At 39.4% G+C, this 144,179-nt stretch overlaps 1 protein-coding gene across 7 annotated transcripts; it reads left to right on the forward strand.

The window, feature by feature from the left end:
• Positions 1 to 26,065: 26,065 nt before the first annotated feature.
• col11a1a (collagen, type XI, alpha 1a) lies at positions 26,066 to 111,589 on the forward strand. Of its 7 annotated transcripts, none has more exons than XM_078280238.1 (67): positions 26,066 to 26,456; positions 31,478 to 31,639; positions 32,145 to 32,358; positions 34,946 to 35,108; positions 44,684 to 44,809; positions 46,695 to 46,784; positions 48,074 to 48,169; positions 50,124 to 50,405; positions 52,281 to 52,346; positions 52,620 to 52,661; positions 52,787 to 52,849; positions 54,352 to 54,426; positions 54,572 to 54,655; positions 55,923 to 55,979; positions 57,326 to 57,379; positions 57,497 to 57,550; positions 58,166 to 58,219; positions 58,385 to 58,438; positions 59,539 to 59,592; positions 59,994 to 60,038; positions 60,264 to 60,317; positions 60,419 to 60,463; positions 61,773 to 61,826; positions 63,077 to 63,121; positions 63,734 to 63,787; positions 65,347 to 65,391; positions 66,178 to 66,231; positions 66,353 to 66,397; positions 67,883 to 67,936; positions 68,056 to 68,163; positions 68,305 to 68,358; positions 71,253 to 71,306; positions 72,242 to 72,286; positions 72,450 to 72,503; positions 72,711 to 72,755; positions 76,056 to 76,109; positions 77,087 to 77,140; positions 81,203 to 81,256; positions 81,670 to 81,777; positions 84,282 to 84,371; positions 85,494 to 85,547; positions 87,822 to 87,929; positions 88,077 to 88,184; positions 88,716 to 88,769; positions 88,957 to 89,010; positions 89,615 to 89,722; positions 93,680 to 93,733; positions 93,820 to 93,873; positions 94,092 to 94,145; positions 94,652 to 94,705; positions 96,603 to 96,710; positions 97,112 to 97,165; positions 97,343 to 97,396; positions 98,447 to 98,500; positions 101,019 to 101,072; positions 102,385 to 102,492; positions 102,808 to 102,861; positions 103,203 to 103,256; positions 104,043 to 104,150; positions 105,167 to 105,220; positions 105,313 to 105,348; positions 105,440 to 105,493; positions 105,615 to 105,861; positions 106,504 to 106,616; positions 107,054 to 107,122; positions 109,390 to 109,623; positions 110,236 to 111,589. In XM_078280238.1, the coding sequence occupies exons 1-67, from the start codon at positions 26,342 to 26,344 to the stop codon at positions 110,380 to 110,382; spliced, it is 5,424 nt and encodes a 1,807-aa protein (XP_078136364.1). In that variant the 5' UTR covers positions 26,066 to 26,341; the 3' UTR covers positions 110,383 to 111,589. The 7 variants fall into 7 exon arrangements, with proteins under 7 accessions (XP_078136364.1, XP_078136363.1, XP_078136366.1 ...); XM_078280237.1 differs by having other exon boundaries at positions 26,067 to 26,456; positions 31,475 to 31,639; XM_078280240.1 differs by lacking the exons at positions 48,074 to 48,169; positions 50,124 to 50,405 and adding an exon at positions 47,683 to 47,868 and having other exon boundaries at positions 26,067 to 26,456; positions 31,475 to 31,639.
• Positions 111,590 to 144,179: the final 32,590 nt, after the last annotated feature.

Here is a 144,179-nt window from a genome sequence, read left to right on the forward strand (position 1 = left end):
TTGACTCACCTCATGACCTGTTTATAAATGATTTGTTTGAGAAACATCATCTGCCCTTGCAACCACCTTACAGATAGATAGGCCTACCTTTTAGAGCATCATTTACGCCAGACTTCAACAACATGCCAAGTCAAAGCTCTTTTGCCAATTGGTGAAAAGTCGGGATATTATCATAGCTTTTCTGCAAACATTTGAAAAATCTATTATTGCAGTTGTCACACCTCTCTGCTGCTCACCATGCGCGGCTATTGTTCGGGGCACGATGAAAACGGAATATCTTAAACGACGTTTTCAGGTCTAAATTAAACAAATATACCAAATATAGCCTATGTAGGCTAGAATGTTTGTTTATAATGAGCATATTCAAATAGGCCTAATAAATTAGGCTTACTGCACTGCTTGCATAGGCTACTGGCCAACATCGCCTAGAAGTTAAAGAAAAACTTGGAAAGATTTTTATTATAATATTTCTATGATCAGGCTAATTGTTCAATAGATGAAACGGATGCGAAGTCAACCAAGAGCTGCTTTAGACTGCTGAAAATATTGCCAATATTGGCATTTAGCATCGCTGAATTTTTGGTGTTCGGAAAGGCTCAATGGTAAAATGCATAGAAAACAACATGGGTTTAGAAAGTGTATAAATCTCACATTTTCCACGTAAAAAGTCCTTTTAGGTCAACAAAGTAGGTCTAAGTAGAACTCTAGGTGCAAAAAGTCGTCAGTTGAAGTGTCTCTTTTAGAGAAATCGTGGAGTGAAAGTAGAAATCTTCTGAATTTCTGACTGATAGAAAGTTTGTTTTTGTTTGAATGAAGATCATGTCGAATGACGCACCGGGAGACAAAACATAGCAACTATGGAATCATCAGGTCCCTGACCACATGTCTTACCTCAAGTTCCAATTAAGTCAGATCAAATAGTCCTCCATTGCAGCAACAATGTCATTTGTTAGTTTGTGGCAATTTCAGGCCTACAGTATGATTATGGTCAGTGCCACATACTGTAGTGTAGGCCTACTGTATGGTCCTCCAGTGTCAGATTGACAACATCTGTCTTACAGTTTTTCTTTATTGTTTTTATGTAGGCCTATTTTTAGAAACAGAACACCTTGTTGGTAAAATAATATGACACAAACATTACAACATGTGAGCAAAAGACTGAAAAACCTACACTCCGAGTTGGCACTTGTGTTAGATATTTGAAAACCATGCTTTCATGTGATAGCTGTGTAAGACCATTGGATTATTATGTTCATTGTTCTCTGTGTCTTAAAGAGCACAAATCCATACTATAGAGATAGTAATGCTTGTCAAAGGTTACATTTACAGTACAATGCACACTTTTTCTTCCTTTCTTTTAGAGTTGTATTGATGCAAAGTTCATAACATCAAAAATGCTACATCAAATACATCCTACATTGCCAGACGTTCAAATTAAATTCAGTTCTTCTACAATATTGGAGCTTTTAATAGCTTTTAAAAAAATTAATTAAACATTTTTTAAGTGTTCTATTGAAGTGCAATAGTGTTTCAGTTCAACAGTAAAGCAATATGCACACTATGAGAAGCAATATCTGCACCATGTAATGTAGTCCAATAAACAGTTCTACACATTTGTTTGTTTGATTTGATTTATTTGATGATTAAAAAACACATAAAACACTGCCCATCAGTAATAACATACATTAAAAATCACAGAGATAAAAACACAATAAGTCCAAAGGCGTATTTCCATTGTGGTCCTCTGTATTTGCATTGATCCATCAGAAGTCTTAAAACATTAAACATGTAGTTGTTGTCTTTCTCCAGCAGGTGTCAGCCTTGCCACATGAAATAACAGCTGCTGCAGCAGTAATAGATCTGACATTCAAACTACTGTATGTAGGTTAAAAATACTTCGTTTTCCTCTTCAACCACAATATATCATTATATTGCATTAGGTTTATGCCCAATTAAAACACGTCTCCTATAATTGGCCTTTCTTGGACTTAAAATTGTTTAGATTGTTCATTAATCATAGATAGAGATTTAAAGGTAGCCCTGAGGTTTCTGTTGGGTCAATGCAAATCAATCAGTATCACAGTGATAGGGTACCAGTGAGGGAAGACCTGTCCTCCTGTCCAGGCTTATGAAGGCCTTCAGCTTCCCATCCCCACCCCCAAGAAAATTTCCCCTACACTTCTCGAGATGCCTCCAAATTCCTGGCCAAATGAAGCCTTTTCTTTGAGAAGCGATGCAAGGGCATTCCTCATCAGGGGGACACAATACCCCCTTTCACCGTGGCCTGGCTCTGAAATTTCACAGGTGATGGGAGGAACGGTAGACACTCGATCCTCCGTCCTCCCTCCGATGTAGGGCATTCAGACTGAGGGAGAGGAAAAGAGAGAGCGATGCTGATTGGCAATGTGGTGGCTAGGGAAAAAGAGTCTGGCTCAGTTACTATCGATTTGGCTGATATCTACATTTTTGGGGAAAAAGAGCTGATATTTTGTACCAATAAAATCTTATTTAATAAAATCTAATTTAACAACTTTCATGGCAAACATGATGTCTGCCACACCAGAAGAGGTTGACAATGACAGCACTAGATCTTATTCTTAATAAATGCCAGTTCTGGCCTACATATCAGTCTAATGAAAGAGTTGAAGGAAAAGGGGTTGGACTACAGAGTACAGAAGAAGAGCAGAAACTGAGAAAGGGCTGAGTTTCAGGTGGCAAAAAAAGAGAGAAGGGCTGTTACTACCTCTGTAGGTAAGTTGAGGAAATGATTCTGTCAGCAAGACATTATAAAGTACAAAGCAGTCACCAGGATGAAGATTAATGTTTGTATTTTCAGTCATCTACAGTAGGTGATGCTCTCATCTAGAAAGGCAGACATTAAATGTCTACAGAGTCAGTAGGAATTTACTAAAGCTCAGCTGCTTCTTGATATTTCATTAGAAAAACAAAATGAGTTAGGTTTGGTGGAAGGTTAGCACACAATGTATTGTATGTATGTACAATGTACAACATTGACATAATCACCCTATGAGGTTGATAAAGTGGTCTATATACACGTCCAGCAGACAATGAGCAACATTAGCATTCATCTGGAGTTGTGTTTCTGTCCACCAGGAAAATGCAAGTCCACATGTCAATCTCCCTTTAACTCTATTTTGGTCTCTACCAACTCCTGGTCAAAATATCTGTCTCTCTCTCTCTTTGCGCTTTTCCAGAAACAACTGCCTACTGCTGCTGAAAACAAAGCTAATGATAGCAGCGAGATGGAACCAAAAAAAGAACTACTGAGTATTACTGGCACTTCAGATTTTTGTCCGCATGAGTACCCCTCTAATTTGTTATTTACAGTATTATTAATAGGCTAACATTTATACCAGAACAGGCTAAATATTATGATTTATTCGGAAAAATCAAGCAACATTATGTAAAATCAGACATTCAGCACCCCTGTGTAGTCCGAATGGAATAATCCTTTTTTCCATAACCACATTTTCAGACACTGCGATGATTTGACTGTAATGAAGCTCTTTCAATTGAATCTTTGAATAGTCGACTATTCATGTCACTCCTACAAGATATACGTATGAATATAAATATAACCAAGACACATGCGATGATTATGTCATGTAACTGCTGAATTAGAGCCCTGGAACCTTTTTTGGACCAATTCAGGCACAGCAGATAGTCCTTCGATCCAATGTTAATATCAAAATATTGATTAGAGCAGCTTTAAATGTTCATGAAACTCATTAAACATCAGTATAAACCATTATCAATTGTGTGAAACATATCCGGCTTGTTTAAAAAGTCACACATTAAATCCAACTTTAAGTTTAGCAACTTTAAGTCCCAAAAGGATTATGGCAGTTTTTCCTAATGGTTATTTGTTATAAATTCATCTTGCTGAGGTATGTGTTGAAGTAACATTACTTTTATATTGACGGTAAGATTCCAGACACCTGTTTGTTCAAAATCGCTGCTTTAGAAATAAGGTCAACACTCGACAACACATATGAAAACGTGAATACTTAATGAAGATCATTATATTGTCCAGAACCTAAGACTTATTTGGGCACAAAATAATATACATTAAATAATGAGTATTCAAGGAACAAAATGAGTAGTATTCCAGAGGTTTAGAGGATCTCCACAGGCTCTGCACCTTCAACAGGGTCCTACAGTCCTCACCAAGTCCATATGGCCTGTATATTCCTTGACTGGGCACAGAGGAAAGGCTAATACACCCTAGATAGTAAACCCAGGTCATGTCCAGCCTCTGAGGCTTTAAATGGAATCTTTCATGGTTGGGGCAATGAATGGGGAAGCAGGGGCCTCTGTGGTGGGATAGTGTGTATTTCCAGCAGCCTGCATGGAAACTGCATTGAAAAACGTAGATCCTGAACATATCATGCCTCCATTGTGCCTCTACAAATATTTCACAGACAAGACTTGGTTTATTTCACTGGAAAACAGGTCTGGGCTTACTGGACTCTTTTAGTTTAAGCATTTGCATCTCAAGTATCCTGTATTTTCTGAACAACTGCATCTGTAACCTTGCCAAGAAATAGCCCCCCATGTAAAATTGAAGATGGTTGTGTTTATACCTTGGTTTTTGTACTGTTTAACAAACAAGATATACAGTGTTAATTAGTAAGCTTTAAAGGTGTTGGTAGGTGAATTTTGCTACCTTTGAACAGAGCCATGCTAGCTGTTCCCCTGTTTCCAGTCTTTATGCTAAGCTAAGCTAACCAGCTGTTGGCTCCAGATTCACATTGAACGGTCAGATGTAAGGGATGTATCAATCTTCTCATGTAACTCTTGGCAAGAAAATAAATGATCACATGTCCCAAAATTCCTCTTCCTGTCAGTCTGTTTAACACTGTGCATGTGTGTTTGAGTTTGACAGAGCCCATCTCTCAGTTTGGTGTGGAATGCCAGAACGTAGTGACTGGTTTCCAGTCTGCATTTCCCTCCCTTTAGAGCCAGTGATCCTTCAGTCCTGGCATTCATGATTACAGAAGCACACAAGCCAAGCTAACTGAAGGCCATTTATATGTGTGCTGAAAGTGACTTCCACAAATTCGGAGACCCTCCTGAAAGATGAGCCATCGGGCACACTGACTTTTATTACTGTTACTGTTACTAAATACTACTATTACTCTTATTATTGTGTTAAATGCTCACAATGTCTTACAACCTGTCAGTCTTTATAGACTATAACTGAAAGACTACCTTCGAGACCCAGCACGTAACCACACCTGCAGTGGTCACATCAATGGTCACTTGACAGTCTTCCAGTAATATGATAATAATACGTTTATTTGATTTAGCACCATTTACAGACAAAGTCACAACGTGCTTCACATGATAAGCATTGTTAAAATACAGTAAGATCCAAGTAACTACCTGGTCTGGCACCACATCAAAGTCCATTGGAAAATTAGCTGTTCATATGGCTGAACAGCTGTGGCAGGACTTAGGTACAACGGTGCTTTGAGCTAAATGCTAACATGCTCACAGTGACAATGCTAACATGCCAATGTGTAGCATGTTATAATCACCAGGCTCACCATAATGCCATTCTTTTTGCAGGTAGTTGGTCATAAACCAAATTATTGGACAAATGGAGAAAGGTCAGGAAATCACCAAAGCCATTACAAATTATCCACCAATTACCTTAAATATCTGGAGAAAATTTAACAGCAATCTTACCATTATGGCTGAGATATTTCAGTCTGGACCAAAGTGGTATCCCTAAAAACAGTGATATGTTTCTATATGTACAGTGTATTGTTGATATGATGAGTAAATTGTCTTGTTTAATCCTAATATTTAAAAAACCCAACTCAATTCAGCCCAGTTAACCTGTACAAACATATAAGCAAACCAACTATCAGAAATATACCTGATGCTAATAATACAATTAAAAGCAACTCATATGTAACACTGAGCCACTAACAGTGTCAGTGTCTGCTTCTACTAAATTATAGTGCTCAAGATTACAACTTTGTCTTCAAAATCAAAGTAAACATGTCCCATATGCATACTAGATCACAATTGTCAATGTTCCAAGCTGACTGCATATGAGTTATATTTCAATCAGTCACGACAGACACAACATGCTGTTGACATAAGACCATTAAATGCTTGCATAAATGTATTGTGTTCATGTCAATATGGATGACAGATGGACAGTATGAAGCCATCTGAGTACTGAAGACTCATGTGGCTTACAGATGTACCGTGTTATTGGTATTAAGCTGATGATTTCATTGTCATTATAATTCATGCAATAGTTATTAACTGATTCTGTTTCTATGGAAATGAAAAGTTGACTGGTCATGTTTTGCATATCTTCTTTTACATTTGCACTGTCACTCTTTGTTGAATGAACAAGTGTGCTAACTCCTTGGAAGGAATAAAAAATAATTTCTGTTTTGCCCAAGACCTAAACAATGCTTAGAAAAGGGAGGTGTGGTGTTGATATGTAGCTGCATATTCCAGATAGCAGGTTGATAATTATTGCCCAAAGTGGATCTCAGGCTGAGTCCAGGCAAAGACATAATATGAAGTATGGGTAGTCTCTGTTTAATCAGCATATCCCAGCAAGAATTTGATGGATGGTGATGCACTGTAGAGGAAAGGCCAAGTTTAGCCCGTTAGGTTTACATGATATGTAGGTTCAGCATAAATAAATATACACAACAATAAACATATATTAAAACAGTGTTTCTGTGCTTTAAACAATGATGCCATCAGCAGCTACATTTACAGCCGACATTGCCTCAAGCTTCATTTGGTTGCTAAAGGTAACTCCTACTATGGTCAGTCTCAGGCAGAATCGCAAAGTAAAGCAAAGTCTTGTATCCTGTTTTCAATCACTCTTTGAAACTGAGTGAGAAGATAGTACTTTTCACACATAACACATACACATAATTTACGTCTGTCCAGTATACTTCTGCCCTGAATTGTTCTCTGTGATGAATGACAATAAGGGCCCAAATGTTAACATATCTGACCTCTTCCTGGCAACGTAGGAGAAGGCTTGGTGGAGAGAGGTAAGAAGTGCGCAGGGATCAAACATGGTGTCACTCGCTCTGGAAGGAGACTGCCGAGGGTGGAGGGAGGTCAGAATCCAGGCTTAAGAGGCAGAATGCGAGGAATGCTACCTGCAGACCTAAACACTGAAAACCAGCGACCACAGAGAGATACCATCTAATGATTTGCAGAGTAATGGCTCAGGGTCAAAGTTACAGGATGAGAGATATTAGCGAGTCCGGCTCCAAAAGTAAATTTACACCAAATGCATGACATTGTTTAAAAGAACAGCCACTCAGAGATCTGTAAGAGGTTTTGCAGTTTATCTAGTTGCAATCCCGCTAATGAAATGAAAACAAACTGTGGACATGGAAGATTTTAATTATCAAAGACAATACAAACTATCACTCAGCAAATTATTATTCCACATTATGAATCTGTACACATAACTTAAATCGCATGTGCAGTAGAATGTCACTTCAAACATTTCTTTCCTACTCAACAGCTTGCTTTGACACCATAACATACTCTCCGTCTGTTCTGAGGTTTGATGACCCCAGTGGGCTCTGGCATAAACGGTTATGGTCAGTAGTTTTACACTAGCACTAATGAATCATTGTCATTGTGATTTACTCACCGTATAGTTTGGAACATGACCTATCTCATAACCAAGTAAATGAAAAGATACAGTAAATCAATATATAACACATATATATCTACAGCCATGATAGCTGCTCTGTGAGGCTGTACTTTGTTTTTATCTTGTGTTTAGCTAAATGCTAATGTCAGCATGCTAACATCCTGACAGTAACAATGTTGACGAACTGATGTTTAGCAAGTAACATTCATGTCTACCATCTTAGGTAAGCATGTTAGCGTGCTGTTTTCTGCGAAAACATCTGAAAATCTACTATACACTACCTGCTCAGCACCACACAGCAGACAGGCACAGTTAGTGACTAGCTGGTGAACACAACATAGTGGAGCATTTAGCAGCTTAAGAGCCAGGTATTTCCCTCAGCAGTTGGTAGAGACCAAAAACAGAGCTAAAGGAGTGAATATTTGGCTTACAATCACCAGGTGGACACAAGCATGACTAAAAATGAATGATAATGTTGCTCCGTAACTGCTGGATGTGTAAATAAGAAACTGTTTGCTAACAAGTTCATCAACCACTGCCCCCAGGTGGCCAAAAAATAGTAATCAGTTATTGCAGGTAAGTATCATGAGGGGAACAAAAGGTTTTTGTGGCAATCCATCCAATAGTTACTGAGAGATAACTCAAAACGTGTATAGTATGTATAGGCTTCCATGCATAAAGGGTAACGGGTTTAATAATGCATACAGAAATTGAAAATTCCATAAAAAAGATTATAGTTTAGTTCATTATGAGGCTATGGCACAGTTCATGCCAAAATAATAAGTTATGTGTGTTTTAAAATAGACTTATGTAAATTTCTTTTAAAATTGTGTCTTGGGCTTGGGCTGGTAACAGCAGAACAACATTGCCATCCCTAGCAGTGTGGCTAAAACTGACATTTTATTACCATTCTCTGAATAGAAGTACGTACAACACACATGATTGCATGTTTTATAGATATACAGTCAGCTGGTATCCAGTGTATTTTTGCCTACTGTCATGAAAATGAGGACCAAACATGCCTATCGTTGAAACTTCAGCTTTCAATTTTCAAATTTAGCAAGTGAGATCTCTACTTTAGAGACTCTCTAAGAAACCAAAATATAAGCTGGGACACAGCTGTTCTATTTCAGCTCAAAGATCCCATAATCACAATTTTACTAAAGAGTCGTATGCTGTGTTCCATGTCATCCTGTTTGATGTTTCGTTTCTCTACATTACGCCAATCCACCGGTTCAGCCAGACTGCCCTCTCCAAACAGTTAATTATCTCTCTAATGCATGGGCACATCCCTGTGCTTGACTGGACCACATGGTGAACAGAGGCACACAGTTGGACTACAGCAGGAGTCTTCCACTTTATCTTCAGAAGAAGTTTATATGGGGACATTATAAATCCTTTGAAGATAGTTTTACTAAGAGATAGTTTAACAGCAGTCGCTGTATAAATGGTTTTGATTATTGATGATAAAGCCGCAACTGTTTGGCTCTGGGTGAGAACTTTCCATGTAAGAGAACAATTAGGTATAATCTTGTTTCATCTTCAGTGCATTCTGACATTAGTTGTCAACACCTAAAACCAGCCAAAATTATAGCTTTACACAGAAATTCCCTTCCCTTCAAATCATTTCTCCAAATAGGGGACACTTACTGCTTTCATGTTAATCTTGTATCAAACAAGAGAGATCTGTGTAACAAAGTAAAGTTAAAGAAAAACGCCACATACTGTAATGTACCCACAGAGAGTGCATTGGCATTGGTAACAAAGGACTGCACATACGGAGACTATTCACATCTCTTAGTGATTCCAGCCACAGCCCTGCACAAAACCACAGCAAATACACATCATTCATAGATTCACTGTCAGTGGTGCTTTAGTTATTGTCTTTTTGCCTAATATGATGAATTCTTTTTTAGGCTTTTAGCCCTGCTGTTAAGCCTCAAATAACCTTAGCTTTTCCTTTCAAATACCTTTTTACTGCAGCCACCTGTGCCATATAGTGACATCCATAAACAGTGTTAAGGCAATATGGTGAGGTTAGCAGTGCACCAAGGTAACATTCAGTTAAAGGGCCATTTATGCACAGTCCTATCATTCTAATGTGGGAAGGGTATATGAATGTGACATTAAGACTCCCACTACGTCCAATGTCTCGACTGCTAGTCTCCACCACCTCTCATGGCTGGTTGCAAATCCTTAATTATAGAAGGCCTGCCTCCAAGCTTGTTGGTCACGGATGATACTGTAATGATGTTAACAGTGTAATGTAACTATACATTTACTCAATTGTATCTCACATACAGTAAGTGCAAAAGTACAATAAAATACTACTTTTAGACGGAAACATTGTACTTTTTACTCCACTTTATAGTTAGAATATGACCAAATCTGGTGTATTCTGGGCCAGAAGTAGACCGTTGAAAATAATACTGTACAGTTTTAAATGATTTATAGAGTTTACTTTCTCATCCAGTCACAGCTGGCCAATCCCATTTATTTGATTATTTTTTATTATTTTATTTTTTTAACTTGCTCAATTTTTATTACTTGAATTGCTTTTGTGATACAAAACAGTTAAGACAACATACGTTGCTGGTTATCAGTTGCTTTCATCATTTAATATTTTACCCGCAGCATTGACAGTCAGACCAGCTGGCCAATCACCTTCAAGACTCAAGACACAATCAAGCATCAATGAAGTGCAGCTGTGTGTGTGACAGGGGGGCTTGATATGGAAAGTACTTCAAAGATAAACCTAAAGAAACCACGAGAAAAGTTATACACCGAGTAAGTTCCTCTCTAAAGCTACCTCTATTTGCACTTTATTGTTTTCCAGCAATATAATAATATGTAATTCTCTCTGTTTGACTAAACTTGCTGGTGTAATATTAGCTAACTGCTAACAACTAACCTAATGTTACTGTAGTTAGCAAAGCTAACATTTTTTTCTTTGGTTAAATGTGCATTCTAATGGCAAACTAGCTTAACTTATTGTTTATACAGGTTTCGCCAGTTAGATACAAATGTCAGCACATATGTGTATACATACGTTAGCTAAAATTGCAAGTTGAGATTAGCTAAAAGTTACAAAGTACTGTCTATATGGGTGGTAGTGATTTCTAGTTGGTTTGGAAGTAGCTAGCTACTAGCATCATGTTTCAGGGACTCATTTGATTCAGTGGTAATACTAAAATGTAGCATAATGGAGCTTTAAAAATGTAATGTAAATGTAGATGGCTCTAATATATGACACTGACTTATAACAGAAGAAAACACAGGTTTAATTAACAACGGCTCCATTACATTAGGTGTGTTAGTAAGCTAGCTCTACAGGTAAGCTAGCATGCACAGTAGACCTTTTCAATAGGAGACATTTTTGGCTTGTTAAATGCAGGTGTAATCAAAAACAATTCCATACATACATGTATTCCATGTATTTGTCACATATATATGTGTATTATGCATGCTGGCTGAGAAATGGGTTACTGCACATCTACTGTAAATGCACAGAGCCATCATTTAAATTATTTGTACCACCTGTACTTTTTTTTTGCAATGACAAGTTAAAATGGCAGTTGTTGAAAATGGACTATACCAGAGTCCTGAAACAGGTTTTCCTAAATAGTCTATTTGCCAGCCCTGGAAGAGTCATGAAATTAGTAAATCCTTGAAAGTTTAGAAAAAAGTAATTGCTTTTTGTTGTTTAATGAAATTAATTGTTACAGTAATCTTCCATGGATAACTTTCTACATATTATTTCAGTAGTGCCAAGATCGAAAAGTTGCTGATGGTCAGCCTCTGTGGTACAGTGGTATAAGCAGATCCCCTGGCGGCACTGGCCGCTCGCTACACCGACCTGTGCTAGTTGTGTTCCACCAGCACACCGCTTAATGGCATGTGGAAGTGGCAATGTTAGGCAACGGTCAGTGACAAACAGTAAAATAATTTCATATATTGCCGATGTAACGCTACTCAAGTATTGGAGCTAACATGAGCTAGCTTCGCTACCATAGTGTCTTATTCCCACAGACTGTGTTTATGGATTAGTCAGACTTTTAGCTAAGGCAGCTCTAATATTTGGTAATAGTTGGCTCTATATTTCTGTTATTGATTAGTCAGACTGACTACGGTGGTGAGCATGGATAGATAGATGGATAGGTATATTACACACACACACACACACACACACAGTCTATGGTAGCCATGTTGGCTCATGCTAGCGCTAATATTAACTTTGAGTACATTGGCAAGGATATATGAAATTACTTTACTTGTTTGTCACTGACAGTTGCGTACTACTTCCACCTGCAGTTAAACGGTGTGCTGGTGGAACACAAGCGACATGCCACTCATTTGACAACCGACAAGTCAGTGAGCACCCAGTGCCGCTGTACCAGAGTGGCATGCCGCTGTACCAGAGTGGCATGGCATCAGCCACCGGCTAGTCTATATCTACAACGCTCCACTTCCGGGATTGCGCCGGTGCCGCCGGAAATTCTGCCGGATGTCACTCTTTTCGGCCGGATATCTGTTACCTTGCTTTCTTTGTGTTGTAATTTTAAACTCCGGTGGATTTATGAAGACTATGGTTAGCTGCTACTCAGATCTCTGCAGGGTAAACCCAGACAGCTAGCTAGACTATCTGTCCAATCTGAGTTTTTTGTTGCACGACTAAAACAACCCTTGAACGTTCCACCAAAATAAGTTCCTTCCCAAGGCTATTTTGCAGCGGCACCGTGGCTCCGTCCGGCACTTAGCGCCACCCAAGACAATTGTGATTGGTTTAAAGAAATGCCAATAAACCAGAGCACGTTTTTCTCCCATCCCAGAATGCTGTGTGGACTAGCCAGACCCTCCTCCCCAGCGCTGTGGAACAAGGTCTGGCAATGCGAGACTAACCACCGGCAAATGCCGCTGTAGTTTTCGGCATGTGCCGCCAGGGGATCGGCTAATGCCTATGTACCGACAGTGGCTGACAATCAGCCACTTTTTGATCTCGGCGTCACTCTATTATTTTCTGTAGCTGTTGACTTAATGTAGCTCTATGTGTCGATGCGTGCCAACGTTCAGTTTACTATCACGTACGTTTCTGTCTCTCGCTCCAGCTATCTGAAATTATGCATGGATCTCATATGTTTGAATAATATTTTGATGGCTGTCTAATGACCGACTCAATTTGTATCTGTCATTAGAGAGCCATGTACTAGCTACTGCCTCTGCAAAAGCTATGATAGTACATGTTGAAACCCTCTCACACACTCGCAAGTAGAGCAAGACAACAAGAATGTTGAGTCTGGAGAAAAAGAGAGTTTGTTAATAACAATATGGTTTATAAGAGTGCAGAGTAGTAGAAGTGCAAATTGCGCTTACTAGATTAATGTTTTCCAGTTCTAACACATCATTTTAGTGCTCACTTTTCTGCTCTGATCATTTTGGGTACATTAAACTTGTGTTTCTAAACCTTTTCCAGGACTCCTATGTCCTACCCCTAGACTGTAAAACATGGATGTAGTCTCTGTGACTCATAGGTTACTGAAGCGTTATAATGGAACCCACGTAACTTCTAGGAAAGGCCCGCCCTACGAAGCAGCTCGATTGGTTGGGGTTAGGCATTGACCTCGAGTGGTTAAGATAGCTGATTGGTCAGGGGATAGGACCTGAACATATCGGGTTATGTTACCTTGTGCAAGCACGGACGCCTGGCCAATAGTAGTGTGTGAATGCTACTGAAGGACGGGCCTTTTCTAGAAGTTGCGTGGGTTCCATAATAACGCGTTACTGAAAAGCCATAGAGAGGCGAAGTTCCTCACCTTCCAGTGGACCTCGTGGGACCTAATTTCAGAAAAAATATGTATGGTAGTGAATGGGGAGAGACAATTTTTTTATCCTGTTTGAGTTGAGCCATGAATTACACATATGATGTTCGTCAATTTAAAAGATAATTTTTAAAGTCAAGAAAGTCTTTGTTTGTGGGTGCCTCCGGCAGTGCCGGACTCCGTATAGCTCCCGGCTAATCCAAATATCTTTGTCCTATCCAAGCTTGGTGATGTCCACAGCTGGTGGATCAGGGTGGTCTGCTGCTTTCCAAAACAGCACCTGCAGATGGGCACGCTGTCCAGGTCAGCCATGGTGCCTTATGCAAATTGCTCAATATGCAAGTCAGCATCCGGCAGTTTCTAAATGCTGGGGACCCATACTGCACATTTCCAACATAAAACTTTGGGGTACTCAACATTTCTGGGTTCACATTGCTGGCAGGTAGACAAAGAACAAAATTGGAATTAAGTCATTATAACATATTTAAATATTTTCTAAAGATGTCATTCCTTTGTGATTTATAATACATATTAAAACTGCTTATTTTTGGTTCACATGTACCAGCACTTATTAACTTAATGGAGTTTTTGAAGCAAGTAATTTATGTGATGGTAAAATATAATAAAATATTGGATTAATGTTATAACTCAGCTGAAATAATTGTCTAACCTCAAACAGGTTTGCACTGAACTCCTCCTCCCGCTCCATTTTTCTGACATGCTTTTCCGCAGCATACCTGAACACCAAGGGTCTGTACTGGAAGCTCGCTTTGGGGGGCTGTGTTGGATAACTTGTTCGAGCCAAACAGAGTAAAGGAAGGCACAAGCAGTACAGAACAGGCAGCTCTGGCTGGAGGTGAGTGCTACATGACTCGTCTTGAGCTATGTTGTGACCTCTTCACCAAACTCCCTTCGTGGTCAAAGGTCAAACAGGACAACTGCACACTCTGTCCTTTTTCAATCACTAGCCTGACAGTACGTTCATGAATTTGCTGGCCAAAACCAGAACTAATTACACAGTCAGGAATTTATTATCAAACTTTCTTGCAGTTTGTGAACTGAGATCAAAATGAGATGATAATCCCAACTCACATTCATTCTTCACTAAATTAGCTTGTTAGTTTTCCTGTAAGTAGGTACAGTCAGCTAGGCAAATACTTCATTAAGTTCAATAGAGCATGCAATGATTTTTTTTTTTCTGAATACGTTGTTGACAATTGAAGTTACTTATATTTTTAGCCGTAGTCCAGACTAAAATATCTCAAACTTTAAACAGATATTATAGATAGATATATTCATGCTGCCCAGATGATTGACCCAAATGACTTTGGTGATCAACAACCGTTGCTTGGATTGCAATGAAATTAGGTACACACATTCATGTCTCCAGATGAATTGTAATAACTGGTGATCCCTTGACTTCTCATTTTGCGGCAACATTTTAATTTGTTCAATACTTTGTTTTTTACCAAATACTTGCAAAACTAATGACATTCCCATTAGCCTCAGCTTTTTGTTTAGTGCTAATTAGCAAGTGTTAGCATGCTAACATGCTAAACTAATACCTGCTTATCATCAGCATGTTAGGATTGTGATTTTGAGCATGTACTCTATACTAAAAAGCTCTTATTCAGTCGAGAGACAGACAGGTTCTGTAGGAGCCACATCTTTCAATTGTATGTTTATGGTCTCATTTATATTATTTATTGATCATTATATGTGTATATTGTAGGTGGTGGGCGTGTTCATTGTGGTTTAAGCGGAAGTGATAACATATTTGTTTGCTTCACCTGTTCACCTGGGTTTTTTGGGCTTTTACAGAGCGGGGGTGAGCCTGGGAGCGAACACTTTCTGTTGACCGCCGCACTAACGCACTTATTTTCGACTCACAAAGGAACTTTACATTGGTAACTGCAGTACTAGTTTCTATTTTACATGTGGAGGAATAAATCATTGAAATGCAATCTTGAGCGCATCGCAGTTTTTTGCATCTCTGTGTTTTTTTGGACTGCTTACAGTCGCAATAGGTTCCTTATGTCACTTTTGGAAAATCCTGGGGACATGTTGAGTTTTCTGGTGTGAGTTATGGATGGGTATTTCTTAGGGACAACAGAGTCATGAGATCTCCTGAAATAAGCATTAACTCTGAAACACAGATCATAATGTCAACACTCCTAATGTAGGAATACAGCATGTAGAAAGGGACAGTAGTAAGAAATCGTAAGGTGAGTAAACTGTTTTGGTTTTAAGGTTAACATAGATGTGAAAAATCAATTTAAACGCATTTTTAATTGTTTAAATAGTTTGTTTAAAAATGAGATTCCTGCATACTGCTTATCTATTCAAGTAGATAGTAATTTACTGTTCATTAGTCAAAGCTTTTCTGCAGCCAGTATAATTTAAACTACTAACCCTTTTTTTTAATATATGTTGTAGGTGTAAATAGTAATGAATATATATAAAGCAGCATTAGTCAAAGAGCTGTGTGGTGAAAATGACTCGGTACCATGGATCAGCATGTACAGCAGGAGACAGTATATGAGCTGAAAAAGAAAGAATTAATGACTGGAGGAGTCGTGTAAGGGTACAGGAACAAGGACGTTAATGAGATAATGAAAAAAACTTGGTAGTGCTCATGCTCCCTTGCAATCAAAAGCTATATGGCAGTGATAGACAGACAGACTAACATCAAACATGCATCCAAATTCCACCACATCAAATGCCTACAGTAGCACACACACCCTGTCATTTTGTAATATGAATAGAGAAGTACAGTATACCTCCTACAGTGCATCACTCTGCCGGTTTGTGAAGCCTGGTCTGTAGGCTTCCATTTAGAGGCCACAGCATTTCAGTGTGGCCCCTCTGGGTGCAGACTGCATGCTGTTACAGGGCAATTCTCAACAACTCAGTTACAGGGTGGGAGGGAGACACAGAGACACATGAAAAGGAGCTCTGTGAATTAGACTTGACTTCCACTGCCCACAGAGTGCCGGCTAAGAAGATCAAACCTCTGGTCTATTTGGGTAGCATATGTGCCGCTAAGGCACATTATGAGTGTCTTATGACTGCATTATAATATTATTCCATGTACAAAAATATTATACATTATAGGTTACATGCTGTATTTGTCACATGGCCTTGCATTTAATGTGGTAAGGGTGGTTACATAAGTGTGAAGTTTAGGGGGATTAGCCTAAGTGAGGGAAACACTTATATTTAATATGTATATCTATATTAAACTGGTTGGTCATTTTAGAGGATGTAGTTTGTGGTGCTGTTGAACTGTATTGCTTTACAAATACTGAGGTGTGTCTGTTATTTGGCCTACCCATCTTTATATAAATGGGGTGGGTAATGATGAATCAACACCTCTCTTAAACAGTTTCAACAAAAACTGAACATTATAACTTTCATGAAGGTAGGATTTTGTGCAGAACTGTGATATTAGACTATTTGTTTTAGCCAGGTGTACCTAATAAACTGGCAAATGACTCTACATTTATATACATAATAGCAGTATTGTAAATGTAGTCTTCATGTGAAATTGTGTCCAAATACTATCCAGTTACAGTAACTGTCACATTATATTGTCTATGATTTTAATCTACACACATTCCAAGTCTATTACCAATTTATTGCCAGGGCTCTTTAATGCTTAATAATTTCAGTGCGTGTCTGGGATTTAGTTTTAATCCAAGTCTCAGTGTTGTAATGTTGCAACCATCAAACAACTGACTGATTTTGTGACTGCAGAGTATACTGCTGTTTCTCGTCAAATGTGAGTGAATTGAGTTCCACAGCTATTCCGTGCTGCTGGTGTGAACGTTTAAGCCCAGTTTCTGGTTGACTCATAAATCTGCCTGTGCAGGAGTCATGAAAGATGGCTCCCTCACTGACCTATCGAAAGGTTTGTTGCTTTACAAATGTGCCTGTCCCCCAATACACGTGGACACACACATACACACACACACACACCCCAACCAACCAACCAACCAACCACTTGGAGCTAGTTGAGGCCACCCACCCTCACTTCACAGTAGCCCCTCTATCTTCCCATTCAGCCAGGGTGACTCCCTGCTTTTTTCACAACCCCGTTTCAGTCAACAGTCCACCATGTGGCCACCTAAGCTAATTTTGCCATGACCTTTACTAAATGTATCTTCTGTGCCCAACAACAATACCAAATCAGTTTCACAACAGATTATATTCACCTCTAATGTTCACCTTGCCACCTGTAATAAGGATGGTGCAACAGAGGATGTACAGTATATTTGCTGCAGAATAAGTCTGACGTCTGTTTTATAGCAGCCACAGCCTCGCATAGCCATCAGCCTCGCATACCAAGGTCATGCAAGTCTCCTAACTCAACATTTTCATCCTGAGGGCTCACTGGAGATCCGCCCCTACCAGGTGGTGCAAAAATACAGCTCTACCTTTAGCTTTTCATGATTGGCTGAAAGCAGAGCTGCACTGTAGGTGATCAATTGTTACATTAAGGGAGGAAAATTTGTGTAGTAATCAAACTGTCCATGAAGCTCATAGTTATTGTACAGCAATTTTGCAAACTTTCAAAAGCTCCATCAACTTCACATTAACTACATTTTTATGTTATTTCATAATTGCCATGTAAGAAATCTTTTACTGTGGCGGACTTGGGTTTATGAGCACAAAGTGGAGAGTAGTTATTTAAACAAGGGTGAAGGGCCACAAAATATTACAAATGGCACAAACAAAAATGTTTTCTAAGACAGGCTTACCTTAGATCTGGATGCCAACTATTATTATTCCAATATGTGGCATAGTACATACAGCATAAATAAAATGGTAATTATCAAGTCATCTCACAGAGGAACATCGCAGTAGCCCTGAAATTATACTTTTATCAGCTGAAGCCATCACTTTAGATGTCTCTCATCTACAATATGCTCAGACAGAATGACATTCCTGACTTTCTGAGACATATAAAGGGTTTGTTGCATGTCTGGCTGCAAGATCGCTTCTTCCTTTCTCTGATGTGCTGTAGAATCAGGCTGCTTCCCATTACGAACACCTGTAGACCAGGCCAGGCTGACTTCAGTTCACGACATTTTTTTTTCTCCCCATGGTTGAGACAGACCTGTGGGTGTTATCAGTTTGAACAACAGAAACATGTTTGGAGTAGCTTTACATCAGAATTTTAGAGCACATTACAATTATACAAAAAAATCACAAATACAAAAAAAATCATACATTGATTTATATTTGTGAGATGTATGTCCTTTAAAGGAGGACATGCAACCATACATATTTGGTGCCAATTACTAAATAATACTGTATAATATTAGAAAATGTATTTGATTGGACATGTTTGGAACATAATTATGGAAACAAAGAAAATACTAGCGAAAAACAAAAACCAGTACATACTCTATATTCACAAATTGCAGAACAATACATGGCTGTTGTATGACGCTTAACTCACAAATGGAAATGGCTCTGTACATTAAGATTGACATCTGCAATTGCAAGTAAGGTAGATCTTGCTACTCTGCATTAGGTCTAAAGCTGATGAATAGATCTGTACATGTCATATTTCTTTATGGTTATCTATATAAAATAAGCAGCAACTGACACCATCTCCATATAACTGTATATATTGGGCCTGCACGTGCCCTTCCAAATGGAGGCAGCATTTAGTCAGAAGTTAATTCTGGTGTGCTACATGGTAGACCACATTGAAAATACATGGTTGTCACTATCAGAGTCCTGTGTATGACAACTAGGAGTAATTTCAATGGCAAGAATATGGCCCAAAAACACCAAAACCCATAGCATGGAAACCTTCAAACAACTGAAGCCCTAGCTTTCCACAGATTATCTCAAATTACCCAAAAATGGCTCTAAATAAGATGTTTCAGTCCCATGATGACTAAATTTACCAATTTATACAAGATTATAAAGTGCATTTATTCTTATGAAATACTGTGGAAGCCAAAAATAATGTTAGTGAAGTGAGGGAACTTTTTCTTGCTTGTGTTAGACAGAGGACTAGAGTAAGTGTGGAGAAAGAGCTCTTTATACTCTCCTCTGTGCAGTGTGTAAACAGTGACAGACAGTGGCGGGTGGTTGACTTGAGTGTGCCTGTGAAAAGTGCTTGTGTTTCAATACCATGTCAGGTAAAACACATGGCAAGTAAAAAGGACTATTCTTATTTTAACATTTATACAGTACTGATTAAACATGTCTAACAGGATATATTTCAAATAAATATTAGATTTTGAATCTAGGTCTCTATTTCTGGCACAAATGTCCTGTTACTGACCTCCCTACTTCATATGTTGTACTAGGCTTTGCCTAATGGCTAGAGGAAATTCAAAAATTCAATGTCAAAAATAAATTGCTGTAGGATCCCAACGCGTAATTTACATTTTATATATTTTTTAGAGAATTACCAAACAGCAACAGTGGCTTACAAAGTCAAATTTTCTTGAGTGGTTGTTTTACTGGTTTTGAATATGTATTGCAAGATGCTAATGACATTGCATGACATGATTTCACCTCTTGTACACCAACAGCACAACATAATTATACTTTTCCAGTTATTAAGTTAATATTATGTCATCTGAGCCATTCATTTATTCAACCTCTTATTAGCTCCATCTTGGTTAATTAGTTCTCTAAATATAGGGTTTAGTATATTGAACAGTGGAGCTTATTGTATGGCTGCTTCTAGGCATTTGATTTTTATTTACCTAGTTTTATTCCTGACATCTGGCTATATGTGTATATATAGACAACATGGGACAGTGCACTGGTAACTGTCAAAACATTGAGGCATAAAGCCCTCTTAATCTGTTTGACGTTTTGCATTCCTCAGTAAAAGTTGCATTTCTTCACTTTTCATTCATAAAGAAAGCTACATGCAGTCTGAAGCCAGTAATTTTATGTGAGGTGTCTGTTGTGTTAGGGAAACAAATGTAACAAAGGCTAGCGGCTGTAGTGATTATGACTCCTCTGTCTGGAGCAAAAGAGGAAATTGGGTTACGTTATTGTAGAGTCACAAATTTCGCAGAGGAAAGAGGTCGGGGTGAAAGGATGGGTCAACAAAACGACTATCTTTAAAAAGGAGATCAGTTTCCTATCGACACTGAAACGTTGGTTTATTTTAACCATTAGCTAAGTGTTTATTATTGTAATCATGACGATGAACATCCCCATAACCTTAACAAAGTAGTAATTGTAACCCAAACCACAATGGTTTTATAACCCTAACCAAGTTGAGTTTGTGCCTAAACCAAACCTTTAAAGGGGCTGTACTTGAAATACTGAAAAAAACAGGGCTGGGGTTGCCTCCACACGGCTCTCACAGGCCGTTCCCCAATACGTGAAATTCCTACATTTTATCATGGCCACAGAGTACAGACCCTTTAACCATAGTGGTGTAAGTTCAGAAAATTATTTTTATTTTTGAAATGGCAATATCGTCCTGTCGATCAGAAACTGCCTACACATATGTGCAGTTTTGGAGGGCATGAACCAACACCAAATTATGTTGTAGTATGTTGTAGGAAGGATAAGCACCCCTGTCCCAAAAATGGCATCAGTACAAGACTTAAACTATGATGCAGTTCAAAAGTTGATACACAGCAACTTACTTCTTGAGGTACTGTAGCACTAGGATTTAAACAAGAGGTTACCATACAGAATCACTAATTGTAACTGCTACAATATTAAGTAAGTAGACTGAACTGCCAGAGAGATTATTCATCACTTGTCTGGTAGCAGTTAGTTGGCTTGGTTATGTGTTGGTTTTTAGGACCATCTCATTAGTGGAGACCGTAACAATTTTGGACAAAGGCTGATTGTCATTATAGTCGCAGCTGATAACAATTACATGCACATGCTGGCAGTAATCGTGGGAGAATATTTCAGATGGACTATATGTTTTAGACACAGATTTGGCATTTTTATAATCAGAAGTTATTTTGGGCTACAAATGACTACTAATAAACTGTTCAAACCTAATTGGTTGTCACAAAGCTGGAGTTTTGAAACTGTTAAAATCTAAATTCAAATATGAAATTAATTTAATGAGTCAAAATGTCCATTGTGCTGTACATTACTGTGACACTTTGAATTGCACATCAAATTCAGAAAGCAATTCCTTGCCAAGGTAATCTATATTATTTATCCATAGAACTGAGGCAGTAACTGTTACAAGTATATATAAGCTATGAATGCTGCTGCTGCTACAACTATTAAAAGTAGCATGAATCTGTCGTGCTCATTTTCCAGATTTTCCCATCCGACAGGAAATCAAACCAACAAACGTCAAATCACATGCATGCACGCCTCACTATCCCTGAGGCTACCATCTGCTGCCATCACCGCAGCATCTTGCAAGTGTATCACCCATTGCTGACTGCCTCGCAATTACTAATATCTCTTTTTTTGTGAATTATTTTATGATTAGGTATGTAGGAGATTATAGTAAAGATAATAAAACTAAAAAGTCAAAGCAATGCCGAGCACTTTTTCATTCTTCAATTTAGGCATGGTAATGGTGTTTCAATCATGTTTAACCGTTAACCAACAATTTGAACAATACTGTCGCACGATAGTGTATGGTTCTGTTTTACCAGCAATAAACGTTTTCCACTGTTAAAAAATTGAAGCTCCACAGGATTACTTTTGAATAATTTATTTAAGACAAAACAGATTAATACTGCACAACATCCAAAATACTAAACTAAAACACGCCCCCAGCCGATCACACCCGTGTCTCTTTTCTGCTCTCCTCTCTGCACCTGTCTCACATCAACCTTTAATAAGCACAGCACAATATCCTTTGGCCAATCCTGAGCTGTGGAGGGGGGGTGTGGTCCAGTCAGTCACAGCTGCTTCTTATTACCTTGATCCCCAACAAATGTCCACAGCAATCAACAAAACACAGCCAATCCACAAAAGCATGCAAATAATAACTGATAAAACATGCAACAAATCAACCAATAACACCAAATGCAAAATACACAAACACTGATAAAACTCAAACTGGACAATACTACTTAACTTAAACATGCAATGTTTGGATCAAGATCAAAAGCTGAGTAAAATAAAGTCTATAAAGGAGCTGACTATCTTTTGGACTGAACTCTGTTTCTAAAACACCATTAGATGAGGAACCCTGAAAAACTTCATCCCCCTGCAATCACTCTTTAGGGTTGTCAAAAAGTGTGTTTTGGTCAACTTGCCTTATTGTGTTTTGTCTCAGGATACTCACACAGTCATTTGCATAAAGTTCTTGAAACACTTGGTACAAGTGGAGTTATCTTACATTGTTGGCAGATGATTGCGTTTGTTCTCAGTGCGGCATAGTGAACCTGTTCAATTAGCCTGGATGCCAGTCAAACTTAGCCCCGCCCACAACGTTTGAGGTCGGTAAGTTCGGTCTGGACTTGATCCGTTGTGGAGCAACTATGCTCGAACCAGAGCTGTTCGGACCAATCAAATTGTCAGGGTGGGCTTTATACGACGATGGACAGATGATCAACCGTAACGTAATCAACCACGTCACCAAAGAGCGCTTGGGTTGAATGGGTTGAATTCGTTTACAACAAGAATGGCTGCTGCTGGAGAATTGAGATGTGTAGATTCCGCCATCGCGTCTGTTATAGAAGATATCGACAGCGCATTCATTTTAAAAGAGGAACAGAGAACCGCGATCACGTACGTATACACATTGCCACACCCGTCCACACGACACGGAAACTGCCACCTCTGCCTTTGCTCTGTCGAAGCCTGCCTTCGACTTGCAGATTCTGTGACGTCTGTCTCCATTGCTCTAATTGGTTGTAGGTCTATCCAATTGAGTGCAGAGGCATTTTCTTTCCTGGTTCGGTTGAAACACACCTCATAATCACAGCCAAATGGAGCAGTATCAGCCTCATATTCTGACTAGAATCTGAGTATGACGACGTCAGGGTACTATTCATTGATAAGGAAACTATAATATATGTATTTGGCATTGGCCAATTTTACATGTTATTGATATCGCTCCAGTTCATTGAGTGCATGGGTGACAAACTAAAGGAAAAACCAAAGTGTAGTGTCTAAGTAAAGTTTTCAGACCACCACAAGTCCCTGGAACAGCTTCAATGCACCATGACATAGATTCTACAAGTCTCTGAAACTGAACTAGATGGATGAAAACCATTCTGTCAAAATGTATTACCTCAATTGGTGTTGGTGATAGTGGTGGAAAGAACTGTCTTGTGTTGGTCCAAAATCAGTCATAGTTGTTCAAGTAGGTTGAGATCTGGGGCTAGATCCATTCATTCACGACTAAAACTGTGTGTTGGCAGAAAAACCATTTTTTTTATCAGTTTTATAAAGCCGATCTGATTCTGTTTTATGGAACTGTGTGTACGTGCACAAGCATTAAATTCACTCCCACAGTATGCAATAAATGGATGTAAAAAACTCTTTGCATATCAATACTTGTGCCCACTCCACCAACACAAAGTTTTTATTAATTAAATACAATATAATGAAGGTATTGTACAAAAGAAACAAAAAGATTTATAAATATAATAGAAAAAAAGAGTATTAAACAAAAAACTATTACAGAAACATGAGTGCAATATGCACAATGTAGCTGTATAGAGTTCCAACAAGGATGATCCTCTGTAAACAAACTCTGTTCTTACCTTATCAGTCAGCAGGGTCTGTATGTGCAGCCTTTTGTGATACATTGCTGGGAAGTGCTGAGGTAGAGAGGACAGGAGCGCTTGATGCTACATGACTGTGCTGAGCTGGAGGAGACAGGGGAAACTGATGCTGTATTGCTGGGCTTGTCTAAAGTAGGGGGGGACAGGAGCGCTTGATGCTGCATCACTGGAAGGTGCTGACGTGGAGTGGACAGGAGAACTTGACACTAAGATGGCCCAGGATTTGCAGGGTGGTATTAAAATATTTCTAAAGTGCATCTGAAGAGAGAAGAGGAGTATATGTGACCATTAAGTGTTACATTATATTAATAAAAAAGCTGCTGATGATGAACCCCAGCCAATAATAGCACCTAAGCCAGATGAAAGCCACAAACGGCAACAGAAATTACACCTAGCATTTCTGCACAAAAGCTAACGTTAGCGAACGCTGCGGTCCCTCTGCCTTTGACTCTGACGCTGTATTCCTCCGACACGCTGTATTAACGTTACTGTTTTAAAACCATTTTCCAGGTTAGTGGGGGTGCATACCGCTCAAAACCAACATGAAAAACGTAGCTAGTAATGTTCACTCAGCGTTTTGTTTTCTTGTTAAACTGTGTGTAAAATGAGCGGTGAAGTTAAATCACCGGTTTTAGGTAACGGCACCCTACGGTGCCATCTATTTGCTGGATGGTTTCAAAGTAACCCCCACCAGCGCCGCTGCTGACAAAAGTTCTAGAGGAAACACTGTGCAGCACACTTAAAAAATTAAAATTGCATTTCTCAAATGTATGTTGTAGGTTATTCCCCAAACACCTGAATATTCTTTCCAACCTTTAATAATGAATTTAAAGTAAGAGTAACTGACGTTAACTCTAGGATTTTATTAAATTAGCAACGTTATCGTCCAAAGTAAGATAGCAACACTGTGTCCTAGCAATTGCCAATATTGCCTATGCCACTGGCTGGCCCTGGCTTTGGGGTGCCCGCACACCCCTCGGGATGGATTGCGGCCCTAGCTTTCGCCTTTACTGCTTATGCCGGCCCTGCTAATTCCCAACCACGTGGATTTCTGTATATCTGATACAGTGTATGCACAGTGATACACTTTTGAGCTGCACTGATTTCCTCACACAAAACTAATGCCATGCGCTCATCATTATGTTTTTGATTTTATATGATCATGGAATGTTTTGGTTACACTTTACTTGAAGGTATCTACATAAGAGTGACATGACACTGTCATGAACGTGTCATAAACATAAACAAGTCATAAACGTTTATGACATAATGCTTCTTTTAGTAAGTGTCATTCGGTTTTTGTCATGACAAGTTATGGTTAGGGTTAGAGTTAGGGTTAGGGTTCATGTGTCATGACAGTGTCATGTGTTCATGACAGTGTCATGTCACTCTTATGTCGATACCTTCAAGTAAAGGTTACCAATGTCTTTTATTATGTGTGGTTGTGGTTTTCTATATTTCTGGTATATGGATACTGAATTTGTTAAATGTTTTTATGAATTGATTGAAGTGTGTTGTCAATATGGACTTGTTGCAGAGTGGGCTAAACAGTTTTTCATTTTACTCACTGTAGTCATGCTGCAAATAACAGCAGTCATCTGTGCCAGCTCAGGTGGTTGAAGCTTAATGGATCTATTATATTATCAATATTATAGAAACACCCTAAATGTACAGTTCTGTCATTTCATCATTCCCAGGTCGTTACAAACTTGTATTTTTCTTCTCTTCCCTCAGACCACTGGGGAGAGACTTGGGGGCGCATAACAAAGCTAATGGGTGGACCCGAAGGAGAATTTCCAGCCCCGTGATTTGCTAATCGGGGGCTGGCTCCCTTGTCATTTCCCTGTAATCGTGGCTTCGGTTTGTGGAGCTTGCCCAGCCCTCCTGTCCGTGGACGCACCAAGTGTACCGACTGCACTCTGTGCGTTTTGGTTAAAGCCCGACTACCTTCACTGTGAAGGCTGGGCACTGGAAAGGAGGATCGGGGGCCTCGGTGTGGCTGAGAGAAGAGGCTAAAACTTCTCACTTATGGCTTTTTTGTAGGACAGTTTCCATCATCATTTGGGATTGTGGAAGGGACGTCATTTAAAATCACCTGAAGCCGCTCAAAAGTTTTATTCAATTGTGGGCGCCCGACCATGGAGATGCAAAGGTGGTCCACAAGGTGGAAAACGAAAAGGTGGTTTATGGATTCCACTGTAACCGTACTCATCACTTTAACCCTGGTTCTACAGGCTACCAATGTCAGAGCAGGTAAGATTGTTAGGATCAACGTCTCTAATGAACTTTATCTGGCCGACCGGCTGGGAAAACTCGGTAACTGATGATGGAGATTGGGGGATTAACAGCAAATTTACCTGGACACAGCAGCGTCACGTTTGCGTCAATTTTTGTTTTCTTCGTTCCACAACCAGAGTAGTTACAGCGAGATTAGCGCAGTGTGATTGAGCGCTGTGTGGAAGCCACCAAACAAAAAGCTTACAGTAAAACTGTACTCTGCTCGCTACTGTAGTGAAGTGGACGGTTACGGTAAACCCTGAGAGGCAATTTATAGAGTAGGCCTACATGCTCTCAGGGGGTAATCGCTTGAGGTGCAAATTTATTTTGTTGGTCAAAACACTATATTCATTATCACATCATTTACCGCGGGCTACGTTTAGGCATGATTGGAAAGCGTCCGCTCAGAAGATGAATCGCCTCGCCTAATTAAATTCATCCTAAACCGCTGGTATGTGCTTCGGAAAAACAGAGCAGCGTTCGATGATTTTTAAGATTCACTTAGGTGAAATAAAGCTCTTTGTTTGAACTGTGGTCCGCTAGGTGGATGTGACCACGGTTAGCAGGGTGGATTTCTTCAGCCACATGCCACTGGGCAGACCCTGGACTTTGATAACATACTACTTACTAATGTGGAATTTCATCAGAGATTTTATTTCAGGCTGATGGGATATTGAGTTCTTTGATACTGTGGACGGCTGTAATTACATGTTTAAGTTGACCTGATTGTATCATAAGGGGATGTCATCCTACCATGTGAAGAGGAGGATAGCCTGTTCAGGATAGAAAGTGAATTGGTTATCAGTCACACAACATTGTTTTTGCAGATACAGGGGTGTTCTGTTTGGGTACAGCATTAATGTGATGATAAATATAGTGGTGAAATAGGCTACATATTTAAAAAGGCTATAGTGGATCTCAGACTTGTCAGAGCAGAGTGCAAAGCCCGTCTGGGTCTGCAGGGGGCTGAGTGGTCAGGCAGGTTCACCCTATCTCCACACTACCCTGGTCCACACTGAAGCCCAAAATCTGGCTTGTCCAAGCCCCCCCCCCATGCCCAGCTCTTCCCCTCAACTTTGCACTTAGATGTTTTGTCGGCTGCAGGACAAGGCTGTGTTGTGTGAGTGGTGGGAATGCTTCCCCTCTAAGTACTGAGCAGTTATTTGATGATGGTCCTTGTTGCACTTCCCTATGATTTCGGAGCCTTCAAAGAGTAGGCCTGCATATGGGCCTAGCCTGAAGCAATAATGGCCACAAGTCACAGGGTTCAGGATTACATACTGTAGGCCTCACACCCTGGCCTATAGACAACTCTGTACAGATGTATTGTTCCACACAGATACAGGTAGAGACTAGATGATACATTTTTATCTCCATAATGACAATTTTCCAGAATAAAAATTCAGCCTTGTTTTTAAAATGTGCTAAATAGCTTATGCTATGGGTTCTGAAAAGGTCTCTTAAAGACCTCAATCCAATAAGCACATGGTCCAATCTCTCGACCTTATAACCAAATCATTGAAAGCAAATAGCCACAAAAATGAGTTAATGCAGTATCATTGCTATTTAAATGTATACTGCACAAATCAATTAATGTATACAGTCATTTGTTTCCAGCTAGGTTTACAACCTGCTAGTTCAGAAGATACTGGACTAGAATTTTACTCTAATCTCACAACTCCTGGCTCTTTTTTTTTCTTCTTCTTTTTTAATTTTTTTTTTTTTAATCTTAGGCATTCTGCTGCAGGCTCAGTGTTCCAGGGTCTCAGTCAGTCAAAGCTGTTTCTGCAGGATGCCTTCTTCATCTAGCAGTGTACAGACACGTTTTCTCAGCCCCCGGGGCGCAGGCATGTGCATTCCAGCAGACAAAGCTAGCATTTTCAGAGTCCTCTCCGTAATGTGCTCAACCAGAAATATCTACTAATCATCTCCTTGCTGTACCTTTGTCCTGTGTAGCTGTCACATATTTATAGTCATTGCGGAATTATTTAGAGACAAGTTTTTCTTCCTCCACACAACTTGTGCTATTACTGCAAAAATGTAAACTCAAATTCTGAAATGGGGAGGATCACAGGGGCGTTCTCCTTTTCTATAATATGACCTGTTTGGATTAAGAAAAAACCCTATATGATAACATGTTCTGATATTCATATGGAGGCATACATTATAAGGGGTTATTGAGAGGAAAAGCAAGGGGGGTGGGGACGGAAATGCTTTGAAAAACTGGGTAGGTCTCAGTAAAGTTTCTTTGGTATGACACCAGCATAAAGCTGTCTTGTTTTAGCCGGCAGCATGGTGGAAGTTAAAGGAAGGAGAGAGGGAGAGTGAGAGAGAGAGGGGCATATAGAGAGACATTCTGGCTGAGATATTATTAGAGTCTCAGGGAGCTGCAGGTGAAAAGGTCCTCCTCAGTTTATCAGCCAATTTCACTTTTCTGTAAAGATGTGAGGGCTAAAAATGACACATCAGAAGTGGGATTTATGATATCAGTTTGCTCAAGTCTTACATATTATGTGATAAAGGATGAGCTGAGACAGACTTTTTGGCCTCTGTCCTAAGACAGGTGGTTATGTTATCTCTTGGAACACACTGTTTACATCGAAAATACACCTGTGAACATGACAGAGATTATATCAAATTAGTCGATTTATGTCTTTTGGTAATGTGTCATACTGCTCCTCCCTTCCCCACATGCCTCCCTTTGCATAATGATGTTCAGATGTTCCAATAACTGAGAAATAGAGGCTGGCTTGCTTGAATTTAGGGTTGGATATTTTCTCTCTTATCCAGACTAAGGAAGGTCCATCCCTCCATGCCACCTGAGTTCTGCTGGTAGCTATATGGCCTGTTTGCTCAGCCCTCAGGGCAAACTCACACCAGCTCATCAGATGCACTCTTTTAAAACCTGTGCACACTAATTTGACCACCTTAATGGATTGGCCAGTATTGACGTTTTCTCAGCACCTCTGTGTGAGGGTCGTAGCCTGGCCAAATTGCCACATCTGGAACATATGAGTCCTGGAGTTTGAACTGAAAGCAACTCTACAGGAACTCACAATGAGGTCCTCAGTTCACTTTCCAAAGTAAGTAGCTTGTTCATCCTCACAAGCTATACAAAGGGCCAAGTTATCCTTAGTGATGGCATTCCTACAGAGTAACAATTTGCTGGTTTTGCTCTCAACTTCACATTATCTCAGCTGTTTTTATATTCTCTATATATATGCTCTGCTGAAATAGGAGTGAGTTATATTTTGTGTTGACACTAAGAACGCTCATTTGTTCTTACCAAGCTCAATCATCCCACACAAATTTCCCTGAGGGAGACATACAATTTCTGCCCTCAGGTTCAGGTTGCTTTTGAAAGAATAAAAGTGGATGATGTTTGTAAAAATGGATTGCTGGTGGAGTTCTGCAGTGTTTGCTTTTTTGGACTGCTTACAGTTCAGAATTTTGTACTATGGATTGAAGCAGCTTGCCTTCATCGTGATGTGCATCTGGTCCATCGCAGGTGTTGTATAAGGTGCTAGAAGATAAAGAGACCAGATGTAGGCCAGGCCCTTTATGTATACTTTCATCATGATAAAGTGACATAGAAAACTTGACTTTCATTCAGTGTGTTCTGTTGCTTGCCAAAACTCATACTAATGGAAGGATTTTTGTCCACTAGGTCTGAATAGCGTGCTCAAATAGCAGTGTAATCAGCAATGAAAATCTGGTGATCTTGTACAAATTGTCTGTATGAGCTGTGCTTGCAGTACCCTTATATTCAGTAGAAAATAGATTAATGTTGTAATACTAAGACTGTAGGGACTTTTCCTAAACCACACACTTTTAATTTGCTTTTCCTTGCCACAGATGGTATGTTGACCAGAGGGTGTTGAGAGTGACATTGACATTTATTTGTAAGATCGCTTTGTATCAAGAACTTAAAGAAACTTTCAGAGTGATTTGACCTCTACATGCTAGCCAAATCATTGGCTTTAGAGCCCTCAGAAAAGGCTTGCTGATGCTTTCAGACACCATGGCATGCTTATTTATCCCACAAAAACAGATTAGTGTTATTCCATTGAACAGTATGCCATTGTATTGCCTGTTTAGTCAGATACTGCTATGCTCTACAGAGTGAAGCGAGTGCCTCCTTTTATTTTAATATGGGTTTTAAGCTTTTGTATGGGGTTTTATTCATTGCTTTTTATTGGCCCTTGAATAGTAAAACATCTCCCAGGTATGAATGGCCCACAGAGGGTCAATACACTGCAGCACTTTGGTTTCTCCCTTCTTATCATGTTCACCAAACTAATGTTTTATACTGAGAGGGTATTTTGATGAAGAGCCATAGTTATAATGCTTTCCCATGGGTCTCTATGGGCACCATCACCACACAGGCTCCTTTATATAAAGTGCATCAGATTGACGAGAATGGAAAACCCAGAGAGCCTCTGGTGACCCTTATCAAGGTAAACCTATCCAGGTGTTATAGAACTAGATCTCTGTTGGCACATTGTTCATAATGCTCTTTGGTTGGCCTTGACAGAGACATTTCCTTCCTTCCATTACCGGAAGGCAGCATTTCCTAAATTAACTGTTTAAATGTGTTGTTAAGTCAGATGTTGATCTGTAGATGTTATGTCAATGTTTAAGGCTAAGTTAGTCATAGCGTATATTGTGTCCATGATGCTGTGACAAATGTGTCATAGTGCCATTTGTATGACAGAGGGTAACAACTATCGGTACTGTTATGGGATGGGTCATGATGAAGGAACCTGTGAAGTGTTCCACAGCCTAAGTTGGGTTAATCTTCCTCGAGTAATTCTTTTTTTACCTGAATCATGCAGTGGCTCTATCACTGCCCTGTGTATATTTGCCAGAACTGGATCAGGACACATACCTGTATTTAAAATAAAATAAAAAACCTACCATAAAACCAACCAACATGTACCCTACAAAAACCAATGCTATGACCTAACTGATGTTTTATTTGCTCCCTTGATCAGCAGAGCCAGTGGATGTGCTAAAAGTATTAGAATTTCAAAATTACCCCGAAGGAGTGACGAAAACATCAGGACTTTGCACAAACAGAAGAGCATCAAAGCCGGACTCAGCTTACAGAGTTGCCAAGCAGATCCAGATCAGTGCCCCCACCACGCAGCTATTCCCTGGTAAGACAAACTTCTCAGCCTTTAACCTCTTTCAACCACCATGTGTAAACTGGTTTGTGGGTTTCAAAGGTGCTTTTTGGCAGTGGATTCTTCTCTTGATATGTCTCAATTGGTATTGTTATATAAAAGGCAAGCCTGAGCAAAACCTCTGTTTTTCGGTCTCCTGTAAACCTTTTAGATAAAAATGGAGACTATACATGCAAAGAACGTAACATTTGAAGAGTTCTGGATGCAACTGATTTCTGTAGCTACTAGACTCATAATTTAGATGTTGCATAATGCTGTTGTATTCTTAAGTATGTCTTGAAATGTTATATATTACACTTACCAAGGTTAAGTCGCTTTAGATTTAAAACTGAAGCTGGGGCCTTGCTGCATTGAAGTGAATGGGTAGTAACCAAAATATGATATAATAGATAATATAGTTTTTAACTAGTCAGTCATGTTGGAAGTATCACAATAACTCTAACCTGTCATTTTTACCCCTCCTCTTTTGGCTTTGCAGGAGGTGTTTTTCCTGAGGACTTCTCCATCCTGACTACAGTGCGCCCCAAATCAGGGTTCCAGTCCTTCTTGCTGTCCATTTACAACCAGCAGGGAGTCCAGCAGCTGGGCGTTGAAGTGGGACGTTCACCTGTCTTTCTGTATGAGGATCACACTGGCGAGCCAGCACCGGAGGACTACCCTCTGTTCAGTACTCTCAACCTTGCTGACGGAAAGTATGTCAAATCTCACACATCCACTCGCATATTAACATACTCAAACACACCTGCACACCCTCCGTCTCACAGTTGAAGCTGATTCAGAAGGAATGACTGTTGCAACATGCAGGGGGTGGGCTGAGGTGGGGGTGGGGGGTGGGTGGGGTGGAGTACAGTTGTAGGTAACAGAGGGTCTGGGTTAAAAATGCTAGATGGTGCAAAAGGAACATACCAAGTGTAATCCAATTGGACCTAAAACTTGGACCTAAATCATGTGATTGATCAATACATTAGTTGTCTATGGAAACGTGGAATGGATTGTTTCATATTTTGATTACATTTCTCACAAGTATACATGCATATGTCATTGCAGTCAATGGAGTCATTTCATGAATGGCATTTTGATCATCTTGAAACTAGTTAAATTATCAAATCAACCTAAAATGCTCAAACATGTTTCTGATTTCCTCTCACTTGTTCTTCTTGATAAAAGCAAGAAAACAATCGGATTATCCATCTCATCAGGGGTCCACGGGCACAGAGACAGGTCAGAGACAGGGAGACACTGGATTATTGGGGCACAGCAGGGACTGCTATGGGCAACCTGACCACATCCATGAACTCACTGCCTCTGTTATTTTAGAGAGGGGGAAAGAAAGGAGGGGAAAGGGGCAGTGCTAAACTTCCTTTTTACCCCCTTGGATTATCTCACCCAACCAGAAACAGCGCTCCAAACGTTTATCATAAACCTGATTATCTGCTCCCATGTTCAGAAATCCCAGAACTCTCACTCAGAGCTTCGGCTTAGCTGACATGAGCCCATGTTCAGGGGCAAGGGGCAAAAAACAAACGCACAGGCTGCTGGGAAAAATGCATCATTTGAAATAGTATTTTATAATGTCTTCCAGTGTTATTAATTTGTTTTCATTTGCTGAACATGTGAGGATACTTTGTTTTTTGAGCTTTTGAAGGAAGCCATGACCCTGTCACAATAATTTTGTGACCCAAATTGGCTTTAAATGAGATCTAGTGTGCACACAGTTATAATGATAGAGGGAAGCTTGGTAAATTCTTGAAAAGTCTCATGTCAGCAATAACTTATGTGCAGTTTGCAACAAAGAGAAGGTCAGCCAGCTTTGTGTTATTCTTGTCCAGTGTGTAGTTTTGTGTGCCCCAGTATCTAAGAAGCAGTGTTCTTTGTAGAGGATTTTGAGCACTTGTTCTGGATGCATTCCAGCTCCAGGCCTTGTCTAAATCGTCATTGAGTACAGCTCAGGCTGTGTGCAGTCTGTGATTCCTGTAGATGTATTCATTGTTATTAATAAGCAAATGCCAAGCCTGAAAATAGAGGCACAATGATGATATTGATGAGGTGAAAAAGAATAGGCGAATAGGAGGATTTCTAGTGAGCTGTTGCACTGTATACCCTTAGTTTAATCTTATTTAAGCTCTTTAAACATGCTTTTCAAAAGATTGCATTTACATTTGCTTTTTGAAATTACTTTTTATTGTTTAGATCATAATGCACTTCAAAGTTTGTTTAAACCTATCAAAGTCAACATTTGCTTTTGCTGCAATACAAGCTGACAAGTAATCCTTCCTGCTATACTGCTAAGCCCAGAGAGTGTTGCACGTTCATTTTCCTCTAAGATCTGTTGCCTGCCCTGGAATGTGTCTGTATGATCGAGCTCTGTTCAAAGGAATTGGACATGTCTCTTCTTCTGATAACAAAATGTAACATGTAGATGTATTAATTAAATAATCAGATATATATCTGTACTATCTGTAAACGCTTCTTTTATTGCCATCTTAAGCTACAGTGGTGCCAGGTCTCATCTTCCACCACAGAACAATGTTTTGACTATGTGTCTCCTGCTCTGGCAAAGCAGGCCTTCCTGGATCCTGACACACACTTTCCTCAATGTTCACCATGTCTGTCATGCCGAGTAACCCAGAAGGAGGATTAAGTTTGGAGTTTAATGAGTGTAATCCCGTGTTAAACAGGACCAGAGTGTGGGGGCAAGAATGTGGTCCACTGCTGCCTGGTATGCAATAGCCCTTAAATGCAGTGGAAAATGGTCCAGAGGCGAGGGAGGTGTCATACTCACGTGTGACCCCGGTTAACCGGGTTGTTGATCGAAATATAGGTGTTGTTGATCGAAATATATCATACATAGAACTGAGGTTGATGTGTTTTAGAGTGTTTGTTTATGTGATGAATCACTTCGTACACCAGAGCATTCTGAGTTTCTCTCTCCTTGAGGTGCGTTGTGATGTATAAAAGGGGGATTATAATCCTGTTACAAGGGCTATGATTTTCATAGAATGTAATCAACCACCACAAACTTGTCTACGATTTAATTTCATGTTATTGACTACTTAACACTTGCCCTACGAAGTACCGGTGTTCATTGTCCTAATTTGTGCATGTTATTTATATTCCATCATTCTCTGCTTTCAGTATCATACACTCACATTATGCACTTAGAATGGCTTAAGATTCCCTACGTGTGCCACAGTAACTAGTCTTTCAGAATGATTGACATATACTGATTCAGCTTGGCTGCTTTTATTTCTCACCTCTCCTTGTTGTGTCCTTGACCAGGTGGCATCGTGTGGCCATCAGTGTGGAGAGGAAGACGGTCACCATCATTGTAGACTGTAAGAAGAAGATCATCAAGCCTCTTCTCAGGAGTGACCATGGTTCCATCAACACCAATGGCATTACCGTGTTCGGCACCAGGATCCTGGATAAGGAGGTTTTCCAGGTAAAAATTTCAGTGTGGTGAACTGTGTGAACATGTACATTGTGATTGCGTGGTTGCTTAAGGTGTATGTCGCTGCCACTGCTAGGTTACTTATTAGCATATTAATCAGGAATGATGTAGCAATCACCTTCAACTGAAAATTCCCCAAAAGATTGTAGTAATATTAACTGTGTGTCCAGATTTAAACGTTGCTCAAAAGTGCTACGCCTAAAGAGGTTTTAGTCAATGTCCCATCGAGGCAACCCTGGACCCCTTCAATGCTGCCAGGGCAGATCTGGAGGTGTTCAATTCTTCAGATTATTTTTAGGAACTTCACGTTGATATCGTACATATATCTAAAATATTGGAGGCCTTTTATCATTGACAAGCAATGGTTTGAACCATTCTACAGTTACCAGTTGAATTTCATGCAAACTGGGGAAGTCTGTGGCTGTTTTTTCTATTTCAGGATTTGCTCTTACTGTATTGTTGAGTTAAGTATTGTTTATAAAAGGGAAGTCATAGTTGTGGAAACTAATGCCGGACTTACACCTTCAAGCATTCTCACTGTCATTTCCAAGGTCAGAACAAAATCATGAGAGTTTTGCTAGAGTTGTGGTGTACTCCCGGGATCTCGATCGTTTGGGGTAAAGTGGTCATAAAACTCAGCCCCCCTCATCTGTCTGAAGTCAGTCTTTTTCTAATCCTGACGTTTTGATAAAATCAAACATGTTTAATATTATTGTATGTTTTTGGTCTTGACTCATGCAAACTTCTTCCATTATTTCCACCTGGAGCAGAATGTGAATATAATCTCAAAAATAATCTAGATGTTGTCTTACAAATAGTTACCCTGCAAGATCCCCAGTCTTTGCAAAATCTTATAGTCTGTGACTAAAAACTCTGTAACTTCTGACACATTGTCTTTAGATGTGAGAGTGTTTCATACTTTAGTATTTTCAAAGTCTTTTAAATTATTTTCAAAGTATCATAGTGTACGGTAGGCATAAGACACATGGACATGTGATATTGTGATTTGGATGACTGTGCTCATCCACACAGCATCCACATGAGCTGATACTCAGCAGCTGTCCATCTACCCAAAAACTCCCAGCAGACACTACACCAACTGTAAATGGATGGTGATACAATGGCTTCTAGGTTAAGTGGGATGATATTTATAGTTCTCCTTACCTGGTGACTGGATTTTGTGATATTTGGTGATATCTGAACCGTAGCCAGGTCAAAGCGGCTGAACATGGCCACCTTTGTTCATCATTATTGCTTCTTTGTTTGTGTTTTTCTGCAAAGCACACATTGGCTCTCGGTCAACTTCTCAGACTTCTCAGATCCGTTGTTTAAACTTCTCTTTACCTTGTAATTAGAGACATTTAGTGCCATGGGAGTTTTGCATGTAAAAGGTTTACCAAAAAATAGGTGGCCTGGTTGAAATGTTCTTTTGGATTGACTTTTAACTGGATAGTTTGAATTGACTTGAAGTGAAGTGGTGAAATGACCCAACAATGAATGGATTTCTAACTTGATTAGATTGATGGCAGCCATGATAGTATTGTATTGATTGACATGATAAGTGTACTAAACTGAGCTGGAGTTTTTGAATTCCCACAACAGGTGTCTTGTTACTACTAAGTGGTACAATAGCAGTTATGTTATTACTTGTTGAAATGAATAAAACATATTATTTGGAAAGAAGGTTATGATGCTGTCATGTAAGCACATGTAACTTGTCTGTAGGGAAGAAAGACTGCTGCTTTTAAAATAAGTTAATTGTAAGGTTTAAGTTGCCAAGGATGTGTCCACTTAAAGAGACCATTTTTTTTCAAGGATTGAACCAGCGCCAATTATTCATTAGCTCTTCCATCTAGTATGTGGTAAACACTGAAGTAAATCTTAACTCCTTTTAACTGAGCCATTGCTGTTGTCATTATTGCATTTTTGTCACTAAAGCAATGCTTTTTGGAAACATTGCTACACATGTGATTGTTACTGAAACTATAACAAATATGTAGCTGTTAATGCCTCCAGAAAAAAAAGAAAATAATAATGTTTTCTCCCTGTGTTTAAACAAATAATGAATTTTTTTTATAGATTTTATCATTAGGCACTTGGCAGTTGTTGACATTTAGCGATGACTATTATGCATAGTTCATGTGCTGCTGGAAAAGTCCAACATCTGGTGACTAACATGTTTGAAATTAGTTTTATGAGCTTCTCACTGTGCCATCTCTGTCGCCAAATACGGTAACTAACGCAGTGTTAATTTCATACTGCCAGTTCGTGAAGGCTTTTACAATTGCTCTCCCTGGTTTTTTATTATTTAAATAAAAAAAAAAGATCTGTAACTGTAAAGCATTTAATCAAAGTTTTGCGTTGGAGTTTGTAACATTCCAAAATCTTAATTTTGACTTAAAGATTTTCATCTTTTACTGTAAATGCATATCGGTTAAAAATATCGGTTATTGGTTTCATTAACTACTAATAAACGGTATCCATATCGGTCCTGAAAAACCAGTATCGGTCGATCCCTATCCCACATACACCATGTCTGGGAAAAATATTCTGATGTACAGAAAGTGATGCATTTTGATAACAGACATGAAGAGCCACCTAGAAACACAACTTTATTTACAGAAAAGCCAAGCAAAATGATGGCATGATATTGGACGAATTCTTTGCAATATAAGCCACAGTTTTGCCCAGACTGTTTCTCATTACCTACCTAATCATTGAGAAAAAATGAATACAAATAATCCAAATTTGCATTTTTTTTTATATGGTGAACTGTTTGGGATCCAGGGTATGCTCCCACCTCCATAGTCAGTGATTTCAACATTATGCTTTACGGCACAGTTCATCCAGAGGTGGATGCTGGCATGGGGTCAGGCAGATGTTAATAATGACAGACAATGGCTTATTTGTCCTGACACTCAAGGTCTTCTCTGGTGGGAAGTAAACATCACTGAAAGGCTGGCTAGGGGCTGTGTTTGCTTGTGAGAGAGTGCTGGTTTGTTTATGGGTAGCAGGAATGACTAGTCATTATTCTGATGCCAAGTTTGAATGATTGATGCTGCTACTCTTGTTTTAAAGCCATATTTCTTGGCATACCTTGTCATCACCACGGTGTCCACAATGATGTATTCTTTTGTCTTGCATCATTTGCTGTATCTGACCTAGTGCTATACTTAGGTCAAAAAGTGAGAAAAGTGCAGGTTTTCTCAAAAAAGAGTTATTAAAAAAGATTATTTTAGCCTCTGTAGATAGTAGACTGATATCACATAATTTTTTATTTTGTTTATTTTTTATTGACCTTAATTAGGACATTTTTTAAATCCGATTGTAGCAGGGTGTTGCTGATATTTAATTGTAGGCTGACTGAGATTACTGTCATATTACTCAACAAAGAATAGCTAGAGACAGGTTTTCTTGGGTGCAAATATTTATAAGCAGATTTGCTTTCATGTGTCCTGTCAGCTTCGATTAGATTTATGAGAGGGCACTGAAACCAGCATTTGTATGAAACAGTGTGTCCAGTCAGAGGTTGGCCAGTGGATGTGGCTGAAAATAGGAACCATAAGTCAGTTAACAGGGTCTTCTCTGTGTGGTTTTTGGAACAGGTCTCCTGTCTGTTCTCTGTCCATGCTCTCCTCAGAGATCCACAGGGCCCGATGCATGCTGGGATATACAAGGGAAGGAAATTCCTTGGCCTTCTGCATTCAAGCCGGTGGTTATAATGAGAAATGTTGCACGTTAGCAGATTCTCTGTCTGACCTCTTCTTGTTATTTTAGTTAGTCACTATATTTGATTTGATAACAATGTAACTTATGTATAAGAAAATTGGAGGAATGTAAGAAACACTTGGACTAGCTTATAGCAGTGGCTATTTATTTACAGTTTACTCCCCTTTATACCACAGTGGTAGTTTCGGATTGCCAGAGATAGATTGATAATTTATTCAGTAATAATAAAACATTTGCTCCCTTATTCAAACCCTGACATTTGTTTTCACAAGCTGACCCACATTTTTCATAAACGTCTATTCATGCCATACCTGCCCCCGGTTGGAGGCGACCACCGTCGCAAAGGGATCTGGTTCAGATGAATGGGAGTCTTTCATTGCCCCGTCAGGCCTTCCTCATTTCCTCACCCCCCTTCCCTTGCATATTCTCCCCTGCTCACCACCTCCTTCTCCCTCTCAACCCTCCCCACCTTGAGGCCTCCCTACCGTGCCAAAGTCATGAGACCGTCTATTCATGCCTCGCTGACATTACCTGTCTGAATCGAGCACACTAAATATACATACCTGCCTATTCCCTTTATTTTTGGGTAGCAAACACTCATCAGTGCTCAGTGTGTCTTACCATAAGGACTAGATGGGGCTGAGGTGGTCTATGTCTCAATGCCACACCACCAGTATTGCCAGAAGATGCATGCTGCTTAAAATTAACATAATAGTTTGTGTTGGATAGTTTTTTTAGCGAGTCTGCTAGCCTTGATAGCATTCTCAGAAGCATCACTAAGGAGGGCATTCTGTGTTTTGCCCACATTTCAGATTGATTATAAGATTCCAGAATTTTTTTTACAACTGCCAATGGATTATATATATTGCATAACAATACAGCTACTTTATAGCTCTTTAAACTGTTATATTTAAATGAGCTATTTTCTGTCCTTTTAATGCCATGTTTTGGAGAGTTGATGCTCCAACTGTTCAGTGTGAAAACTCCTTTTGCCTTTTCTTTCTGTCTCTTTTTTTCTTCTGTCTTCTCAGAGAAACTGTACTGTATAGGCTTTAAGGAAGTGACTAATTGTTGTACGGGGCTGTTTAATTACAGTTAGCTATGGTCAGACTAAAGGTATGTTGCCCTGGGCAAAGGTATGTCAAAAGACCAATGGTGACGACTACTTGTGTTTTGATTTGGCCAGTGATGCCCTGCACTCGCCTTGTAATTACAACATGCGTTTGGATTTTAGTAGAGAAAAGACAAAAGAGCCAAAACTAAACGGTGCTGTATACTGACCATTGAAAACATGGAGGTTGTCTTCATGCAGCTCCTCTGTGGGAACTCTGTTATCGTGCACGACTGTAACCTTTGACCTCCTCCATGTGTATTTAGGTGCCTTGTGGACAGGATGAGGTCAAGGTGGATAAAGATTTTCTTTGAGAAAAAGATGGTTTTATTTCTCTGTCCCTGTTTGCACTGCATCACAGAGGGAAATATTATTTGATCCTACTATGTCAAACTGAGAGTAACTACTTTAAAATGACTTGATAGCTTTACTAATAGGTATATTTTAGTTATGATTAACACAATGAAAGTAAGAAAGCCAGTGTTAATTAAATGCAGAATGAAAGAATTTAGATCACACATTCCAGATGTGTTAGTAGTGATGTAGTTTACACTACATACTGTATAGTTCTGAACAGACACCACAGAGTCAAAGCAGTTCTTAGACAAGAGAGATCAACCAGCTCTCCAGTCAAAAACATCTCAAATAAAACAATCATATAGTTTGTAGGGCTGTGCTTAATTGTGATTAGGGTTTTGGCTCCTAATGAACACAAAAACAGAGTAATCTAGAAAAAATATTATTTTGCACATTACGTTTTGGAAGTAAACTCTTATTTTGTCTTGTGTCCTGAATGAAAAATAAAATGTTGAAGCGGGAAATTTCACAGTTCAAGTTGTTTTCACTGTTGAACTGTTTCACTATTTTTTTACGTTCAATACTTGCAACATATTTTCAAAAGTCAATGAATAATCGTGTTAAATAATCATGATTTCAATATTGACCAAAGTAATCGTGATTATGATTTTTTCCATAATCTAGCAGCCCTAATAGTTTGACATAATGCTATAATATACACAATATGCAGTATCTTCTTGTCTTTTTACATTGTCATCTGATAGTAAGAATTATTATGCACTTAAATGTTTTTCAAAGATTAATAATGCTTTTAAATGCTCCTTAAGCTCCACTTGAGGTGAACACTGCCAAGAGTGCATAACAAAACAGAGGATATAACAGGTATGGAGTAGTAAATGGATTTTCACAATTCAAGTGTTGATCTTGACCCTGGTTCTCTCTTTCAGCCTCTCTCTTTTCTCGTTGACCTCTGACACGGTAGTCATTAACACACAGCCTCGTGGCCTGTTTCTGTGCTGTGCTGTGCTATAGCTAGGAAGGGGCATATTTTGGCTTTGCTCCAAGTTGCCAAGGGCTTTTATCTCAGCAGTCCACAATGGAAGACAGGCCCAGAGCCTCATCATAACTCTCCCCAGGTGTTTCCCAGCAAAAAACACATTTTACCATCCCAGCTGCTCTCTCTTAATCCCTGCCTGTCTGTCTCTGGATCCCTAGTAGTGTTTCCCTCCTGAGTTGACATCAGTTTCTCACTTGCCTTGTCTTGGCTTTGTGAGTTGGCTCTTGTTTGTTTGGTGACTCGGCTCTTTTTACTGGAAAGACGGAAGAAAGTTGTCGGTAGGAGTATATGTAAAGTTGATTATCAAATTCATTTAGGTGTTCTTCAGCTTCAGTTTGCATCTTTTTAACCTTAGACTTAGTGGTTTTATACTAACACCTACAGTAGCCTATATGTTCATCCCATTTTTTCTTGTTTTCATGTACATGTATTATTGAATTTGTCTGTCATGCTCATGTCTAACCCTGAAACAGTCAAAAGTCTCCTAGTTGTACTGATGTGGTCCAGAGATTGAACACCATGTCTCCACAGCCTATTTGTTTGCAGACGGGTGGCTCTCAGACATGAACTAATTAGAGCTAACTCTAGGCAGGGTTCAAGCATTCACTGTTGGTCTTAGGGTGACACATGAGGTAATACATGTCAACTTGACTCAGGGCAAGGCTTGATCTCTCTTTCTCTGCCGAGCCTTCCCAAACACACATACAGTATACACGACACACACTCAGCTAAGGCCTTTCCAGACTTGGCACCTAGGTTTAATGCTGTCCTATGCCTCTTTGGCAGGCCAATTTTGACTTTTCATGGTCAGTATAGTAAATGTTTTCAATAGCTAACACTGACATTAATTGATGTTATCAGGAAAGGTGCACAATTCTTCTTACAACTCGGACACCAATGATTTAAAGGGGAACTATGCCCATTTTCAAAATTCATACATGTTATTCCTATGGTGTAACACAGTCCAAAAATATTAGTGAACAGGAACAACTCTTTCCCAAAGCCAAAAACTAGAGTGCTAAAACTCAAATTTGTGATGTTATCAAGTAAATAATGTTATAAAGTGTGAACTGCTCAATAGACAATGAATTTAGAAAGATGTTATATAGATAACACAGAGCACCCAGGGGTATGTTCCGAGTATATGGGTACATTTTCTGTTTCAGACCTAAGAACACTACAATAGAATGAAGCTCATTTGGGTATAAAAAAAGAAAATCAGTCTCCCATTCATTGTCTATGGAGCAGCTCCACAATGTATGCTTGATGACATCACAAGTTTGAGACTTACTTCTGTGGTTTCTGTCTGAGAGAGAGTAGTTCATGTTCACAAATATTGATTTAACTTCCATAGGCCAAATCAAATATTGGAATATTTAATATTTAGATTGTGTTCCCCTTTAAAAGTATCTGTCTGCTCATATTTTAATGGATAGCATAGTTTCTAAGCTAACCAGCAGCTGGTTGTAGCGTCATACTAACAATACATACATGAGAGTGGTATCAATTTTCTCATCTAACTCTAACTAAAAGTAACTTAAAAGTACTGTGATTGGCCCATTAAATCAGAAGGCTGGAATGAGGCATAACATTCTTTAGATTGGCAATCTGTGTATCTATATGATATGAGTAATGAGCCAAACCCCTTTAATGTAGAACTAAGCAAGGCAGAATGTGTTGCATGTTATAGTTTCAAGTTTGGTGTCTTGTACTTGAATGAGAATATATGCTTTGATTGTTAGAGATACATTCAACCAGTGAGAGAAAATCAAGTTAAAGTAGCATTCCTCTGTACATCGTCAAACTGAAGCTGTGCAACGAGATGTTGATGGATGGTTACATCTTAAGTTTCAAGGAGCACTGCTTGTTTTCCCATGAGGCAAGCCTTAACACATTGATGTTTATACTAAGGTACATGTTAAGGATCCATAGATCTAGTTTAAACACAGGAAGGTGTACACACAATCACACACACATTCTCATGACATGTTGCAGCCTGCTTCATTTCTCTCGTGTTTTTCTGCCAATCGTCTCTTCTGCTCTTCAACATATAGTGTCCTTGCTCACACAAGTGCATCAGGATTTTACCTCTGGGCTCAGGCATCTCGCCTGCCAAACATCCTAACCAAAGACATGCTCCTTCTTCCACCTCCCAAGACCCCCCCCCCTCTCAGCTGTCTTTACAATGTGTATAAAGGCTAAAAAAAACAGCCTCCAGGAACTCGGTTCAAACAATTACAGACTCCAAAGAAAAATCCAGATGCTTTCGCCAATATGTTTGCTGTCTTGCAGTGAGCTGTGTGCTTTGGCTGTAGGAATGAAAACGAGGCGAGACGGTGCTGGCATGGTGTCAAGCATTGTGGTTAGCTGTCCCAACCATAGAGAGAACATTGTGGTTTGAGCAACTATCACAAACCATGTCTGAGATTTTCAAGGTTTTACTCTTTCCTGTGTGCTATTTTAATTGTTTTCAGACAAAACCATTGTGCACTGTTGGTTTTTGCTCAACATCTTTGTTCTTTTTTTTTTTTTTTGCAAGTAAAATTTTTAGAAATGGCTTAATTTTAGCACAATCCCCTTTGACACTCACTACATCTGACACCATCAGTAAGTAATGTGGTCTTGTGAGCTATTTTAAACTTCAAATTAAAAGCTGTTGATAATTGGGTTTGATTTGGAGCTTGACTTGTTTTGTGGCCAGTAACGATAATGTTATTTGCTGTTTTTGTGTTTTACAGTTCAGCTAAAATCTAAACTTAAAAATATACTGTGACAGTAAACAAAACGGTAAATGTTGAAGAGTAAACCTTACTGAAAAAGTATTTTACTGTAGCACACATGGACATGCCAGGTGTTGCTTGTGTCTTGATGATACATGTTTATTTGATTTCCTGAGGTAAACCCTGGCGCTGATAATAATAATCTTCCCAGTCTCTGAACTTAGTTTCCTCCCTGCACCATGTGAGTGTGGACTCTGTGGGGTGTGTGTCAAGCTGTTTAATCATACAATAGGGGTAGTTACTCTGCCAGACTCTATAAGTGTATGGGACCTAAGAGATCACATCTGCAATTTAAGATTTGCATTTGCAGTAGGCCACTTCACCCAGTGTGTGTGAGCAAGATGAGACATGACCTTCGTGTGTGTGTGTGTGTGTGTGTGTGTGCGCGCGCGCAGGCTTGTGTGCGCGCGCACACAGGCTTGTCTTTTGCTAAAGATCTGGTTTCATCTACCTTTGTAAATACATCTAATTCAAAGTAGTGATTTCTAATATTATCTATATATTTTGTAAATGGAGGATTACTTGTGGGCAACATATGTTCCTGTATGATGATAGGTGATGTGACACACGTTTCTTTTTCTGTTTTCTGCAGGGTGACATCCAGCAACTTCTGATTGTGGCTGATCCCAAAGCAGCATATGACTACTGTGAACATTACAGCCCCGACTGTCACACCCCCCACAGTGATTCCCTGCAGGCCCAGGAGCCAGAGAAAGAGGTCAGCCAACCAGGGGTGGTGGGGGAGATACAACAGAGAACCAATCAAGGGCCCTGATTAATTTCTATTTTTCTAACAGGAGATATTGGAGAGCTTCACTTTAGCATTACTTAATGGTCATTTCCATGGCCTACTGATGTCTTTGACATGCAAAGGACTCACAGGTTCTATTCGCAAATGAAATGCTTTGATAGTTGCCTGTGTATCTGTTTCCACTTTGGCGAGGTTTTGCCTTGTACTGTTAATGCACTTCACAGATCCACTTCAGTGTGTGGCTAAGCAGGTTTTACACTACGGAAAATATCTTTGTTAAAAATATAAAAGAAAGAATATAATTAAGGAGAATTACCATACAATAGATCAGGTATTGTAGACATGTAAAGTAAATCAGAGTACTGATTAGTCAGGCTGCCTACACTAGTACTGGCAAGACAATCACAGAGATAAGTGTAATATGAATATGAATTTATTCATTTGACACATTTCAATATGTTCACATATTGGCAGACACACTGTATCGAACCATTGGGGTAAATTTGCACTAAATCAATAATTAAAACTGTGCATCGTGCACATCTTGACACAACCCAATTAGGGATGTCATAGCAGGTGTCTTCCATCAGCTGTCAAAGATCAAATGCATGGTGTGATGTCCCTAATTCGAAGTGTGTGTGGTAAGACGTGCACCTGGCTTGAAGATTTTAACGCATGGTAAGCAGCGCAGCAGCAGCTGGTGTCTGACCTGTGATATTTAGTGTATATTTACCATTTAAAGTACCAACAATGACTAATTGAATGACCACAGTGCAAATGCTGAGGAGTTCAATCAGCGCTGATCAACATGCAATGTGAAATGTTAATTTTGAAGTTATAATGAAAGCAGCTGGTAGGGCTACCTATTCTATTCCTCTGATCTTTTTCTGCAATTTATAACAGCCTATTAACCCCAACTGTTTACTTATAAGTCTTAAATGTGTGAGTAAGAGTTGACCAAGCAGCAGCCAATGACACAGTGGAATACATGGCTCTCTTTGTTATTCCATAGATGTATTAGCAATTTTAACTACTCACATACTTAAAACTGCCTTACTGTCTTAAATACAACAAGTTAACCCTTATTTTATATTAGCCCATTAATCATTAAGATGATTATAAGGAGCATGGGTGAAACAATCATGGACACCGACCAGCTATAAAATTGCAATGTGGAGCCTGGACCTAAGTCAGTGCCAGAGTTCCCAGAGATCCATCTAGGCTTCATTAATTTGATAATTGGAAATGCACATGCTGCCAAATACCATAACCCATCATTTTGAATCAGTTTAGCGTAGTATCATCTTCAGACTTCACTTTCAAGTTGCAGCATGAAGTGATAAACCTTCATGACTAGAAGTCATTTATCAGAGTATTATTATATTGTAGTTTCATTATCGCGTCCTTGATAAGAAACTGCAAGAGAACTACTTAACTTAAAGTGTACAATTTATATGCTTGCAGTAAGAAAGGTTACGATAACCCTGAAATGCAGCTGGTATTTTTGTCTTTGTGGTTTCCTTGTTGTTTTATGAGTTTTTAAACATCCCATCTGCTTACATTTGTGGGCTAAGAAGCACATGGCTAGTTTCCAAGTAACACTTGGCTTTGATTATTTAAAGGTCATTATGATTTGTTAATTATTAGAAGACCTGCATCTTAATATGTTATACATGATACATTATAATGCATTATAGCATTAACCCTTTGGCTTTACCTGTTTGAACATGTAGCATGCCCAGGATGATATGTACCGTATGTATCATCTTCTTGCTGAAAGAGCACTAATGCTAACGCTAAGAATTCTCTTCATTCCACTCTCTCTCCTCTCTCTCTATCCCAACCTCCCTAGTACACTACTGATTTAGATTATTCTCAGTTCTATGATTACTCTGAGGGAGCCACAGACACCATTCCAACCGATGACTATTCTGAACCACAGGTAAATGAAAAAAGGAAAAGAAAAGAAAAAAAAGTTTGTAATGTCTCTTTTTGTCAGTCATCCATCCCATCCCTCAGTTCGTCTCGTGTTGTCTGTGTGATGTCTCAATGTTATGTTTAAGTACTCCAGTAACTGGGAGTAATCTGCTTTATTATCATGTTATGATTAGAATGTTTCAGCTCAAAGTGTTGATTTGCCCCACTACATTGAAAGATGAGCAATAATCTAGTTGTCCTGACCTGGTTATGCCTACTCTGATTATGACCTTACAGAAAGGCAGCGGAGGTAGAACTTTGAGTGTGCATGTAAACATACTCAGTGTGTCAGTCCTCCTTGTGTCTGTTTTATGAGGCTGCTGCCTTCTCTTACTGGGAAAATGTCATCTGCTTTGAGTGTTTTTTGCATTCCAGCATGTCTTTAAAACTATTGTATACATATGGATATTGGCAAAGTTTTACTTTTACTATTTTATTACTGCAATAGCTCTAAAGAGTTGCTGAAAGGCAAATCCTGTTTGTTTTGTTTGTGCATCTTTCCCAGATACGTAGATCCTTATATGTGCCCAAAAATTCTCCTGTATGTCACATGAAAGGCCCAGTCCTCAACTGTTGTGCAGCATCCTTTTTACCCAACTGTTACATAATCTAAAGTTAACCTTAACATGGTCAGCATTCCAATTACAGCCCTTGTAGTTGATGTACATGGTCAATACTTTAAAGAACACCATGCAGGCCAACTACTGTACATGGGCTGTTACTGGAAAGTGGATCACATGGGGTCTGACAGCTTTGTTGGAATGGACTCTGTACAACGGTCGTGTATTGTGTCTTTAAATCATTTCCACTTTTGAATGTTCCATGTTTGTCTTGGTGTTCTTTGTCGCCGCAACCTCTTCCAGAGAAAGAAACGTAGTGTCTCCATGAAAAAGAAGAGGACCAGAAAGTCCCTTAGTAAAACTAAGGCCAAGCCCTTAAACTTCTTTGCTGCCAAAAAATCACCAGCTAAAAAGTTTGCCACTAAGAAGAAGCGACAGATGCCTGGCTACCAGGCCACAGCGCCAGCTCGACCAAGAGGCAATTTTAGGGTAAACGTTCATGTTAAGACAAGAACAAATCCCATCAAGATCTTCCAACCTTGAAGGGAAAATCTATGATGGCAGACTGAGAGCTCCCTAACCTCTTTTGTGTAGAAGTAGCCAGCTTGAAAGGACCCCTAGCAAATAACCTCTGGTTTGAGCCTTTGGGTTAACTTTCGCTTTATATTTCTTTCCTTTTTTCAACATGATTCAGCCAAACAATGTAGGAGATTACAATACAGACTTTGACTACGGAACTGTAGATGGTACTCAAACTCAGGCTCCCTTTCCCACGAGCGGACCCAGTGAGGTAATTTTCATCCTTATTCTCATCTACTTCTAAAAACCGGTGTTGGGTGTTTTGGGTAATGTGAGACGGGAAGATTTTACCCAAGGAAGTATCTGGTATGAAATGACACAACCATTCTATTGAATGGTTGTGTCTTCTGACTTAAGATTTTGATGTGTGGCAGAACTGATGGACAGGGAAAATTTGTTAATGTTTAAAAGCTACAACCCACTTGTTCCACTACATACACTGTGTGGATTCTAGGGATGCATTGCATGCTTAGAAAATAATGCGGTGGATATTGTGGAGGTTTTTATAGTGTTATGTCATGTCATACATTTCTAGCTAAGGCTGCAGATTTTGTTAGTTCAAAGCAAGTGAACACATTAGACCTATTCAGACACTACAAGTTAACCTAGTTGTTTACAAATGTGTGGCATATGGAAGTAATTGTTACTTGAACAAGCAAATGACATACTAACTGTACCGTATCTTCATATTATGATTACAAAAGGGTATTTGTTCTGGAAACACGTGGCCCTCTTTTTAATAGAAACCACTCAGACTTTATGTGAAGTAACATGAGCGCCTTTACCAAGAGCCAACTATATATTTTCTGATATTTAGAGATGTTTGCTCAGAATTGTTGCCTCAGCCACTATGCTTTTATTAGCCACAGAAAGAGGAGTTGACAAGATTTGCAGCCTTATCTAGAATTAAAAGAAGTAGATGATGACAGAGCCTCTCTCATCCAATGTCACTTACAATACATGTGGAGAGTAGTGGATTATCTGTTTAACAAAATATGCCCTGTCCATCACATCTTAAGCTTGGTTTTGATCACTAGTTCTGCTAATTACCTCTAAAAGAACTATGATTACCAAGGCTAAAATCTCCTCACAGCCAGCTATGAATGTGCATTATCTACCGCAGCGTTTGACAAAGGGGATGTGATTCTCCAGGCAATTTTAAATATATCACTTGGCAAGATGGAGTACTGCCAATAATAACTGTAATTGCATCCACTTTGTTGTTATCTGAAGCTAAAGCTAAACAGTGATCAGTTTGGAATGAAAGAAAACTTTGTGCCAGGTGATTGTGTTGGTAGTAATTGTGCCAAATACAGAGTGTATTTATATATACACAGCCGGCTCAAAACATATTCTGTCAAAATGGATTTGTTGACTAACAAAAGTAAATTTTAGTTGTATGCATCTTGATGCACTCTGTATATGTGCACAGCTACTACAATCTGATGATTGATTAGATGCCCATGCAAATAGCTGCTAGTGTCATTTCAGCCTTTCTTTACTGTCTGTATCAGTATATCATGTATGGTTGTATGATGAGAGAGAAAAGAAGGCTGAGATAACAGTCTGTATGACATTTATGGTTAACAAACTTTTGATCCTCAGAGTTGATGATTTTATTCAGCCACTATGGTAACACTTTATTTATTCCTTTGTATTATAACATGTCTATTTACTGAACTTAGGTGTGCTGTAGGGATTACTGCACAACTGTATTTCATGAATGTGTAATTTGACAGCGCATACATCATTTGTAACATATCCATCTTGGAAGAGTTTAACACCAATTTTTTTTCTAGGATTGTAAATGCAGGTACTTAATCACCATATAATTAGTAACATGGTTCAGCACTGACAGTGTATAGTTTAGCCCATTTTTGTTGTTGTTGGACATATTCAAATTACAATCACACAACACTGCCAGGCCAGTAACTGTCCGATATTTCTTCCTCCATGATAACTTAAGATTTGTATTGTTGGAATAAATATGGTGTTACCATTGCTATTTAAAATTTTGTTTTCTGCATATCATGCTGAATTTAGTTTCAATTTGCTTTAATAACATCTACAAGTAGACCATTTGCCTCAATTGCTTAACTAACATGCTTATTTCCTTGGTTGCTCACCATTATGCCCCCCTTCTTCGCTTGGGTGACACCTGGAAGGCTGTGGAGGAGGATGTTGTCAGTGCATATGTCACCGAGGCCACTCCCATTGCTCCGGAGTCCATTGTCCCAGAAACGGTGGACAACTTGGACACTGGTGCGGAAGCATATGACCTTAAGGAATATACCCTAAAGGAGTATGACTTGGGCGAGATTGACAACAGGTTGTATGATTACGGAGCATATGATGAGTATGGCACGGCCCTGTCCAAACCCACGAGAACCTATGATGATGAGGTGGGGCCTGGGGTTGCTGCTGAAACTGACGTTTCTGAGAGCACCGTAAGTACCACACCCTGGCCTGGTGACTGAGGGGTGTGAGCATGAACGGCACGCGTTAGGGACTCTGTTTGTGTTGTGGACTCACTCTGTCTTCCAGTGCACGCTTTCCTAGTTGGTTGCTTGGTAATGTGTCATTGACAAGTTGAGTGTGGAGTCTTGCTGCTGTCTCACTGGTGTGTGATTGACGATTTAATGATTGACAGCTATGATAGGGACAATGCATGCATCTGTGTTTTCTAAGAAAGGGTATGACTGATTACTTCTTAATTTATTAAATCACATTCTGACATACTACACAGTGTGTGCACAAGCACCTAAAGTATACACACTCACACATTTTGTTCTTCTTTCTTTAAACTTCATCTCTCCTCACACAGCCTTCAGTCAATGTTGGCCCAACCTGCACACCACCCGTACATACCCAACGGGCAATATGGCCCCCTCCCCACCCATGTCGGATTGGATCCCTCCCTCTCCTCCTCCTCTGACATTTTAACAAGCAGCCTGTCTGTGTCATATCCCTCCCTATATGCCCAGCAATTAGCCCATAAATCATAGGCAGCTGTCTGCACAGTGCACACACACTCACACACAATTGTAATCAAGATGTTGTGGATTACTTTTACTTCCCTAACCAACTTTTGAACAGTCAGCAGTCATAGCTTGTCACAGTTTGTCATCTGCTTAAAGTATAAATATTTAACATACATCCTTCTCTCCACTTTGTCTTTATGTTTATACGTTTTGGCCCCAGTGCTGTTTAAATTTACCCACTTTTAGAACATCAGCAAACACAAATTTGTTTCTGTGTGCCTGTGGGTATTGTCAGGATGTGAGGGCAAGGACTTTAATGGTCTTTTTAGTACCCTTCTACACACACACCGCTCAACCTCCCACTCTTAGACAAGCACCTTCTAATCCTTCCCATCTCATCACACCTTCTCCACTTTCACCCCCAGAACACACATAAACACACAATGCAGCTGAACTAATCCCCTACCACTAATGAAATACAGTTGTGTTCAGCTATGTATTTAGATTTTGTCATTTGCAATGGTGCACAAATATTAGAAAAGAAGACACTTTATTTTCACTTAAATGTGAAACTGTACATTGTAAGGCAATGTCTCTTATTGGGGGAGTGGTTAAACAGAGTCCGGCACAGTGCTCATTCCACATAAAACGCTACATTACATCACTTCCAGCAAACTTCACAGAGCACAATGACAGCATCACCGATCTGTTTTATCCTAATATTCTCAGGTCCAGGTCAGCTAAAAAGCCCAGAATCCGTCAGCACGTTAGCGTGTCGTTCGCTACCTAGCCTGCTGTTACAGATGTGAACAAACCACAGACAGTTGCCTCGTTCATGGAATCACGGCAGTGCAGAATGAATACAGGGGAAATATAATGGATATTTGGCGTTATTTTTGGCATTAAAAAAAGGCCCTTCAGGCCTGTACAATAATAAGGGAAACACTGTATATATGTATCCGATGTATTATTTTGTTAGGTTCACATGACAACAATAACCTGTTGGTGTTAAGCAACATTTTATTTGGTCATTATTAGCCACACTGCACAATGGCAATGCAATGACAGCATTGCTCCATTTACAGCACATAGAGGTCCATTCTTTCTCAGTACAACTAACATATTTCCTGTTTGGTCCCATAATGTCATCTCACTTTGGGTCATTCTTGATTCACTCTCTGCCTCTGACATAGCTACAGTAGTTGCACCTAAGTATGTGATATTGATAGATTGTTCCAACACTAACAAACATCCTCCTTGTTCATCATTGCTATCCATTCACCTGTGGACTATAGCTGCTGTGTGAAGAATGTCACCTCTGTGCTTGCTTTGTGACTACAGGTTGCTGGGGCTGGAGGAGCCTTCGGCCAGAAGGGAGAAAAGGGCGAGCCGGCTGTCATTGAGCCTGTAAGTGATATAATCATGTCATTATAGTTCAAATTATTATGTTTACTGAGTGAGCTGTCAAAACTTTCTCTCACTTTTATCACATAAGTTGCAAATGATCTAAAACCAAGGAAAATGAAGTCAACTCTTGAACTGCAGTTTGTTAAGACCCTTTATAAAGCACTGGTCAAACAACCAAAACTTGCAGCAAAATTTCCCCCCAAATTTGTTGACTTATCCTAAACCTGCTCTTGCACAATGTTTGTGGTGAAACAATGTGTTTGTTTATTTAAGGGCATGCTGATTGAAGGACCACCAGGCCCCCCCGGCCCAGCTGTGAGTATATTGTCAAAAAAGAAATAAGTCAGTGTGTTGCACCTGGGCACAATTATGCACCACTGTTGTCAAAATTGAATGAGCTCTCCTGCTGGTGGTCTGCTGACTGAGCTTTGTCTTTTTAGGGTCTTCCAGGTCCCTCAGGCCTACAAGGACCCCCAGGCCCTGCTGGAGATTCTGGTGACAGGGTAAGCTGTCAATTATGTCCCCAAACCAGACACATATTTTTTACACTGTAAATATGTGTACAATCTATCAGTGTATCAAACCAAATAACAAATGGAAGATCTTTGACTTGCTATACCATGCAAAGCCTCATATTTATGTAAGTTTCATGTAAAAGTTTACCAATCTTCTACACAAAAACCCCTTACTTAGCTACATATTGAGATCATGCTAGTAGCTTACTATTAAGTGTTAGCATGCAACACTACAGCCAATGATCACCACCAGACTAAGACCACTAAATGGTTGAGTGTTTATGTCTTTATCACTTGATTGGTAAGGTGACCTGTAAGAATCTGCAAAAGAATATTTTGATAACCAAAAGATTGTTTTTTGTGTACTCCATGTGCCACATTAAATCACATTATGCTGCTGTATATAACAATTTTGGAAAGCTTTTTACCATGGCCACATAAGATATTATTTTTGTTTGGCAGGTGGATAAAATTGTATATTGGGACTCTTCAAATATTGCTCAACATCTCATCCATCATTATACATCAGTGTAGAAATAATAGCAGTAACCTTAGCAACAGTATTTATGATGTAACCTCGACTTAAATTGATTACAAACAAACTCTTGGAAGTAGATGTCAATTTTTATACAGCCAAGCTGCGACAACCTGCCTTAGGCACTATAATGCACCCCAAGGTGTCTAAGTATACGTAGAACACAATAGAGTCAGTGGAGGGATGCTGGAGCTTCACCTTGTCTATTATTTTCACTATTTTTACTGTTTATGCATACTTGGCATAGTTATAATTCCTAAATACAGTAAGACCTTAAAGAAATAAGTTGTATCACATTAATTATCATGGTCTCTTGAAGATTAGAAGATGAGGAATGATATTTGGCCTGGCTTTTCCTTGGTAAGAGGTAACCATATTTAACGCTTTGCTCTTTAGACTCTCTCTGTTCCACAGACATGCAACACACACACTCATACACACAAACATGCACACCAGAATTAATGGATTTGGTTTTGGACTGTAGCCAGTAGTATGGTTTACAGATAGACAGGCTAGTCTATGTGTGCTGGAGGAGGAGGAGCACATGTTAATCAAACTTACAAACAACACTCCTCCAGCATGTGCCGCTCCGTGTGTGTGTGTGTGTGTGTGTGTGCAATATCACAGCAAATGTATATATACATATGTTTCTGCATTTTGTCATTTTGTCTTGGTATAGCGTTCAAGAGTGATTTTAATTTATCTACAATGTAATGTGATTTCATTCAAACCACATAGTTTAGCTATTTAGATATGATAAGATATACTGTACATTGCATACATACAAGCAGCTATGTGATTTGTATTTTTAATAATCACTGAGGAGCCACCAGAGGAAGAGGAAATCAAAATCTCATCACGTTGTTGTGAAAAAAAAAAAAATTCTTACAAATGTTACAGTTTTTATAAAGTTGATACATTTTATAAATCTGGTGGCATGTCTCCTGTATTGCAGGGTCCTCCTGGTCGTGCTGGTCTGCCTGGTGCTGATGGTTTGGCAGGGCCCCCTGGTACCATGCTGATGCTGCCAGTAAGTGCTCAGAATGACGCAACAGCAGTACATACCAGTGACCTTTTTATCATATAATTCCATAAATAGGCTAATTTCTAAATTATTGAATAGTGCAGACAAAACAGATTGAGCAATTTTTTTAATGCCTGTGTGTCTTCAACAGTTCCGTTTTGGTGGCGATGGTGAGAAGGGTCCAGTGGTGTCGGCCCAAGAAGCCCAAGCCCAGGCCATCCTGTCCCAGGCCAGAGTAAGTAGAAATGGACATTTAAAAAAGCCAAAGAGAAGCCAAAAGGCTGTGGCCAACCCCCCACACCCACCCTGCTCCCTACTCACAGCTGTAGGGGAAAATGAGGGGAAGGATGAAGGAGACAGTACTTGGTGGGGAGGGAAGGGGAGTAAACTGCATTTTGTTTGCCTTGCAAGGCTAAAAGGAGACATGCCGAGCAGGCTGAAGAGCAACAACATAAAAAGACCACTTTGAACAGATGGACAGACGGGAGAGACTGTTAAAAATACTTTAGGGGCTCTCGACTTGCGGGTGGGCTAAACCAACAGGTGTAGAAAATGTCTTTGTGTATATGTAGAAGAGGAGGTGGGCGGTTAGAGGAAAGGAGAAACTCTGGACTTCTGTAGATGATATCCCACATTAATTACACAGTCAGAGACCACAGCGAACAAAGAGATTAGGTGTGGAAATACATTTTCGAGTTCGCTGTTCCATAAGACAACACAATAAGAAAGCAATTAGAGAATGACCCACAGAGTGTACAGTATAGAAATGGACCCAAAGGCATTGTATACATTATAATGAGATGTGATGAAATAATAAAATGATTGTCTTTCATGCTTTGCTGTGAAGGATTCGTTATATAGTATGTAATCAGAATGAGCAAGATACGCACAGAAATTTATAATTAAGAATGCAAACTAGATATAGTGATACAGATATGCATTAAGTGCATTTTTCAGTGTACTCATTTTAAAACTTAAACACTTTTAAAAAGTTAAATGTAAAAAGTATGGTAAAGAATGACCAATCAAAATATATGTAATTGGCAATATGTAATATGATTGGTCATTTGCCTACCACTTCAAAAAATCTACATTGATGGTCACCACCAAATTAAAACAATGACACGTTTAATAATAGTCATACATTTCATTGATTTGATAATATTCTGTCATAAAACACACATGTCTAAGTAAAATTAAAAAAATCACAGATTCAGTTCAGCATGGAACATGAAACGTGCAATACAAATAAATAATATATGGCATATAAGAGAAACAAGGTGTTGTGTATAAAATCGACATTTAAATAAATTAACATGACATGGCGAAAACGATTAAAGTGTGAAAAATATACAAACTTATAAAAGCACATAATATATGCTCTATACTGTATACAGAATGTAGATGTTCTTCCTCAAAACATGGCTATGCAGTAGATTTTTGAATGGATTTTTACGAAAGTGGAGTTTGACCTTGTTCTTGTCTGTGCCTGTGCCCTGCAGCTGGCTATGAGGGGACCCTCAGGGCCAATGGGTTTGACAGGAAGATCTGGACCAGTGGTGAGTCTGCTTTTTGTGTGTGTGTGTGTGTGTGTGTGTGTGTGTGTGTGTGTGTGTGTGTGTGTGTGGTGGTTTGTACGAATTTGGCTTCTTACCTTTTTTGTTCATATTTCCAGGGCTTGTTTACTATTCATCCTATCGTACGTGCATATGATAATTAAAGTTGTCATAAGCACACAGGATATCCATTCGGATCAATATTATGACTATGACTATTAAAGTTACAAATCCCCAAAGCTTGATGCTATATGCTTCTCATCAATATTTCAGAAATAGCTTTGGAATTCAATGCTGTAGACAGTTCTGGATTGTCTCAGAAAAGCCATCTTAGTGTTTTCAGGACAAATGTATTGGAAGAGACCAGAAACCAGGTTGTTTGTTTAGAAATATTGTTTTGTTGCATCAGTGGTAGGTGGCTCAGTGCCACACTGCCTGTCTGTTTGGTGCTACCAGCTGCCAAGAAAATTCCCCCCCCCCCTTCTCTTGGGCTTGTTGATACACGATCCACTATTTATCTGCAGGAAAAGGCCCTACAAAAGACACAAAGAATTACCCTCTGTTAAATCTGCTCTTCTCGGGCAAAAGGCCATGCATAATGATCTGAAACGATATGGCAATACGTACATACAAAGAACAGTGGCTGAGATAAGGAATGTGTGGATTTTATCGGCTGCAAATGTACCTCTCCAAAATGTTTCCCTTCTTGATTGATTACATGTTTAAAACCCAGCTTTTCAGACATTCAAGCTATTTTATGATTCTAAAATGTCTGTCTGTAATCGCCAAATCACCATCTTTGAATCCATACTTGTCTGCAGACAGATTACAGTATATGCCCCAAATGTCAGCTGAGACCAACAATTTAGCATCATATTTTTAGACTTAAGTACAGTATATGCCAAAAGACACCCGGTTGTGGCAATGTGCCTGAAAGTGTTATAACATGTAACGCTATCAGGATAATTTCACATTCTAATCATTTACATGCGAAAAACAACCCATTACCATCCAACTGAACAGCAATGTTTGTACCTGCTGCATATTATCCATTATTGAAGAAAAATTGTCAGAGAGTCAAAGTAGAGTGATAGAATGTATGACAATTTAAAGGATCTTATTGTCTTTGACTGTCTTCACTTTAGTTCCCAGGTAGTTCATGCATCTGTAGTAACAGGAATGTGTGGATTCATTTTTTTTCAGATGAACACACAAAAAGAATGTACATATTTAGCTAAACATCGCCATCTGCTGTTTACACTATTTTTTACTCTGTCCTGTAGCAAACTGCATGTGTCACAGTTTGAATGAAAATTATTTATATTTGGTTTTGTGTTTTCTGTCTTCAGGGTCTTCCTGGTGCTCCTGGACTGAAAGGTGAATATGGAGACCCTGGTCCTCAGGTGAGTAGGAAGTGATGATCCTAATAATAGAGATAAAATATTTCCCATCCGTGATTGTAGGCCACTTCCCAGGTTATTATTCCTTTGTCACTAAGTGGTCCCCATGTGTCTTTACAGGGTCCCCGGGGCATCCAAGGGCCTCCAGGACAACCTGGCAAACCTGGCAAGAGGGTGAGTGAACTCAATGACCTGGTCCACTCTCACTGTGCTGTGTGTGTGCTCACATGTCTCTGTATTTGTTGCTGTGTGGTTGTTTGTACTTTTGGTCACTGCTGAAATGCTGAGAGGCTTATTTCCAGTCCAACAAACATTTGCTTGATATGTGCTTAAAGGCCTGCGCTGCCTCCAATCCTCGGATCAATGGCCAGGCAGTAAATCTGTCTCAAAATGGGAAAACTAGCTATGGATGTGGGAGGCAATTAGTGTCACAGTGCCGTCACTCTGCAGGGCCAAACATCTTGAACTAATTGATTACTATTAATAAACATTAACCAGTCATAGGCAAATTAGTCATGCAAGCTTGATGCATGGGTCATTTGTGAGCCATTGGCTAATTTTAATCTAACAAAATGTAATAAAAGAACTGCAAAAATGGCACAATCCAACAAGCCACCTGGACAAGACAAAAAAGACTACGATAACACAATAAAACAACTTCTAATTATCTTAAACATACAAGGATTTTCTAGAATATCAAGAGTGATTTTGCCCTAAACTCATCTTACAAGCTATTGCAATATGTTGGTCTTTATCTCTATGTGTAATTTTTCTGCTAATGTTTCTAAGGGTCGTGCCGGAGCTGACGGGTCCCGTGGAATGCCCGGAGAGTCAGGCTCCAAGGTATGCCATCACCCAACTTTCCATGTTCATGTGACTAAGTATAGATGAGAAATAGTGCATTATTTTCATAAAGCATTGCTACGGGCATACTGCAGCCCATGATGATATTTTATGTGTGGTGATGTTGCATGGTCTGGTGACATCCTCTGCTGTGTTTCTGTACAGGGTGACAGAGGCTTCGATGGACTGCCTGGACTGCCTGGTGAAAAGGGACACAGGGTGAGTACAGGATGGTGGTTGTCACCAGTTCAGTTCGTCAAAAACAGGTGTCAAATATACAATTTAGGATGTTCTCAAAAACTGCTTTTTAGTCCTTTTACTGTTGTAGATCCCACTGAAGTTGAATGCCTGTGAAACTTGTCCATTGAGAGTAATAATAAACCAGATTTTTTGCCTGAGAAACAACTCCTGTAGATGTTTTAAGCTTATGAGCAAAATACTGTTTCTTCACTTGATAAGTCACAGAACTAGCCTTTAAACCAAATACCTTAGTTACTGGAGATGTGTATGATTTACTGAAGGGTTGGGTGTCTTCTACTGTAGATGGCAAACATTTAGGCTGGAATCAAATATATTTGGCTGCATTCACCACTCACCGGTTAGAGATCACGTTAAGTAACTTGCTTTAATTTCAGTGTGATGAGTAAATAACTGCAATGTCATGCGGGCAATAATTGAATAAGAAGTCATAATTTGTTTCATTCCACTAATGTGCCTGCATCATTAGGTCTGACATGGAAATAATGTAATGACAAGATTGCACTGAAGCCAGAAAGTCATATTTGATGTTTGCCAGATTTGTAGAATGGACCAACATTTTATAAAGTAGACTTGGAAGCAGAAATCACTTCGTTGTGGAGGGCAAGACAATGAAAAGGGCAAATCTGTCTTATAATTTCAATTTTGTCTCTAACCCCAATTTAATAAACCACTCTGCAGTAGGCCCATACATTTTAAATGCGATATGATTATATAGCAACTACAACTAAACAATATATAAGAATGCCGCAATAAAAATCTTTTAAAGTAACCAACAATTTCCACATTAGTAGAACTGTATGATTGAAATATATAAGGCATGGAATACAGCATAACAAGAGTTTTCAAAATCACAACAGCAGAACAAACAGAATGATGCAGAATATGTCCAGTATGAGAATACATTTTTTTTTAAAACTGAAAGAGAAAATATCACACATGTAACAAGCCTAGAGCTGATTCCAGTTTTTTTGGAACCCAGATTGGGCGTGATCAGTTCATAAAATGATGAATGAACTGAAATCTGTCTCTCATTTTCTTTCTCTGTTTCTCTATCTCAGGGGGAGTCAGGGCCAATGGGACCCCCAGGTGCCTCTGGAGAGGATGGACAGAGAGTAAGTACTTCCTCTCTGAGTGAATTTTAACAGAAATTGCACTTAAACTGAGGTGAACCAGTTACATCAGATGTGGTCCACCAGCTCAGCCCTCAGGCAACTGCAGCTGGGCGGAGACTATTAACAGGGAGGGTGGAGGGTTTGTGTTTAACCTTTCCTCCCACTGAAACTAACTACCCCACTCTACCCTCCACCTCCACCCCTAGACAAATACTACTTCAATAATATTTGGTTATGTTGAGATTAAGCCCTGGCTAATAAAGGCTTTCCAGAGTTGAGGATTGTAGGTGGTGATATAATTGTAATGTTTCAATACAAAATGTCAGTATTTACTTACAGATTGTATTTGTGAAGACCAATGCAATACATTTACTCTCCCTTCTGTCTTTTTCTTCTCTTAGGGCGAGGATGGAGAGATCGGGCCCCGAGGATTAGCTGGCGAGAGCGTAAGGCTTGTCTGCTGTTGGCTTTATTTTGTCATGCTTTCCCAAACATCTGGGATTCCAACATGTCACAACAAGATTCCCTTAAAGCTTGCTTTACAAGTGATCTCTGATATCTAATCTCTCTTTGACAAAAGTTTCCACCAGAGGACACGATTGCCCAACTGAAAAGTATTCAGCAGTGTTTTTGAGTATAGAATATAAGTCGTTGCTTCTCATTCTTCATAGGGTCCTAGAGGTTTGCTTGGACCTCGTGGTCCTCCAGGACCCCCTGGATCTCCTGTATGTACCATCATCTTTACCACCCTTATCCTTACAGTAAACTATCATTTAAACTTAACTTAAACTTGATATATGAGTCTTTTCTGACTTGTCCTTCGCAGGGTGTTGCTGGAGTTGACGGGCCTCCAGGTCCCAAAGGAAACATGGTATGAACACAACATACTCTTACTAAACTGACTAAAAGTGACTAAGCTGTACATAGAGCTGGGTGATATGGCGAAAATCAAATATTACAATGTTTTTGACCAGATACATTGATATCGATATTGCGGCAATATTGTAGGGTTGACAATTGATGCTTTTACAAAAATGTACACAAGAAGATTTTTTTTGGATAAATAATCATCAGTAATGTGGATATGATGACTAAGTGGGTTGAGGCAAATAATCGAACAGCTAGAACAGTCTGGTAAGTTCTTAAAATGACATCACTTTACTGTAATGCAGCCTTTAAAACCAGAAAAAGTCAACACTTGTGTCATATTACGATATCCAAAATTTAAGACGATATCTAGTCTCATGTCGATATGGATATAATATCGATATATTGCCCAGCCCTACCAGGACATGACTGTTTCTATACGTTTGCACTGTCTAGTTTAGGCTGTTAAATCCCTTTAGGATGCACATTAGGAGGTTAAAGGTCAGTCCAATGGCTCAGAGGGCCTGAGAAGGAGAGTAGTCTCTCAAAAGGCAGCTCAGGATCAAATTGTAAATTGTGGTGCAGCCTTTCTGGATATTACAAAATAAGTAGTGTATAATGAAGTTTGAAATGTGCAACAGCTATTTCGGGTCAAACGTACCCTCAAGTCCTTGAATGCAGTTACAGTTTAACAGTGTTTTTCATGTATGTGTTGTATATTTTCATGACACAATAGAATAAGGTCCCAGTTAGTTAAGATCTGAGAGGCATTCATAGCACAGTAGATAAGGCAGGGTAGTGGGAGTAGGAACACCAAAACACTTCTTCAAACTATAACTATTTACTCAAATAACTTGTGGAATGAGTTAATCCTCAAACAGCTTAATGACGCTAAATATAGTAGAGAATAGGAGTGTGCATTGAAGCATTTTATCTTGAAGTTTGGTTGTTGCTTGTACAGTACACAATACTTTGTCACCCTTTCTACATTATGTATACATGATTATAGATAGATTATAGAATTATAGACCTATACAATATTAAACATAAATGTTGCCATTTGATTTATTATTTTTAATTCAGTTACATACTCAGAACAATATGTGACTTATCTTCTGCAAAAGCAGTTGAAATAAATCATGTTTACGCGCCAGAGTAATTTTGCTGTTGCTAGGCAGAAGGTTGGACGGAACCCACCTGATTGTTGACAATAAGAATAATGTTTATAATATTATAATTCAAGTGGCAGTATTTGGCACAGAGGATTACTCTGGGACAAATGTTCAATTTTGACATCCTCCATCTCATTTCAGGGACCGCAAGGAGAACCAGGTCCACCCGGGCAGCAGGGAATCCCCGGAACACAGGTGAACGAATCAATCATACACCCGTGACGCCTATGACAAAAACAAAGTGCAGTGTCAATGCATGCATCATCATGTGTTAATACAGTGAAGGGGTCACATACACACTTTTTTTAGGCCTCATTGCTGTCTGTATCTTCCACCACAAACTCTGCATGCAGAGAAAAGCAGATTTACTTATGATTCACTGTTGACAGCTTGCAAACTTAGAGATGCATTTGAATAATTCAATGCACAGTTGAACAGCTGCCTCCTCACAGCATGGTGTGATGTTGTTTATCCTTCCAGGTGTAAAAGACAAGGTTGTACCTTTTTAGTTAAATTTGAGGCATAAAATTATTATTATTATCTTTATTTTGACTTTTTGAATTTGCTCCTCTCTCTTCTGCCCACCCTTCCTTTATTCCTCCCACCCCTCCCTGGAGACATATAAAGAACACACACACCACACACATACTCACACATTTTTCTCAAGTAGTTTTCTTGGGTTTATATTTCGGAAGGAGAATGTTGTGGGGTTGATCCAGTTGAAAGCATCTTATTCATGTTGGCGGAATTCCTTCAAAGCTGCCACACCTGTTGGAGCAAGCTTCAGTGCCTCAAATTACCCCTGCGACACACACACACACACACACACACACACACACACACACACTCACTCTCACTCACTCACTCACTCTCTCTCTCTCTCTCTCTCTCTCTCTCTCTCTCTCTCTCTCTCTCTCTCTCTCTCACACACACACACACACACACACACACACACACACACACACACACACACACAGAAGCTGGATAAGCTGAAGAGTTTGTTGAAGTTGTAAATAGTTGAGCTAGTTAAGGATTGTTTAGCTTGTACCTTTGTCTGTTTGTGGGTGTGGGTGTGTGTGTGTGTGTGTGTGGGCTTGTTTAACTATATTCGTGGGGTCCAAAAACCGGGAGTCCATTATACTTGTGGGGTCCCAACAGCTTTGTGGGGCCAAAATGCTGGACCCCACAAGTTTAAAGGGCTGTTTGAGGGTTAAGACTTGGTTTTAGGATTAGGGATATAATTAGGTTATGGTTAGGGTGAGGGTAACGGTTAAGGTTAGGCATTTAGTTGTGATGGTTAAGGTTAGGGTAAGGGGCTAGGGAATGCATTATGTCAATGACGGGTCCCCACAAAGATAGTGCCACAAACCTGTGTGCGTGTGTGTTTAAGCATGCTTGTTGTTGCTATAGCAACAGACTTATTTCTTTGTGTCTCTGTCTCACAGGGTCTTCCTGGTCCTCAAGGCCCTATCGGACCACCTGGTGAAAAAGTATGTAACCCTGTTATTTTTCTGTGAAAAAGAATGAAAAAAATAGCACAATAGGGATAACATTAAATAATCAGTAATTTATATTTTATATTATATATATTTATATAGTTATTTCAGATTTAGGGTGGAAAAATGTTTGAGATGTTGCTTTTCGATTAGGCTAACTTTAGCCTTTTCTCATTTGGTATCAACAGTCTAACTATATAATTGCAAAGGTTTAAACGACATGTAGATATTTAGTTGGATATGTTACACATTCTTAGCAAGTCAAGTCATAGTTATTCATAAAGCCCCAAGTCACTCATTTAAATCCTATCTATTCTACCAAAAACAACTGGTCATTTTGTCTTTTAACATTACTGTAAGTGTCCTGCTTTTTACCTTAAATGGAACATGCGTTGATTAGCCATGTTGAGTCAGGGACAGTCTGCTCTCTTAAGTCTAACTCCAGGTAACAAAGGAAAGTTCATGACATGTTTTATGTTCAGCTTTTTGGAACCTGCAGATACTCTGAGTGAACTCTGAACTGCTGCCTGAGTAATAGAGAATTCTGAAACTAGTTTGTATTGTCAGAGCTTTGACCTTGCCTGTCTTTTTCTTTTCCCCATACAGGGACCGCAGGGCAGGTCGGGGTTGCCTGGACTACCTGGAGCTGATGGGCCTCCTGTGCGTGCTCTTATCACCTATATACGTACATACAGTATATCAGTATTACACACACACACAAACAGAAATATGAACAAAAAATTGCACTTAAAGACATATGTTTGATAGTACATACACATGGACATCCCTGCAACTGTATAGTACATGATATAAATGTATACTATTTGTTTTGAAGCAAAGCAGGGTTGTTGAGGTGATTCGATTTTAAGCGCAAGGTTTTCTCAACACCAAGTTCAACCCACGAGTTCCATCACAAAACTGACTTGTGTAGGAGCCTTTTTAAACCAGATCTGATGACCTCTGATAAACTAATCAAACTGTTACACAATATATGGGCATGGGATGCAGATCAGGTAGTAGGTGGCATTATGCCTCATACCATTTTCAGCCAGTCGCTGCACACCCTGGCTTATAGATGTAGAGCTTTGTGTATAATTTGTTATTAGTGGCCATCGTAAAGAGAACAGCTAACTATAAAGCTAACTATAAATCAATATACATCATGTAATTTTTGTTTATAGTTTTTATTTAGTTTAAAGACCTTGACATAACTACAAGCTCTCATCTAAAACTGGACCAGATGTATAATAATGCATTTTAAACTGTAAAGAATTGTGTCTTTTAAAAGAATTAAGCAAACATTCTGCAACAAAATATGTATAGACTGGATGGACTAGTTTGATGGGTTTACCCTATTGGTGTATGACACACACAGAGCATTCCTGTGAAATACTGCAGAAGTGTGCCTCAGAAATCTCTCAAGACAAAGAAATATAAGAAATGTGCCTTTGAGTTTTGTTATTCTAGACCTGTAATATCTCATGTCATTCCTCCCTGTCTGCCCTTGCTAGGAGAGGTGTGTAAGTTCAAGAGGTAGGCAGCCCTTAGTTGCCCTCAGGCCCCAGAGCCTGGTGATTTACAGCCTTCTGCCTCAACCTCGCACCTCAAATTGGAAGTGCCAGGTGTTCACAGCTAAAGGTTTCCATGTGTATGTGTGTCGAGCCGTTTGTATAGGCATGTCTACCTGCCCCGTCACTCAGACTCTACCAGTAACCATCACACTAGTGGCCATTAACACACAGAACTGAATGTGTGCAGCACAAAAAAACCCATAGAGTGCACACTGACCTGAAAAACCTGTGTTGTTTGATGTGAATCAGACAAAATGCAATTTTGACCATATTTTATATGGATTCAACAAGGCTCAGCTTTGGTTTGAAAAGGCTTATCAGGTTACTCTGTGGGCAAGGAGCCTTTGGCCAGTTAGATCATCCCTTCGCTCTCATTCTCAGATTTGTATGTTTCTTGCTTTGCCATGCCAACTAGAGCAGCTATATAAAGGACAACACAAAGGCCTTTCCCCCTATAGATAATAATGGTACCACCAATTCACATATAGTGCACTTCTTGTTTGAAAAGATGCTTCAACATCATAAATTGTTGCATCAACTAGCTGCATAACATACATCTGTTCACACCATTCACTGCGTTGAGTTTTTAGTTTAAAAACAACATTGTAACAACCCCTTTTAACCACTTTGTGACTGCTTATTTTATAGGGTCATCCTGGTAAGGAGGGTCCACCTGGAGAGAAAGGAGCCCTGGTAGGTGTATTTAAGAAGGGTTAGAGTCATTTGGGTAAGATATTTATTTGCATGTGTGTTTGCTGCAGTGCAAAGATGAGCAAAATGTCTTTAAAGTACTACAGGTAGTGTTTTAAAGTAATTTTAAATGTACTCCTTAAGGACAATTGGATAACTTATGTTTGTCTACCTTGATAGATGAAATTATCGTTTATTTAAATTACTCACATTCAGAAACATTGCACAGTTTCTTTTAGTTCTACTTAACCAGCTAGGTTGTTAATTTAACTAACTAACTCGGCAACACCCAGATGATAATTGTGTGGTTAGCTGCCAATGGAAAAATAACACTTTTTTGACAACTAAAACAAATTGTATGTTTTCATATATAAGTAAATGTTGAATTCTAGAAGAAAAATATGCGTTTTTGTGTTGGCTGATTGTAATTTAAACAAACCTTTCATAGTGACAGAACACTGTAATTTAGAGTCAGTTATTAGGATTAGTTTATATTGGTTCAAAAAAATATGTCTTCCGACCTGTGTCATGGATGAACGATAATAATTCAGTTTTCTGTGCATTTTCTTTACATACGTGGATAAAATGTTTACAGTTGGCAAGTTTCTTATGCAAATATAATAGAGCTTTTGTAATTAGTCAGTATATTGGAAAATATAGTTAATGACCTCAGAATAATTGAAAACCTACAATTATATCATACATCTACACCATAATCTTCCATATTCTTTTCCAACCACACTGTAAAGCATTTACTATCATAACGATGCATTGTTTTCTATTCTCTAGGGTCCATCAGGTCCACAGGGTCCTATTGGTTATCCTGGTCCTCGTGGTGTCAAGGTACGGTTTCAGTATTTACTCTTCTTCACTGGATAAAAAAAGTCCTCCTTTTTATAATAGTGTACATATTGGTAATGTATTGTAATCTGATGCTTATTTATCTCTCTTTCCTGTCCAATAGGGTGCAGATGGTGTTCGTGGTCTCAAGGGGGGAAAGGGAGAGAAGGTATAAACTTCTTAAAATGCTAAATAGTTTCCACATCATTTCTCAATTTACCATGCAGGTGATAGCCACTGAGCAGCCACAACAGGTTTTGAATACTAAGGTGTATGTTAATGTTATTACAAAATAAATTGCCGAGAAAGATTTCCTCTGTTTCGTCAACAAACTAAGTAAATATTCTGACCCATGATGACACTGGATACTATTTATTTTAAATGCTGTACTAAACTTTGCTCTTCCCAATCTACGATATCATAGTGATCTGATTAAGATATCGATCTTGTGTTTGGAGTGCTGTTTAAAAGTACATTGACTAAAGTTTAAGCATGCTGTCCAAAATGCCATAGGTCAAAGCGTTTGTCTAAACTTCACTCATTTTGGGATGAAGGCGAAGACAGCAACATAAAGTTTGGGAACAGCCTCCAAATATATTCATGTCACAGATATTCTGTCTGTAACTGTGGCTGTCTACTTGCCTGCCCAACTTTGTTTTGGCTCTTTTGAGCTGGTGTGGAAGGCTGCTGCAGCCTGAAAGTTCCATGCACAGGTCAGTCAATAGCCATTTTCAGTGGAGACAGAGACTTTCTCGGAGTGACCCTCAATCAGTTGTTGAATGTAAAGCTGTCATGCTCTAGGCTTTTGGTTTCAAAGAACACTGCAATCCATCTCAAGCACTTTTGAAGTGAGTGACTGTCACGATGTAGAATTTAAACTATGCTGCTGCATAAAATCTATTATCTGAGGGGATTTGTTCTCACTACAATGACAGGTATTCATATCAGTTTTTAGAATTATTTTTTGCATCAATGAATTATTTATTCTGTTGCAAGATATTCAAAATCCAAACCTTGAGGAGAAAGGGTTTGTTATGAATAAAGGATGTGCCAGTTGCTGGCAACAGACATGCTCAGTGCTGCATTATGCATCAGATAGGGTTGAAAACACACAGGTGACAGACTAGAAAGAGTCAAAGGAAAGAGACAAAGGTCTGGCTGAAGTGACTAGTGTCCTCTAGCATCCATTGGATTGTGTTTATCTGAGACAATTATTGTTAAATTACAAAATTCACTAAATTGTTATGTGATTTCAATGTATTAAATCCCATTCCATGCATGGCTGACAAATACATACCAAATCAATTGTCCCAAAATCCCAAATGCCTAAAATCAGTTGGTGCAGGTGCCAAACGCAGCGCATGCAGTATGTAAATAAAATATAGCTCAGCAGCTAAACACAGTCCCATTTGCTGTTCAACTATCTGTCCAGCAGATGGCATCATCAGTCCTGCAACCCACAGAGTGAACAAGAGCAGGCTGAATTTTTAACAGGATGTGTCAGGAGACAAAAATAAATCCCCATTGAAATGAAAAAAAATTGTCCTTGTCAAAGGCTCTTAGTGGGATATAAACAAAAGCCTTAAAAAGCAATATAATGAAATAACTGAACAATTACTAGCAAATGCAATAACTTGTTTATGTCTCATTTTAGGGTGAGGATGGTTTCCCAGGTTTCAAGGGAGACATGGGACTCAAAGGAGACCGGGTGAGAAGCAGCATCTGTCATACAAATAACTTCCTACATGTCCAGTCAGATCCTTATTCTTCACATGGAGGCAATTACCGTACATTGGGATATTCTCGGTGTGTGTGTTTGTGTTCTAGGGTGAGCTCGGAATAGTTGGATCCCGTGGAGAGGATGGTCCTGAGGGTCCCAAAGGCCGAGCTGGCCCCAACGGAGAGTCAGGTCCCATTGGTCCTGCTGGAGAGAAGGTACGAGGGCTCAATGATTAAGGGTGTTGGAAAGCCAATACAATAATCATATGTTTTCATCTCAGTTTTATGTTTTTTAGTTTTTTGCTCTCTTTGTGCTAAAGTTGTATTGCTGGGCTGACGACTTGTGTTGTCTCTCAGGGTAAACTGGGCGTTCCAGGACTGCCAGGTTATCCAGGAAGACAAGGACCTAAGGTAATTTAGCATCACTCTCACCACAATAAGGGATGTTTCATTGACTGAATCTGCACCTGTCTGCTCTGCTATCAGAACTATGAAGGCATCGCAGTTATCAGAGTACACTGACATAACACAACAGACCAAAACGTCCGCACTGGACAGCCTGATGATTTCATCAAAAAATGGATTTACCATCAAAATAATTATTAGAAAATATGAATTGGGAAAACACACCATTTTAGTGCAGAACCAATAGGAGAGATAAGTGTTACTTGCATTCCTTTGAAACAGGAGGGTTTTAGTGCTCATCAATATTAGGCATGCTTCATGCTTCTTTTTAAGGATATTACCTGTAAAAAAGGCACCATTTACAAAGAGTTTGTAAAAAGTAGCTTTATTATTATGGGTTAGGGTTAGGACATTACAAAGAACAACCTTTGAGTTCTGGGAAGGTGCTGCAGAGCATTTTTATCAAAATACATGTATTAACAGCATATTAACATTTTATAATTATAGACTTAATGGCTTATTTGCAAGTAAGAAACCAATAAACATTACCAATATGTATTGTTATCATTATTACCAAATATAAAGGAAAACAACACTGGCAAACCAGAAACTTAATCAGAGTAATCCCTTATAACTGATCCGTCAATAATTAATTAATCATGTATTAACCATTTTTAAAGTCATTAGTTATGACTTATGAATAAAAAAGGGTATCTTATTAGAATAGATTTTTAATATAAATAATTGTTCATTAATTTTTGCACAATTACAATGGCACAATTTTTGTAACTAATACAATTCTCAATGCAGCAGTTTGCGCTTTTGTTTCTTGAACTTAAGACATACCACATCAACAGATCACTATGTCTGCCCTCCCCGAACCCATCAACTCTGCAGGCTTTATCTGGGATTGTGCTGAAAGAACAGTCCCCTCTTGTGCTTTTTGCTATAAAGCAATGCAGCAGATGTCCTGCCAAGTCTAACATGGTGGCACACTGAATGTTTTTCTCATTTGGAAATCATGGGAATCATACGAATGTCTTCAGTTTATACTGAAGTGATTCACTGATGTTGAGAATAGGGCTTGGTATCGCCACTGATTTCCCAAATCGATTCAATTCTGATCCACAAAGTCCAAATTCGTTTCAGTTTACGATTTGTTTTGATTTGATTAGGGACATTTCAGTTACAATATCTACTTTGCTTGGATATGAAAGAGAACTAATGCTGTACATTTTACAAAGAACCCTATAACCTGGTGTATTTAAAAAAAAAAATCAAAGGTTTACATTAAGAGTTGACCCCAAAGCAGTTACATTAATGTATTTTTTATTTAACATGTACACACAACAGTCAATGCAATAAATTGCAACTCTACAGACTTTACAGTCAGTGAGTTTTGAGTGACCAGAAACAATTCTGCTTTCTTTGGTGCAGAAGGTGTAGTGCACAGACCTAAAGCCAATCATCCTAAAATAGCCATTTACCTTACCCAAATTTAGCCTACTTATAATTAGCCCCATTCCCGACATTCTATTCATTGGTTGGTACCAATGAATGCCTTAGGTTGTCTAAATTCATATCTTCACTCTAGTTTTAAAACAGAGCCCGCTACAACCTCCTAAAGACAGTAATGTCGGCCGAGATCACCAGCGGCCCTGCCGGTCTGTGTAGGTTAAAAGATCGATCTCAGCATTTTTTGAATCGATATCGGATCATTTAAAAGATGATCGATTTGAATGATCCGATGTCATTTTTTTTAAACCCAGCCCTAGTTAAAAACTATGCATCAAACCATGTTGATTTCTTTTAAAATGTGAAATTGTTAATTTGAATTTACCAGAACAAAGAATAAACTATTGATAATTTAGATCCTTGTAAGAGCTGATGACGTGTACTTGCATTTATTACAGGCGCAGTATCATAAACGATTTTTTGCAGGCAAGTGTGAACATGAGTTGACGTTGAGACGCGCTGCCAGCTTATATTCTGATGAAGCAGTGCCACAGGCATGTTTAAGGACTGCCCATGGGATAAAACATGATGGACTAAATTAATAAATAAATCAAAATTTGACAGTGTAAGATTTTTACAGAGGCATGGGGTATTACAGATAATCAAGCTGTAGTGATTTGTGGAACTCTTACATTTGGAGGAAGTCAAATTTTGTCATTGATTGAATTTTTATTGAATGTCCCTAATGCAACGTGTGGCGAGGTGCTGCAGAATGGGTAAGCTGCTTTTTAATCCCCTGTTCACAGAGTTTGACTAAAGAAAAATGTCATGTCACCATGTCTTATGTTAACAGGGGTCTTGTGCTAAGCCGTTTGTTTTAAAGTCCTTCTCTCTTTGTATGTGTTTGTGTGCTTCCCACATAATCATATAAGTTTAGAGAATTCACCTGAGAAACTTCCTCTATTCTGCCAGCCTGATAAACATTGTGGAGACACCAGAGTGGGGAAAGTTTCTGAATTTGATATATTCTCTTGGGAATGTGGGAAGGGAAATGTTTCTGTAAAACTTTCACTGCACAGGAACATTGAGAATGTGTTTTAAAGTACAATTTTAAAAACATGTTTGTATTAAATAGTGGTGTTCGATCCAACTGAAGTAAAGCCTTTTTGTTTTCTTGAAAACAACATTAACAAATTTAGAAAGGAACAAAGTGTTAAGGTCATGGAAGTAATCAGTTTTCATTTTCCAAACTCATGCTAAATTCATGGAATTTTATATTATAAGGGCCATGGTATAAACTGTGTGAAACTACAGTGTGTAGCTGAAGATGATATCTAACAATAGTGCAGATAAATACAGGATGAGCCCTCATTAGCATTCATGCCCTTACCCATCCAGCATCTGTCTTGTTTCCTTTCCATGGTATCTCCCTCTCCTATTGACAGGGCTCGAGTGGTTTCCCTGGGTTCCCTGGAGCCAACGGCGAGAAAGGAGCTAGGGTAAGAAAACACACACACATACACATATATGGATATATGGATATTCAGAGGCTAAAAATGAGTCACTCAAGAGTGATGGGTTCCTACACACACACACACACACACACACAGCCCCTCTCCTCATGTCATGTCATGCCTTGAATTTCCTTTAGAAAGAATTCACGGTGCAGGTTTTACTTTCAACAGTTAACTATGAAATAGCCAACATATTTCTGGCTCATCTTGATTCACCTTAATAAAAAGAAAAAATATCCATTTTAAATAAATGTATAAAGTGGTGGTAAAAAATAAGCTTTCCTTTGTTGAGTAAATCAGAATCATTTAATGCACACTTTGAAGTACATTCTCTCACTTAAGCCAAGGCTACCTGCCAAAATTAAACAGTCAATACTGTTTTCATAAAAATCATCAACTTTTGGCCAGAAAGCCATTTGCAGCTATTGTAGAAATATGATCTCTGCATTTTTTGGCAGGCTGTTTCTGCTGCTTAAGTCAGCCAACCATTGGAAATACAATTACTTAGCCAATTCTTTGTTGTCATTTAAGAAGTGCATATTGTAGCTATAAACACACAACTCCAGTACAACTTTTTGTTGTCATTGAAATATGACCGGTTGTGTCCCTGTTTCCTAATATCTAACAAAGATATTAGTGGCCAAAGCCCAAACTCACTTTTTTAAAAAGATTTTATTCATAGACTCATGCAGGTAAGATGTGTCTCAATGCACTGAAACATCAGGAAAATGTTATTTAACACAACTATTGTTTCATTTATCGAAGCTAATAATTTAGAAAAGGAAACAAATTGTTCAGTGGCTGTTTGGCATTGTCGAAAGGACAGATGTTGATGCTGTCAGAAGTGGATTAATGTTGAATAATGACAACCAGACAGTATGTGTGAGTGCCTAAATGTTCTGCCTTTGGTTATCTAACAGGGCATTGCAGGCAAACCTGGGCCAAGAGGGCAAAGAGGTCCAACGGTATGTATTTTTCTCTCCATGATTTCCATGATAAATTAAACTAATTAAATCATATTGTATTCAACTGAATTACATACATTCTAACAGTTTCATTACATTCTCGTAACTCGTACATAGTGATACCAGGCTTCTATATAACTCTTGAGTTTTTCTCTCTCTGTAGGGTCCTCGTGGGGGTCGAGGAGCCAGAGGTCCAACAGGAAAACCTGGTCCCAAGGTACACCAGCTATGCTAATCACAACAAAACTCTTACACTGAGTTTAGGCTTTTTTCCTGGGTAGCACTCCATCAAGCAGAAATAAAATCCAATAAAATCATGACAGATTGTGAACAATGCCTCCTTCTACTGCTCCCACTGAGCCCCATGCGTAGTGTAAAAACATACCTTTATATTAACTGATGATGATTTGTTGATGTGTTGCAGGGCACAGCAGGCAACGACGGCCCTCCTGGTGGGCCTGGTGAGAGAGTAAGTCTATTATATTGTCTTAAGCCATTCAGTGTCATCCACCTACAATATGATGATGATATTTAGACTTTAACGTGTTATTGTAATTTTTAAGGCCTTAATGTGAATTGATTCTAATTGTTTAATCGAAGATATAGTCAGTATTGACCTTCAAATCTTGTGATCTGTTTAAACCCTCCAGGGTTCAAAGCATAATCATGAGATAAGGATTTGAATAAATGAATCTAGTAGGGCATACTTTGTATGCTTTTTTTATTCCCACTAGGTGCTCACATGACAGTGTTTTACTTACTGAAACAATTTTCCTAGAAAGACAATAAGATCAGTAAGGGTTAACTGTAAATAATTAAGAAGTAATAGATTCAGAGTTAGTCAAAATCAATGAAGCTTTAAATTTAATTAACTTTAATTTAATGCGTGTTTGTGTCTTCCATTAAGTGATTCTTTGTTCTATGAAGTCTTCCTTGCCCCAAAAGAAATGAATATGTTTACTGGTTAGGGCTTAGGTGACACACTGTACACATAGTGCCATGTAGAGCAGTTGCTGTCATTTGGGGTTTTGCTTTAATGTTCCTGTTGCTACCTTCATCTAAGAGACAGCAGTATTTCACTTTTTTATCCATTTTGTTGTAAAAAAAAGTTAAGTTAGCTGTAGGTGGCTAACTCAGTGGCAAAGATAACAATCTCGCAGTCGCTTCACAATAAAAGCCTTCCAGCAGTGCCACTTATTAAATACCTTTTATTAGATTTTGATAGATTTCCTGTGGTGTTTTAGTTCAATTTGATTTTGCTGTGTAACAAAGAAAATGTGAAACATTGATTGGAATCCAGTGAAATCCAAAGAAGGCATGGAACAAAAAAAAGCAGCTGCAGCAAGTGCTCAGTTTGCATTGACATTTTCCTAACACTACAGGGGGACAAACTCTGACAAAGCATGATGAGGGCAGGTTCATCAGAAAACAGAGCCTGCCCTCTGTTAGATGAAGGCAAAAACAAGAATGTAGGAGTGTAACCAAACTGAGTAAAGGCAGCTCTTGCTTTCCACATTTACTACACAGCCAGGTATAGTAACTTACTCATCATGACTTATTAAAATAGTCACATTTAGTATTTTCAAAGTCACACTGGATTGTGAATCATAAGCATCATTTAATAAAGTTTAAGCATCCTTGAAGTTTCCTTTTACAAATACTCAACTGTGAAGCTGTAGGTTAGTGCTTTGGTTGGTTACAATCAACTGCAATCAACTGGATTTTTGTATTGGATTTGTATATCAGGGTTTAAATGAACAAGTCAAATGACTCAATGTTCTCTACTGTATGTTGAGTATGCATGTGGCTAAAATGGCTGCCCTCAGTCCCACAGAGTGCAGTTTCACAGAACACTGTTGAAGCAGATGTTAATAGGCAGCTTTTGACTTTCAAAATACATGATTCTATGTTGGTGGACTCTATTCTGAGAGATTCAAAGTTGTGAAATTCCAGCTGGGCAAACTATAATGTCGTAAACTCTGCCTGTACTGCTTAAGAGTTCTGCAGTTCATGTTTCTTCAAATTAAAATTATTTCAAAAAATCTTTAATCAGTCCCAAAACAGCGCACGTGAGTTAAAGTAAACTCAAACCAAATGGATATGATTTAAAGATAAAATGAAATTACTAAGTCAGCTTTGAGTCATTTTTATATTAGAATGCAATGGATTTAATCAAATTATTATATACAAATATTTTATATGTTAATTACATTTATTGTCCCTAAATCCCAAGCCCTTATATTACCTCAACAACTTACTGTAAAGTAGCTTTCTGAAAACAAATTTTCACTTCATCAATATATCTCACTTTCATAAACTTCAATTTGAATATGAACATTTCTGTCAGTTACGTTGTGTAAGTGGCACACTGACCACTTCTCCTCACATTCCAGACTCTTACTGATGCGGTCCCACTCTCCGGTCTTCGAAACTGGCCTTCTATATTCCCGCTGCTCACGAGTCACAACCATCATTACACATTAAATATACCAATCAAATAAATATGCACTTCAATGTTGAGAGGTACAAACATACAATGAACAAAATATATAACTAGAAAATGCATTTCCTGCAGAAAATACTTGTGATCAGCAGCTAAATTGCTTAAGAAAATGCGTAAGAAGGTAAAGCAGTGAGAATAGTTGGAAAAGTGGGAATGGTTTAAATTAGTATAACTTTCAATGAAATGTTAAATAACACACAAAATATATTTTTATTTTTATGAAAAGCTGTCACTAGGTTCTGACATATAAATTGTGTATGGCAAGTAAATATTGTGGGCGTGAGAGCAAGTTATAGAGGTTTTAAGATGATTTTCCAAGGCTTCCCACTATAGTGATGCCATCACCCACTCTAAGTCATGCAATACTCACTCCATTATAAGCACAGAAAAAGCCTGAAGGAAACACTCAACTTAAACAGTGATACCACACAAACTGTAAAAGATTATAATGAAGCTGAATACAACTGTGATAGCTAAAGGTTTTGTGAACAGTTTAAAGTTTGAATGATTTCTGTAGGTGAAAGTATGTTAGAGGAGTAGCATTTCAAACGGGAAGAAGCCTGAAGAGGATTTAAAGATTGCGCCATTGACTTCAATGTAAAATAAAAAAATGTAAAAAGCTTAATATTTTAAAAAGTTTAAATAGCAGAAAAAAAGTTGAAGTCCCACCATGTGCTTAAAGAGCTGACCATTTTGATATTTGAATGTTTTTTTGTAGCTGAAAGTATGCAGAAGTAAGAGGCGACCAAATAAAGTTCAAGAATAAAGAATCGGATAATACTGTGAATGCTGCTGAATCAGCATTCACACAATTAAATATGAATGAAACATCCAATTGGCTGTCTCAAAACTCATGTCACAACCAGTTTTGTTAGCTGATCAACATACTTCACTTTGTACAGGGTAACAATATGTCAGGATGCAATATAATTCTGGGTTATCTAATGGCTTCAGCTAAAGCCTTTAGTGGAATACAAACAGCCATTAAAAAAAAACTCCTATTGTTTGGCTCATATAAAATGATTATTACCTTTCCTCTGCAGTATCACAGTTTGACATTTGACTGGGAGGTGACCTTATTTTACTAAGCAGTTTCTCACTCAGAATCTTTTTAAATATTCCACCCCAGAAATGCTCCTTTTATCATATATCATGTAAATCACAACTCATGCATTGCATTACATTCTAAGATTAAGCCTAGTTGGACCATTAATAAAATCATCTCTGCATCTCTAATTGATCTGAATTTTTGTTTGTCTACTGCAGGGGCCTCAAGGACCTCAGGGACCAGTGGGCTTCTCTGGACCAAAGGGCCCCCCTGTAAGTATTTATCCTTCCTGAACACTGCAGGGTTGTGCGACGCTGGGAGTGTCACTTAAATGGCCCATTTGTGTGACGTCCTGTTGTGTTATTTACTTATTTATAAACTTTCTTGTGGCAGCGATAGAGACAGGGATGTTTACTGTTTACTGTCCCGGAGTCTCATACCACCTCAAAACGAACTGCAAGTTGGCCAGTGCAGGGTGAGGTTGGGTTGCATTTCTCCAAAAAGTTGAGTCGGTCTCAACTTTTCGCTGCAGGCCGCCGCATTATTTTCTGGCTCCAAACGCACTACCACCCTTCAAAATAAATGGGAAGACCTGAGTTTTTGAGTACCGCCACACGCTAAAGGTGTATGGTTTTCCGCTAGTTCCTGATGTTCAGTGTCGACACTCATACTTACTTTCCTCTTCCTACTGTCTCAGTGGCAAATTAGCCCACTTTGCAAACATTATAAGTCAGAATTGATTTGATTTGAGGAGTTCATGGGGTGCAGTAATACATAGCAATATCCCTAATTCTGTGCAGGGATCATTAGTCTAACTTTTACTGAAGCAGAACCCATTTTCTCACTCCTCAGTCTAGGCAGCAGATAAGTGATAATTTTCACCTATCGATTCAGGATTTTTTCATTTGCGTTCCAGTAGTTAACTCTAGCATGTTATGCTACTATGGAAAAACAAATGAGCATTTATTTGAGAGGAACAATATGGAAGAATATTACCAAGACTTCACTACGCCACTCTGGAAGTTATGACTGTACTGTATATTGTGGCCATAAAGCATTTGCACAATACTGCAATAATAAAATCTTATTACTTAGAAAAATAAACTTTTATTCCAGCAATAGGGCCAATTCCATAGTGCCATTATCCAGAGTCAAGTTCCTTGTTTGTTTACACACTTATAAATAATAAAAATGATTCTGAATGTACTTGGTTATCTGCTAAGTGTGAATCTTGCTTTCTACCTAACAGGGACCAGCTGGAAAGGACGGGCTGCCCGGGCACCCTGGTCAGCGTGGAGAGACGGTGAGTCCTAAAGATGCAATATCCTATTTGAGCTTTCAGTCACCTGTGTGGCTCCGGTTCTTTCTGCTGAGTGTAGGAATAGAAGACCTCACATTGAGCTGGAAACTCAATAAAACATAATTTCTCACACTTGGACAGTACGATACAACACAAGAGTGTGACACCTTATACCTTTTTCAGAAATGTTTAATCAGGAATCTCCTCTCAGTGCTCAATCTAATCTTGTTTTAATCCTGCAAAAATGAGTTTTGTTGTGTTAATGGCTGGTACTCTGTTACTCACTGGCATGTAGGTTAAAGTTGCCATTGAGACCTTTTTAGCTTGCATTCTTCAAATTGCCTTTCGATTGCAGGACAGATCTGATCCTCCCAATCAGTGAGCTGTGCTTCAATTGAATCTCCCCATTCTTCCTCCTCCACTTCTTATCTCTATTGCTATTTTATGCAGGGGATTACAATCAGTGAGACAACATCTCAGTGGGATGCCAAAGGGGCAGACATCTTAAAGCAACATTTTAAAGACAAAGCCCTTGTGAACATTGTCTATCTGCTTGTCTAGTCTTAATTCACGCACGCACGCACACGCACGCACGCACGCACACACACACACACACACACACACACACACACACACACACACACACACACACTGCATTCTGACTGCATCTGAAAATCCAGATGGCTCAGACTCCTATCTCATAGAGATGGACACCAGGGAGCTGGGGAAGCATACTTTTCTGATGCACCTTCTATCTTGTTACAAGTTTACAAATATGCACCTGAAGGATGCTGAACTTGGATTGTCCAGTTGTAACAAGGTGTCCTTGTGTAGCATTGCCTGCTCTAAAATAATTATATTTATAATAAGACTGTAACTGAGGTATAACAAAAGCAGCAGACATAACATTTGTTGCAGCAGCATGGAACGGTGGTTCGCATAGTTCTTTTCAGATGTGCAGTTATGAGCTTAATGAGGAATGGCTGTACTAAATCTGTACTGAAGATGCATAGATGGCTTATCCCATTGGACATAAGATTTAACTGACAATAAACACAAACAAGGCAAAGTTTGACTTGATCACATCTCGTTGCAATCCCCTGCCCTCTATTTGATTCCTCCGTACTTGGTATGCATCAGTGCACCTCAGTTTGACAAGGCTCAGAAGGCAATAAATTCTACTAAAAGCTTGACAGATCATCGCCTCTATCATTAAAGCTTCCCCTTTTGCCTGCTTCTTTCCTATAGATAACATTACACATGAGTGCTGCTCTGCCTTTGCTTCTATTCAAGCGAAGGCAATAGAGTCTTCATTAAGGTGTTTATGGCCGTAGATTTATGGACAGATGAACATGCTCCACAAGCATCTGATATGAGAATAGATCACAGCAGTAAAGATCCTCAGGCACCATCCCACAAGTTGCATTTGAGGAAGTGCAAATAAAGATTTGAGTCTGGGCCGATGCTGTAACAGCATGGCCTGAGGGTTTCCATTGAATAATACATCACCATACATCACAACACAGTGATCAATAGGCCTAGCATCATAAGTCAGGCAGGATCGGCGTCCTAAAAGCTAAGTTTTGAAAACTTTGTGTGGTTGTAGGATAAAAAGTTACAAATTAAATGAGTTATAAATGCAATACCTCAGTGAAATATGGTTATGTATGGAGTTCAACAACTGAGGGAATCAAAGATCCCATGGAAATCAGTGGAAAAGTCAAAATCAAAATGGAAAAGACAGTGTGCAGCAGAGTGGACTTTTAAGCATCACACTGGGTTAATATTTGGGGAATATTGAGTACTTCGAAGAGGACTCAAGCCAATGCAGATCGGATTGTTCCTCTCTTGGAAGACAGAAGTTCATCTGACCTGTGCTGCAGTGTCGGAGTGGATGCTTGAGATGTTGAACTTCTCTCTCTTTTGGCTTGTCCTGTTCTACTGTTTGAATCTGCTTAAGCATATCCATAGGGAATATGGCAATGCAAATCAACCACATGTTGTGAATGTAAACTTGTGCAACAAACAAAATGCATAGCGCAGTTGTTTGGCTGTTGTGCAGGCAACAGCAAAATTGAGCAATGGCAAATGTATATACAGTAGCTTCATCGGGAAAAGTAGATTTCTTTCTTACATACAGATTAACAAAAATGTGTAAATTTAAAGCTGCATGCTGTTGTTGACAACCATGAAGCAGGAAAACTCTGGCAGAATGATAATACCATTGGCTTATGTGGCTAATGTGATAGCTAGCAGATGCCTAATTACACTTTCAGCAGACTCAGAGCAACATTATTATCCCATTTGAGTCGTGTGTCTTGCTAACAGACTAAAGTAATCTCAATATTCACTTGTCTTAGCTCTGGTTTGGCTCATCATCTCTCTTAAAGGGGGCTTTTGTTGTTAGATGCTCTACGTTATTACGTAATCACCTACTTATTCACTTTGGCTCTTTATTGGTAGGTGCTGCTCAAGTAGCGTACACTTAGTGTGACCTTCTTTAATGGAAATGACTGCTTGCAGTTTATTGTGAATTGTTTGAAACCCAACCACCAATTTCCTTATTTGCAAGCCAGAAAGTAAACACATGACTCTGAAGTAGAAGGTAAAATGAGCTTAGAGTTGCAGAGTTGGGGTCCCAATTCTCAGTGGCACTATGGATGGCCATTACATAATATCACATAATATTCATATCATAAATGATTGCTTAATGATAATTGAAAGCCTATCATCAAATCAGGTAGCTTCAAGTATTTTAATGCAACATTACATATTAATGACAATACTATCAACAGTCGAAGAGTTTAACGCTTGCTGTTGCTTTTTCAGGCCCTTGTGGATTAGGTTTGATCAGATTTGATTGACAGTGACCTGGCAAACAACTCAATAATTGTCATCACATTTTGAATCTAATATTGATAAACTCTTGATTGGTGTACGTATGACATTTCTGACATCGCCTTATTCAACTGATCCCCATCCACCTCAAACCAGTGAGAAAAGCAAGGACATAAACAGAAATCTCGTATTCTAAATTAACCGAAACTGTGTGTGTGTGTGTGTGTGTGTGTGTGTGTGTGTGTGTGTGTGTAGGAACCCATCACTCTTGAGTGACTCATTGTTAGCCTATGAATATCCATATATCCCTTCTACCTGGTATACTCCTTATAGAGTAATCTGCTTCCTGTCATTGTCAATGACATGTCAGATGTCCTTCGTCTGCTCTGTTGCCTGTCTGCTTCATAAATCTTGCACCGGCCAAACTGAGGTCATGTAGAACTTCATTTATGTGATAAAAAAAGGTTGAAGAGATAGATACCATATTAATGGATCTGGCATTCTGATATTAGTATTACAAATTTAAAATGAAAAGTTCATTATAATGTTTTCCTAAAATACTTGGGTGTAAGGTAAAGCACTTAAGTTAGACATCCTATTCTACCGTAGGGATAAGGGAAATGCACTATTCAAAAACAGGTGCAGCAAATACATCCTACCTACCAGAGGGGAAATGTGTTGAAATTTACATTCACATGTAAACATGTATTGCTCCTGTCAGTTTTGCCCAGCATCTGTTCATAGTAATGGATCCAGCATTATTATTACTCTTTATTAGAGTAAAATATTGCACTGTTGTCTCTGGTCGGGTACAATACATATACTTCATGAATGGGCGTCCTGATAGCCAGAGACCTTTGTTGCATGTAATCTCCCACTCTCTGTTTCCTGTTTGTGTCTACTGTTTACTGTCAGTTAAGGATAAAAGCAATACAATCTTATCATGTAATCTTAATATCTACTTAATGAAGAGATCAATGTATACAATATACCTGAAAACTTGAATATATGAAAAGACTACATTTGCCTACAGTTATTTACTAGCCAGCATTGTGATGTAATATAATCCGCCAAGGTAATACTAAGCCAAAACCTAAATCCCTGCTTATCAACTGAAACAAATTCAAGTGGAATCCCTATGGTTTCTTTAGTTGGGTTTTAATAAATAAGTTATCTTTCCATTATTAAATAAACTGTATAAATAAGGCTTTGCAATATTTTCTGCAGGGTTTCCAAGGAAAAACTGGCCCACCAGGCCCAGGAGGTGTTGTCGGGCCCCAGGTAAGACAAATGTATTATTTGAAAAATAATTTTAGTATTAAAGATTACATTTTTAAATTTGACATCTTGAGGGCATTTTAAGTCCCTTACACAAATGAGTATTGTTTGAAAGAAAGAAAAAGCAACTGTAACAGCTATTCAAGGCAATTTAAAATGAAAATATATGTAAGCAAGCACTGTGTTGTGGATCACCATCCTCAGTGATTAGTATCATATTAGAAAAGATTAAACTAAAGACAAAGGCTCAGGTGGATATGTTTGAGCCCTTAAGCAAAATGTCGTAGATCTTTTGCACATTTGTTCACAACAGCTCTCATTTTGGAAGTAAATTGTCATATTGTATCATTGCTATTTTGAACTGAAAATAATAATATAATAATAATAATAATAATAACTGTGGGATGGCATCTTAGGGACCAACTGGAGAGACTGGCCCTGTTGGTGAGAGAGGCCACCCTGGACCCCCTGGCCCACCGGGAGAGCAGGGTCTTCCAGGTGCTGCTGGCAAGGAGGGAGCTAAGGTATGTGTCCAGTATACTGTACTTAAGGGAGAGAAATATTCTTCCATATTGTTCCTCTCAAATAAATGCTCATTTGTTTTTCCATAGTAGCATAACATGCTAGAAATGGCCCCATTGTTCCTCCTTTTCTTCTATGGTGGGTAACAGATATCCATAGACATTTGTTTAAAAGTTTGGGTTTGGATTTTCTTATGGGCTGTTTTAGATTTGTGTTAATTATGCCGAAGAGAGGAAGCCAGGGAGGTTGATAGAGAGATCTGCACTATAGATGTGCAAATTGAACTTATGCAGTTGCAATGATTGTACATGATTTGATTTTGCAGATTGAGCCAGCAGCATTCACAAGCAGTTATATTTCTAGAGGGCATGCAAAGCTCAATAGACTGCTGGATTGCTTTAATAAAATTGTGAGAAAGCTGAAATAAATCCATAGCAATACATTTCCCCAGAAACACACCCCAGCAAACACCAACATCTCACCATTACTCTGTGCTATACTAGACTAGACTCTGGCAAGAGACTTCTGAAGATACAGTAGCTGAGATTTTGGTCTACATTCCCTCCCTGGCCTGCAATTGAGTGCTCATTAGGAGCAGACAGTAGCCATTTTGTAGAAGTATTGGGTGCTCCAAACCAAACCCCTGACTCCCAGGACCACTCAGCATCCTGCACCCCATCCCCTCCCTCAAACACCCATGTCTTCTGCTTTCATTTTCTTCCTGTCTTCGCCAAGCAGACAGTTTATTCAAGTCCGCCGGCTAACTCCAAACCCTCTGCCATTCACAGCCCCACTTTCCTCCCCACTCCACTCAGGCCTGTGCATCTGTATGCCAGGGACACTTTGTGGAGGTCTTGGCAGCAGAGCCCAAATCCTCTTATACCTCTCAAGCCCACTCTTCTGTGCCTCCATGTTAGCAGATAAAGTCAGCCTGCCATTACAAAACAAAAGTGAACGAAGCCACAAGTAACTTTTTCTGGAGTCAAATGTCATTGTTTTAGAGATGTGGTTTACAAAATCAAACAGAAGTAAACAAGATTGCCCTGCAATTATTTACACAAACTCTAAAAGTGAGTTCAGTGTCTGAGGTGAGGGTTAGGGGAGGGGGAGAGCATGCACATATTTGCAGAAGCTGAACACATTTTTGCTTGCACATTTTGATTGTCCTTACTTGCAAGCACTCTGTCTGCACATTTCAGTCAAAAAAGTTCTGTCTATATGTAATTGGTGGTATGTGGAGTTCCCCCTGATTTTTTTTTACTTTTGATTTGAGTTTTTTAGCCTCTAAGAAGCACACATTGATTTTTTATTTTGTATATATACAGTACATATATGAGACTTATGTATTAACCGTGTGGTGCCCTAGTTAATGAATCGAAATGAAAAAAATACATACTTCAAACTAATTGTGGCTAATGGCCCGTTATGATGAATGCAAGCTGCAAAACAAATATACCTCTGTTCCTGGGAGTGTACAAAGCCATTAGAAAATACTATATTTACTTGTCATATGCTTTTCAATAAATATGGACTTTTTTAGAACTCTATTGCTCAGCTGCAAGCTGTAAAGTTAAATACTTTTTATTAATTCATAAATGCAGAAACATACTTGCAAGCACAGGGCTCAGAGAAGGGGGATGTTTCTGTTAGAGAATGGACATTTCTTAAGTTCTGATTTTCAAGCTTCTGTCTGAGTCACAGAGCAGTTCTCAAATATAAGATCTAGCTTGTCATGTGCTTTGCATCTCCAAACCGATATTGACACAATGCAAACACCAATTCAAAACTTCACAGGCAATAAAGTTACATTAGGAGTTGTGTATGTGGATAAATACATTTTAAATAAAATAATAAGAGTCATTTAAAATCCAAATCCAAACTCTCAGTTTGCTGGTCCAAAGACAGAGTCCCTATTGCTGCTACAGCAATGACGGAAGACTAAAGGCTCTTTCAGACTGACACAGTATGACGAGAGGGGCTCAACTGAAACTTACATTTATTCTGTACTTTTCTATATAATGTAATTCTGTGTAATTTTAACAGCGACATACATGGAACAACTATTGCAGTCTTGATCCACTGTCAGTGTTTCCCAGTGATTCATCTGTGACAGCAGTCAGATATGAAAGGGTCAAAGGTTGAACACTTGTTCAGTAAAGCTCATCATACACCAGTTTCCTGTATAAAAATGGTATAGCGCTGATTGTCATGTGGACACTTAAGCTGTGTGCCGACCTGCCCAGGCTATGATTTTGATTTAAAAATCCTACTTTTACTTTGGTAGTCTGGCATTATCTACGATCATTGTCTGAAAAGGCTCAGTTGGCATTTTGCTTGGATGGGAATCATTTCAGGTCGGCAGCACAATAGAGGACGGCTCTCTGCTTCACCCAGACAATACATAAGCCTTTTTGTATTTATTTTTATGTTTTTTATTTATTAACCATGCTGTATTGGTGCAACATTTATGAAGTGCACTAATTCTGACACAAACATGTGTTCTTAGGGAGACCCTGGACCTCAGGGATCCTCTGGTAAAGATGGTCCCCCCGGCCTTCGAGGCTTTCCTGGAGAAAGAGGTCTACCTGGTGCCACGGTAAGAGCTACACTCCACCTGCACCTATTCATCATAGCTTGCCTTTACATGTGTTTGCTAGTAGAAAGTGACGGAACATTGCTACATAACAAATGAACCAGCGTCAATTTACAGCCATTCACTTCATTAGAGACACCAGCCCTGGAATTCACTCCTGCAATCAGTCTGGTGCAGAGGAAATCCAAAGCGACATCTTACAAATGAACAGGCGTGCCTCTGCATCACTCCACCGCCACTGACACCACTGTTTTAACTGCCACAAAGCATCATGGGCCTCTATTATAGAAGTAGGGAATTGTTGGTTAGGGAACCATTTGCAAAATATTTCCCTGCTTTAACTCAAGGACTTTTTTTTTTTTTTTCATATTCCAGCGCCAGCATTTTTTGGGGGGGCAGCAAAGTTATTTGTTTATCTCTTTATGCATTATTTACTTAATAAATTATTAAGTGGGAAATGTTGGCAATTAGACCGCCGTGGCTAGGAATGGATATACTGTGGGGAGAGGAAGTAATGTGCTGCCTGCATTCTCAAGGTCAGTCAGACTCTGCAGGCCAGCAGCATCGCTGATTTGTTTTCTGCCATTGTAATTTACTCCAGCACCCAGCCATAGCCAACAGAGACTCATTACCTACACTGCCATGTGCTCTTTTGTGGCCCACTAGGGAGCTACACACACACTTTTTGTGCATTGACAAACATACAAGAATGCACACGTGTACTTATGTTATGTATCCATATCCCCCCCTCACTTTCTTGCTACAATATTCACAAGACAACATTTATGAGGGAATGCTATCTTTTTTAGACGTGCCATAAATAACCTTACCTAGATACCTATTATGGATGTTGGATTTTCAGGATGAAAATGTTTATAGCAGTGATATTTGTCAGAATAGGGCTCTGAGGTAAATTGCACTCAAAGCACATTTCTAATGGTGTCTAGCTGAAGTGACAAACCAGTAAACAAAGGTTGACAGTCCAGTCTGGATTGGCATCTGATGATGGAGATGTTAAAAAATGCAGGGCTGTAGAGGAAATGCAAAGGCTGATGTAAAGTCACACAGGGTTTAACAGCTATGTCAAGAGAGTCCTCAATAGTTTTTTTTTCTTCTTTTCCCCAGGGCCCAGCAGGTCTGAAGGGAGGAGAGGGGCCCCAGGGTCCACCTGGTCCTGTTGTAAGTATACTGTTCCTGAGATCAAAGTATTGTACCTTTCTTTCCTCTCTGTATTGGATTATTTTTTATATTTAATTTGTGTCATTGCTTAGCGTGAAGGGTGATACAGTATATTTAATGTTTTAGTGAGGCATGCATATGCCAAGCATCCGATAGGGCAGTTAACATCATTTGGACAAAGCTTGAAAAGTGGCTTTAATTTACCACTTATGAGGCAAACTTATGAGAGAAAGTTACATTTATGTATTTGTTTGTTTGAAGTCTTATTGACCCAGGACAGGTTTGCTGAGCAGTGTGTTCTCCTTTCAGCTGGGCAGTGCTGCACATTCATGAATTTATTAGACACTCACACATTCTAAGAATGTCCTGTGTGTAAATCCACTGTAGCAGGTCGGTTAGGTGCCTTGCTCAAGTACATCACAACTGTAGCTACATTATATAAAGGAGAGCCTAGGTTTTCTCAAATACAGCAGGAATTACAAGTGCTGAACGTAAATAAAAACTGTTGAACTGCAGCCACAGTGACATTAAGGCAGACATGAGAGTAAATTATTTCAGTTGCACAAAGTGACTAAGCACATGTGTAATACACAACTCATTAAGCCATCAGAGTCACGTAATCATTTTTAAAAACATTTATTTTATTAATTTTCCAATGAAAGCATCACCAAATTTCATCTCATTCCACTGCACACAGCGATTTGTCTTTAGAGCGATCATGCGCTAGAGTAGCTGGGTATCAAGACTGTTGCTCCATTGCCTCCTGGCACACAGAAACCGACCCAAACAAACATATACACACACACACACACACACACACACACACACACACACACACAAATTACCACACAGCCAGGAGAGCATCCATATGGTGAGTCAGTGTCTAGTCATTCCAGCGTTGCTCCTGCACATATTCTCATCAGTCCCAAAGGTTGCATCCTGGCACTTTATGCCTGCTGTGTTCATTCTTCTCAAATTGCCACAGAGACTCTAGAGCTTCTTCACAAAACTCAGTGGTAAGGTTAGTACGACGTAAGAAGCTGCTGATGTTACAATAGTTATTTTCTTATTCCTAATCATGATCTGTTTTTTCTTTTTAATTAGCACCCATTTATGTATTTGTATTAAAGTAATACAATCATAAAATACATAGCTGCTAAAAACACAAGACATTTTGAGCAAAAAAAGTGTGAAATAATTATCGAATAGGCTGTTATTATTGTCTCTTGATATTTGACATACGTACATTTTTGAAGTGGCGAATGTTATTGATTGCCGTATAAAGTCAGGTTTCCACATAATGGGATTATGTTGATTAAACATTTTTAGAATAATCTAGCAGCAATGTAGCCACAGTAATTACTGTATAACCCTGGGAAATGAATACATTCATAATTTCCTACTCAAGGACACACATTTAACATACTAAAGTAACCTAACTTCAGTTACCTATTTGTACATTAATATACATACACATTGTAGACTGTACTGTATACTGTTTAGAATTGAAGGTTAAGTGTTACTTACTTCACACTGTAGAGTAGAAAACATAGTATTCCACTAGTATATAGTTTTGAGGGTTGTTTTTCATGTGCTCCAGGGATTTTATTCTTAGATCATGGAACACTAAAACTTGTTTTAGGGATAGCAGTGCTGTAAAATAAAAAAATTAAAAAAGATCAATTAAATAAAATCAAACAATTTAGAATGTTTGCAAAGAAAATAAAAATGATATATTATCAATTTATATAAATGTGGTCAGAGAATAATCTCCATCATCTAAGAGGTGACAAAAACATGCCCATGATTTCACAAAACATAGAACAGTCTTAATTTGCAGTTTGGTTCCATATTGAGTTTTCTGGTAGGGCCATGTATTCCTGGGAACATATGGTTAATTTGAATGCAGGTACACATTGAGTTAATTCTTTATTAGAACTTGAAAGCCACCTGCTGTGTGTTGCTCCTGCTGCTTTCTCACTTTTCCTCCTAAAAGGTGTGTGTGTGTGTGTGTGTGTGTGTGTGTGTGTGTGTGTGTGTGTGTGTGTGTGTGTGTGTGTGTGTGTGTGTGTTGATCCATTAGCAGTGTGACTCAGATGGGTCTTGCTTTGTAGATGTCTTAATGGCAGTGGTTGTTGTTGAGCATGCTCAGGTTATATTTATGTTCAAGCTACATAACATAACTATAAAATGCTTCTCCTTCTTTCCACAACAAACAGAACACGTTTTTTGCCTCTAATTCTCATCATGTCTATCTGTTTCTCACGCTCACAGGGTTCTCCTGGTGAAAGAGGTCCTGCTGGTTCAGCCGGCCCGATTGGCCTGTCTGGTAGACCTGGCCCTCAGGGTCCCCCTGGTCCTGCTGGAGAGAAGGGAGCACCTGTAAGATTTTTTTTTTCTGCCACAGTACAGTGGCCGACACAAACATTTTACCTATATAGTTTTTTATTCTTTTCCTCCCTTTGACCTTCAATTCAGCTGTTTTTAGTTTTCAAAACCTAATTAAAAGGAATGTCTTTGCTCTTCTAGGGTGAGAAAGGACCTCAAGGTCCTGCTGGTCGTGATGGTGTCCAGGGTCCTGTTGGTCTGCCCGGGCCTGCAGGACCTCAGGGTCCACCTGGAGAGGATGGTGACAAGGTCAGTCAACCACACTCCCCACCTCTAATCCCATCCTGTTGGCCCAGTGACAACTCCTTTTCCATTCCCGAACTGCGATATGTTGTGGGATTGAACCAGATTGCCAATTAATCTTCATCCCCATGTTTGCACTCAGGCCATCTGCACAGAAAATATGTCTCTCTCTTTCCCTCACTGTTGCCTATCCATCTTCATAACCAAATGCGCCAGTAAACACAATTATAGGAGATGTAAAAGTGTAATACTGTTGCTTGTTTTATCTCCTGCAGTCATTATTCCCTTTAAGGTTACTATCAGGCATTGTATTGAGCTGCCAAACTTATGTCACTGCAGAGGTTTACAATGCAACAAAGTCGACAGTAGAAAACTTACATCTCCATATTTGTGCATCCATACAGTTATAGCTGCAGATAATGTCTGTTTGTGTTCAGCCGAGGGTTTTCAATGATCTTTTCATAAACTGTTGACATTTCGAGAAGAAGCGAGGCTGAGACAGTTGATTGTTTGTGCGTGTGTGTTTCTCTTTCCCAGGGAGAGGTTGGAGAGCCCGGTCAGAAGGGAAGCAAAGCCGACAAGGGAGAACAGGTGTGTTACAGGAGTCCATTCATTTCTTACTTGCACACACATTTACACGAGTTGGGAAGGAGTCCCTATTTACAGAACTACACACTAACACCATTATCACAATGAGTGTTTTTTTTTTATTTACAAAACACAAAGTGATACATCAGTGCTTTTACATTTATGGAAACTTTTTTTTGTTTGTTTTCAGGGTCCTCCTGGCCCAGCTGGTCTCCAAGGTCCCATAGGTGCTCCAGGTCCTGCAGTAAGTACAACTGTCCTAAAAAACTGATGAAACTGATGTAATGGACCATGTGTGTGATGTCTAAAGAAGACTGTAAAACGCTTAATATTCAACTAGCCAGAGGATTCTTCCTGATAAAGACACTAGGTGTTTAAAATCATCAAGTTGAAAAGCTTTCTCAGAATCAGCTTTAATAGCCAAGTACGTTTAAACACATACATGGCATTTGACTCTTTGTTGCTCTCAAAGTACATACACAGAAATAGACATACGGCTAAAATCAAGGACAACAAAGCTGAACAAGGTAAACATAAGCACAACGTCAAGGCCACTGTACACGGCGCCATCTTGAGATTGGATTTTTTTCTTTCTGCCTTTAATTGGACTGTCTTCTGTGTAATATTATTAAATAATACACACATATGAGTGAATGATCATAGAGTAGATTAGATTAGGTTAGATTCAACTTTATTTTATACCATACCATTGTATGCAACACCATCTTTGCCAACAATGCCTTACGAGCTTGTCAAAGAATAAACATAGTCTTAAACAACACATGAACATGCATTAAATGTTAAAGTTGAGAGGAAATGTCACAGTGAAAGTGGGTGTGTTTTCTCAGGGAGCTGATGGAGAGTCTGGTCCCAGAGGTCAGCAGGGTATGTTTGGACAGAAGGGAGATGAAGGTTCCAGAGGTTTCCCTGGACCCCCTGGTCCCATCGGTCTGCAGGTTAGTACCAGTCACACATGTACACGTGTAAACACATTCTACAAATACATATAGTCATTAAGGTAATCCTACACCATAGCCATAGGGTGCCGTCATTTTACAGTAATCTAGTGTGTCACATAAACAGCTGTCTAGGATAACTCTCACTATTGCAAGTTAGCATTTTACATAGCAAGTTATGATTACAAACGGTAAGAGTCATTATAGAGGTAATACTTTGTACATGCATTTCTTTTGCATGCATTTTTGTCAATGCTATGGTTACATTGAGGGCCTCGCTCAATGAACATTGTGTAAATAATGAATTTACTGTAGCAATTTGAACATTTTCAGATAAGCATTAAATGCATATTACGCTAAGACAGACTTATGTACAGCCAGGCAGCCCCGTTTATATTTGCAAAAATGAATGACAAATGAAAACCAGAACAAAGGCCAATCCTGCCTCCAAAACCTCGTCCCCCAGACTCAGCTCTGTGCTGCTCCACACACTGCAAAAAACAGTCGTCTTCACAAAGCTTTCAGTACCATATTCAGTTTTTAAAGGGGCTGTACTCGAAATACTGAAAAATAAAATGCGGGCTGCCTCCAGATGGCTCTCACAGACCGAAATACGTGAAATATCTGTTTTTTCACATGCACTAACATGCACGTGCGGTCTGACCGACTATCAAAACAAAGAACAGAGAAGCTTAGATTACAGCACGCACAGAGGTAGTGAGACTTTGCAATAACTCCACTATATATTTGCATTGCAAATATTTGTTTGCGAGTCGAGTACAGCCCCTTTACAGTAAGATGTACTCTAGTCTACAACAGGTAAAGTTCTGCCATCGAGGTTTGGTAATGCAGTTTTACACGTGTCAGGAGTTTTTCTACAATGAGTGTCATGACATGAAACCAGACCGAAGGAGACCATGACATTTGATATTTTCTTGCTTTTTCTTGTCAAGAGATTGAGATTGAAAATTGAAATTGGCCAACCTTTTTTTTATACATTTAGTTTGTACTTGTCATAATTAGTACAACGTACTGTATATCAGTAGTACAGTATATGACAACTTCAAAACAGCCACCCTGATTATTTTCTATATAAAGACACGAAGGTGATGGTGAGGTACACATTGGGCCGGGTGGACGTCCTACTGCTGTGACTCAGACCTGTTTCCACTGTACCTCAACTGGTTCACTTGTTAGATGAGAGCATTTCTTCATCTGTGGTCTCTAGCTGTCACAATGGATGAGGAGAAACTCACAATTGTGGTATGAAAATATTCAGTCCTCTATGAGCCACAGCCCTGGCTTCATAAAGATAATGTTAAAGAAAAGCCATTTCCTGTTTAGCCATGTGTGGCCGGAGAGATTGGCTCCTCAGGTGAGGAATCACCTGAAACAGCACAGAGCAGAACCCTGATTGCAGGCCATCACTTCATATTCATTTTATATGTATTATATTGTGGGTCATAGTCGACATGCCATGCTTTAGGTTTGTGCTATGGGGGACACAGAACATGTGTCATAAAAGTCTTGTGGAATCTTTTTTTAAGTAACATTGCTTTAACGTGTTTACTGAAGGCATAAGAGAGTTTTTGGGGGCATTCAGTTAACTGCTTTGCAATACCATACTCTACAATAATAACTTGTAGCTAGGGAATGAATAGCTTATTAAGCATGTACGACGGGTGGGAAGAAGAAAAATACAATGAGTTTAATACAGAGGCCTACAACAAACTAAATTTAAAACAATTAGGAATTCATCTTTTTATGATTTATATTTTAGACATACTGTATTGAGTAGGTATAACCACTCACTGTATTTATTTATTCTTTTATCTTATACATCTCTTATATTTTATTACCATGAACAGAAATAAATTGAATTGAAATATTTCAGTCTAGTGATGACATACATATGAATCAGGATCGCTCAAATTAGCTGTCTAAACTGTGTGGGGCTGCCACACTGTGACATTCATCCCACACCATGCTACAGTGCAAACAAAGGCAGACACACATACACACACCCAGACGACTATGCTTTAATTGGATCTGTGGTGTATAATGTATGGTGACCGAGCTTTGACCTGCAATGATTACACCTCTCACCTTCATTCACTGGCAACATCCATCCTCCATCGCCACTTTAGAAAAAGGCATTATCTTCAGTGCTACAATTTGCTTTTTGATATGCAACATTTTATTTTATTCATAGGTATGTGGTAAAGTAGACTCTACCCATCCAAGGACATAATTTAAGCCAGATTGGAAATATTAGAATCAGAATCTGATTTATTGCCAAGCAAGTTTGCACGTAAAAGGAATTTGCCTTGGTGTATTAGGTGCATAGAGTAAACAATAAACATATTAAAAAGGGAATACCCAATAAAGCATGGTACTGCTACTGTCAAAAACATAAATACAGAGTAGATATATTACAATAAAAAGTATTTAAAAAGACACTGTAACAAATATGTGCAATGTAACTGTTTTAGAGTAATATTAGGGTAAAAAAAAACAGATCAGCTGTATACAAAAAAATGTACACATAATCTACACAACTAGGCTTAATGATGTTTTGCATCACCATGATAATAATGTCACAAGATAGGACGTTCCCCTCCGTAGTAGCCTATTTGTTAGTAATGATCTGTTTTATTAGTAATCAACTCCTTAGGCTAAACATGTTAAGAGTTTACTGCAGAGATTGGGGCCATTGTCTTGATGAAATTATGTAGACTACTGCTCATTGTTCCAAGGTACTATCCTATCTCTGCAGGATTGTATTCAATGGACTTTTAATTGGGAGTAATTTACTTCCCATCGCGATTCCAATAATTGCGTGGACTGACCTGCTCCGATAGTCAGTTCCTCATCGAGCCCATTTACCATGCTGCATAATTAGAAGCACCGCTAATGATCTCCGAATAGAGGAGACCTTTACACAGATGAGATTTCTCAGCACGGCAGGGATCAACATGCAGCAACACACACTTTTTAGCACCCATGGAAAATACTTGGAAACAGGGGCATGAACACACATAAGCTCAGATGTAGGGCAATGCACATATACACAAACAGTCAGCAAAGAGTCAGCTTATGGTGTAAGCAGATGTAGAGGAATGCATTCTTTGATCTCCCTTGCAACCTTACACCTTACCCTGATGACAAACTGCCTCAGAATTAAGGACACACACACACACACACACACACACACACACACACACACACACACACACACACACACATAAGGGTACAGCAATTTAATCACAGCAATTACCGGTAGAAATGTCAGGGATCAAACACACATGTGAGGTCTTGACCACGCTGCTCATTTAACATGCATGAGTGAGCCGGATCTATGTCTGTACCTTTCAGTGAAGATGAAACTGTCACTGACTACAAATGGGAAAGCAAACAGAAGAGAAGTCTTGTCTTGCATGTTAGCGGAGCCGGGGACAGAATCAAGTATTTATAAGGAAGCTTAAACCCCTGTTGTGCTCACACCCAAGTCTGGAGTTATCTGATACATCACTGACACTGAGTTCTTCACTACCTACTGCTGTTTAGAAAGTCTAGCTAAGTTAGACTTTTGAATGCACGGCAGTTAGATAGTTGTTTAGTTGTTTTTTTAAGGTCTCTGGTTCACCTGGTAGAATACTTGTTCTTGACCTTGCTTAGCATTTCCACTGAATATTTCATTGAACAGATAATAGGACTAGGGCGCAGTTAAAACATGGATTCAAGTGATTCTTTGTATGCGTGTTCTGGCTGACAGATATGTTTTATATATATATATATACACATACACACACACACACATATATATATATATATATATATATATATATAAACCAATTGAAATCATTGTGAACACCATTGCTTATTCATGCAACAGCACCTTGTGCTTGTAACATGATTATTTTCTTTTCTGATAATATTCATTTTTGCTGTCCTCAGGGGCTTCCCGGACCTCCTGGTGAGAAGGGAGAGAATGGTGATGTTGGCCCCATGGTAAGAAACACATCTGCTTCTTGTACGCACTCTTATAATACTAGTTTAATGCACTTTAACAACACTGTGTTTTGTCTTTTCTGCAGGGCCCTCCTGGTCCCCCTGGTCCCAGAGGTCCTCAGGGTCCTAGTGGAGCTGATGTACGTATGGTTAATGATAACAATGTGTTTTTCACCAAATTATACAAACTACATATTTTAAAAAGGACCTGTTCCAAGTAAGACTGTGACATTAAGTTACCTACATCTTTATTGGCCTTACCTCACTTGACTTACATTGCAATGCATGGATATCATCAAGAGTCCTCTCCTAAGGTTGATGGATGATAACTTATCTCTTCCTTTATTTCCTGCTGCAGGGTCCACAAGGCCCTCCAGGTGGTGTGGGCCCCATGGGATCCGTGGGTGAGAAGGTAAGACTCACAACTTGGCACCCCAGGCTGTTCTGCCTGCCCACCATGATGTTGGGCACCAGGACTTAAATACAGTCTGTTCATTGTGTTTGCCCAGGCCTTTTGTCTGAGTTAGTGCCTTGACACTATTAATGTCTCTTTTACAATGCTTCCAACAAGATTCGTCCCATTTTACTGCCATTTGGCAGACGGCTGCTCCATAAATGCTTAATGCTGTACCACCGCAGTTAAAATGACTCTGGAATATGAAAAATTAAGGGCTACCAACTCTTTAAGGGGGCACTTGAAATACAGTAACCCTTGTATCTGCTACAGTTATAGACTAATTTAAGTTAAATCTCTGGCTTCTGCTCATACTGATAACATCATGAAGTGTTAGTACGTAAGTAGCTGTTTGTGGTAGAGTAGGTGTGCCTTTTTTTAATCGCTGCATCTGAATTTGCAAGCTCTCCATGTGTGAGGGTGAAGGTTTATCCATCCAGACACTGACATTTCTCTAACCACAGGGTGAACAAGGTGAGGCCGGAAACCCAGGACCACCCGGAGAGGCTGGAACTGGGGTAAGTGAGCTCTGTTTTTGTTTTGCTAGTTTGTCAAACTGAATATGAGTTGCAGGTATGTCTTATGTTTGTATGTCTTTTAGTATGTATGTGCCACTTTGTGTGTGTGTGTGTGTGTGTGTGTGTGTGTGTGTGTGTGTGTGTGTGTGTGTCTGTGTACAGGGCATCATAACAATGATGAATATTTGTAGGGCTCTACTTGAAAACATTTTTTAGAAAGTAGCTTCACCTCACTTTACATTACTTTAATGTACACACCACCAAGGTTTGTCAAATTAGTTTTTTTTGCTATAGCAAGGTAGGTAACAGTACCAGCAACATCAGCAACTTATATTTGTAGGTTATTGCCAGGAAAACACTAGCTTAATGGATAGCTTTAGGCAAATATAGAGCAAAATCCAATCTAACAGGAAGTTTTTTTTTCTGTGACACTGTGTATTCATTACACTGAAAGTAATTGCTCCTCACATTGAGGCTGGTAGTTCATCTCAGCATGGCTCTTTTGCTTTGCACCCCATGTCCACATGGCCTGCCAAATTGAGTCTCTTCCCAGACTCTTAAGACATAATTACCAGGAGGATACGCCTGGTGCTTCTGTCCTAAGGAACAATGATTGCAGCCACCATGAAGCATGTTGGCATCAAAACACCAGGCACCTACTTTGCTGAGTTCAGTTTTGATATCTACAATGGAGCAGAAGAAAGGACTATAAAGTTTTCTAAGTCCTCTTCAATACCATGTCTTTATATTAGATTGTTCTAATTGTAGTATAGTGTTTGTAGCAAATGTAGTAATACATTGAATTTTAAAAGATTCTGAAAGATTGCATGTTAATTTACCATATCCATATGTTTGCTATTGCCAGACAGAGATTTATCACAATTTGATTAGCTTTTTTAACTTTTACCAAACACCCATCATTGATGGCTCTATTAGCTCTGCTGCCTCATTTATCATTATTGAGGTACAACAGCAGATTGAAAAGATGGCCTATCTCCAGTGGGAGTGGCAGAGGAGCATGATTAAAAGCATTCATAATGTCCCCTGCTAGTTCCCCATCAAACTGCTGGTGTCATTGACATTTCCAAAGTCAGTGTGCAGCTTAAGTCCCCATTATAAGCCCAGTCCGACCCAATGACTTTCAGTTCTTCTTTTGTCTTTTTACATTGAAGTGTTTCATTTAGTACTTATGGCACTGGGACAATAATAACTCAATAATAACTAATTACCATAATAATTAATAATTCAGTTGAATATCCTTTAATTTAACCTTTATTTGACTGTTTTGTAAGGCACCATGTACAATATTCAACACAACTGTTTCAATTAGATTTTTAATATTTTAATATGGCTAAAAGCTCATTTTTATCCTCATACGTCATCCATTTGAAAACAGCTCACACTAAAGATATACATTAAACAAACTGACATGAAACATGCACTGCATTTAGCCACATGCACTTTAAATTTACAATTCATGATAAACTTAAGATGTGGATGCCCACAAACTGTAAAGAAATCTTATACAAAGTATAATAATATAATCATTCAAAATGAATGTAAGTTGTCCCTTTGTACCAGGAGGGGGAAAGGGACACAGATTTAGACATGCCTCTACAGAAGACTGTAGAGGCACAGTAAAGTCATAGAGCTCATGGTACTGAACAACAAATGTAGACTTTTCAGTCTCATTTCACATCAGCAGTGTTGACCATCCAGAGTAGTTGTCCTCTGCCACACACACTGAGATCAGCTTTGGATCCCATTTCTTTCAGCAGCCTTTGTCCACACATCCGTCTTCATCCCCCGTTCAGTTCATTGTAGACTTAAAACAATGCTGTCCCCTGTGGAACTGTACTGGTGTAATGAATGTCCTACCCAACTCCCCCAATTATAGGGACCTAAAGGCGAAAGAGGAGATAAAGGAGAGGCTGGACCCCCTGGAGCTGCTGGACCTGCTGGTGCCAAAGGACCCCCTGGAGATGACGGTCCAAAGGGCAACCCTGTAAGTCCCCCAAACACTCTTAAAATCGCAGTGGCAAGAGTGTTTTCTGGCACTCAGTCTAACTCTAGACTCAAATGTACTGCTTTAAAGGAAATGTCCCCCACCAGCCCTGAGACAGGCGTTTCATCCTAGAACATATTCAAAACTAAAAAGCCTTTTCATTGAGGGAGATTATATTTTATGTCTGCATGGTAATGAAATGCAGTGAGGCTTTTTGTCATGGATTTGCAGCATCATCCTTAAGTCCATCAAATTGTCTTTGATGGTTGTTACCAGGTACAACAGGACTAAATCACTATCTAAATTACTAACCATGTCCTTTATACCTGTATCCAGGGAAATGATATCTCAGCAGCAGCGCCTTTTTCTACACTGATGCATGTCATTTCTCTCCCTTAAAGGGTCCTGTTGGATTCCCTGGAGACCCTGGTCCTCCTGGTGAGCCAGGTGTTGCTGTAAGTATGAAATCTTTCAGCAATGTTTACTCTATATAGGCCCATATATAGTAGATAGTGTAGATCTTTGTATTGTGAATCATGTTAAATCCATAAATGGAACAGTATGATAGTTAAAGTATAGATCAATATTTTCAGTGGCAGACATGACCTAACCAGCACATCTCTCTTTTGCAGGGCACTGATGGAGAATCAGGAGAGAAGGGAGAGGATGGTGAGGCTGGTCAGCCGGTAAGTTGTTGTCATTCCACAGTCTTTGGCCAAAACAAATGATTGCATGAGTATGTATCATTCACTGTATATGCTTCACTCGAGGGACACTTTAAAAGCACATAATATAATTATCTTAAAAATCAGTTACTTTGCAACAGTGTATGAATAAGAATCAATATGTATTGTTTACACTTACCTTATATTCTACTGTAGTTGTCCATCACAATTACATCTAGTCGGTAAATGATTAACATTTTAATTCATTATATTTACTCCATACTCTTTGGTGTAGGGTAAATGGGCGTATTTGCCTTGCAGATTCATTACTTCTGATTAGAAATAAAAGCCAAACAGTAATGTGCTGGCCCTGTGTAAAGCGCAACGAATCTCAACTCTTATTAACATGTATAAATGTAAATGAGCCTTTATCATTGCCAAAGAAAAACACATAAACTATTTTATTTACTCCATGAATGTTACATATTTGAATTTTGAATAAATACATGTTTATGAACTCTGATTGCATGCCAAAATGCTACAGTGGAAAAGGTAGAAGGTATATTAAAATCTGATACATTTTGTATAGTGGCTCAGTGCTCTTTGAGAGGAAAACATATATATATCCTTCTGTTATACGTCTTTACATGTAACTGTGTACTCAACCGATAAAAGAGCTCAATAACTCAGCATTCACTTTTCAGGACTGCCAAATATTTACCAATGCAAATGATGAAAAAATTGGTTTGATTGCTTGCAATTAACTACGAGATAATTGGATGAGATGGATGAGTGTGTCAGGAAGCACAGTACGTGTCATTTCAGGCAGTGCAGTGTCTCATCCAACTTTGGGTTTTGGCACAACTCTTGTGGACTTTCCTGGGGTTGAATATTCCCTAAATGTCAATATGATCTCTGTGTTGTTGTCCTTTGGCAGACATAACAAGATATTTAGTGAAGCATGCTGATCTCTCATTGAAATTCATATCAGCACTGACTCATTTGTTAATACAACTTGTTTTATTGTCAGTAATAGCATCCTGCATCTCCAATCTCTTTGCTTGTTCTCAGGGACCTCCAGGTCCATCAGGAGAAGCTGGCCCACCGGGACCACCTGGCAAGAGAGTAAGTCTGTGGCCATTAACTCTAAAATGACTACAGTATTTTATTCATGCATGTTTGATGGTCCCCTTTTTTGGCATTTCATCTTTGCAATAGTGAGTTGTTTTGATATGAAATCTCTTGGTGACCAAAGTTTTAGTCAGTGTTAAAACCATGACTCAACAAACCCATGTAAAATGTTAAAAAAAAATAGATGAAATGAGTGTGTATCTGTTGGCATTGTAATCTGGCTCCTGAGCCAACAGACCAGTATCCCACCTCGCTTCGAACAACAACTCCCCCTCGACAACTCAATCTTGGCAGTCAAGCAGGAGAGATTCACATTCATTAAAAGTAGAGTTGGGAAAACAAAGTGGGAGATTTAAAGGGTCAAGGTGTTGCGCTGTCTGCGAAGAAATCCGCCTTGAGAAATGAATGGTCGGATGTGAAAATCATGAATCTTTTTTTTTTTTTTTCGTAGCAAGAAATTGAAAAGGCTTACCAAAAAAAAGCTGGAAAAAAGACCTGTGGGTTTCAAACTAATTTATGTTGTTTTGGCAGTGGGAAAAAAGCGAGAGAGATATAGCAAGTCTGACACATTATTGATCTATGGCTGCTTGACTGACAGTCAGAGCAAAAAAAAAAGGCATACCATGGATGTGGTAAAGTTCTTAAGAGGTTATGAGAAGAGAAGGGTTGGCCTTAGGAGTGCCAACCAACAAAACAATGAAATAAAATAAAACCTCTCATCTGTGTTGATTGTGATGCGATCATCTTCATTAGATTTTTGTCCACCTTTACTAGATGAACTGGGTCTCTACTTTGAGAAAACAAATCTGAGTAAATGTAAAACACAATTAAAGTTTCTGCTTCTATGATGTCCGTTCTCACTCTAACCAATAAGGAGATCCTCTCCATGCATCCTACGGTATGAGGTTGAGATAACGGAGTGGAATATCAAAGCCAGTAAGCTACTTTTTGAATGCACAAATCTGAGGTGGACCATTAATATATTTTCAATATGATGTGAAGCTCAAAGTCCACATGAATATGAGCAGCTATTCTCCTGAATTTGAAAGAAAAGTCACAATCTCAAGTGACTGACTGCATTTCAAAGAAAGACTCGAAGACTCAGTCCAATGGGAGAAAAAATTAAGTCATGCATTTTTAAACATGCTGGGCTGATTGCTTTTTTAATGTGCCCAATGAAATTTACATTCTGAGCATTTAGCATGGTATCAGCATATGCTGCACCTAAATGGCCTGGGGATTATGGTAAGGAAAATGGCTATTTTATCACTCACAGGTCTTTAATCGCTCAGGTGGGGAAAGGAGGGACAGAAGATGATCCCCGCTGCTTCCCGACAGGTTGCTCCTTTGCATACATAGGTCCACAGCAAGCGTTGGCGCCTTCTGTGTCTTCTCAGCGTTTTGCCTGTATAAAATGGCAACAATCCTTAAATCTTTTATCGAGCACAGCCTTCGATTCTGAACAAGTCAATTTACTGTAGCATAGCAGAAAATTTAGTTTCATCTGATTTGCTAATGCCTTAATACTGGGAATGTATTCAACTTTGCTTCTTGAAAAGAGAAATATTGAAAAGTTATTAGCTTCATCTGGCTTTTATTATTTTTTTGGGTGCAGGTCACTATTTAATTTTGTACCTTTTTATCCTTTCTCAGTAGCAATTTCATAAGATTAAGGGCAGTAATAAACTTTGTCTCACCTGATGCTGCAGAGCCAACAAAAAGGTGCCCTGGCGATCTTGACAAAAAGATCACACCTACACATTGATTCTAGCTGCTGTATATTGTGCTACAATTGAAATGGCTCTTTGTGCTCAAGAGCCTGCCTCTTCCCCAACAGTAAGAGGTAGAAGATGAAAGCACCAAGACGGGAGGCGAGCTCACATTATAGGCTCTCAGTCAATAGCCCTCAGGCTTCAGGCGGCCAGATGAGAGTGGAATTTGGATGGAGAAGGGTTTTGAAGAGGGGCCACTGCAGTTGAAAGAAATCATTGTGTGCCTGAGAGCTCCTGACAGAAACATGGCCGTAGCCAGCTATGAGGTCACCGAGGTCTGGACCTCTGTAATTATTTCCCAAAATTCTTTTATTGTATCTCTGCATCTGAATTTCTGTGTAAGGCGTGATTCTCAGCAAAAATAGACAGTGACAATGATCTGGTGATAGTCATATTGACTTCATACCAGCAACATTAGATAATTGACACATATCACCAGCCATCTGTAGATATGTCACAGGCATGAATACAATATTTATAAAAGTAAACTGAAATGCCAAGAGGCTGGCAAGATGTACTGAAGAAAAACTGGTGGTGAGGATCATTCCTGGTTTAAGACTAAAGCATGTATGCAGCATACATGACACAACAGTGTACATCATGTAAAAAAGATTAGCCAGCATACAAACAGATGCATAACTGAGTTATTTTTGCTTAATGATGTTAGCTTCTGTTGTTGTACAGTTAGTGTGTGCTGATGCTGTGTTGAAATGCTAAAACTAAACTGTCATCCTCCTCAGGGACCTCCGGGGGCTGCTGGTGCAGAGGGCAGACAAGGAGAGAAGGGCGCTAAGGTAAAAAAATCAATTCATCCTTCACACAGTAGAGTCGTCTCAGCAGGTCCCTGTACTGCCTCCCCATTACCCGTACCCACATTGTTCCCCCTCTTAAATTAAAAGCACAAAAACGCAAAAAGTAATTTCCATCCTAGATTAAATGGAAATGTATGGATGCAGCCTATTTGAGTCAAACTAAGATGCACTTGTTTCTTGCATTGTGCTGTGGCTTAATTTCAAGACCGACAAAAGGAGTCTAGCCCTCAGGTATTCAGAGTAATTATGTTTTTCCCTTTTTAGTCAGAATCAGAGCCCAAATGAAGCTTCTCTGAGTTTGCACTTGTTTCACACCAAGCTCCTGGTTTCATCAGTCTAAATCTATACATTTGATCTGCTACCTGATCTGTTACCACCAGCTGGTGCACGCTTCATATAAATTACATTTACGACAAACGCATACCTCTCTTCTCAGCTAATCTGGTTACATGAGTAGGGATGTTAAATTTAATTTCCTAGTACACTATACTATAGTAGTATTATGAACTATCTATATATGAATGTAGTTTTTTTTTAATTGCCTTGAAGAATGACCTTTAAGGAAGCACGTGTTTTATCTTGTTCTTAAAGGTGGAAATCAGCCTTGAAGGTGTGCTTGCCAAAAGATAGCCAAAATAAACAATAGTTTCATTAAAGTAGTTATTTGTATTATAGGCTTATAATAAGCCTATAATCTGTAAATACCTTGCAGCTCAAACTTGATATCTTATTTCCATGAGCTCCGTCCAGTCTCTGTGCATATTGATGTATTTCAGATACAGTCCTTCGTGGCACACTTTGAACTTGAAGCTAATTTTCTCATGGACCTCAAATGAAAACATAACAGAATGTAGCACCATATATGGCTGTGCCTGTTCTGAACCTCAGTTGGAGGAGCCGGAGCACTTTGGCTCATCCGATAACTCAGACTCTTGTTTACTTGTCTCCATTTACCCGATCTACACACTGCATACTGCATAATTTAAAGCTAAAAGCAGCCCACAGCTGAATTCTGATAAAATTACTCTGAGATACCGAGAGGCTCCAAAGAAAACAACACATCAAGTGTTCTTTATGTGCTGCAGATTTTAGAAGTTGATGCACATGTAGACTTTATTATTATTTAGATTTACCTGTAGAGTGTCCTCCCTGGCTACAGTTACAGCAGACATTAATTTTGTTTTGTACTTTTTTTATTTGACTGATGTTTTGTTCCTCAGTAACATTAATATAAGCTTAAATTCTTAAATTATGTAACATTGCTTTTTCACAACACTTGCATATCCACATACAGGGTGAGGCAGGTGCCGAGGGTCCAGCAGGAAAAACGGGACCGGTTGGCCCCCAGGGACCTTCAGGAAAGCCCGGTCCAGAGGGTCTGCGTGGAATCCCTGGCCCTGTTGTAAGTCTGAGATACCACAGTGATTTTTCCATGTGATACATTCAGCTCCACTCTCATACAGACATGCATGCTCGAACACAGACACCCACCCACAGTGTGTGCACATAAAAAGGTACTGCTAAGGCATGATGAAAGACTTCATGGAATAATCAATACATCCATTTGGCTTATACTTTAGTTTCGCTTGTTTATTCCAGCACACTTTTTCCCCCTATTTGGGCTATTAATCATTGTGCTGAACACAGCAAATCAATGGCAGGCCAGAGAAAATACAGCAGGCTATAATGCTCACTGCAATCGAATGGCTTTTCACAGGGTGAACAAGGACTGCCCGGCTCCCCAGGACAGGATGGTCCACCTGGCCCCATGGTTAGTATGTGTAATATCTATCTCTCTGGCTCTTTCTCACTATTTATCTAGCTAGAGTTGGAGTAGTTGGGAGGTATATTTTTTCATATTTGACAGAGATAAGAAAGTTCCAGTCTTTAGGTTCAGTCAGGTGGAACAAAACCAACTGGACTGTCCCTATGAGTCATATCTGTAATACATGGATGGTTTAATGCCTCTTCTTTTGTTCCCTTTTCATGTTTCTTTGTCCCTATTACCTAATTTCCTGCTTCAAGTTTTCTGTCTTACTAGTTTTCCTCACAAGGTCCTGTCTAACTTTTCTCTGTGAAATTGATTTTTTAACTTGTGCTATTGTTTTTTAGGGTCCTCCTGGTCTTCCTGGTCTGAAAGGTGACCCTGGATCTAAAGGTGAAAAGGTGAGTGTAGCCCCTTTTCTTCTTGCTGATTACATTTTCCAGGTTCCAAATAGGCTGGCAGATAAACAGGAAAACGGTGATTTAGGTTCAGACTTCAGTCAAGGCTGCTCGCCACTTGCACAGAGCTTCCACGACTTTGCAATCGATCAAAAGCAACACATCTTTTAGAAATACAAAGCAGCGTTGATAATAGAGCTTATGTTAACATTTAGGAAACAAAATTAGTTTTTGCCATAGCTGCTGTAAGAGAAAAACTCGTAACAGGATTGAATATGCAGCTGAATGTGATGTATCACTCTGATCGCTCTAATCTTGCTCTTTTCTTTGTTGCCACTGTCAAATTTGCCAGTGAAATATAACTGCAAAGGATATTCAGACAGCACACATTACTCTATCTAAATTGCCTCCCACACACTGACATGATGGCTTGAGAGAAAGCAGTTTAAAAGCACACAATAGAGGCACCGTGTTGCGCGTGTTTAATGCTCTCAAATCATTGGGCTTGGTTAGAGCTTGCCTATTTCAAAGTCATCATCTTAGTGTTGTGAATAGTTTTTTTTGTGTGTCTGTTCCAGGAGATACATTTATATTATAATGCCTGAGGATCTGTATTGTCATGAAACTTCACAGCCTTCCATGTGCATTTCAGTATTGTGGAAGAAATGCTGTTTGATTTTTGCCCGTGTCAGACATGAATACAATAGCTTTAAAGTTTTAGAGCACAAAAGGACATTGCTGTTTCCTCTGACTGTTCTTTGTGTGTGCTCATTTGTTTTCGTCCTACAGGGTCATCCAGGTTTGATTGGCCTGATCGGACCCCCTGGTGAGCAAGGAGAGAAGGGAGACCGAGGTTTGCCCGGCCCCCAAGGTTCTCCCGGTGGCAAGGGCGACAGTGTAAGTAATTGATGACTCCATTCCCACCTTGGTCCCCGGGCCTTTTGCCCACCACCTCTCGCCCTTCCACCGTGGCCACAGTCACTTGCTGTTGACTGAAACCCAGTGAAAGAGGCGGTGCAGGGCTCTGCTGCACTGCACTGCACTGCACATCTCTTCACTCACCATGAGCAAACTTTCTGTTGGTTCTAGCTTTGACAGATTGGACTACTCATTCATATTGCTCAAAAGATGTAAACAACTGTATTAACATGGCTTTGAGGCATCGTGTTTAAACTTTTGATCTCCCCTTCAATGTTTTTGGAGAGGATCGTTTCTGTGTATCTGATGCCTACTGTGCATATTTAACTGCATTGTCGAAAACACTGAAACGAGTTTGCTTCTGAACCACAGCATTAAAATGAATATATTCTTTTAAACCACTGAGCCCTCCACTAAAACAGTAAGAAGAACTGAAAGAAGGTTGAAGCTCAGTCTCGATAAAGGACTGATGACAGCCTTCATCCATTTTTAAATAAACATTGCAGGATGACTGCATTTGCGATTCTGTCCTGCTGTGGCCCTTGGACTGCCCTGGCTTGGTCATTTAAAATGATGGGTTGGATTAAGTATCTGGAGATTAGGCCTAATGAAATCGTAATGTCCCCTTTTGTCAGAGCACAAGGGCTTCAAAAAGGTTTTCACTCAGTTTACCATTTCCATTTTGGGGTCTCAAAATAGGCTTCATATTGTTTGGCTTTATTTCCTGACTAAATTGAGCTATACGATTGCGAATTGCTGGGTTCAAAGAAATCAAGTGCAGTGTTGATGGCTAAAATAAAGTATTCTTCTCATCTCAGTTAATAAAAAAACTCCATAAGAAGGCTCATTATGCATTTGTTCCATATCCCTGGTCCTGTGCCATTATATTCTATTTTTTTCATTTCGCTCATTATTTAAGCCTCCCAATAATACTTTAGTCTACAAGGTTTCTTTAATATATATCTGACTTCTGCTTTCATCTCATCTTATCACAGGGTATCGGTGGTTCTTCCGGTCCTCTCGGTCCCCCAGGCCCCCCCGGTCTGCCTGTAAGTCTTTTACTGGTTCACTCATTCATTTAGATTCTACACTGACGATAGAATGACTTTGCCAAATTGCTGTGCTTCTGTCCTATATGCAGGGTCCTCAAGGTCCCAAAGGAGCCAAGGGTTCATCTGTGAGTACTATCAGTGTTTAAAAGGCACATTGTCACTGTTTGTATGTTTGATTTATCTTGGTTAACATGTGTCTATTCATGTGTGTCCCAGGGTCCTGCTGGTGCAAAGGGAGACACTGGTACAATTGGTCCTCCTGGTCCTCCTGTGAGTATTTAAGGCCACTACTGTTCCCTCTTTTCCTGCTAAATTAAAATTGCATTGAACACAATCCCAGGTCAGTTTGCTCGTATGAAATCTAAAACCGTTTTCCCACCACACCCTACAGGGCCCACCAGGTGAAGTTATCCAGCCCCTGCCCATCCAGTCACCCAAAAAGACCAAGCGCTCCAGTGGCATGCAGTCAGACGCAGCCTCTGCCATCATGGACTACGGCGAGGGAATGGAGGACATCTTCGGCTCACTCAACAACCTCAAACAGGACATTGAACGCATGAAATACCCCATGGGCACACAAAACAACCCTGCCAGGACGTGCAAAGATCTGCAGCTCTGCCACCCAGAGTTCCCTGATGGTAAGCAGGAGTGCTTGACGTAAAAGTAAAGTATAAAAACACACCCCTCTTATTAGTGTAACTCACAAAGTCAGGCTACAGCAGAGAAGAACTGTATAACCCTCGGGAATTGAGACACTAGAGATTCTCCCCATTTTCTCTGCTTTTCTGACAAACTGATACTCAAGTGAAAACAAACTTTTAGTTCAAACAGTGATTGAGAACACTGTGCAGAGAAGATTGGGCTAATCAGTGTTAGAACTTTTCCCTTTCTTCCTTATGTGTGCTTACTATTTGCAGTTTAAGTCATTTTCCATCACCTCCTCAGTCCCCATAAGAGCAATCAACGAGGCATAATGAGAGTGACAGAAAGTGGTAATTTAGAGCCACATGGATTGGTTTAGGTCGTCCTTCCCTCGTTTTGCTTCTGTTGAGCAAAATTGTCAAAATTGTTGCACATAAATTATACCCCACTCCAGGCATAACAATAACATTTTATCTAGCAGTGTATAAGCCATGAAAATCAGCAGTAAACTACTTTAAAGCAGAATTTCACATAGGATCAAGAAATTCTAGCACACTTCATTTCTGAAAAGGAGCTTCAAGCCATTTTCTATGGACAGTAGTAGAACAGGATGTTTAAGTGTGCTTGGTTCTCCTCAGGCGAATACTGGATTGATCCAAACCAAGGCTGCTCCGGGGATTCCTTCAAAGTCTACTGTAACTTCACCGCCGGGGGCGAAACCTGCATCTATCCAGATAAGAAGTCTAATGGAGTAAGTGACTTTGGATTTGTACACACAAGATTTATAACTGCCTGTTTCTAATCATCATTTCTCATCAAATCTTAATCCATTATGTACCACCACATCAACAAACAGCGCAGCACTAGGCTGAAGTTGTCAAAGGAAGCCATTTGATTTGCTTCAGGGCTAAGCTTGTACATATTTGATATTCACTTTTGTGCAAACAACACAAGAACCACCAAAAGGCAAATACGATGCAATGTTTTGACTATAAAGTTTGTAAAAAATGATTTTTCAAAGATATTAAAATAACATACAGGTTTATCTTCTGCTCCCAGATGATAGACTTCGATGCTACCCTTCAGGCTGTGCTTTATACAATAGACATTTTTTATATAAAAATATAGATATAATGCCCATGATATTGTCTAGTATTAATATGCCCTGTCTGGTTTTGTTTTCTACAGGTCAGAATATCTTCATGGCCCAAAGAAGTCCCTGGGACATGGTTCAGTGAATTTAAGCGTGGGAAAATAGTAAGTCTTTTTTTCCCTCTTCTTTCATCCACCTCCTTCAGTTTACTGCAAAAAATACCAAATACATAAACTCCTTCACTCAGTGCTAAACTGAATGGATTGATCCACCTCTTCTATTTTCCCTGCATTCTCCCATGCACCTGTGCAGAGTTACTGCAAAACGGCAAGCAGCTGCTAATGGACTCAAATAGCAGCACCACCCATAAAATTTTGAGGCAGTGACCCAAAGTTGCTCCCCATAAAGAAATCCCAAACTGCCTTATGGTTTGAATGTGTCTATACTTTAGGCAAAACGAGAGCAGAGAGAATTCAAAGTGCAAGGGGTAGGCTTTCATCATGAAAAAGATTGCTTTTAGGTAAAATAATCTACTTCCTTTTGAACCAGTGCCTCATTTTCAGTTACTGTCATTACAATTCATTACATTTCTAAGACTGTTCTATATAAAGAAGAGAGCATCAATAAAACATTACAGAGGATTCAAGCAGGATGCCTGAGTATTTTAGCATTCCAGTAGTCCTCACTCTGCCCTTGAACAGTTAGAAATGGCCTCGGTAAACATCAGCTTCTATTTCTTGTAGTCAAAAATGAAAGAAACAAGTTTGTCTGCTCCATCAGACTGCTGTCATGCTGATGTATTTCCTAAGAGAAAAGACTGTGACAGAACAATACACAGTACATCTCCTGCTTACAAACTGAGGGCTCTGTTAATGCACATATCCAGATAAGGTTCACTGTCAGGGTCTTGTGTGTTCTGTAGACCTCTCGTCTTTCTAGATTCAAGACAGGCAAGGCTCATTAGGTTGACTTTTATTAAACTGGGACAAAAAATATATTGTTACAAACATACATATGCTATTAAACTACTATATATACTGTAAGACAAAGTAAATTCAGTGACTCAAATGTATCTTGCACTGTGCTTTTCCTGGAGACCAACTATCTGAACTATAGACTGTTAAGATCTTAACACACAATGGTAATTAGATAATGTTGTCCATGTAGGAATTAAAGTACCACAGGACTAACTGATGCCTACAGTACTGTAAGTGTAGAAATCCTCTGGCTGGCTGTGAAATAGTGTTCTCCTGGGATGGGGGACTTTGGCGAGAAGATAGAATCCATCTGAGCAGAAGTCATCTGGCCTGACTGTTTGAGCAAATATGTCTTTGTTGAACAGAGGGCTTTTCTGTGATGCAACATGTCTTCTGGTGGCCATATTTAAGCTCCTCTGCAGTTGATTTAGATGAGAGTGCTGTGGCCCCATTCAGTAATGTTTAAAGTTATAGTGACAAAGCAACTAAGGTTAATTTTACCATGCAGCCACTAGCCTTGTCAAAGCTGTTTTGGGATTTATTTGGGTTAAGAGGCAGCGACGGTTACTGTATATCAATTGGAAAACTTATGACTAATTGTTATAGGTATTTTTTATTTCCCCCCCCCCCGTAACTAACTTACTTCAATATTATTTGGGCCAGGACATACTCTTCATATCTTAAGAAACTGTACAAAGGGAAATTGTGTGATCAGCTGCCTTTTTTAACAGAAATAAAATGTGAATATTTTTGGTTACACTTTACTTGAAGGTATCTACATAAGAGTGACATGACAATGTCATGAACTTGTCATAAACATTATAAACGGTAATAAACGTTTATGACATAACGCTTCTGTCATTAAGTGTCATTTGTTTTTTGTCATGACAAGTTAGGGTTAGGGTTAGAGTTAGGGTTCATGTGTCATGACAGTGTCATGTGTTCATGACAGTGTCATATCACTCTTATGTAGATACCCTTCAAGTAAAGTGTTACCATATTTTCATTGCCTTCAACATTAATAAACTACAGACTTAATCTTATTAAGAAAATTATATTTAAACTCTCCCTGGCACCCAAAACACTTCAGGTTTTCTTTCTTTTTTTACACTAATTTGTGTTAGTTCGTCACACACTCTAACAGGCAGTCTAAATATCTTCATCTTGTTTTATGTTTCAGTAATGAGGCCGCATGTTCAAGATACAAAGCTGGCTATTGGAGATCTAACATATGCATAATTTATAAAAACATTTTAAACATCTCTGGTTCAGTTTATTTTATTGTTTTGTCTTCTAATTGCTTTATTATTATGTATGACTACTCCTTCATATTTTTTACACATTTCTTTCTCTTCTATTAATTATTTTATTTTAGTTGTTTTATAAATCCAGTGAAAATGTAGAAGTGTTTGCTTCTTAACCTTTGACCTCTCTTCCTTTTTGCCCACCAACAGCTTTCCTACGTTGACGCAGATGGAAACTCAATAAACATGGTACAGATGACCTTCCTCAGACTACTGACAGCCTCTGCCAGGCAAAACTTCACCTACAGCTGCCACCAGTCTGTGGCGTGGCACGACGCCACCAGCGACAGCTACGACAAGGCGCTGCGCTTCCTGGGCGCCAACGATGAGGAGATGTCCTATGACAATAACCCTTACATCAAGGCCCTTTCAGACGGCTGTGCGGTAAGCCCTGTCCATGGATCAGTTTGTCTAAATGAGCAGGGAGTGTATGGCTGTTACAGGCATCACTCAAAATTACTGTGTTTTAATTCGACTTATGCGAGCAATTCAAACGGCTAATTACAGCATGCACGTTTTGCTGCTCTTTAAAGTTGGATTTTTTCGGATGAGTTACCCTAGCTAGCTAGTGCTATTAAGAAAAAAAGAACAAAAATCGAGCATGACTTCTGACACATTATGTCCTGTGGTGTTTCAAATAGAAGTTTAAGAACTGTCAAGCTTTGAATAGTTGGAATCAGTTAATCATTTATTTGGGACTTACTGAACAGAACTATTATTTCTGTAAGGAAATCACATTAGTAGTGAAACAAGAATGGAAAGCTATAATTGTAGCTGATGACAGCTAATGATTGTTAAAAGCCCATCTATCCTCATACACACACATTAGCAGCGTTTTCCCAGTAGCTCGGGTCTAAAGGAAATGAATGGACTGACCTAATGATCAGCATGAAGACACAGTGAAAGGTTTTGCCAAGTTAGAAACATGACAAAATGTGTGTTTGTTTTTTTTGCTTGTCTAATTGTATCTCTGTGTCCGTGTCTCTCTTGTTGCAGACGAGGAAGGGCTATGGAAAGACTGTGATGGAGATTAATACTCCCAAAATCGATCAGGTTCCAATCATCGATGTCATGTTGACTGACTTTGGGGACCCTAACCAGAAGTTTGGGTTTGAAGTTGGGCCCATCTGCTTCCTTGGCTAAATAAAACACGAAAAAAAAAAAAAAAAGGACTTGATGGGGCCAGCAAAGAAAGTCAAGTTGAGACGTTTTGGGTACCACCAAACCCCATTTCTAGCCCCCCACCCTTTTCTATGCCACATGCAAGTTTTGAATAAGAGATGGTGTAGCAAAGCATGTCTTTCCATGTATGTACATGTAACCCAGGAAAATACTTGTTGCCCTTGTAGGGCTCGAACCACATGACTTAACCACGTTATGGAGCAAAGGTGAAGGACATTTGAACGCGTGGCAGAGGAGGGTGAATCGGAGGTAACCAAGAGAGGGGGTCAGGCGACATAAGGGGACACAGACCTCCTCTCTGGATACTCCAGGTGCTGTATGAAAACGACTACAATGGTGCTTGTTCAAAACACACACAAAATATAAAGAGGTGCTAAGAAAGAAGGTGTATTTTGATAATTATAAAAAAAAAAAAAATGTAATTATTATTTTGTACAATACTGTTATTTCTGAATCCACTTTCAAAACTTGCATGTGTATCAGATTCTGCTTCCGGCTCTTTAATTTCTATGTTGGTTCAAAGATATACAGTGTAAGTTAAAGATATCATTCAATCAAATAAATTTATAATTCTGATATTTTTTTTGTTCAACACATACTGTGTATTTGTCATGAAGCAAATAAAGTGAGCATTCAAACAATTCTCTATTGCTAAATTAGACTGTATTCCCTTTGTATATATTGCCAGTCCAAAGCTTAAGGTTATTTGCTGTTTTGCCCTTGTGACCGTAGGTGAAACAACTGGAAGTATCACACCAGCACGTATACACATCTCCCACTAATGTTGTGATCTTGTGCTAGTAGGAAGAAATCATGGCATTCATTTTTCCTTTATTTAATTCTATTTGTTGTTTTTTTTCTGTTTTGTTTCCTGACAGGCTTTTTATTTTGGTTGTATACCTCAAACTTTCTTGATAACCTGTAAGATGCAAGGATGTTATGCCCTGTATATACCTTGGTTAAGCAATTAAGTTTATATATTTTGGGTGGGGATTTTTTTAAAGAGAGAAATACGTTAACTGTTAGACATCCACTGTTCAAATCCTTCTGTGAATGCAATGAGAAGCCCTTTAGGTGACCCATTTTTGTAACTAAAATGAGAAAATGTTTTAATGTGCTTTTTATAGTTCATTTAAATATTAAAAACTGGATTCTAAACAACAGTGAACTGAATGTCTCTATGGTTTGTGTAAGATGACTTTGGAGTAGATCTACCTACTGTACATGTTAAATGCTTTAAATCAAGGATATGTTAATTCAACTAAGACTCTGGGCTGGTGCAATTCCATCTCTCTTGAAACCAATAAAGTACCATCTTACAATAATTCCCTTTTATTCTGAGTACATGAATGGAAACGTGAATAAAATGTCTCCTTTTGTTTTACATAGGAAGAATGGCAATTTTTTTGCAATGTTCCTATATTCGCTATTTATTTCCACAAGAAAGATTAGCTATGGACATATATTTACTATGAACTATATTTTTCAATATTTATATGAGCGTAATAAGTGTTGGGGGACGACACGCACACAAAAAAGCCATTTATCTCCACTGGATACGTTTTTTTCATTCAGATAGAGTGAAACATCAAGGCCTATTTTACACAAAGGATGTAAAGGCTCCAATAGGATGGGGAGGGGTTTTAGCGCAGTTATCTTAGCATATGTGTGGCAAATGTGAATTCTTTTCTATGACAAAAACCTTTTACCAAGTTGGAATTTCAAGTTGTGCTATAGAGCTTTGTGTGATGTCCTTAACATCTTGGAATTACCTGTGAGTGTTTTGATTGTTTCTACAAAGAAGAACTGTGTGTGCGACTTCTGAGTGAGAAAATTGTGAAATTGTGTCCGACCATTATGTATGGCTTGGTGTTGTCTGCAGCAAAGCACAGGAAGGGAGCCTTGTTCTCACACATGCAATCCATTTTGTGGTAATTAGATACAGATGTGACATCACTCTCACATCTGTACAGTAAATATGTTGCCGGAGCCAGCAGTAAGTTTAGCTTAGCATAAAGACTGGAAACGGGGGAATAAACTAGCCTGGCTCCATCCAAACAAAATCAGCCTACCAGCACCTATAAAGCTCAGTAATTAACATGTTATCTCGTCAACACTTTAACGATACATTTAATTACATTTTAAGGGTAAAGGGGCAGAAATTAAAACTTAAAGCAATAGTTTGACATTTTGGGAAATATGCTTATTTATACCACTCTCATTTGTTTGTGTGGCAGTATGGCTCGACAGCCAGCAGCCGGTTAGCTTTCTAACAGCTAGCCTGGCTCTGTCCAAAGGTCACAAAATCTGCTTACCAGCATCTCCAAACATCACCAATTAACACATTTTATCTTGTTTGTTTAAACCATACAAGACTGAAGTGTAAACAACAATTGACCATTTTACAGGGGGGGTTACAGTACATTCCAGACAATTCAGACAACTTCCTGCAACCTCCACTGCTAGCCTGGCAACTGCTACCAACCAACAAATAGTCCTGTCAAACACAGAATTGTTTTATTTACTTAGTTTTCATACAAATTAAAATACTGAGACATAAAGTGTCAGTGAGCAAGCTTAAGCGGTTCCGTTTGGTGGAGTTTTTAACCTACCAGGCTAGCGTTTTCCTATGCTTATGCCTTATGCTAATCTAAGCTAACCAGCTGCTAGCTGTAGCTTCATATTTAGTGTACAGTCCCGAGAGTGGTATCAATCTTTCATCTAACTCTCGGCATAGATGGCAAAAAAGTGAATAAGCAAATTTCCTGAAATGTCAAATATCTAGGCCTACTTCAAGTGTTCATCTCTGCCCCTTTATCTTAAAAATTTAATTTAATTTATCCTGAGTATCCAGAGTAATTGCAATTATGGTAGTCTGTTTCCAATTATGATTCTATTACAAATGTGTAGATTGTTACAATCAGATCACTGCAACTCTGCAACTCCAGGCCTAATTAGTATTAAGTCATCCTGAGCCTCCTTGAAACAAGTGTTAGTGATGGCCTGTGTCACTTCAAAGGCTCGACCACAGCTAAACCTTATTTTCTCCTCCAAGAGTGCAAAAGAAATCCACATAATAACAACTGACAAGTCCTTGCTAAGCAGCAAAAGAAATGGACTTTGTATTTTCTTTTTATCTTTCTTTCTTTGGAGCGGGGCTCTTTGTAGAGAAGCGACCAAAGAGAATACTCATGTGGAACCGCACACACAAGGAAAACAATCAAGACATTCTTCCAATGGCTTCAGAGGAGAACTCAGCCTACACTCATGTTACTTTCAACTTGCCTTTTGAGTCTTTTAACAAATACTGTGTTTGTCTCAGGAGATTACTTGCATTCTTAATAAGTATTTAACATATTCAAAACCAATTTATTTAAATGAAGCAATCAAACTGTTTTGAGTTGTTGTGGAAGATCATAGTAATAATCTCCTACATTATCATATAAATGAGTGTGAGCTCGCAGGAAGTGATGTTTTTTGTTTTCTACCATTCTAGATTTAGAAAAAATAGAGAGAGAAAAAAGAAGAAGAAGAAGAAGAAGAAGAAGAAGAAGAAGAGGAAGCCACTGAGCAGACAGAGAGTGCCACCTGGAGAAATGCATTCTTTATTAACAGGAAATTGATGGGAGAAATCATCACATCACTGTTTGACGGATAATTGCTGAGAAATGTGGTGCAGAAAATTTCAAAAAACCACGTATGGCTGTCCAAATTGCACCATCCACTGGAACAGAGGATGTGAAAAGATTACGGGTTACGCAGCACCCAAGGGATCACACAGGGTCCTGACAGTCCCAGTGGGCTTCAAATGTAGCCTAGATACTCATCGGAGACAAGAGTAGCAATCCTCTATTTGGACCCACCAAGGAAGACTATCACACTCACCTCACATCACCCTGAGACATGGTGTGAGACCTTTTTCTACAGAAAGGGCCTCAAATCAAAGTTGATTTTACAAATGCACGTCGGTTAAAATGTGTCTGACATTGTGACACGAGAATGGGGATTCAAACCAGTTTGATCATGTTTTAGATGCTTAGATTTATAGAGAGCTTCACATACTTAACTGAAGCAAAGTCACCTCATATGATAAATACAGTAAAAAGATTCAATTGAAAAGAGCCTATGTAGAATACAAAGAAACACAACTAAGATTTGAAAAGCCTTGCTAAGATTTGCTAATTAGCATTACACAAAAAGTGCAGCTGAGGTTGACGGGAATGGCATTAGTTTTGCAGGTATTTGGTCAAAAACAAAAGTATTGGTCAAATTTAAATTCTGCTCTGACGATGAAAAGTCACTTCGGTGATTACAATTCATTCTGCGAGACATTTCATGGCAATCCATCTTGTTGGCAGGCATGGACTGGCCACATCGGCCCACCATTAACATTGTTGTTCTTTGACTTGACTTCGAACTTTGGCCAATCACATCCTACTATGGCCCACTTCCATCCTACCATAGGGAGCGCATTTAAGTCCCGCCCCCACCGGTGGCGAAAATAACTCTGCCTGTAGCTAGCTAAAAAGCTCTATGCTAAAAACACGAGATTCATTTAAGCATGTCAAACGATTATTTTAGCACCCTTTGTCTACCAGAGAGGACAAGTTAGCTGTTAGTAAGCTAATGTTAGTTATTTATTAACATGCTAAGGCACTTGCAAACACAATACTATAGCTTTCTAATTTATTTACATTTCACAATAACACAAGTTGCATACTATGTGCAAAATGCAGCTTTAGCTTAATTTACAGACTTGTCACTTGTTTACTATACAAGACATCTTGATGACAGCCATGCTCCACCCTCAACCTTTAGCCATCTTGCCATCATGAACCAGGCAGCCTATTTGACTCAGTGAGTACATCATACTCTCTTACTTATCACTCAGCTAAGTGGCAGTTTTAGGGGTTGGTATGCAGGGTTAAAAAAAGTTTGGCTGGTGAGTCAAGCAAATCTACCATCCACTTGCATATTTTACCAGCATTTGGCTGGTGAATTTTGTACAGTCTATGGTCTGGACGCAAGTGGTGGACTGGACCGACTGGCCCACATGCATATACTGTACCTAAGATTCTGACATAAAGATATTTAGTTTGAAGTCACTATTTTATAAGGTTTTCAGCTGTGGGCCCTTTTGAGCACATGTGGGTGCTTTTGGTAGTAAATGACAGGTTTGTTATTCACAATCTGCAGCAAGAGGTTTTTCTTACTTTTAGGGCTTTTTCAGGAATTATACCTAAAATGGTAACTGTGGCTTATTATGTAGGCAGTGTTGAAAAATCACCTTCCTAGCATATCCTATCAACTACAGAATGACTCAAACTGTTTGTTTTTTTTTGTTTGTTTTTTTATGTTATTAGCGTTTCAGTATTCTAATGTCACCTTTTCAAGAGATAATTTGGGTTAGTTGCAATTAGTGATAAAGAGAGGCTGAAAAAAAACCTAAATGTCAGCAGCAAATACACAGAGCCTGGAGCACTTTTATGTTGGGGCGTTACTGGCTTATTGAGTCACACCAGGAAAGTATATTGGAAAATTAATTAAATGTTTAGTATTACTCTTATCATAGTTTTGTTTCCAAGTAAAACAAGAATAATGTTCTTTATGACGTTCCATAAATAAATGCAATCTAGTTAAAAGGGCTTTAATTACATACATTTTGAAGACAAAGAGTCTGAACAGTCACAACAGTGGCCTCTGATCAGCCGTCTGTAGTGGCTCCTCTGGTTCAAATGTAAACCAGCTGAGTGGAGGCTTTCCAGCTTTAATTCAAACTAAATTCTCTGGTGGCAGTCAGGACCAATGCTGAATTGTAATGCTGCTGACCAGAGATAAAATGCCTTGAAAAATGTGGATTTTTGATACAAAACAATGTCTTTCTCCAACATAGGGGAATTTTAACTCCTCAATAGACCCCTAATGTTGCCTAAAACACCCCCAACACCCCACCCCTTTCCCCAATCCTCAAAAAAACAAAAACATAATATAATCCCCTCACACATGCACTGATGTACAATATGGCTCTCCCTGTACCAAATTTAAGATCATCCACGTATTCTTGATCTCGCCTTACATTTGCTGCAGAACATGTACACTTCATTTTTACTATTCCTATAAGACTCACCAACCCAAAGCAGGGCATTAAACATGCAGGCGGAGTACTCAGTCAAACAAATAGGTATTGAGTGGCAATCATTTTAAAGCACGATCCCAGCTCTCCAGCTCCACGCAGTCCTCAGAAAGCAACTGGGGAAATCTGCTCAATACACTGATTGGCTGGGAAACACCAGGGAGTGGTCTTACTCCACTCCAACCACCATGTTACCATCACATCCTTTCTTAGCAAACTGTGTGTATGGATGTAACATGCTCTAAGCTATTGTGATTGAGTTAATTAGTGACCCCAGCGGGCTCATGTTACTGTATTCTCTAAAGGGAGATGAAGGGGCCGATCAACTACTGTAGGGAGCCAGAGAGCTGAAATTACTTTCATAACAATTGACAATTACATTTGTATATGTCAGGGATTTGTATCTCTGGGACTGTACAGAAATTCTAACGTTCAGACTGTCAAGGGCCTCGGTTCAGACTCATGTATGAGCAAGACTCCAATTAGGCAAATTAATCTCCAGCCAAGAGAAACAGAAAATTGAGGCAGACGTCAAAAACACTGATTGACAACTTCAAATTTTCATCACATTCTGGGAGCATAAGTAGCAAAATGGTGGATAAGAGCCAGTCAAACACAAAAGGTATTAGGGATAGTTTAAGTTAATATGCAATTTTGCTAAAACAATACCCTCTCAGTAAATCAGCCGCCTGAGCTTTTGTTTTAAATGGAGAAAATAAATCGTTAACTGAAACACAGTAAAGCTTCAGCTAAACACAAATTCAATTCAATTAAAAAAAATGTCAATACAATTCAATTTTATTTATAGTATCAAGTCATAACACGTTATCGCAAGACACTTTACAGAGAGTAGGTCTAGACCACACTCTATAATTTACAAAGACCCAACAATTCCAGTAATTCCCACAAGAGCAAGCATTTAGTGTTATGGGTTGGTGTGTTTTATCTTATTTTGGTAGTCTGTTTCTGTTCTGTATTTTGCTCAGTTTCCTGTTTTATTTTGATAGTTTGGTTTTCTGTCTTGTCTAGCCTGGTTTTACTTCATGTCTTGTGTTTTCCCGCCTTTTTTGATTGTTCTGCCCAGCCCTAGTGTGTTTCACCCGTTTCCCAGCCCCTTGTGTCACCTGTCTTGTGTTACCTCGTTACCCTGTGTATTTAGTCTTTGTGTTCCCCTTGTCCTGTGTGATCATTGTGTGTGTTTTTGTGTTTCCGTGTTTCCTCGTGCCTGTCGTGTCTCTCAGTGTCAGTTCGTGTCTGGTTTTTTTGCTCCCTGGATTTTCTTTGTTCTCAAGTTTCTGGTTTGTTTTCTGCTCTTGTTTTTTGGATTCCCTGTTTTAGTTTTCTTCACTCTGGATTAGTTTTTGCCTGCCGCTTTCAGTACTCCCTTTGTTTATTTGTACCTTGTTTTATGGACTAATACATGTTCCACCTCAAACTTTTTCTCCAGCCTGCCTGCTCTCTGCCTTTGGGTCCTCAACTTCCCTGAACCTAACATTTAGTGTGACAGTGGTTAGGAAAAACTCCCTTTTAGAGAGAAACCTCGGGTGGTGAGTAAAACTTCCTTTTAGGGAGAAACCTTGGACAGACCCAGGCACTTGGTGGGCGGTTGTCTGCCGGTGCCGGTTGGGGGTATGATGAACAGTGGCAATTATAGTCACAATAAAGTGCCTATGCGTGGCGTAGCAGGCCACTGCAGGGCGTAGCAGGACATAGCATGACGTAGCAGGGCACTGCAGGGCGTAGCAGGACATAGCATGACGTAGCAGGGCACTGCAGGGGGTAGCTGGATGTAGCAGGGCACCTAGCAGGACCACAGCGACAGCTGCAACCATGATTTAGGTGCCACCCTAATCCAAGGAAAACTGCGGGGTGAGAAAACATAAGAGCTCCAGGGAACAAGCTCCCCAGAGCTAGGTTAGTAACAAGCATTTGCCCACAGATGAAAAGAGAGAGGAGAGAGGAGCTCAGTGTGTCAAAGGAAGTACCCCGGCAGTCTAAAACTATAACAGCATAGCTAAGAGCTGTTGAAGCAGTGATAGGAGGGGGCGCGCTGTGACTGTGGATACACATCCTCCCCCGCCAGTCTAGGTGAACGCTGAAACTCTGAAAAAAGGCTGAAAAAAAGGGAAGAGAGGAATTCAGTTTAACTTTATACATAACATGTATAACATCTCTAAAACAAAACATACAACTCTGAAGTCTGAAGAAATTTAACTTAAACAACTCGATAAAGTAGACCTTCTGCCTGTCATAAAGTAGAACAATTAAACTCGAATTAGTTGGATAACTTTGTATCTGTACGTATATGACAGAAATACCAAAGAAAGTACTAAATTTGTCAATTCAGGGGTGCGAAATTGTCACCCTGGTTTGTGTGATCTTTGTCGATCCCATGAGTTTATTTATTTTAAGTTCCCTGAACTGATGTCCCCCTTACATTTGTAGCAGCAATTACATTAATTCTAGGGTGAGTTTTCCCCTACATCCTCATGCTAAAATCAACTCTAAATACACTCTTTTTTTTATTTTTTTCTTACTTTGCACCCCTGCATTTAATTGAATTATTTTTTTTTTTTTATATATATTTTTTTCATATAGTTTGTAGTTTAAGTACAATATGCATTTTTTTTAAAGGTGCAATATGTTATACTGACAACTAGTGTTTAAAATAGTTACTGCAGTACAAATTCAAAATACTGGAGAGCGTCGTCTCCCCCGCCCTCTCCTCCCAGACTCTTAAGTTCACGGAGGTTGCCAGACTGAGACCACAGCATCCACAACAATGTTGCTAGACACTTGTCTCACATAGCCAGACGTTACTTCACAGCACAGTGGAGTAGCTAATGTTAGATGCTGGCTAAATTGACAGTCATAAAAGCCTGTGCTCACCCGGAGCTCTGTACCCAACTGACAGACACACTTTCGGCTTAGAATTATGGTAAGAACCGCTAAAAACAACAACAACCTCACCATACTCTCCACCCGACGGACAGACACACTTCATCGGCTTAGAATTACGGTAGGAACCACTAAAAAATAACACTACCTTGCAGTCCTCTCCACCTGACTGAACACACTTGTTGCCGTTGAATAATGGCAACAATCGCTAAACCCACTGCAAACTCACGGTCCTCTTTCCGATTTACAGCCCCCCTCTTTTGGCTTAACATAACTCACCGTTGTCGGTTTTGGCCGCTGAACAGGCTACACGTTGTAAACAGCCGTGGCCTGCTTGCCTGGGCCTCCGGTAATGTTAGCAGTTAGCAGGGTTAGCATGGCGGCATTAGCCAGGACCAGTCGAGATGAGTTTACTGGCTGTGTCTCAATTGTTTTTGCGAGTAACCAACTCGTGTACTCTAGCTATATGATTCAGTGTGATTACACAAATGTTGAAATGGCATAAAATGCCCGTCCCTTGTACCTGTGATAAATTAACCTGAAGTTAATGCTTACCTGTTCAGGAGGAAATTAGGAAATCTTCACAGAATGTCAAGATGTGTTTGTCTTTTGGGATTAAAAGATTTTGACAAATTAAATGTGAGTGTGTAACACTAACTGTCTTTGCAAGCATGATATGTTTAGGCAGTTTGCTATCTATTGAGATTGGGTGATTTTTGTGTGGATAATTTCTGTTCTGATTGGCTCATTTAATTTACTCGGTGACTTTTATTTTGGGCATTCAGCTTCTTAAAGGGACAAGTGTAGCCATTAAAAGAACAGTTTGACATTTTGGGAAACTCACTTGTTTACTTTCTTGTCGACTGTAAACAGTTAGCTTATTTTAGCAGAGAGCACAACAGCAGAGAGAAACTTAATTGCGGTTTGGGAGTTTCAGGTGAACTTGTGAAAGTCGTTGCCGTAAATGTAACATTATGGTCAAGCCAGGGGCTGACTGTGGTCGAGCCATCAGTGTGCACCATGGTGTGTGTGCATGGAGATGAGGGGCTATTCACTGGTATTCCATGCTGGTAGACGTTCTTCTTCGGCATTTCTCAGCAGACTAGAAAACGTGTAGGGGTATATGCTGCGAAAAGAAAAACACAGGCATACTTATTATACAATAATAGTTCTCTGATTGTTAATCACCGCTATCATTTCTTCCTGCAGTAATCATCAGGTAGTAATATTAATATCCCAGTCCCTGCAGGGTAATCATGTGATAGTGACCGCCAGAAGAGTTTTGTGAATACATTGTTGCAGTCAGAGTGGAATCCAGGAATCAGTCACTCTCAGAACATCCTTGTGGAAAAACCCTCGCACTGTCATTAATGATTGAGTGGAAAAAATGACACTGTTGTGGTATGGCGCTGAACTGGTACCTAGTGTATACAGTAGAGATGCGCCGATTACAACTTTCTAGGCCGATTTCCGATTTTCTTTGAGTTAGGCCAGCCGATACCGATTTTAGCCGATTCCGATTTCATTTTTTTCTAACCACTTTACAGCACACACAAATATTTATTTCTCTTTTCTATAATAGAAAATGTTACATTTTGCATAGAACATTTTTTAAATAGATAATTGATCGCTATAAAATACAACTATATTTAGCAAACTAAACTTCTGTATGTATGAAAACAGGTAATGGCAATAAAATAATATAAAAATAACAAAATAAATATAGCCTTAATGCAGTATAAATATATTTCTCAAAACACACACACACACACACAGGCCTGTTTGAACATCAACAGTAACGTTACCTAAACAGCGTGTAGTTCCTTTTTTTAGCAAGTTTGCTTTATGTGTCATTGTGCATAAATGTGAACACTACCGTTGCTGTCAACAGGCTTATCTGCTAACGTTAGCTACCGATGGTTACCTCGGAACAATCCAGCAAATAGACGGTAGGCTACCCTAGAGTGCCGTTACCTGAAACAGATGATTTAACGTCACCGCTCATTTTACACACAGTTTAACAACAAAACTAAACTCTTTAAAGATTACTATGTTTTTAATGTTGGTTTTAAGCGGTATGCACCCCCACTAACCTGGAAAGCATTTTAAACCGTAACGTTAATACAGCATGTCGGAGGAATACAGCATCTTTTTTTGTTTTGTCTCCTACAGCGGCCAGCGGGGCGTCAGAGACAGAGGGATTACACAGCGTTTGCTAACGTTAGCTTCTTGTCTCATCTGGGGTCTGATACACTCATCAAAGTCAGTGTGCCCAACGCTATTTTCCAATAAACTGTAGCTGTCATATTTCACGGGACCCGCGTGAGTGCGGTTTTCATGTTCCAGTTTTTCAGCCTTGGAGGGGCGAGAGAGCGGCTGACTGTTCGAGCCGTGTATAATTACGACTTATGACATTTCATAAACAGCTGATTGAGCAGCAGTGCGCCACTGCTACATGCATACAGCGAAAACCCTGCATGTGCACGTGTGATGTTGCTGTTGCGCGATGTAAATCATTCGGCGCCCAAGTGCATTTGACCGGCATAAAATCGGCATATGTCAGTCTGACTGGCAGGTCGCCGGTCATGGCCGATGACGTGAAAATCGGCCAATTCCGGTCACCGGCCGGTCAATCGGTGCATCTCTAGTATACAGTCTTTTTCTATGTTTGCCTTTCAAAATCCTCAAGTGGAATTAAAGGCCATATTTAAAAAGGGGAGATAAAAAAGTATAGGGAGTGATCAGAGAAGCACAGCAAGTGATTGTGAACAAGCCCTAAGGCACATGCCAAGGCTCCACTCGTTAGAAAACCTGAGAGACTGTCAACAGCAGATCCACCGGGACCTATAACAAAGCTCACCCCATGAAATGCTTCAAATACATGCACTCATTTGAATAAGTTCAGATAAGTCCTGCTCTGCACTCTCCCATCCTGTGCATGAGGTATTGTAGTGCATGGCAATGAATCCCAAACAGGACACAACAGGCTCTCTGACCTCCCTGCCAATAAATTCTAGTGCATCTCCTGGGAGCAAGTGAGCCAGTGAGCTCTTAAATAGCAGGTAAGGGACAAGCGTGAAGATTGTATTTACCAGCCAAGGACAAGGGAGGCAAATCTCACTGGGCAGGAAAGACACCGCACAATAGATCTTGGCAGCACCTGTTCAAACATTTAACAGGTAGACTTTTCAAAAGCCATTTCTTTACTCGAAAACATCCCAGGAAAATAAGTAAAGAAGAGAATAAAGCAACATAAGGAAGGGATATCGCTATGTTCATATTTAATAAATAATGGATTAACGATTAAGCAAGACAAACCATATGGAGAATAGCTGCATTCTCTGAAGAATAATGTAATAATACTTCTCTGGTTATACTGGCCTAGTGTGGGTATATTATGAAAACATTTTTGTTAAAGTTGTTATAGACATTAAAGCAGACCTAGTCTGTCTCTATGTGAGTGGCTGCATAATTGATTATGTGAATTTTTAGTTATTTGAACATGCTGGTGTTAGGTGGTTGGGCAATTACCACTGTGTATAATGTGTGTATGCGTGATATGGTCCAAAATTCTATCCAATTTCTTTTCTTGTTGCTCTCTCAGCTTTTGTTTCACAGTGTTAGGCAAGATAATGCCATGATTTAATTAGTAAATACTTTATGAGGAGTGGAACTTAAATGTTGGTTGGTTTGGTAACAACACAGGCTTAAATTTAAAGGTCCCATATCGTAAAAAATTAGATTTCAATGTTTATTTTTATTAAAAAGCGTGTTGAGGTGCTATATAAGTACTGTGAAAGTATGAAAAGGCTAAATCCACAGAAATGTACACAGCCCGTTTTCAGAATCAATGCCTTTAATACAAGAACCGCCATGGCCCATGCCATTGAATGCTGTGATTTAAAAAAAAATCAGTCAGTTTTTGCTGCTCTGACTTTTCCTTATTTCCAATTCTACACATTCCTACATTGTCATTACGATAGAATAACATTTTAAAAAAAAGAGGGTTTTTTGATGTTTTTCATAAAAACACCCTCCTTTCCTTTTTTCACTTTTTCGTTTTTTACATTCAATATTTTTTTATGCATGTTCTTGACTTCATATGCTCTAAAATGAAAATCCGTTTGTCAAAAAAGAAATAAAAATAATCAAATATTCATTTATAATGTAACGCCGTTACCATGGTTACGTTAGCGTGCGCTGCGAGAGTGCGAGCGAGGAAGAAGGAGATGGGAGAAACAATGTCAGCGAGACCTATTTCGCAAACACTGGACTACAAAGACTTAATTGCTGAATTTGCGGGCAAGAAGGCAAGGAAAGTGACTTTCACTTTATCAAGCATGGTAAGTCAGACGCTATAGAAACAATATAAAGTGACATGCACCTGAGCTGCCATGCCGTAGCTCAGACGGCCTATTATTTTGACAGCTAAATAGTCCGTTATCTCTCTCTTAACACCCAAATACAAATACAACTCTCTCTGTGGCAATGCCTTTCATCCTATCTATTTTGGCATGTATTTCAGCAACATTGACAGAGGGCGTACCACCACATTTAACACATGCAACAAGCAAGGCACACGAGAACAGGCACGCATGCAGGATATGACTATATAGCTGTCTGAATAACGGCAGTCCCCGTGCAGGTTGACAGTGATTCTTGCCCGCATCACGGTGTATGTCAATGAGCTCTGATGGCCGTACACCGCATTCAGACAATGAATAGTAGATAGAAAACTCATTTGCATGCAAACATTCACTCACATGCACTTATAATCACACTAAGGTATGTACAGTATTGATCCTTTGATATGTGTAAAATATGACTAGCTATATGCTAATAATAATATCAGGAATGTTATTAATGTGACTCATTTGAACGAAACATTTAGGTTTATAAATTGTTTTACTTTTATAGGTTGGTGTGGATGTGAGTCACACACACGACTACACACTCTCATACTGTACTGACATGTTGTATGATGTTATAATATAATTTCTCTGTATTTGTAATTTTATTGTTTGTGTCAGAGCTGCCGCAACACTCACTCACACTTGATGTGAGAACTCGATGGAACTCTCTCTACCTTATGATGGAGAGATTCCTAGAGCAATACCCTGCAACTCAAGCAGCCAGCTTGGATCAACAGCTGAGAAAGAATATGAGAGGGACAGGTAGAGCTGGATAGGAGAGAGGAAAATCTGGGTATCCTACTCAACGTATTTATACAGCACAGCACCAATACACAAGATGACTAAAACACTAAGATCACGTTTCAGTCAACTTCAAGTGAGAGTCTAATTTTATATTATAAAATGTATCCTAATTGTCACACACAGACTTGCCTGGCTGAGTGATGAAGACTTCAGGAAGGCAGAGGACTTCATCAACTTGATGAGAGTTCTTCACACTTCAACTGAAAAGAACCCTACATGTGGTCAGATCCTGCCAATTCTCAAAAAGCTTGAGATGCACTTTACTGTTGTTGAGGGAGACACAGTATTTGTATCCAATCTCAAGAAGCAAGTTTGGGCAAACTTGTCCAAGCGATATCAGGTAAAAATTAGGTGAACTTTCATTAAAGAACAATACATTAAATAATTCTATTCCTGTGACTTAATTTTATATTTAAATAACATTTTTATTTTACAGAGCGAGAACATCAGGAACTTTCTTGAAGTGGCAACAGCAATAGACCCACACTTCAAACTAAATATGGATGGTGATGATGACGCTGTCGGTGTCTGGGACCGAATCAAGAGAGACATGATGACAGACTCTAAGCATGAGCAGGTTATATAATGTTATTGAAGCTTAAATGTCTCCAATTCAGTCATTAAAATGTTTGGTCTAGAAATGCCAATTATGTTATTTGCAGTCAACGGACGAGGACGATTGTGGAGAAGGTAGTGATGTCAGAACAATGTGGTCAGAGAAAAGGCATGAGAATGATGAAGTGGAGGAGGAAGATGAGAATGTAAGCACAGAAATGCTGAAATGATATTTAGGATCTTAGCCTCTGCCTTTAGTAGATGTTTTTCTTTTAGCGAATAAGTCTATTCTTAGTCTTATACAACCTCCAAGCAAACATCCAAGAAAGTCTCCATTGGAGGACCTTTTTGCCGATGAGGATGCAGAAAAGATATCATCACAGAGGAGGACCATGTCCATCCAGGACCATGGAGAGAAGGCGATGCAGATGTATAAGGAGACACCACCAACCTTTACGTCTGATGACCCTGCTGCCTGGTGGTGGAACCAGCGCATGACTTACAATTTAATGTCAAACATGGCCTTTTCGTATTTGTGTGTTCAGGCCTCCTCTACACCTAGTGAACGGGTGTTGTCAACTGCCGGTGACACAATCTGTGCTGAACGTTCACGGATACTGCTTGAGAAGGCAGCATGCTCATATTTCTGAACAAGAACTGTTTTTAATGCATTGAGTTAGTTTATACATGTCCAGAGAGTCCAGAGCAGGGTGCAAGTTCTGCATATATAAATGAGTTTTTTGGTCTGGTGCAGAGGCATTCCTAATTTTCTCCCACATGGGCTGCAGCTCCCAAAACTAAAACTCATTATTGAATCAAAATAAAATTTTCCTCTGTGAAATGAGCCTGTGACATGTTTTGACTCCACCCCTCAAAGAATCGGAATCGAAAAGAACCGAAATCGAAAGGAAGAATCAGAATCAGAATCAGAATCGTCCAAATCAAAACGATGCCCAACCCTACACATAATGGATACACATTTAGTCCGGAAAAACCGGAGATGAGACGACACGATGACCTAAATTGAGTACAGCTGCGTTCGTTATTGTAAGTGCAATGATAAGTTAAAGTCCAATAAGTACTTTATGAATCCGTATGAATGTGTGTCCCAGGCCAGGATAGGAAATGAACTAACAATGTAAAGATCAACAAGCCACTGACAGTGACACATATGTTCAAATTTGATTCATTCATTAAATTATTATTTTTTGTCTCTAAATCCACCAGCCATTTTCATATTATACCATCATTTGCAGCATCTTGAGCCTTTTTGGTAAGGTTACTAGGAAATCTCAGCCCAGAGTAGTTTTATTCTCCCCAAAACAAGTAAATAAAAAATAAATTAAAAAAAATTGCAACTTTTTTTTTTTTTTTTTGCAACTTTCACTGTCAACTTTCACTTAATTGCAACAAACATACAAAAGACATTGCAACTTTTATCGCAATTTTTTTTTACGAAAGCTCCCGTGAAATCAGGCATTTTGGGCTGCAACAATCTCAAAAAAGGGCCGCGAAATCCTGGAGGGACTCTAACAGACCTGAGTGGTAAGACTACTTTGTAATTATCCTGACAAGTTTTCCTAAAAGAAAACATAAGCTGCATAATAAACTGTAATCCAAGAATAAAGTCATAGTTGGCTTGTGACAGCTTACATAAAAGCTGAGTCACGAGGCCCCTTGCCACAATTCAGATGTCTGAGGTTTTAGCCGTTTTACTAAAGATTTTACATTTAGTTGAGGATTGGAACCACTGTAGTAAACTAGTTAAAACCAGCTCCACTTTAAACCAGCTACAACACAAAAGTAAAATGCTATTTTTGCTTTGATGCATTAACAATCTAATAATGTATCTATAATAATGCATCTGTCTGATGGACCGTTGCATAATAATCCCTTTTACTTTTTGTACTTTAACTACATTTTCAACAATATTTAATATTTCAGTATTTCTCTTTGAGTAAGGTTTTGAAGGCTTTTACAGTTTGTGCATACTGTGTAGTATTGAGACTTCTACTCAAGTAAAAGATCTGAACACCACTGGGAGGCTGACAAGACTAAGCGAAAGCCATAAAAATCTAAGAAGAATGTATACCATCCGCTGTTTCCTCCTAAAACGCTCCTCTGTTGTCATGGTTTCCGAGACAAGTTAGAAAGAACACTCTATATACGAGGTCACACCTATCGACCTGCCTCTGATGGATTTGATATTTAGCCCACATCTCCTCAACAGCCTTATTCACATGACAGCCATTTGAACTCCTGTCACACTCAGAGAGGGAAAATATTCTACCTGGGAGATTGGCATTTTCCTTTGGAAATAAATTATACAATAGCAAAGTGCTGTGGTCATTTTGGAGCTCTTACATTATGTCCGCACCCTCTTTATTTGTCACCACTATCTAAACGATTAACATTTCTGGATCCAATTACTTTTTTTTATTTATTGAAGTTGTGTTTAACTGCAGAACAGGTAGCATCAAATTCTGAAATAACTAATAATAATAGTAAATACTACACGATTATATCGCAGCTTTATTCTGCAGCTCCAAAACTAGCTCAAATTGATCTGACTCCCATTACGAATCCATATAAAATTCATAAATTTACACAAAACAGTCAGTACTGGCATCAGACATAGTTAGAGGCAATTGTTGTGCACTTCCATTTGACCAGTCACTGGAATACTTGATGTGAGCTAAAGCCCTTATTTGAGCTGATAATTGATAATGTCACACATCACTGGTCTAATCCTTTGAGTTGAAACAGCCCTCCAAGGCAGCACAGTGTGGTCTGTATGATATCCCATGCCGCCTGACTCTATATTATGCCCTAATGTATATGTCGCCTGATATGTGTAGTCTACAGTCTGTTGGAAGTTTAGGCACCTGCTATTGTCCACTATGAGTTGGTTATACTGTCACAGAAACAATTCCTCTGAGACAGAGGTTGTTGTTCTGATTAATAATGCAATTAACAATGCAAAATGAAATGACATGGTGTAATAATTCAGCCTCACTCGTATATTAGTGGAAAACTGTGATGCTATTGTTGAATTACATTTTCATTTTTAAGTTTACATTATTATTTTAATTAAGTCAATATGGGCTTCCATAAGACCTTGTCACAAAACGTGTAAAAAAGTAATTTATCCAGGACATACAGCACTGCACTTATGTTTATGTGATAAGAAAAAAGGGACATGAATGTTCTGCAATAAGGAACCACTTTTGTTTCTGCCTTCCAGTGTGAGGCAAATCTCTCACAGTGTCCTCTCCCATTCCCTTTAAAAGCCAGGCACGTTTGTATCTTGGCGCATCGCTATTATGATGGCGGGTTTGCTAAACAGGAAGGAGAGATATTCAGGAGAAGAAACCGATCTGCTCATGCGTGAAGTTAAAGCGTGCGAGCAGACCGTATAATACTTTTTCACATTGTAATATTTTTATTTTTAATCTTTTACATGTTTGTGTGCTGCTGCGCGTCCCTGTGTGTGTAACAAGCATAGTGTGTGCGTGCTTTGCACGAGCCTAGGCGCGTTTTACTAATGTGCTGTTAAAATAACAATGAAATGCTGCGTTATTGACTTTAGACCAGGTTTTTGTTGGTCAATGGCGCGATCACTTTCCACTGCCTCAAGATAGCAATACGCCAATAATGCACCTGAACACACCTCCCTGTAAGCACGCCCATAGCCACAAAGATGGGTGCAGGTGCATTTGCTATTTAAACGACGCAGGCGCTGGACGGGAAATTGACAACTGCGTCGGTCTTAAACTAGCAAAGACACTTAATAATATAATAATAAATTTAATTTGTAAAGCGCTTTTCAAGGACTCAAAGTCGCTTGCGTCGGGCTTTGCGCTGCGCTGGGTGCAAGATAGGGCCCTAAGACTGCAGACAGAAGCTGGAAAAAAATTCTGCATTTAAATTTGAAAAACTAGAGAGGCAATTTGTTGTGTGGCAGGGAATAATAGGACCCAAACGCAGAGAGCAGGCAGGTAGGCAGGTAAAAGGCTTGAACTCAAGGATTTATTGATAACAAAAAGGCAGAGTTCCAATCAGACTGCAGGGAAGATTACAACACAGGCACGCTGACTGAAACACACTGACAGGACACAAACAGACACAAAACGATCTGACAACAGACAAAGGAAACACAGGGGCTAAATAAACTAGGTAACGAGCAAACACTAGACAGGTGACACCAGGGCTGGGGAACAGGTGGAGCACATCAGACAATCACACAGGCGGGAAACTCAGGAAGCAAAACTAGACACGACAAGACAGAAAACAGACTATCACAATAAAACAGGAAACAGCAATATACACAACAAAATAGACCACTGGTACAATAAACACAACAGGAAACATACAGAAATAATAAAACAGGCAACAGAAATGTCCAAAACCACAACAGAAATGTCCAAAACCACAACAGAATTTCCCACTAAGACTGTAAATTACAATGCTCAGGCACGATGGTGAACAGAAAGCTTCAGCTGCAGAGAACCAGATTGACTATTATTGAGCATTTGACCATGAGCCAGTCGCGCTGACTTTTATTGACGCGTTTCAGGGGTCATTTTACATCTGTGTGGCTTGGTCGAAAAATGAGTCCCAGCACTTCTCTGCTCAGGGCTTTGGAGAGAATGAGCTGACCCTTACCTTAATCACACAGAATCAGAAAGCAGACTGATCTCATGAAATCACGTATGTATGACACGCCAATTCGTATGCCATTATTGGCGTATTATCAAGACGCATACTCGCTTTTTAGCGTTTTTATCAACGCTGTTTGGCCTCCATTGACTTACATTACCTTGCAATTAAGTGTGAATTTATGCTGTAGCGAGTAGTATGAAAGGGGTAAAATCTGCATAGGGGGGAAGTTGTTCGGGGTGGTGGATGGGTCAAACAGAGGACTTTCACCCAGGAGACCGGGGATCGTGTCCCGCGTGTCATGTTTCCTAAAGTCAACCGCCCCGTTCTTCTTTTCCTAAACCCAATCGGTTCTTCTTTTCCTAAACCCAACCCGTCCGCTGTATACGGCGCTCAAAATGCATACAGATAACACGCCACTTGGCTTAAGAAAGTGGACGTGTATGTTTACGCAAAGTCATGATGTCATGTTGCAGAAAGAAAGTGTGTGCTCCAAGCCTTGAGATAATAAAGAGATGACAGTTACTGCATGCTTTATCTTCCAGAACAAAGTTTGCATTGTATGCATGCCAGGGCAGGCTGAAAGGGAGGAGAGACATGGGGGGTAAATACAGGGAAGATGATGAGTCAGTGTCCTGTATTAAGCTGCAGTAAAGGGTATGAGGTCAGTGAGGGGACCCTGACTACAAAAACTAAACATTCTCTGAGAATTTCATTCAACTTTCCCCGTGCTGCATTAGACAGGCAATTGACCGTTCGCTAATCCCCATTCCTATTGGTTACTGTTGCTATGCTTGTCAAGCTTTCCATTCTCACACAGTAGCCTACATATGCGTTTTACCACTCAAATTGATAGAACGTTTTGTAACAATAGGTGGTAGATTTCAGACAGAGGTAGACAACAGCAGGCTTCTCATTTCTGGTCAGTGACTGTTGATTTTGTCAGCTGAAATGACAACTGTCTCGAGCAGATTTAACAAGCTATAGCTAATAAAGCTAGTGCAAGCTTTATGAGTTGGTTGAAAAGGCGTTCTTTGGTTGACATTTTAATGTTTCCAGCTACCTAATAAAGCAAGAACCAAGAGGTCCTAAATATGCACTTGATAGCTACATAGCTGTTACATTATATTGTGCCAAGAGACAGAGGCTAAAGGCTACATGTCCAGGCACAAAGTCAGCATCCTTAACAGTTGATAATAAACAATATAATAAAGAAACAGTATTGTTCTTCTATTGCAGCATGCCTAGTGTTATAAGAAATGTAAGATTAGCCTCTAACATTTGCTTATACTCTGATATAGCAGCATCTAAGACCAGCTTCCACACAGTGGGAGACTAGTCAGGATTTGGTCCTTTTTTTACACACCAAAACGCAACCATCTGTGGGGTAATAGCATGAATATAACACATAAACTAATGAATATTGTTTTTCCTGTTTTACTGCAGTTGTTTTAAGTTTCCGTGCTGTGATCTAATTGCTGTTTCAGTGGCTTTTCATGCAATACTATAAATGGATAAAAAATATTATGCAGTTTCTGTCAAACCACAATACAATAGAGTCACAACAAATATTCAGCAAATCAGCATTAGAGAGTAGAGTATTCAACAGAGATGAGAGTTTTGATTACCATAAAGAGTAGCTGCTAATAGCAATGTAATCTTCACCTTGTTGACTATATTCTCAACAGTTATGACCTTAATTTTAATATGATGAAGGCACTTTTAATAATTAAAGAATATTAGTCTTAAAGGGATACTTCACCGATTTAGCATTAAGCTTTTTATCAGGAGAAACACGGTAGTATTTTCGAATGACCGTGCTTCCCTCCCTCATGTCCCCCTGAGACGAGTGTATTGTGGGTCTGGAAAAAATCTTCCGATGACGGAAAACGTCGATTTTTGCGTCATCGGAACATTTTTTGTCCAGAGGCAATAGACTACAGCCAGTAGTAGGAGCTACTTCTGCATGTTTTCAACCCGCCTATAGGGGGTTGGACTGTCGTCTTTACCCGAAGGTTACTGAAGCGAAACGAGTGTCAGCCATCTTGAAGTCTTTTTAGCAGAAAACTTTTACAACAATTATGTGCATTCAAACTACCGCACATGTGTACCATCGAGATACATTGGTACAGATCGGAGAATATGCAGGACACTTTATTACAGACGGAATACTCGACACACTACGCAAGCTTTGCCTGCTACGGACCAGCACCTCAGCCTGCCGTGTCGCCCAATGCCGCCAGCCGGGGAAAGGGACCTCGACAGCGGTGTGCAGGAGTGGAAAGCAGCTAGGTGGAAAGCTAACACTAGCCGGCCACCTGTTCCATCAATCCTGCTTGCAAGTTTCCGCTCATTAGACAACAAACTGGACTACATCCAACTTCAACGAAACTCCCAATGCGAGTTCAGAGACTGCTGTGTTTTTGTTGTTGTGGAAACATGGCTGAACAACAGTGTACCGGACGATCCAGCTACCAGGCCTGCTAGCCTTCCGAGCGGATAAAGATGCTGCTCTGTCGCCGGGTAAGACTAGTCGAGGTGGGCTGTGTTAATACGGACTGGTGCAGAAATGGGGTGCTTGGGGTGAAAAACTAACTGCTAACTGCTGGTGGAGTTTGTGACTGTTAAATGCCGACCATTCTACATTCCACGCAAATTTACGGCTGTGTTTATACTCTGTGTTTACAGTAAGGTGACCAGATTTCTGAGACAAAATCCGGGGACATTTTCAGCTCAGAAGCGTAAATACCTCCAAAAAAGGTAATTAGTGGGGTAGTTTCTTCTTCATATTTTTGCATTAATGTCACTAGGAAGCATACCAGTATAAATATATATTCATATTTGTAAGTGGGATATATATAAGTAAGTGGGATTGTCTGGAATCTGGCAATATAATAACCATTATGGTGGGATACACTGGCTAAGCAATTAACAAAAATGTCTGTGCTGACATAAATAGTTTAGCCTACATTAAAATACATTATAATTTTGGCTCAAAGTTGGAGACCATGTAGAACCGCTTGTTGTACCGATGTATGTGTTGAGTGAAGAGTTTGTGAGATATTTCACAGAGAGTAATGGATGTGCAGAGATTTATGCAGATTGCAATTATAACATTTCATGTAATTTCAATTTTAATTTTCTCGCAAACCATTTGTCACAGCAACTGGCGCTAATATCATTGGAAAGCTTAGATCCTGGTTGAGGTGGTTGTGCCAGACTCACGCCTTTGGCTCTATCTGTCAGATCCTAGAATCGCCCCTGCTGCTACTTCATACTTGTACTCCACTACACCTCAGAGGGAAATGTTGTAATGTTTACTGCACTACATTTATCTGACCGCTGTTATGGTTTCTGTATTTTGCTTTGTATTTTGTTCGATTTCAGTCAGGTATTTTGGTCCTATGTGTTGTCTTATTGTGATTGTATATTCTGTGGATTTTGTATTATGTTCTGTTTCCTGTTTTATTGTGACAGTCTGGTTTTCTGTGCTGTCTTGTCTAGTTTTACTTCCTGTGTTTTCCCGCCCTTGTGATTGCCTGATGTTTCTCACCTGTTTCCCAGCCCTTGTGTCACCTGCCTCTTGTTACCTCGTTATCCTGTTTATTTAGTCTTCGGGTGTTTCTCAATCTCAAGAATGCAAAGAACGGACTTGTGTTCTTGGGGAGAACGTTCTTGCTGGTTGTTCTTGGAAGAATTAACCTGCAAGTTCACAAGCAGAGAAAACGCTGTTAACAGTTTGAGACGATGCGTTCTTCCTGTTATTGCTCAACACCCCCAGTACAGAGGCTACCGGCAGTGCTCCAAAATGACAGCTAGAAATAAAAACCACAACAATATAACCACTTTGTATTAAAACAATCTCCGGACAAGAAAACCTCACAATGCTACAACTATTGCAATAATATTGAAAAATATTAAAATTTTAGACATAAAAATTGTCTTTCATTTTATTGTTTATGGTTTAGCTCAAACACCCCTTATTTATTCAAAAGAGTGGAACACGATCCCTACTATTATTAGTGTGTTAGTTTAAAGGAGAATTCCGGCCAATTTTTTACGTTAATCGTGATCGCTATAGCTACCCGAGTACTTTCGATAGAAAACCCCCCGACCCGAATCAGTGCAGGCAACATGGAGTAGCTGCAGCTACGTACTACAAGCGTCCCCTGAGCTAAAACTGCAGTTATCGGGGCAAGTTTTAGAGTGCCTTTGTGCCTCTTAACAGACACAAAATGCAATGAATATGTCTGTGCCACATGAACAGGGCCCTTACGTGTCAACAAGATGTGTTTTCAACTCAAACATTGTTTAAATTCACCTACCCTGTCTTGATCTTGCCGGTGGGTAGCTTGGCCTGTTAGCTGTTAGCTGTTAGCTGCTATCTGCCGTCCGTGATAAATGTGTTCAGCCAGGCTTTTGTAAAAAATCATCACGCAGCAGTTCTGTGTGTATTTGTAGCTCATCCATTGTGTGTGATCGATCTGGTGTTGGTGAGTAGTTGGCAGTTAACCACAGTTTTCCGTTAATCCTATGACGGACACGTGTTGTGATATTTAAACAAATGATCAGTCAACGGCGAAATAAAAGCCTCTTATTTACGAGACCGGTCTGAGAGACCTCCGGCTTACAGCGGGGTCTCCGAGCGTGACCGTCCGAGCGATGAGCTGGCGGCCCCGGCAGGCGCAAGCTTGCTGCCGCGTCACATTATGGAGCTTCTCAAATCCGAAAACTTTGGAGCAAATTGTCAATTCGGCAAAGCTTTTCGCAAGACTCTAAACCGTTCATTTCTCGCATAAAACGTTTTTGGTCTGTCTATGTACCGGAACCCCGACACTCACTGAATGCCAAAATGAATGTTGGGATATGGGTGATGCCAAGTTCCGGGAATCTTAACTGTTTTTGGTCAAATGCGAACTTGTGTATTGGGACAGTACTTTGGCAACACCAGATGACGTTTCACAGGGACACAAGAACACAAGTCAAAAGAACACAGATTGAGAAATGCCCCTTGTCTTCCCCCTGTCCTGTGTCAGATCATTTTGTGTTTGTTCCTGCCAGTTTGTTTGTTCCCGTCAGTATTCCCTTTGGTCTCTGTGTTTGGGTTTTGGATTTCCTGCTCTCTGGTCTCTCCACTTTTGGAGTTAGTTTTTTTGCTTCCTTTTGTTCTGGACTTTTTTGTATGAACTTTGTTTTTTGTGTTAAAAAACCCTCAAGCTCAAACCTTCTCCTGCCTGCCTACTGTATCTCTCCTTTTGGATCCTCTAATTTCCTGCGCCTTGTCACAACAGCTTTTGCTTTATTGCTTCAGGCTGGGCTTGTTTCTGCAACAGCTCATTGAGTATCGGATACAATTAAAACTATTGAGGAAATATTTTCCTTTGACATTGGTCCAGTATTAAACGAGATCGCTGCAGTCAGCAACGGCGAAACAAGCTACAATGTAAGTTAATAGGATGTCAATTGTCAGCTTGTATTTACGTTCATGAAAGTGCTTGTGTCTGACAACATTATGGAAAGGATTTCTAAGGAGGTCAATCTTTCTGTTATAGTAAGTAAGTAAGTACAGTAATTTTGGCATCGTAAAATATGGGCATTCTAGAACATCTGAGGTCTGAGCAGCACTTGCTCTGGCTTGAGCTTGTGCATGTAGGGTGCGCGAGTCAGCGCGACTATATGTTTGGTCAATGTTTTCTTTCTTTCATTCCAATTTCGGGTCTGTCAGTCACAGTGAAAACCGGGGAAATTTCCGGGGACAGCTCCAGCCGGGGACAGGTCACCGAAACCGGGGACTGTCCCCGGAAACCGGGGACGTCTGGTCACCCTAGTTTACAGCCCACCAAGCGCTAATGCTAGTATGTGTTAGCTGAACTTTACGGAGCCTATAATGTGTGTGCACTAAATGTAGCCTGTTTCTGTTGTTTTTATATAATGTCGTTTTTATATATTTTAAATGTGTAACACCACTTGAGCCACGGTGAAACGTTGTTTTGTGTATATGGTTGAAATGACAATAAAACACACTTGAATTGAGTTGACCGTCTCACTGTCTGTCTGTAAACGGTAGGCGTGGCTTGGGAGTGGACTCTGAAGCAGCGAAGCAAGTGCATTGTGGGATTTGGTGTCTTTCATCCACATGAGCCAAAAACACATTTTCTGGCTTTTCTCGGCCTAGAAGCCACCAATTTCTAAAGAAAATTTTACATTTCTACTACATAAGTGACCCAATTAAAAGATATATTCATCTTTCCAACGGTGAAATATCCCTTTAAAGAAATAGCTCTTAGGTCTCTCTTAAGTCTTAATGGGAACATCTATCCTTTGGGTAGGCTTTGAGATTTAATCAGCATGTGATAATCAATATATGCCAGGAGTCATTTTGGGATGTAATGTTGTAATTTACTCTGCTGTTGTAGCTGCTTTCTATCTCTTTCTCTTTCTGTTAATGATTTCCTCTGGTCTCCCAGAAGGACTTTCAACAAACCCCACACAATGGGCCCTAACTTGTTGCCAGTTTTTGATTAAAAAGTGTAGGTGGAGAAAGCAGGAGAGCTGCTGGTGATAGTACAAACAAGTAAATGAGCATTTTTGTGGGTGGGAAGCAGTTATCCTCCTCGCTGCCTTAAGGTTTGCATATAAGGTGAGGATTGGAAGCTCAATATACATTAGTGTTAGACTGATATATGGGGCCAATATTGGACCATTAACTGCTGCCTGTGAGTCAGTTATTCAGAGTCCCCAGTAAGTGTGTTATGAAGGCTAAAATAGCTTCAAAATAAATGAATGATAATAAAAAAGCAGACATTTCCCCAAGTTTCCTCAGTCATGCACGTTGTAGTAAGATTGTTTGTCCACACACCTCTGCAGCATAGCACATCAAACAGAGAAGCAAAGCAGAGTCACAGAGAGATAAGTGACCTGAGAAGAGGACATGCCAGCAAAGAGTAAAGATTGAATAAAGACAGCAAGCATTCAGTCTATTATGACTCATACAGCACCACTGTTGAGCCAATCAGTGGGGAAATCACCATCAGTAGTCAGTGTGATTGTCTAACGGCACCATACTCGGCCTAAGTGGTTGGTATAAAAGATTGGACAGCAAATTCTCAGGCCCAGTTCTTTTGAACTGCTGGCTGTTAAACTCAGAGGACCCACACCCACCATTATTGTGGTATTGTACAGACCACCTAAACCATCAAATATGTTTTATTCCTGAACTTTCAACTGTTCTTACTGCTTTGAATGCAATGTCTTCTAATGTCATCCTGATGGGGGATTTTAATGTACATATGGACAACTTTTCTAATGCATTCACAAAAGACTTTGTGGATATGCTTGACTCCTTTGGCATCACACAATATGTTAACTTTCCAACCCACAACAAAGGACATATTTTAGATCTGGTCTGTTGCTCTGGTATCAAGCCTAGCAATATCAGTACTGCTGAACTACCCATCTCTGATCACAAAGCTGTACTGTTTGACACCCATCTGCCTTTCATGAAGTCCAAGGTTCAGCGTGTGATGTCATATCGCAACATTAAAAAGGTGGAACCAGAGGAACTCACTTATCCCTCCCCTGTTTCTAATACTTCATTGGAGGATTTAGTTGACCACTACAATGACTGCATGTCTACAGCACTTGACAGACTTGCTCATATGAAGACACATACTGTTTCATTTGTGCACGCTGCTCCTTGGTTTACACCTGAACTTTGGCATATGAAATCCTTGGGCTGACGCCTGGAGCAGCTGTCAAAAAAGACTGGTCTTACTGTACATAAAGACATGTACTCTGAACACCTACATCAGTATAAAAACACCCTCTGTGTTACAAAAACATCATACTATGCAAAGATAATCAGTGGACAAGGAAACACCAGGGCTCTCTTTTCCACTGTTAATGGTCTCCCTAAGCCACCTGATAACATCACCCATCAGGAACTCTCTGATGAACGCTGCTCAGTCTTCCTGAACTTTTTTAATACCAAAATTGAGGCAATCCACCAGCAATTAGAATGCTCAATTACTCAGCTGAAACAACCATGCTCACTGAGCACTCAGGGATCATCTTACAACAATGAACTCTGTGAATTCACTCTCCCTGCTGAAAGTACCATCTGTGGCCTCATCAAAAAGTGCAATTCCTCTACCTGTCAGCTGGACCCTCTCTTTGAGCATTTCCAGTATTGATTTCGTCCTATGCACAGTACTGAAACAGCCATGATTAAGATTACTAATGACCTCCTCTGTGCAGCTGATGATGGACTTATTTCCATTCTGATTCTCCTTGATCTCAGTGCAGCCTTTGATACCATCTCTCACCATCTTCTCCTGGAACGTTTAGCCAATATCAGAGTGCGGGGCAGTGTTCACCAGTGGTTCACCTCCTATCTCTCTGGAAGGACACGGTACGTACAAATGCTGAGTTGCAAGTCTGAGAGTAGTGCTGTGACAAGAGGGGTGCCCCAGGGGTCTGTGTTGGGCCCTCTGTTGTTCATTATCTACCTCCTCCCACTTGGCACTATCCTCGGGCAACATGGTGTTCAATTTCACTGCTATGCGGACGACACTCAGCTCTACTTATCTACAAAACCCACTGCCACTCTTCCGCCAGCTGTTATCACTGCCTGCCTACCTACCTGAAGCTGAATAACCGTAAGACTGAGCGGCTAGTAGTTGGCTCAAAATCAGCTCTTGCTTAGATGGAACCTTTCACCCTTTCTGTAGATGGCAGCACCATCCCTTGCTCCAACCAGGTCAAGAGCCTTGGTGTCATACTGGACAATACACTCTCATTTAGTGCGCACATAAACAGTATGTCTCAAAGTGCCTTTTTCCATCTAAGGAACATTGCACAGCTTCACTCAGCGCTCACCCAGCAGAGTGCAGAAGTCCTTGTCAATGCATATGTGACATCCTGCCTTGACTACTATAATTCCATCTTGTCTGGAATCCCTAATAAGCTACTCCACCGGCTCCAACTCATTCAGAATTCTGCAGCGAGAATTATAACATGCTCCAAATCCACTGGCCATGTAACACCATTGCTTATGCAACTGCACTGGCTTCCAGTTGCCTACAGAATACGTTTCAAAGTCCTGCTCCTGGCATACAAGGCCCTACACAATTATACCCCCACCTACCTCACTGACCTGGAAGTTTACACCCCTGCCTGCTCACTGAGCTCCTCCTCAGCAGGCCTACTGCATGTCCCTAGTGTGAACCTCAGCACCCTGGGAGAGAGGGCTTTCAGCTACACCGCCCCCAAACTGTAGAATTCACTGCCAGACCACATCAGACACTGTGACTCAATTACTGACTTTAAAAACAGACTTAATACATATCTCTTCAAGATGGCTTATGGACTGACTGACTTTTATTTTTTAATTTTATTTTTATGAGATGACTATAATCTTAACGATGTTTGATGATTGTTTGTTTGTGAAGTGACCTTGGGTGTCATGAAAGGTGCTTTAAATAAAATGTATTATTATTATTATTATTATTATTATGAGTCCACACCAATACTTCGTGACATGTTATATAGGTTTTAGTGTTTGTCAGCAATGTTCCTTGTTCATTTTTCACCTTGAAACCTGCAGTGCTTAACTCCCTGAGGGAAGTAAAAAAGTGTCAAATTGGTGTTGATTCAACTCTTTTAGTATTTTGAAGGCTGTAGTTGGTGGTGCTATTAACCCAGTGTGTATGAAGTCATCCTGCATCCTCATGCCCGGGTCTCCTGTCTATGTCAGACCCCCCTCCCAAATCAATAAACACATGTCAATACTGTTGATGCATGATAATGAGGGGGACTTGAAATAAAGTAACCAACATAATTATTGTTTTCAAGTCCGTCTAGTTATATGGTATGGTTGGCCATGCAGTTACAGGAATATCCAATTACCAATAGGACTGAGATTTTTTGCAAATGACAAAACTGTAGTAATTCATTAACAGATTCATAATGATTAAAGCATTAACTCCAATTAAATAGTACATATTCACAATTACCTGTATAGTTAGTGCAATGTATATCTATTTTTCTGATGTGATAGCAATTTATGTGCATTTTATTGCGCTACAAATCTTTTATTTCTAGAAAGTCCACAGGGAGAATCCTGTGTTTCCACCCAGACATACACATACATGCATTACAGTAGCTTAAAGTAGAAAGGATTGTTTGGTTTTCAGTTAATTGCTCTAACCCTTTGGCAAAATTAGCATAATCTTGTAAGTATGTGGCAGATGCAAATTCAGGATGCATTACACTCCCAAGTCAGATCACAATATGGCCAGTACTTTCTTAGACATCAGATGGGACTAACAAGCTAAGGCATATTTTACTGTGTAAGATAACAAAGAGATCTATTTCTGGTTCAAACTAAAGAGGAGTCATACTCCAGAGGCCCCTCAACTACCAGCATCCAAAAGGCAATTATATAACAGCTAATTGGTGCACTGTACATTGTAATTAACTGTGCGCATTGTGATCACTGTGTTGTTGTTGTTGTTGTTGTTGAAAGTTCTTGAGCTTAATTTGAAGAAGCAACACAATGTCAAGAAGACTATTTTATATCCTACAGTTAACACCTAATACTCTTACTTCTCCAAAGTAAAGGCAGTGAAATATAGTTTTTTTCACAAGTAGACCATGTCACAGATTTCAATTTTAACATGAAGGACTCACTGTATTCAGCCTGAACACCTTGAAACTGACACAGGTAAATGGAATTTAGCCATTCATTATTTTATAATTTACACCTGTATTTTCAGATACACTTTCTCTTTCACAGAGATCAGTCCTCTGTGAAAGGAAGGTAGCGTTTGTCCGTATAGGCCATGCACACCCCTGGTAAACCCACACAGGTGATTTTGATTTGCTGATTAGAACTAGAAGCGTGTGGGCAAGTGAAGACTGTGCTCAACTGACATTGCCCTGACTTTCCTGTTGTTTTTGTTGCACCTTGGGAGGGAAAGTTACACCTTTATCATTGCCTCCATTTGGCCATGCAAGTGTGCCACTTGTTATGTAGCAGCAAGTGTGTGTGTGTGTGTGTGTGTGTGTGTGTGTGTGTGTGTGTGTAAGTGTGTGATATGAAATATAAAATACTGTTATTTGTAATGTTTTTTTCATTTCATTTTCACTCATTAAGTGATGTTTCAACTTTTAAAATGTTGTATTTGTGTTTCTCGAGTTACTGCAGATGTAAATTAGCCAAAGGCTAACTCTGGTGCAATGCATCAAATGGTCACATTTATGTTTTAATTGCACATTGTCCCTTATAAATAAATTGAAATTGAATTGAAGGGTATGAGGTGAATTGCAAGCGTCATATGAGGAAGCAGGTATGATGTTGAATCTGTGGGTAGTAGAGATGTTGTGTAATCTTTTCACAAGTTTCAAGTGTTGATGGAAACAGTACAGTAACGTTTGGGGTCAGCCCTAACAAGCCATGTCAAATCTGTATCTATTAATCAGTATTGTTAAAGCTATAGTGTGTAGTTTCTTCCTTATCGCGCTGATGTGACCGAGCGACCCAAACATCATTTCTAAATATCTGTCCGAACCCGGCCTGGCCTGTCGGGTACCATCTGGTCCTGTCGGGCTTGGGTCGGGTATCCATCCTCTAGCCCCCATGAGTAATTGGCAATGACGACAACAACACTGTCGGCACGTCCACATGATATAAGCCTTCACATAATTGGAGCACCTTCAATCTGAGCAGTTCTAATTTCCTGAAGGTAAAAACATGTGCAGTGCCAGTAAAAAGTAGTTTCTCTCCATTTCTACATAATTTAGTCATAAATTGTAGTCCGATATCAAAGTCCCAATAATGGTGAAGCTACATCTGCCTGTAACATAAAAACAATTTTATGTTTTTTTTTATTATTTTTTGGGGCATTTCTAGGCCTTTATTTTCACAGGACAGATGAAGAAATGAAAGGGGAGAGAGAGGGGGAATGACATGCAGCAAACGGCCGCAGGTCAAAGTTGAACCTGCAGCCGCTGCGTCGAGGAGTAAACCTCTATAGGTGCACCCGTTCTACCAACTGATCTAACCCGGCCACAACAATTTTATGTTTTGATTTAGCCTATTTATTGAATTATTTGCTCGAACAGGTCAACGTCAGCTTGGAAAGAAAAAGTAAACCCTTGGTTTTTAGTAACTAGTTAAACCTTATTTTACAGCAGTGACCTCAACCAAATGTGTTGATCACTTCTCCACATTGTGCAGGAGGAATTTTAGATAATTTCCCCGTACAAAACTGTTTGATTATATTCATATTTACAGATTATTCAAGGCCTGGATGGACCTTAACCATTCTGAAACATTACTTTTCTTATGTCTGAGACATTTCGTAGATCATGTTTCGCTGTGTATTTGACCATTTTCGTGTTACATAGCCCAACTTTAAGCATCAAATTCTGACAGCTACCCTGAAACTTCAACTAGTAAAAGTCATTTTTATACATCTGACTGCATTGTTTTCTCAATGAGTAATGGTTGTTCAGGTCCAGTGGCAGCAAAACAACTACAAATCATGGTGATACCTACTCCATGCTTCACTTTAAGGATGGTGTTATGATAGGCTATTAGTTTGCTTTATCACTCCAAACAAAGTGTAAGGTGTGTGCAAAAAAATATTTGTTGTTTGTTTCATAGTTTGTTTTGTATACTTTTGTTTTCACATAACATTCTCCCAGTAACATAATAAAACTTTCAGGTTGCCAATTTTAGATGTACAATGTCATCAAGGGAGAGCCGTGCTTCCCTCCATGGCGCCCTTCCATGAGCACAATTGTCACCCTATAGTTTTCTTTTAGGGGCAAACGCCCTGCAACTTAAGAAAACACACGCAAATAGACAAAACACAAGCAAATTAAGAAAACAACTTAATTAATTTGACAACACATGTGCAACATTCAGCAAGCTCGCTGCAAATGCACACAACACAACCAAATGCATAAACACACTGCAAATATGAAACGATGCAAAAAGAAAAGCACGCAAACCCAGAAAACAAAGGCAACAAAAAAACGCAGCATCCAGATTACACAACGGAAGTTCTCCAGACCTCTAGAGGGAGCAGCTAAGTGGAACAGCTTGATTTTCGACCCCACTGGGAGAAAGAGAGAGAGAGCGAGAGAGAGAGAGCGAGAGAGAGAGAGAGAGAGCGAGCGAGAGAGAGCAACTGCATAGACTGTAAATATTAAGTCTATGTTTGAGATATGTTTTCTCTTGTTTGGTGGGTGTGTCTTGGCTCAGGTCACAGGTGATACTCAATCAGCAGAGACGTCTGTAAACTCGTGGTGATAAAACATTTAAAACTGCATCAGCGTTTAATGTTGACGTTTGTTTAAGCCATATTACCTGAGAGGGTTTAATTTCGAGGTCCGAAAGGCGCATTACTGAAGTATAGGCCTCCTCAAGTGTAACGGTTACCAACAAAATAAGTGATCAATCTGTATTCATATTGTGAAGCAATTCGCTCTTGAAATACAAAAAACAGACAGGATTTATAGTCCCTCCCTGTTTAGTAAACTAGCCAATTTACCGTGGGATTTATCAAACTGAATAAATCCCTCTCGCACATATAAACACAAAACTGCTTTGCTAACTCCATCGTGTTGTAAGACATCTGCTGAAAAAGTTATTGTATTTATTAGCATGATCGCCGTACTGTTGAGTTCACAAACATCCAAAACACCAAAGTACGAAGACATAGCGGACCAGACGCCAGCTTTTATTTTGAAAAGCCGAAGCTCGGGGACGGCACCAGCCAGGAGGGCATGAGACGGGAGCATAGACATAGGCGTCGATTTCGGTGGGGACAGTGGGTACCAGATTTCGTCATGAGTCATTTTGTAACCACCACTTTTTTGAAAACCTCGAGCTCAATTTAGTTTTAAAAAAAAGTCCATAACACATATAATTCTTGTGAGACATATGCCAAAAAATCCACAACAATCTCTATCCCCACAGGGCAAGCACAGACACAGCCGCTCTGCTGCTGCGCTGGCTGCACCCTTCTCTGTTCACTACACTGCCTGTCGGGACATTCTGCTTAACGTGAAAAAAAGCTTAACGTGGTTTAATGTACCTAAACAACGGTCAATGATCACCACATTTCTCATGGCCATATCTTGTAATGAACACTTACGCCTGTCAAAAGAACTAAACCGAAAACCAATGATTATATAAGTTATCTCATATTAGCGTTGTCTTCTTCATTGGCGCCTATGGCAAGGTAGCTTGTACCTAGCTTGTACCTATAAACAATGATCAATGATTA

Source organism: Sander vitreus, chromosome 22, assembly GCF_031162955.1.
Source record: "Sander vitreus isolate 19-12246 chromosome 22, sanVit1, whole genome shotgun sequence".
NCBI lineage: Eukaryota > Metazoa > Chordata > Actinopteri > Perciformes > Percidae > Sander > Sander vitreus.

What these genes read in the sequence shown, in the direction of transcription:
- col11a1a (XM_078280237.1), top strand. Translation starts at nt 26,342, where the DNA reads ATGGAGATGCAAAGGTGGTCCACAAGGTGGAAAACGAAAAGGTGGTTT. An exon ending in CTGGTGAGCCAGGTGTTGCT is followed by an intron (nt 97,166 to 97,342) that starts GTAAGTATGAAA and finishes TCTCTTTTGCAG; the next exon opens with GGCACTGATGGAGAATCAGG. An exon ending in CTGGATCTAAAGGTGAAAAG is followed by an intron (nt 103,257 to 104,042) that starts GTGAGTGTAGCC and finishes TTCGTCCTACAG; the next exon opens with GGTCATCCAGGTTTGATTGG.